Genomic DNA, 141,633 nt, shown 5'->3' with positions numbered 1-141,633 from the left:
TGCACAGGGGCCCAATGCCCCATCAAAGAAAAGATAAGACTCCAACTAAGACTTCAAAGGGTCCCATGCTCCATGGAGTTAGATACTGGATTGGCCCTGTCTATTATCTCCTCCACGACTTTCAACCACTTTCACAAATGTAGCCAATGCAGATTCTGCTCAAATCATTGAACTTACTGCTAATGGACTTCCAGAATTGCCAGGTTCCTGTAAGGGGCAAAGCTACCATTAGGGTACAATTCGGAGAGTTCAAGGGTTCCCTCAGCATAGTGGTTGTAGAGGGGCCACGCACCAGCCTCATAGGACTGGACTGGTTCAAGGCCCTGGGCATCAGGGTAACAGGCATCCATCGAACCCAAATAGCTAATCTAGAAGTGGTATGCCAACAATACACTGACGTATTCAGCATTGAACTGGGACAATACAAAGGGACACCTATTGCACTCAATCTTGAACCAGCAGTAACTCCAATCCGATTAAAACCGGGCAAGGTTCCCTTTCAATTGAAGCCTAAAATTGATGCAGAACTAGACAAGCTGGTACAGCAGAGAGTGCTCCAACCCGTGGACTATAGCCATTGGGAGACTCCCATAATGACCCCAGTTAAACCTAATGGGGACGTTCGCATTTGCACAGACTACAAGTGCACCATAAATAAGGCACTACAACAGCATGCTTACCCTGTACCAGAGGTAAGCCACATCCTTGCCTCACTCCAGGGAGGCAGAATCTTCGCTAAACTAGACCTCGCCCAGGCCTACCAGCAGCTACCGCTAGACAACGCTACCACAGAAGCACAAACAATAGTCACACACAGAGGTACATTCTGAGTGCGCCGATTGCAGTTTGGGGTAAGCATACCATCAGGGTTGTTTCAAAGTGTTATGGAACGAACACTGAAGAACATTCTGGGGATCTGACCATACTTTGATGATATCCTGATTGTGGGGAAATCAGTGGCAGTCCTGGCAGAACATCTCTGTTCTCCAACGTTTTTGCGAGGCAGGCCTAAAACTCAAGAGGGAAAAGTGCTAGATCGGCGTGGAATCCACAGAATTCCTGGATTTCTGCATCAACGCTGCTGGAATCCACCCATCTGATGCAAAGCTAAAGGCAATTCAGCAAGCCCCCACTCCAAAATCCAAGGGGGATATATAACTTCTTATATGGACGAACCTTCATCATCTTTACAGACCACAAACCTCTGCTTGGTCTCTTCACAGCTGACAAACAGATACCGCAGATCCTGTCACTGTAAATGCTACAATGGTCCATTTTCATGGTCACATACTCGTACCGGCTAGTCCACAAGCCAGGCAAGGAAATGGGCCACGCTGACATTCTCAGCTGACTGCCTCTACTGCAGACTGAGCCGTATCCAGTCTCAGGTTGTCGTATTCTGGCAATCCAGGGCTTGCCTGACGCACCCCTACATGCAGGGGGTGTTGCAGCTGAAAGCACCATGGACAGAAAGCTTAGCCGCATTCTCAACTGGGTGTTAAGGGGATGGCCAGAGGCCTGGCCAGGCTCTGAGTTCCAACACAGTGCCCAGTACAGCAACAGGTCACAGCCCAGTGGAACTGAGGTGGGGCCGCCAGCTCACAACAAAGCTTGACCAACTTCACCTAGACAGAGTAGCGGTGGAGACGGCTCAACCAACACCTCCCCCCCCAGGAACTTATAGCCAGGTGAATTGGTCTGGGCCAGGAACTATGGGAGTGGGGCACTTGGGTGGCAGCCAAGGTAATGGGTCCATTATCATACGAGGTTACTCTGGGGGATGATCATACAATCAGATGCCACATGGATCAGTTACGGCATCAGCAGACTGGGCCAGTGCCGGTTGGGGATCCCAAGGCTTTATCAGACCCATTAGAGAACTGTTTTCCTCTGAGTTTGCCTACACCACCTGTTGTTCTGCCCCAGCTACGGACCCCAAAGAACGCAGCACACACAAAGACTGTTCAAACCTTAGTTTACTAAATAAACCAGTTTTTACAACAACGGCTGTTAATTAACTGCATTAACAGCCACCAAGAATTCAAAGAATAATACTGAAAGCTTACTGTGGTTGGCAGAATGCCCAGAAGCAATTTGCAGGAAGCTGATAAGATAAGCAAGACAAGACACGAAGGTATGTGAATGGAGTTGTTCCCTGCAAATTACTTCAGTCGGCGTTCCTCCTTAAATAGGCTAAGGGAGTGGCCAATTAGCCCCAAGCCTTACTTTCGAGGAGACCTCCTCCTGAGGAGCCATTCCTGCCTTTTGGCAGCTCTGCGCACCCGTGCATTGAGAAGAGGCTCCTCCTCTTCGTCCTCTTCACTTAAGGGAGTTTCTGGAGGTTCTGAAGATCCTGGCTGAATCCCCGACCTGGCACCACATCTTCTCCAGCCTCCTCATTGTCTGACTTGAGTGCCAGCTGCCCAGGCTGCTGACGCAGCATCATACCAGCCTCCTTGCTGTCTGAATCAGCTACTAGCTGCACAGGCTGCTGACGGGCCACAACACTTGTGGCCACCTCCAGAGAAACGGAGGTACCAAGGGCCGTAGAGAGGCTGCCACGGGTGACCAAAATGTCCACCAAGACTCTGTCCAATTAGAGATGAACAGGACTATCCAGTGAGACTTTCAAGAAGAGACTGGACTGCCACTTGTCAGAAATGGTGTACGGTCTCCTGCTTGAGTGGGGGGTTGGATTAGATGACCTATAAGGTCCCTTCCAACTCTGTTAATCTGTTAAATTACTTGCACATTACGGTGATCCACTAGGATCCGTGGGCCCCCAGCCTATCTTAAAGACTCTGAATATTGAACAGACTGAAGGTAAGAACTATCATAAGGGGGAGGGGGGTTATGTATTGAATACATATAGTTGTGTTAAGCCCTGCTTTAAATGACCCTAACTGTTAACTGCAACTGAAACTTAGAACATTCATATTTGGGCGGACTTTTTCAAATATTATGATTGGTTGAGGCCTTGTGGGCCCAGAGTATAAATTACAGGAATTTGCCTGTTATTGAGCAGTTCCAGTTGAGTCAATAAATGCTGTTGTATCTATGCTGTTTGTTCTTGCCTACTGCATCCTATAACATAATAGTCTAGTCCAACTCCCGCTCAGTACAGAAATCACTATTACAGCAATTGTTCTCACAAATGTGAGACTCTTTCTATGAGTCTCTACTCAACTTGAGCACAGTTTCTGTAGCGAAAAATGGGGCATAGGCTATTCTCTCAACAAACAAGTAACAATACCGCTTCTGGTAATGCAGGTCTTCGTGAAAGGGGGAAAAATTGAGTTCACAATTGAGTAAGAAAATAAACATAGTTACAAGAAAGGAAAAATGTTTTTTATTGTAAAGTATGGAGAAACCACAATAATCAGGAGCACCAGAAGTTGTCGCAAAAAAATTCCAGCCGCAAGAAAGGGGTTTCTTTTGCAAACCGGTGAGACAGGATTGGGATGCATGTGTGTGTGTGTGAATTTCTGGCTTTTCTCTTGAGAGCAATCTGGATCTTTTCTGCTTTTCACTGAGTGACCCCATCCTGCTCAGAGGCCTTGAGTCTGGTCCAAGCTACTAAACAACCGTCAGCCCTGCCGTGTCTTCAGCAGAGACTCATTAATGCAGCCCCAGCACTGAAAATCAATCCTCTTAAGTGGAAATCGATAGCTGTAACTAATATTAATAGAGATTATGCCGTCTCTATTGCACTTTGCAGTTGGAAACAGATTATTTTTAGTAGCCATTCAGCTTTGCAGGGCAAGAGAAGGCTTGAGATTTGCTATGCTTGAAGGAGGGGGGAGGTCCGCTGGCAGAGAGAAGGCAGGGAAGGCAAAGATTGAGGAGGGGTGTCAGCCATGGCCTGCTATTAGATCTGGAGAGGGGTTGCAAGGCAGACCCGCTATAAGGGGGGACCAGGCAGGGCGAGGCAAAGGTCTGAGGAAGAAGCCACAGGAGGAGATGCTGGTTTGGCTGCTGGAACTGTAGGAGGATATTAGTGTTGCCCATCCAGGGAATTGCAGCTCCTCTTGGTGCCAAAGACTTGTCCCAAAAAGCCCAGCTGCCCCTGGGACCTGCAGGAATGGGAGAACGCCCCCCCCCATGTGTGCGTGTGACCCTTTGACATTAATTACTTTTGCCTGGCCTCTCTTTCTCTGACTCTGCCCAGCCTACCTTGCAGGGAGGTTGTTGATGGGGAAAAGGAGAGGAAGCCACCCTTTTATACTGCCTCAGAGAAAAGTGGGTAGGAAGAAGCAAGAGGCAGGCTGCAGATCCGGGGCAGCCCAGATGCTGGCCAGGATCAAACCTTGTTTAACAGGTTAATATGCAGTCTGTGTGGCAGGCAGACCCCTCCCCCTTCCTGCTGCGGGGCCTGGGGACCCCAGAGCAGTACGGAGCCCTTCAAGTGGTTTGTTTGATTGTTGTCATTGGAGGTGGGGGAGGGAAGATTATTGGATTTTGAATTTGGAGTTGTATTTCTGAAAGCCACCTGGAGATAAGTGAGTGAGTTGGGCTGTCACACCTGCCCTGACTGGGGTTCTTAGGAAAGAGAGACCCTCGACTCCCTCGACTTCATTTGAGTGAAAAGTATACTTTTACTAAAAGCCAAGAGGTTACAATGCAACAAAGCCAGAACTAAAGTTTTGTGCATGAAGGTTCCCCACTTAATTTTCCTTTTCCTGTTCCTCACCCCATTATTTTCCTATTGTCCAGTTACATTCAAAGGAATTATTTTGGTAAGAGTCACTGAATTGGCGGGCTAGTTGGCAAGCCATTACATTCCCCTCCCAGGTCTCTGGCCTTGAGACCACGAGCCGATGTTTTGGTGACCCCCTTCCCAGCATTTCCCTCCCCCCCCCAGTCAATGGCAGGCTGGCAACTATCAAAGCAAGGCTGAAAGCTCAGGAGGGCAGTTCTGACATATACATTTGTTAAATAAATAAACATTTAAATGGATTAAAGAGCAAGATAGCAATAGCATATACCGCTTTAAGAGCCACAGTGGTGCAGTGGTCAGAGTGCAGTACTGCAGGCTCCTTCTGCTGACTGCCGGCTGCCTGCAAATTGGCAGTTCAAATCTCACCAGGCTCAAGGTTGACTAAGCCTTCCATCCTTCCGAAGTGGATAAAATGCGGACCCAAATTGTTGCGGGCAAGAGGCTGACTCTGTAAAACCACTTAGAGAAGGCTGTAAAGCACTGTAAAGTGGTATATAAGTCTAAGTGCTATTGCTATTGCTACAGTGCTTTCCAGCCCTCTCTAAGCGGTTTACAGAGTCAGCCTCTTGCCCCCAACAATTTGAGTCCTCATTTTACCCACCTCAGAAGGATGGAAGGCTGAGTCTGGTGAGATTTGAACTGCCAAATTGCAGTCAACAGAAGTAACCTGCAGTACTGCACTCTAACCACTGCGCCACTGTGGCTCATGTTTGTTTATTTGTGTCAGAAGCATCACAATTAAAATAAGGCATAATATATGACATAAAATTTAAAATATAAAATATCAGATGAAAATTTGTACCAGTTAAACAGATCTTGCCCAGAAACTAGCAACATTGTGTTCTGTTGCACTGTCATGTGGTCCTTAAGTGTACACTGATTGGGGCACAAAGGGTGTATGTTATATATATGTATATATGTGTTATTGTCTGCATGTCACCACAATCACAAAGAACAGAAGCCACCAGATAGCCCCATTTGTTCAGAGTATCTCTGAATCTTGTACCCGTGCACAGTCTATTCAATTATTTCCATACTTGCCAACTTTCGTCAGACCCAGGTGCCAGCTCCTCCGTTGGTTCCACCCAGTGTTAGTTCTTTGTAGCTTTCCAATTTCTGAATTGAAATTGTTTAAAGTCTTCCATTGACTTAGGAAGCTTTTCTTGGATTTTATTCTCTGATTAAATCTCAGACCATAGAGAGAGCAAGATTGTAGTCCTCATTTAAGGATCATTTGTTCAGCTACTGAGCAAAGTCAATGCTGAATGAGGGGATTTATGACAGCCCAAATGTATGACCATTATAACAGCTCTGTGGTCATGTGATTGCAATCTGGGAGCTTGACAATCGCTATGCACTTGCTTTTAAATTTTAAATTTCTGGGATTTTAATTGGAGCCTAATTATTTAATGATTTTAAATTTTAATTGTTGTTTTGTTTTTGTGTTTTTAAATAGGCTGTACACTGCCCTGAATCCTTCGGGAGAAGGGCAGTATAGAAATAAAATTATTATTATTATTATTATTATTATTATTATTATTATTATTATTATTATTATTATTATTATTATCCACTTAATGACCTGCACACTGCAGTCACTTAATGACTACAACAGAGAGAGAGCCAGGATTGCAATCGTTGAGTGAGACAGTCCATGGCTGCCTTGGTTGATGACTGCAATGAATTACGACCTAAATTCTGGGCTCAGTTGTGGTTATAAGTTGAGACTATCTGAAAAAAAAAAAAGAACATAAAGTTGGTTTATATAATCAGAGTTAAAATGGGATATGTTATTATTTGGGAGGAATCATTTCTGGACTTGCTGACATCTGATTGGAAAAGCTGTTGGTTATTGAATTTGCTTACAATTGGGAATTGAGATTTGGAATGATGAATTTTATCACTGTTAACTGATTATTTAAAGGCTGTGGATTTTTTGCTGACATCAGGATTGGAAAAGATGTTTTGGATTGAGCTGGCCTTTAAGTAAGAGTTAGTTATGGGATGAAGAGTTTTACATTTGTAACTCAATGGAGATGAAGAGATAGTGAAACGCTTTATGCTTGTCCTAATGAGGGCGGCAAATTGCTTTTTTAGTTTTTTTTTTAATTTTCTCTTTCTTGCGCTTTTTATTCTCTTCGTTATTATTGTAGTTAAAACTTTTAATATAAATATTATTTTAAAATATCCCAGGACTGAAGTTCCTGCAGTTCTTGAACCATCGAAGAAATAGTAGAAACTAATTTCTATTCTTTCCACCCAAGAGGATCTGGGAAAGCAGTGAGGAAAAAGAGATCGGCCACTCCAAAGCTTCCCAGAAGGAAGAGAAGAGCAGGGCTGTTAGCTGTGGCAGAGACCCTGCAAAGGGACCCTTGCATCTGAAAACAGGCTGATTGAAAATACCCCCATCCCCAGCTATCCTGTGGGAGGGACACCCTAACCCTCACCTAGTCAAAGGAACATTGGATTACATGAATTTAATTGCATCATTTCAAATACTTGTAGGAGATGTTATTTTATCTCACTAATAGCCATGTTTTTGTTTTCATATTCTCGGAAGGGCTCTTGGTGAATCTTTTTTCAGGGGCAGGAAAGCAGCCAACCAACCATGTCACTCAAACCCACCGAGAGCAAAGTCGCCCAGAGTTTAATGCTCTCTGTCGCCAGGTAAATCTCCAGCTGGGCCTCCCATGAAGATCTGGGGAGGTTAAGGTTGGTTTTTTTTTTCAGTTCAGTTCAACTAAAAGCAGTTTAGGCCTGGGAGAGACGCTGCCTCTGGGGCCTCCCCAGATATCCCAGTCAGAAGGAAAAGCAAATATTTGTCTGGGTTCTTTTCGCTTCCCCTTCAGACAGAGGCCAGATTTACACCATGTGGGGGTGGGGGTGATGTGTGTGTGTGTGTGTGTGTGTGTGTGTGTGTGTGTGTGTGTGTGGTGCAAAGATACCTGTCAGGTGCCTGGGGCAATGTCTGTGACTTTTTGCTTCCTATTCAATTCCCTGAGCAAAGCAAAGGCAGTCAGGGCTTCTGGCAACAGTTCAAACATATGCAGGGATCTCATCAGGAAGGCTCACAAGGTTTGGATGGATGGATGGATGGATGGATGGATGGATGGATGGATGGATGGATGGATGAAATTAGGCATGGAAGCCAACCTGGGTGAAGGGATTGGCAAACCACTTCTGAAAATAAAGTGACAGGATTTGAACCTGCAGGAGTCAGGATTGACTCAAAAGAAAACAATAAATGAATTGTGGAGATTTTCTCATTGAAGATGATCTTCACAGATCCAGGATCATCATGGTAGTTCTCTCATAAAGAGAGACCCTTAGAGGATTCAAGAGGATCCTGATAAGTCGAAACCATCGGCCGAAACTAACAAGATGAAATTCTCTAAAGCCAAATGTACAGTGTGCGTCTGAATGGCATTAGTCTTCAGGGGCAAGAAGGTCGAGGTGTGTTGGAGCAAAGTCATCCTTCCGTGGTCTGTGAAGAGCATTCGAGCTTCAGAGACATTCAAGAGAAGCCACCAGTCTCGATTAAAGAACTGGCAAAATTCTCTTCAGGCTTAAAACAATAGACATAATTCCCTTGGTTTTGACCCCAAGTTCCCAAAGTGACAGCTGAGAAAAAAAACATTTATTCAGCTCCTACCCCCACCCTACCCCACTCCCTCCCCCTAAAGATTTTAACCGACCGGGCTTCCGGTTAGTGCCGTTGTCGTCGCCAGACAGTCTTTTATGACCGCCAGCCCCGCCGCCCGTAAAGAGCCGCCTCCAGAGCTGAGAGGTGGCTCGAAAAAACTCTGTTTCTTTGAAGAAGCGTGAGGAGAGCCGGCGAGAACAGGTACAGCCCCTGTAAAATCCCCAGAGTGTTTTTTTTTGCCTCTGGGGAGGAAGCAGGATGAGGCTCCCTATCCAGCTCGCCGAGGCTCCGGACGTCGGGGGAACTCTGCTTGTTGCAGAGCCAGATGACGCGACCAATGTAACTAGTGAAAGTTAAAGGATTTATCAAAATAAACAAGGTGAAATCCGGATCTGAAATCCAAAACTGCAAGTATATATATTAGCCCTGTGATTGGATTTAAGAATGAAGAGAGAGTGAAAGTTTAAAATGGCGCCCGGCTTTAGCTGCTTGAAAAGAAAAAAAGCTGAAAGCAAAAGTGGACTTGCCTGATTGTCTCAGTACGCTACAAAGTATCTAAAATAACAGCGCTGGTTAGAAGAGAAGGGAAAAGTTTTTTTTTTCTCAAACTGTTTTTATGTTCCATCTCCCTTAGAGACTTGATTATTTTATGCTGACAAAAAGGGAGAGAAGACTTCCTTCTTAAAAAGAATTTGTCTGCATGGCAGAATGTCTTTAAAGCCAGATAATAAGGCTGTATGGGGTGGTTCCCATATTTATAAGTCACAAGAGCAGTTTCTAAGCTTGCAGACTCAGAGCCAGAATTTTAAAGACTTGAAGGAATTTATTACTGCGGCTCTGATGAGACAAGAGGTGGCTATGGATCAGAAGTTTGAGAAATTTCAACAGGAAACCAAGGAGTTGGTTCAAGAAAAGTATGATAAGATAAAACGAGATATTTTGACAGTCCTGACTGGCTTCTCAGAAGTAATTGTCCAGATTGATAAAAAAATGGAAGAATTCAGTTTAGAAGTAGAGTCTAAAATGAAGGAAATTGATTATAAGATCTATAATGTGGACAATAGAATGCAAAGGATTGAAAATGAAGTAACAATGATGCAATTCAAATTTATGGAATCTGCTGTAAGACTGAGGGGGATAAAGGAAAACAACAGAGATTTGAGAAGGATTTGTGCTGATGCTTTGGCTGTGATGTTAAAGGTTAGCTCTGAAGAGGTTTTGTCTAAAATTGACAAGATTTACAAAGTGAATTCTTGGGTGGCAAGGCAAAGGCAATTGCCCAGAGATGTAGTGATATACTTTATAGATAAAAGAATAAGAAATGACATCTTGCAAAAGTCTTTTGTTTCTACCCTACAAGTGGATGGAAGGCAGATTGGGATTTACAAAGGGTTGCCGCCTAAGATGCTAAAAGACAGAAAAGACTTTGGATTTTTGGTGACTGAACTAAAGAAACAACAGATTCCATATAGATGGGATGTCCCAGTTGGCATAAGATTGACGTATCAAGGAGAAAGATATCGATTAAATACTGTTGAAAAAGTGGAAGAATTTTATCGCAATGTTTTTAAAATTGGCCCAACATCTCCATGTATATTGTCAGCGTCAGGAATACAGGAGGGAGATAAAGAAAAGCAAACTGAACAAAAGATTGAAGTCCAGTGGAAGCAGATGGAGGTGGAGCCAATGGAAATACAAGGAACCACAGGAGGTTCTTTGGATGACCCGTGCTCGGATCATCCTTTAAAGGTTTTAGGTGGACCACTTAAAAACACAAAAGAAGCGGCTTTGGATCTTGATCTGATGTCCTGAAAAGTTAATGATCAGCATACAACTTGAACAGCATACAAACAAATTCCAGAAAAACAACAACAGCAGAGGTTCAAGCCAGCACAAGGCAAGAAAAAAAGCAGATTCCACAAAACTAGAAAGTTTTAGATCAATATTTCTTTTGAATATGGATTATAAAATTTTTGTAAAATTATTATCCACAGATCAATGCCAGTTATCTAAGAACCGATTTATGTTTATGCAGGACTTATAGAAGGCAGATATATGAAAGATAACGTGAGGCAAATTATAGACTTATTGGACTATCTTGAGAAGAATAAACAGATCCCTGCAGTGCTGGTGTTTAAGTATGTGGAGAAGGCCTGTAATTGAGTGAATTGGAACTTTCTATTATAGATTTTAAGAAAGATGGATTATGTGTACGTTGAAGGGAATAATCATGAGGCAAGAGGACTACGGAACAAGGGCATTTGCAGTTGATCTGGTTGTCACCCTAACATGGTCGATGGAATTAATAATCTAGATGAAAGACTTTGTAGAAGATATCATATGGAATATAAATATAAAGTCACTCGGGGGGGGGTTATACACAAAAGTACTCTTCAATGATGGGGGCAGATGGCAACTAAAGACACTAAATACACTGTTGGAAGAAGGCTCTGGTGTGATTGTTTAGATTTTATAAATAATTATATATGGCGGACCTGCGGGAAAGTGGGTGAAACAAAACTGATATGGTATATGGTGATAGGCTAGGTTATATTGGAAAAGGGATGTTATTGAAGAATGGATTCTGAAGGCGGCCAGTCTCGCAGAAATGGTGAAGTTATCAGCATATATAAAAGACCAGACACAAGAGATTTATGTAAGGGAGTGGAGGATATGGATAGATTATGTGTAGAATAAATACTAAACTAGGAAGTACCAGATAATTCTTAGATGAATGTTGTGTAGAAATGTATAGTTTATAGGGGATCGTATACTAGAACGTCAGGAAGAAATGTATAACATACAGGGGGTAGAGTAGATGGGCGGTAAAGTATTACATAACATGATTTGGATTTGGATTTCATCCTGGGGAAGCCATGGGGGGAAAGTAGGGTAAGGGAGGGCTAGGGAGGGAAAGGGGGGGAGGGGGAAAATTGTATTTGTAAAACTTTTTCAATAAAAAAAAAAAGATTTTAACCGACCGAAACACTGTCTGTAATTGTTTGAAAGGATGATGCTTTTATGTTGTTTTTTGTTTGAAAAATAAATATATATATATTTTCAAAAAACCCTTGGAGGCTGCCAGGAGGGGGGTTTTCTGGAGCTGTCACTGTGCAGCTGGGCAGTGAGGGAGGCAATCCCTCCAGCCAGTGGTGCTGGGCAAGGGTGAGACCACAGTTTGAGGGGGCTCATTCGTCCTGCAGGAGAATTTGTTCCTCATACCCCCTTAGCGTGTCTGAACCTGCACAACAGTCGGAGGCTGCTGGCTCCTTGGAGCCTTAGTTGTGGTTTCGTATACAACTTTTGCATAGCTGACCTTGCTTGTTCTAACACTCAGCTCGGAAAAATCCATCCATGAGGGTGAAAGACACACAATGTTGATGGCCCACAGCCAACTCACCACAGCCAACTCATCACGGCCAACTCTCCATAGCCAACTCACCACAGCCAACTCACCATGGCCAACTCACCACAGCCGACTTGTCATGGCCAACTCACCACAACCAACTTGTCATGGACAACTTATCATGGACAACTCACCACGGCCAACTCACCATAGCCAACTCGTCATGGCCAACTCACCACAGCCAACTTGTCATGGCCAACTCGCCATAGCCAACTTGTCATGGCCAACTCATCACAGACAACTCACCACAGCTAACTCGTAATGGCCAACTTGCCACAGCCAACTTGTCATGGTCAACTCACAACAGCCAACTTGTCATGGCCAACTTGCCACAGTCAACTCACTATGGGACAACTCACCACAAAAGTTGGACAACTGGGACACCATGGGACAACTCGCCACAAAAGGACAAAAGTTACACTAATATTGAAGAAATAGTGAAATAGAATCATTAAAGAAGGATATCAAAGGAGTGTCTATCGAGATTCTCAGTCATCTAGGTCATGGTTGTCCCAAAGGTGCTTTTTCAAGAAGCAACTGGACTTTCTGTTCTTTCTTTGAAGACGTTTCACTTCTCTCTTTTTTTTTTTGAAAATATTTTTTTTCAAACAAAAAACAACATAAAAGCATCATCCTTTCAAACAATTACAGACAGTGTTTCGGTCGGTTAAAATCTTTTTGTGCTCACAAACTCTTCAAAATATCAATATATGACACATGTTTCTTTTCCACTAAGAGAAAAACAAACTTTTACACATTTTATCTTAATTTCATTTCATATATCATATTTCATTTCCATGTTTTATTATCTATCCATTGATAAAATAAATCCCATATCAAATAATATTGTTTATCTTCCTGTTCTCTTATTTCAAATGTCAATTTACTCATTTCACCACAGTCCAACATGTTCTTAATAATTTCTTCCTCATTAGGTATCTTCTCTCCTTTCCAATTTTTAGCAAATACAATTCTAGCTGCTGTTAAAACATTCACAATTAAATATTGCAATTCTTTATTAAATGTCTCTGGTAAGATCCCTAATAGAAATGTCTCTGGTTTAAAGTCAATATGTCTCTTTGTCATTTTTTCCAACCATGTGTGTATCTTAGTCCAATATCTCCTTGTTTCTACGCATGTCCACCACATATGGTAATATGATCTGGGGTCTGATGACATTTCCAACACTTCTCCGATTTATTCTTAAACATTCTGGCTATCCTCACCAGGAGTAGATGCCACCTGTAAAACATCTTATTCAAATTATCCTTATATGCTGTAGACATTGTCATTTTATAATTATGCGACCACAATTTTTGCCATTTCTCTAAATCAATACCATAACCAAAATTTTTCCCCCATGCTATCATTGATTCTTTAACTTGTTCTTCCAGTTTTATCTCTAGCAAATATCCGCATAACTTTTTAATTACATGGTCATCCGAACCCATTAAAATCTTATCTAAATTAGTCAAAGCATTATAAAAACCCTCTTGTTTGAGATCTTCTCGATATCTAGAAAATATTTGCATGTATGAAAACCAATCCATCTTACATCCCTGATCTTCTAGTTCCTGCTTCAATTTAAGTTCACCCTTTTCATCCAATAATTCACTATATCTAGTAATTTGATCCCTTTTAAATATTACTGGATATGAAAAAGCTTCAATTGTAGATACCCAGACTGGAATCTTCAGATAGTGATATTTTTTAACCTTCTTCCAATTCAACGATAAAGCTTCCCGTATCTGATGTCTTCTAAAGTACCCCTGTATTTTAGTTCCTTTATAGCATAGAAAGGCATGCCATCCCATCAACAAATCATGTCCCTCCAAGTTCAATAATCTAGTATTTCTCAAAGTTATCCATTCTTTAATCCACATTAAACTTGTTGCTTGATAGTATAGTTTAATTTAATTTAATTTAATTTAATTTAATTTAATTTAATTTAATTTAATTTAATTTAATTTAATTTAATTTCGAATTTATATACCGCCCTTCTCCCTGAGGACTCAGGGCGGTGTACAGCCAAGATAAAAAACATAGAATACAAATATTAAAACATTTAAAAGTATATATAAAATTTGGCCCAAAAAATTAAAAATCGCAGACTAATTAAAAGAATTTAAAAATTTTAAAAATTTCTTCTTAAGCCAACCCGGCTTGCTGAAAAAGATAGGTTTTCAGGGAACGACGGAAGGCATTGAGGTCCTGGATTCTTCTTATCTCCGGGGGCAACTGATTCCAGAGGGTGGGAGCCCCCACAGAGAAAGCCCTCCCCCTGGGGGCCACCAGCCTACATTGTTTGGCTGATGGCACCCTGAGGAGGCCCTCTCTGTGGGAGCGCACGGGTCGATGGGAGGTCATCGGTAGCAGCAGGCGGTCTCGGAGATAGCTAGGCCCTATGCCATGGAGCGCTTTAAAGGTGATAACCAACACCTTGAAGCGCACCCGGAAGACCACCGGGAGCCAGTGCAGCTCGCGCAGGAGTGGTGTTACATGGGAGCGCCATGTTGCTCCCATCACTACCCGCGCTGCTGCATTCTGGACCAGCTGGAGCCTCCGGGTGCTCTTCAAGGGGAGCCCCATGTAGAGAGCGTTACAGTAGTCAAGGCGTGAGGTGACGAGGGCGTGAGTGACTGTGCACAGGGAATCCCGATCAAGAAAGGGCCGCAACTGGCGAATCAGGCGAACCTGATAAAAGGTCCCCCTGGTAACAGCCGTCAGATGTTCCTCTTACATTGATTCTATTACATCAATGTAATGTACACCTCAGTCCATGATTTGGGTATTTTCTTCTTTATCATTACTTCATTCATGACATCCAGTAATGGGAGACTTAAAGATTAGTTTAGTTAGTTTAGTTTATTTGATTTGTATACCGCCCTACTCCCGAAGGACTCAGGGCGGTGAACAGCCAAACAATAAAATACATAAATACAAAAAATTTAAAAACCAAATAAAATCAAATTAAATCATTTTGGCCCGGACAAATTAAAACACCCCAATAATTTAAAAACAGATTAAAATTTACATATTAAAAGAGGGAGGAGATTAGGCCAAACCCGCTTGATGGAATAAAAAGGTCTTCACAGCGCGGCGGAAGGTGCGCAGATCCGGGATCCTCCGTATCTCTGGGGGGAGCTCATTCCAGATGGTAGGTGCCCCCACAGAGAAAGCTCTCCCCCTAGGGGTCGCCAGCCGACACTGTTTGGCTGACGGCACCCGGAGGAGTCCCTCTCTATGAGAGCGTACTGGCCGGTGGGAGGCTATTGGTGGTAGTAGGTGGTCCCGTAGATAACCAGGTCCTAAGCCATGGAGCGCTTTAAAGGTGGTAACCAAAATCTTGAAGTGCACCCGGAAGACCACCGGGAGCCAGTGCAGCTCGCGCAGGAGAGGTGTCACATGGGAGCGCCATGACGCTCCCATTACCATCCGCGCAGCCACACTCTGCGCCAGTTGGAGCCTCCGGGTGCTCCTCAAGGGGAGCCCCATGTAGAGAGCATTACAATAGTCTAGGCGGGAGGTGACGAGGGTATGAGTGACAGTGCGTAACGAGTCCCGATCAAGAAAGGGACACAACTGGCGAATCAGGCGAACCTGATAAAAAATCCTCCCGGTCACGGCCGTCAAGTGCTCTTCTAAAGACAGCCGTGAATCCAGGAGGACGCCCAAGTTGCGAGCCCTCTCCGTGGGGGCCAATGATTCGCCCCCAATAGTCAGTGATGGCACCAACTGACTATATTGGGACGTCGGAAACCACAGCCACTCGGTCTTGGATGGGTTGAGCCTGAGTCTGTTCCTCCCCATCCAGATCCGTACAGCCTCCAGGCACCGGGACATCACTTCAAGGGCATCATTGGGGTGATCCGGGGTGGAGATGTACAGCTGGGTGTCGTCAGCGTACTGATGGTACTCCACCCCGAAACCACGGATGATCTCACCCAGCAGCTTCACATAAATGTTGAACAGGAGAGGCGAGAGGACCGACCCTTGCGGCACCCCACATATGAGGGGCCTCGGGGTCGACCTCTGTCCCCGTCAACACAGACTGCGACCGGTCAGAGAGAAAGGAGGAGAACCACCGCAACACAGTGCCTCCCACCCCTAACTCTTCCAACTGGTGCAGCATGATACCATGGTCGATGGTATCAAAAGCCGCTGAGAGATCTAACAGGACCAGGACAGAGGAGCACCCCCTGTCCCGAGCCCTCCAGAGATCATCAACCAACGCGACCAATGCCATTTCCATGCTGTACCCAGGCCTGAAGCCCGACTGGAACGGATCCAGATACGTCGTTTCATCCAGGTGCTGGGGGAGCTGTTGCGCGACCACACTCTCAACAACCTTTGCCACAAAACGAAGGTTGGAGACCAGACAATAATTTACCAACATTGCCAGGTCCAGGGAAGGCTTCTTGAGGAGAGACCTCACCACCGCCTCTTTCAAGGCGGCAGGAAAGACACCCTCAGCCAACGAAGCATTTATAATCCCCTGGAACCAGCCTCGTGTCACCTCCCGAGAAGCCAGCACTAACCAGGAAGGACACGGGTCCAATAAACAAGTGGTCACGTTCAGTCTGCCCAGAATCCTGTCCATGTCCTCAGGGGTCACAGGATCAAACTCATCCCAGATAACATTCTCAAGACCTGCCCCAGTCCCTCCCCCTGAGACTACCCAGTCGGAGTCCAGATCTTCCCGAATCTGAGTGATTTTGTCATACAGATATTGAACAAAATCCTCGGCTCTACCCTCCAAGGGGTCCTCCCGCGCTTCCTGGTGGAGCAGGGAGCGGGTCACCCTAAACAGGGCGGCTGGGCGATTATCTGATGACGCAATAAGAGCAGCAAAGTAGCTACATTTCACTGCTTTTATCGCCACTAGGTAATTCCTAATATGAGATCTTACCAGTGTCCGGTCAGATTCAGAACGACTGGCCCTCCAACTACTCTCTAGGTGTCTTTTCCGGCACTTCAACACCCTCAGCTCCTCAGTGAACCAAGGAGCTAAATGAGATCGGCGCCGGGTCAGAGGCCGCAAAGGCACGACCCGGTCCAGAGCTCCAGCGGCCGCCCTATCCCAGGCGGCCACTAGGTCTCCAGTCGAGGCGTGTGCCAGAACCTCAGGGAATGGCCCAAGCTCCATCTGGAACCTGTCAGGTTCCATCAGGCGCCTGGGGCGGAACCATCTTACTGGCTCCGCCTCCCTGCAGCAGGGTGTAGTGGTTCGAAGGTCAAGATGAAGGAGAGAGTGATCAGACCATGACAAGGGCTCGGTGACTATACCCCCTATCTTGAGATCACTCAACCACTGTCCAGAGACAAAAAACAGATCCAGCGTGTTTCCCCCCGTGTGGGTAGGGCCATGAATTAACTGGGTCAGGTCCATAGCTGTCATGGAAGCCATGAACTCCCGAGCCACCTCCGACGTCTCACCCACAGATGGCAGGTTGAAATCCCCTATGACCATTAGTCTGGGGGTATCAACCGCCACCGCAGCGATAATGTCGAGGAGCTCGGGCAGGGCTGCTGCCATGTGGCAGGGAGCCAGGTACGTGATCAGCAAGCCCATCTGAACCCCATGACCCCACTTCACAAGGAGGGACTCACAGCTGGCCGTCTGATGAACAGTGGCCTCCCTCGGTCTCAGACCTTCTTTAATAATAACCGCTACTCCCCCGCCCCTGCCCTGTGACCTCGGCCGATGGAATGCAAGGAAACCTGGCGGGCACATTTCAATGAGGGGAACCCCCCCTCCTGACCCAACCAGGTCTCCGTAACACCTGCCAGGTCCGCACCCCCCTCCTGAATAAGATCACAAATGAGGGGGGCTTTATTTACTATGGACCTGGCATTGCACAGCATCAGCCAAAGGCCCAGGCCCTGAGGGTCTATGCAACCTGGGAGACGGGTGGAGCTTTGGGGGCCGGAGCACGCCATCGCTCGTAAACAGCAAGTGCGCGCTCCCCTAACACGATATGGCCCCCTGCTCCCGCCATATCTACCCCTCCCACCCACAGTATTGATATTCAAAACACTATCCGGATGAGCTCTAATCCCCCCCTCGATCCCGGGCCCACCCACCCCCACCGTGCTTCGCGGCCAGACCCGACCCCGACCCTCCCCCTTGTGGGTTTTCCCCCAAACCCACCCACAACCTGAGTTCTAATTTGACCCTCACCCTCCCTGAGACTCCTTAAAAATTTAACTAAAAAATTTGATAAAAAAGCCCTCAACCCCCTAGTTTTCACATGCCATCTCTCTGGGTCCCAAAGCCCGTGATTGAGGTGGGCCCTCGATAACGATGAGGGCCACATCTGCGAGAGGGGGGAATCTCGCAGCGCAAGAAGATCCGCAGTCGTGTACATCTCCAAGTGCAGCGATGGAGGAAGGGAACTTAATCAGGGGTCTCAAGATGTATCATGGGGCCATATTGTTCATTGATGTACCATTGGTATCTCTACTGTCCTCCCATGACAGTAGGAGGGTTCTGACAATTTCAGCCAATGGGAACAGCGTCCAGTCTGCCCTCTCACGGCGGGACCCTCGAAGGGTCATAGATCGAAAAGTACTTCTCCCAGTGGCGAAAGTCCTGATGTGATAAAGAACCCCTCAGCAGTTGCATCAATTAACTGACCCATGGTCAGAGGGAGATAGTTTATCAGTCAGTCAGTCCGTGAGTCACGCCAGGGGCAAAGACGGAAATCCTTGGCAAAGTCTTATGCTCCAGATCGTATCCTAGTCAGTCCCGATGAAAGGGAAAAAAGAAGGGAAGGGGAAGGAGGGAAACGGGGTGGAGAAGAGGGCGGACTCCTTCAGTCAGGGCGGATAACAAGCCCTTTATTTGGCAGGAGGGGGAAGGAGGAAGAAGGTTGGTATGCGTACAACGGGGGAAAAACCCCTCCGTCGCCCACCAACCCTATCTTCCTCAGATTCTTCCAGGATAACAACCTGCTTCCGAGCCCCAGCCCCCATTAGATGCCATAGGGGGCCTCCAGGTCCTCTGCAGCCACCACAGGTCTTCCGGGAAGGAGTCTCTCATCTCCGGACTCAGCAGACCGCTTATGCCCTCTCAGATTCTTGTAATATCCTGTAATATTCAACAGGTAAGCCATCTGGTCCTGGTGCCTTTCCATTTTTCTGTCTCTTAATTGCTTCTGTTAATTCCATCATTGTTATATTCCCCTCCAACATCTCTTCAGTATCTTTGGGAATCCGAGGTAATTTTGCATCTTTTTTTTTTTTAATTTGATTTATATGCCACCCTTCTCTGGAGACTCAGGGCGGCTTACAATGCACTAAGCAACAGCCTTCATCTTTTTGTATATTTATACAAAGTCATCTTATTGCCCCCACAACTGGGTCCTCAATTTACCTACCTTAGAAAGGATGGAAGGCTGAGTCAACCTTGAGCCTGGCGAGATTCGAACCTGCAGTAATTGCAGGCAGCTGGTCTTAATAACAGGATGCTTTAGACCACTGTACTACCAAGGATCTTGTAGGTATCTTGCCACTTTTTCCTCCTCTATCATCTCTCTCTTGTAAAGTTGTCTATAATATTCTTGTATTATTTTCCCCATCTCTTTATTTCCAAATTTACTGTGCTCTTGATCATCCACTAGTTGAATTATTTTTCTTGATTCTCTTTCTTTTTTCAATTTACTGTATATGCTAGCCATCTTCCTGGCTTATTCGCATTTTCAAAGTAATTCTGTTTTGCACTTCTTATTTTTTGGGCTAAATCTTCTTTCTCCAATTGGTCCATTTTATGTTTTATTGTGTCCATTTTAATTTTGATATCTTTCTTATATGGACCTTTCTGGAGTTCCTTTTCAAGTCTTTTATAATCGTCAGCCAATATTTTAAAGTTCTGTCTTTTCTTAACATTTCTTTTCCTTGTATAGTCTATAATTAATCCTCTGGCATAGGCCTTCATCATATCCCAACGATTTTGTGCCTTTGTTTCCTTCTTGTTTTCTTTAAAGAAGAAGTCCAACTCCCTTTCCATTTTCTGTATAAAATCTTTTTCTTTTAATATTGTGGTATTTAAAGTCCATCTAGATGTTCTTTTATGCCCTTGCCATATAACTGTCACCGGATTGTGATCTGCCCATAAATTAGGTTTTATTTCCATATGTTCTATATTCAACATCAAGTCCATTGTTGTCCATATCATATCTAATCTGGACCAAGATGAATGTCTAGCAGAATAAAAAGTATATTGTCTATTTTTTTTCTCTCCCTCCATACATCTTTCATATTTATTTCCTCATCATCTTGAAGAAAGATTTCGGTAATGTCTTTCTATTATGTCTTGTTGTTTTATGTGTTTTATAGTCCAAGCTTTCATCCACAATTCCATTAAAATCTCCCATCATACATATATTATCATATTCCATTTCAATTATTTTATTATGTAATTTTCTATAAAAGTCTCTTTGGTTGTCATTTGGAGCATATATTGCTACTAGAAGAATTTTCATATTATTATCAATTAATTCCACCATCAGAATTCTACCTTCTTCGTCTGCATATTTTTGCTCTGCCAGTATTACATTTTTGATATATAAAGCAACTCCTCTCTTTTTACTTTGTGATAGTGATAGAAAAGTTCTTCCAAGTTTTGATTGTATCAATAGTTGTTCATGCTGTTTTTTAATATGCACTTCTTGTAAACAAATTTTAGTTTCTCTAATTTATAAAATACTTTCCTTCTTTTAATAGCTGAGTTTAGTCCATTTACATTTATTGAAATTAATTTCCTTTCTTCCATGTTCATATTTTGTTGCTCTAGCTGATCTTACTTCACGTTGTTCCTTATGTTCCACAACCCCACCGACAGCTCCTTCTGTTGATTCAAGCATTGCCAGTTCTTCTTCTGTGAATGTAATTGGAACTACTGCAGCTTGTGTTTCAACTTGCATTACTGCTTCTTTTTCTTTAAGAAATTCATCGTAAAAAGCTCTTGCTTTCTCAATTGTATTCAGCCTATATCTTTGGAGCTGCCATGTGAGAGTTAATCCTTCTGGGACCAGCCATCTATAGTTAACTCCTTTTTGAATCAAAATTTTTGTCAAGAATTGGTATTCTCTTCTCAGCTCTCTAATCTTTCTTGGTATTTGTTTCAAGACAGCCACTTCTTTCTCCTTTGTACTTCAGGGTTTTTTTTCTAGCTGCCTGAAGTATTTGTGTTTTAATCGATTTCTTAGTAAATCTTATGTGTACTTCTCTTGGCAGTTTGTTGCGCATAGCATATCTGGTATAAATTCAATAAATTTCGTCGATCCCATCCATCATCTTCTCTTTAGTGACGTTTCACTTCTCATTCAAGAAGCCTTCAGCTTTGACTAGACGGTGGGGAATGGAAGGATTTATTTGTCCACCCCAAGGATAAAACACCCAGACACAAACTGAGCAACATGATATATGCAGACAATGCCGTCAGCCATGTGCAATCTGTACATTGGGGGAACAAAACAACAATTTCATAAACGCATGGCCCAACACAGGAGAACAAACCCATCAGGATTAGATTCAGCAGTCCATCTGCATTTAAAAGACAAAGACCTCTGTTTTGTAGACAGCAAAGTCCACAGTTTGGACAGAGGGAATCACTGGTTTGAAAGAGGAGTCAAAGAGGCCATCTATGTCAAAATTGAACAGGCCTCTCTCAACAGCGGGGGAGAGATACGACACCAACTATCTCCAGCCTACAACACAGTCCTTTCAGCAGTTCCAAGAAGGTACCACACCCATTTGCACCACTCAGGTGACACAGAAGACACAGATAAACCTCCAGGTGGCCTCAATGACTCTCTAAAAGGATTCAAATTTCCAGCTGTCCGCAAGGAATATAAATCCTTCCATTCCCCACCATCCAGTCAGAGCCGAAGAAGCTTCTTGGCTGAGAAGCGAAAAGTCTTCAAAGAAAAACCAGAAAGTCCAGTTGCCGCTTGAAAAAGGCCCTTTGGGATGCCAAAGGAGGGACAAAATGAAATGCGAATGACAAAAATTAAAATAATGTTTTAATTATTTTAAATGTTTAAATTGAATTGTTGAATTGTCCTGTGGCAAGTTGTCCCATTCCATGGCCCATTGGCACTGCTGGCTGCAGAAAAATAACAGGCTCTTTGGGAAGAGAGATTTGAAGCGCTGGAGCAGATGTTGGCTGGTATGCAGTTGGGAGTTCAGGTGTGCCAAAGAAGACCATCAGTTGAGGCTAGAGGTTCAGTGTCATAGATGCCACACACTGTCAGGGTTCCAAGTAACACCCACAATGAAATCAAACCCCGAGGCTTGAAATTCCTCAAAGCTAACTTTTATTAGAGATGCCATATTGGCACATTTGGGAAAACCTGAATCTGAGAGCTTCCGGGCTTTCCACGCTCAAAAGAAAGTTCAAGACTTTGCCCCTCTCCCACATGTCCACCACACATCCAATCATATACAGTCCGGAACAGAAGACATCCTCCTCTTCTCCGCACAGCTGCAGGGCCCCTTGGCCTTGACTTTCTATAAAGAATTTTATTATGGCTACATATCTTCTTCATTCTACACTATCCCCCCTCCCAACTTCCCATGGTAGGCTTGTGGCAGGCCTGAAGCCACAGGCACCCTGTGAGTTCAGGACATATGCAATGGACTGTGGGCACCTCACTTGCATTTGTTACTTATTTTTGTCATATTTTTCTCACTGTTTCCCCTTTTTCTTGGTGGGTATTTGCAATCCAGAAACTCCAGGATCAGGGTGGGTTATCAGTACAACTAAAGATATAAACCTCCCTTCCTTTTTACGCCCAGAAATTGGAAGAACGCCCTCTCACCCAACTTCGATTCCTGGGAAGAGCTTTTGAAATCAGCTCTGTGTCTGATCAAACTGTCAGGAACCAAGTGGCTGGAAAATAGGCAGAATTTTCCCCAGTTCCATCCCCTGGCTCTCCCCAGAGTCGCATCCAGGACAGATCGCCCTCTCAGCTCCAGGTCGGGGACTGGAGGCAAAGCAAGTGCCAAGAACGGACACACACATACACATACAAACCCCTGCCCCAGAGAGCGGATGCTTAGAAGGCCCCTCCCGCTGCTTTGCGAGTCCCACCCCTTCCCCCCAGAGGTTGCTGTTCAAAGCCTCCGCTTGATTCCATCTCCAACACTGCCCACTCCCCGAGGGATTTTTTTTTCCATCATGGTCCTTAACAAAAGCAGGTGGGAATTTAGGTTCCCACGTTCTGTGTAGAAAATGCAACGCTTGCCCGCCTGCTGCAGCAGCTGTGCTAAAGAGTATTGCAGAGCCAGCTTTTGAGCAGCAAGGGAACTGCCCAGTTCACTTCCCTGGCCTTGCAGTGATGTGACAGTGCAGCTGTAGCATATGACAACCCTGCCTAGTGGAGGCACCTCTGAAACGGAGGCCTGCCTAGAACACTGATGCATCCAGAGAGGGTACCCTGCAGGTTGCTGATTTTTAGAGGGTTGCCTGCAAAGATACTGGCCTCAACTTGAATGGAGGGGGAGGAAGCTCAGTGTTTGAAGCCTGCAATGTTGGCTTAGCATGTAGAAAAGCAGAGTTCTCTCATTGCAGAGATCCATCGGAAGACGCAGCCACCCCCTTCCCTTCTGCCTCTGGATGTCAGGCAAAGTTCATGGCAGCTACGGAGGGCAGTTAAACTTTAACCAAGAGAACCCTTGGTGAGGGAACAGCACATTTCTCACACACACACACACACACACACACACACACACACCCCTGGCTGCCCAGGTGCCAAGGATGGAGCAACAAGAATTGTTGCATCAATTTGAGCAGATCTCTTCTGGGATTTTCATCATTTGCCCAGATCTGGTAGCCTTAATTTATACTTCCCGCTTCCCATTCAGAGCACACTTAACAGACACAAGGATGTTGGGTCAAAAACCATAATGGTTGAATCCGTGTTACAGATTTAAATTGGTTGGTTTAGTTATTTTATTAATTGAAAATGTATATGGTTGTCCAGTGACTCCAGGTAGCTTACAAAAATAAACCCTAATGCAAAAGCCAATAAACTCCTAATCCTGGTTATTGAATTAATGCATTTTCTAGGTTTCTATAACAAAGATCATGTGATTTACAGAGTGATGCTATCGATGGCTGTAAGGACGGATCCTAAGCCCTTTTGCCAAGACTGATATAAGTTCAGATTGTTTTTAAATGAATATGAGATAAGAACTACCTATATAGCAGTGGTGAAATCCAAATTTTTTTACTACCGGTTCTGTGGGCGTGGCGTGGCTTGGTGGGTGTTGCTTGGTGGGCATGGCAGGGGAAGGATACTACAAAATCTCCATTTCCTTCCCACTCCTGGGGGAAGGCTATTGCAAAATCTCCATTCCCACCCTACTCTGGGGCCAGCTAGAGGTGGTATTTGCCGGTTCTCCAAACTACTCAAAATTTCCGCTATCGGTTTTCCAGAACCTGTCAGAACCTGCTGGATTTCACCCCTGCTATATAGGAACTGCTAATTCTTTATTCCATTCATTTCTTAACATCTGCATATCAAATTATTTTGTTGACAATATCTATAAAGCCAATAATAGATGTTTTAAAGGATTTAACAAATTGTCCTATTATCTCAGGGGTCTCGGAAGCTGGAAATGCTGCTCGTCCAAACAATATTATTAACAAATGTTATAATTGTAAATATTGCCATTGAGTTATACCTGATAGGTGATATTTATCTCTTAACCAAAAGTATGTTAACAATTCATCCTCTCTGTCTGTTGGCCCAAAGTCAATATCCCTGCTTCTATCCAGTCTTTCATATCAACATCTTCTCCCTAAGTTTCAAAGTTGGGTTTCCGCGTAAAGTCAATTTAGCATGAGAAAAAGAGTAGAATCTTTTTTTATTAGATATTCCATGCCATAATTTCCTAAGGAGGGAAATGTTTCCAGAGTTTTAGTGTACAGGTAGTCCTCGATTTACGGAAGTTCATTTAGTGACTGTTCAAAGTTACAACAGCATTGAAAAATGTGACTTATGTTCGTTTTTCAAAGTTATGACCTTTGCAGCATCCCCATGATCATGTGATCAAAATTCAGATGCTTGACAAGTTTCATATTTATGACTGTTGCTGTGTCCCAAGGTCACGTGATCTCCTTTTGAAACCTTCTCATAAGCAAAGCCAGATTCAGAGTTAGCAACTGGGTTATCAACTGCAGTGATTCACTTAAAAACTGTGGCAAGAAAGGTCGTAAAATGGGGCAAAACTCACTTAACAAATGTCTCACTTAACAACAGAAATTTGGAGCTCAATTGAAGTCGTAAATTGAGGACTACCTGTATTTAGATCCTAATACTGTCCATCCAACCATATAGTGCTTTTGGTATATATATCTATATATATATATTCCAAAGTTGCCCAAATCAGAAAATGACCTCCGACTGGTGGCTTCCAAAATGTAATACTTAGGCAACATTCTCACCCCCATTCCATGTCCTCCCTGCACCAAGGCTTCTCCCTCCTGGGATCCTGTCCGCCATGGGCTGAAGCAGCAAGTCCCGATCAGGAATCCCCAGCTCAAGCCTGCTCGAAAGAGGTCTCCTGTGGACTCAGGGACAAGCCAAGCCACAGCCTGACTGGAAGGGGGGGGAGGCAGCTTGAAATGAGTGCACCCCCCAACAATCTGCTGTTAAGCTATGGGTCAGGGTGGAGGGGAGGCCTGAGGGCAGGGAGAGCGTCAATAGTTTAACAAAGTTGGAAGAGACTTCGAAGGTCATCTAGTCCAACCCCCCCCCCCCCGACCAAGCAGGAGACCCTACACCATTTCTGACAGAGGGCAGTCCAGTCTCCCCTTCAAAGCTTCCAGGGATGAACCTCCCACAACTTCTGTTCCATGGGTTGATTGTTCTCACTGTCAGGAAATTTCTCCTTATTTCCAGATTGAATCTCTCCTGGATCAGTTTCCATCCATTGTTCCTTGTCCGGCCTTCGGGTGCTTTGGAGAATAGCTTGACCCCCTTCCTCCTCTCTGTGGCAGCCCCTCAAATATTGGAAGACTGCTATCCTGTCTCCCCTGGACCTTCTCTTCCCTAGACCAGCCATGGCCAGTTCCTGCAAACGTTCATCGTGTGTTTGAGCCTCCAAATCAAGCGCGGACCCCTCCAGGCGGCCGGGCCCACCGCTCCTTTCCCGCGGGCAGGGCGGCTCCGAGGGCTGGCCTGGTGGGCAGAGATGCGCGGCGTCTCCCCGGGGCGGAGAGGAGCATCCGCCGCTCGCGCTGCCCGGGAGGCGCTGGGCGGGGGGGCCGGACGACACACGAGCCGCGGCCAATGGGCGCTCTCTCTTCTGACGTCACTCCGTCCTTTTTCCCTGGCAGGGGGCAGGGGCTGCCCTCTTCTCCCCCCGCCCGCCTTGACCTGCCTTTGACCCCGAGCGCCCCGCTCAGCCGGCGGAGAAAGAGCGGCGCCCGCGAGGGGGGGAGGGGCGAGAAGGGGCAAGGCCCCGGGCAGCTGCGGCGGGAAAGGGGCAGCGGAGCCCCCTCCCCAGCACTCCGGACTTCCGCCGGCCTCTTTCCTCACCGGTCAGCTTTCTAGGTGCCTTCCCCTCCCTGAAGGGCCAAAGGCAGGAGCGTCGCCCTGACCGCCTCGGCTGACCGGAGGAGATCAACCGCCGCTCTCCGGACCTTCCGGGGGCCTCGTATCTTCTGCACCTGCCCAAAGAGCTGCAGAAGGGGCGGCGGTTTCGTCAGCGGAGGCTTCTGCCCCCCACTCAGGAGACCCTTTGAAAGTTCCGCTCTGGCTCCCCAGCAAGACCACGCCCCTCCCCCTCCCCGCTGGCCCTTCAGGTGGGCTCTTTCCCACAGGCGCCTCCCCCCCCCCCCCGCATATGAGGAGCAGCCATGGGGCTCCCTCTGCTTCACCTCTCATCCTGACCACACTCCACATTGTCCCCAGCAGGATGACTCTGATGGATGGCAGGAACCTTAGAAGTGTGTCCGTGTCTGTGTGTGCGTTTATATATATACAGTGGGGCAAAAAAGTATTTAGTCAGCCACCCATTGTGCAAGTTCTCCCATTTAAAAAGATGAGAGAGGCCTGTAATTGTCTTCATAGGTAGACCTCAACTATGAGAGACAAAATGAGAAAACAAATCCAGACAATCACATTGTCTGATTTGGAAAGAATTTATTTGCAAATTATGGTGGAAAATAAGTATTTGGTCAATATCAAAAGTTCATCTCAATACTTTGTTATATATCCTTTGTTGGCAATGACAGAGGTCAAACGTTTTCTGTAAGTCTTCACAAGGTTGGCACACCCTGTTGCTGGTATGTTGGCCCATTCCTCCATGCAGATCTCCTCTAGAGCAGTGATGTTTTGGGGCTGTCGCTGGGCAACACGGACTTTCAATTCCCTCCAAAGGTTTTCTATGGGGTTGAGAGCTGGAGACTGGCTAGGCCACTCCAGGACCTTGAAATGCTTCTTACGAAGCCACTCCTTCGTTACCCGGGCGGTGTGTTTGGGATCATTGTCATGCTGAAAGACCCAGCCACGTTTCATCTTCAATGCCCTTGCTGATGGAAGGAGGTTTGCACTCAAAATCTCACAATACATGGCCCCATTCATTCTTTCCTGTACACGGATCAGTCGTCCTGGTCCTTTTGCAGAGAAACAGCCCCAAAGCATGATGTTGCCACCCCCATGGTTCACAGTAGGTATGGTGTTCTTTGGATGCAACTCAGCATTCTTTCTCCACCAAACACGACAAGTTGTGTTTCTACCAAACAGTTCTACTTTGGTTTCATCTGACCATATGACATTCTCCCAATCCTCTTCTGGATCATCCAAATGCTCTCTAGCAAATTTCAGACGGGCCCGGACATGTACTGGCTTAAGCAGGGGGACACGTCTGGCACTGCAGGATCTGAGTCCCTGGCGGCGTAGTGTGTTACTGATGGTAGCCTTTGTTACGTTGGTCCCAGCTCTCTGCAGGTCATTCACTAGGTCCCCCCGTGTGGTTCTGGGATTTTTGCTCACCGTTCTTGTGATCATTTTGACCCCATGGGGTGAGATCTTGCGTGGAGCCCCAGATCGAGGGAGATTATCAGTGGTCTTGTATGTCTTCCCTTGGAGGGTATATCTTTTAAGACAGTGGTTCCCCCAGGGGCATCAACCGGGGGGGGGAGGGGGAACCTTAGTCCACCCCCAGTACTCCACACCACGCTAGGTGCTCAAACATTACCACATCCTTTAAGAGATACTTTTCAGAGGAAGGATGTCATCAAACAATTACAGAAAAAGAAAAAAGCAACCTCACATGCTGGGCTCCAACAGTCTGAAGGAGAAACAACGGCCAGAGGAAAGGCAGCTGAAACTGTCCCCAGGCATCCTCCAGCCAATCAAACAAAATTTGTGAGGTGGAAAAGCCTCCTGCGCTCTCAGTAATTCAATCCCGTTCATTTCTGCTGCAAGGAGGCTTTCCATAGGAAAGGAAGGAAGAGAGGCTGCAGCGGATGCCAAAGGGCCCTGCCTGGATGGCATGGAGCCTCAGTGCAAAGAGAAGGAACCAGGAGCAGAATTAAAATGGCCTCTCTGCTTTGGTGGCTCAACTTCACCCGTATTTGGGGTTCTCTTGAGTGAAAGAAATCCGGTCCCTGCCCTCTGGGAATGTATTGGATGCTGGGCAGACACCAGGGATGGCTGAGGAAAACAGCTGCCACGGATGGAGCCTAGAAGGGGAGCTGGGGATTTGTGCTTCTATTTAACACCTTCCTCCACCTCAGATGAGCCATCATCATCATCATCATCACCACCACCATCACTTCAGATAGATTCCAGTGGGGTTTCCCCCACCTCCCAAGGCCGGAAGGGGTTTCACCTTTCTTTTAAAAGACAGCTTTAATTTAAATTTGACCACCGTGAGTCATTGTGTTTACATTTCTGTGGTTGATCAGTGGCTAGAAAAGACAAAGAAATTTATTCTCTTTGCGTTTTCATGTAAACTTAGTTTCCAACTCCTTAAAGCTAAGGTAAAAGGACTTGCCTTTTGTAATATTCATACCTCCCAGCATTTTGCATGCTTTTCTTAGAAAATCATTGCATTTGGAGGAAAGTAAATAAAGGGCCATTTCAAACTTTGGGCTGGCTGGCTGACTGAGAAAACTCAAATGATGCAGAAATGATGTAGGACAAACTTCAGGTTAGATCAGGGGTGTCAAACTCGATTTCATTGAGGGATGCATCAGGGTTGCCTTTGACTTTGGGGGGCCAGGGTGGGCATGGCCAACTCAGCGTCACTCATGTCAGGGGTGCTTGTGGTGGCCCAAGTGCTTGGCCAGCGAAAATGGGCTCCCAAGCTCCATTTTCAACTGCAACAGCCGCCTACAACCCTCTGTCAGCGAAAATAAGAGCTCAGGAGGGCCAGTCGTGGCTCTTCTGAGCTCTGCTTTTGCTGGCAGAGGCACCACGGCCAGTCCTTTGCTGTTTCCAGGGCAGCCCCACAGGCCAGATTTAAGCATCCTACGGGCCGGATTCGGCCCCCGAGCCTTGATTTTGACACCCCTGGGTTAGATCAATGAGAAACGAATCAGATCCACCCTGACCAACTGTAACTGAGCAAAAGTCTTGCAGTTGTCTTGGATTGAATGACTTCAAATATCCACTGATGGAACCTGAGCTGGATTGACTGACCAGAGAGATTTGAGATGGCCCTTGCAAATGCTGAGGTTTCTATGAAAGAGACAACATCGTTCCCAGAGGTCATGGAATGAAAACATTGAATTATCAGCATCTTGCATCAAAATAGGCCTCCTGTAATGAAGCTATTCAGATTTCTTTGGTGCAAAAAGAGAATATAGAAATGTTGGAAACGATGCAGAAAAAGGCTGGGCAGATGGAGAAAGGGAGAGCCAAGATGGCTTTTGGAATCAGCACCCTAAGAAGGCCACTCAGTTCAAAGAGTTGAAGATTAAACTGATTCATGGAAGACTTTCTACTCTTGAATTGGTGACTCCATTTCCTCAGAAATTATGGCTGCTCGATGTGTGTGTGTGTGTGTGTGTGTGTGTGTTGGGAATCAAGCATTTGTGCTTTTCCTCTGTTAAGAGAAGCCCCACCTGTTGTGTCCCTGAGAAGATAGAAGATAAAGTGAGGAAATGGCTGCTCCTCACGAGACCTTCTGCCAGGACCGTTGTGAAAGGAAAGAAGACTCAGCAGCCACCATTTCCAAGGCGAAGGACCCCAGGGAGCCTCCTTTGGCATTGATGTCTCACCATCAGCCTCTTTGCCAGGTTCTTTCGCCATCCCTGATCCAAAGAGTTGAAAAGGCTGTTCCAGAAACATCAACTTTTTCCTACCAGGTTTTGTGTGTGGAGGAGCCATGGGTTCCTTCAAAGGCCCTGCCTGATTTTTGGAGAAGGGGAGAAAGGAGGAGGACTGGGAAAGAAGCGGCCTACAGATGCACTGCTAAGGCAGTCCATTCAGTCAGCGATGGCTTTACCATGTTTGTCAGCAGAAAAAGATATTTATGTTCACTTTTATACATGCTGCGATTCGCCCATGTATAATATTTCAAACGTGTCCTGGGAGGAGGGACCTATGAGAGGATTTAGAGTTGGTGCTGTGGCCCTCTGGGTCGCTCACACCAGCCATTTCCGGTACTTGCTTTTCCTTCTCCATATTAATTAAGGATGTGTTCCTGCGCCAAGCAGGGAGAGATTTACAGCCGTTGCCAGGAAAGAATGACCCCAGCCGAGAAAGCGGCCTTCCCATCCAATTCCCACGGAGCCAAGAAGCTGTGGCTACCTTGAGAGGGTCTGGGCCTTCTGAGTGGGAAGACTGCTTTCATTTCTTCCGCAGAAGTCCTTCTCCTCTGAAGCTCCTTCCCAAGCGAAATCCCCATTTAGCGCTCTGGGACATAATCATGTCACTGTGAGTGCAATAGCTTTCTCTCACAATTTTCAGACAGATGGTGAACAGGAGATAATACAGTTTTTGCATTAACTGTAACTAATTTTCAAAGGGCATTTGTTAGACAGCATAGTAAGGTTAAGCAACTGTTAATTTTGTTCATTCTTTATATATCCCATTTACCTTGTGAGCATTATTGGCCTTTAATTTCTTCCTAATCTGAATTTTACAAGTGCTATGGTGCCAGCATGAATTATGAACTTAATGGGCAACACAACTGGGTCTTTAGAAATCCTTATGAAATCTGAATCAGTTAATGATCAGTTTAAAAATTTTACATCAATAAAGTATTTTTTTTGCAGATGAGACTATTGTGTCTATCATAAACCCAACAGATTACTGACTTCTCTATATTCGGTATAAACTTTTGTAATCACAAATTATGACTGTAGTTCAATGTACAAACCTGAGAAAACAGACCAGATGGTTTTGTCCCATCTGACTGATACCAAACTACATGTTGTTGTCTTGTCTGTTCTTTTAATGCAGAAGAACCCTGACCTCTATGAAGCAAGTAGTATGTCATTCTTGAACAAGATAAAGATCCTGTTATCTGTTCCCAACACATTTCTTCGATATCTGTACAGCCTAATATTTCAGCCAGCCCCGGCTAAAGTCTGGGTCAGTATATCTCAGGTTCTTCTGCTTATGACAGAACCAGCTCCACTTGGCCTTATACAAAGCCATTTAGACTGATAACATTCAAATAGTGGAGTTGTCTCAACAGAATTCAGTAGCTCTGATTTATTTTGAAAACTTCTGCCCTGGTTACCTGGAGGTTTCTGAAGAGGTGTTGATATAAGCATGACTTCTTCACAGTTATGTGGCTGGCCTGCCAGTTTCCCTCTGTGCTTTTTCACTTGGTCCTTAAATCATGTACAATTTTCAGTGCATCATCTTTGTCATCTTGGATTAAGGATGCAGCGAAACATCTGAAGGATACTTTTCCGTCTGGCCTTAGAGTTTCTTTCTTGTGCTACTGGAAACCCTGAGGACTTGAAAAGGATCCCAGCAGAAGCCGCAGAGCACAAGGGGGGAGTTCACACGTTTTGTACCTCAGCCAGAAACTCCCGTTTCTAATCTCATTTTGATAACCGGTCTGTTTATAGCATAATTGGAGAAAACCAACTGGATGCCATTGGAGCTCAAGAATTAATTTAACTTAATTTAAACTGCTGCCCAACTCCCATCAACCTTGGGTGGTTTACAAATGACTTAAAAGGTAAAAGTAAGACATGAATATAAATGAAAAATGTAGAAATGGCAGAATAACAAACTCAGGTGGGAAGAATAATAAGAAAGGAGCTTCAATTATCCCTCCCCACATCAAAGGCCAGGTGAAGAGCCAAGTCTTCAGGCCCCTCCAAAACACCAGCAGGGTGGGAAACCTTTGAAAATCGCGAGGAGCCTCATGTCAGAGAGCAGGTGCTGCTACGGAGAAGGTGCCCCTCCTGGGTCCCAAGAGAGTCACCATTTAATTGAAGGAACAAGAGAGTGCCAAGATCTGGACAGATGCTTTGGTGGTCCTTCAGGGAACCAGGACCTCTGCCATATAAGGCTTTCTAAGTAGCGCCCTTGAATCACACCCAGAAGCAGCAGCCACTGCAGCTCATTTCTTGCACCACTACATTCTGGACCACTGAAGTTGAAACTTCAATAGGGTCTTTGAGAGCAGCCCAAAGAGGACCATGCTGCAGTAGTCAAGTCAGTTGGTGACCAGGGCATCTGAAGGGCCAAGCTGGGAAAGATTGCAACTGGCACACTGATGCAAAGGTCTTCTGGGCCACAATCAACACATGTTCAACAAGAAGGAGCTGCAATTACAGGAAGACCCCCAAATAGCACCCCCCCCTTGAATGGGGAAGTGCCAATCTGACCAAAGTCAAAAGTGTACTGTTCCCAGGTTTGAGTGGTGCCATTCCATTCTGGTAGGTCAGTTTTGACAACTATATGACTATAGGATGGAAGTTATGTTCTGCTTCCTTGTGTCTTTTGATTCAGAGATTCTTAGAAAGTTTTCTCAGTGGGTAATTCTGAACTTTATCCTTGATTCAGATGAAGAAGAAACTTGTTTTATAGATGGCCTAGGATTCCATGGAGTATCTGGGGAAGATGAATATGGCCAATATGATTTAGCTGCAAGTTTGTGTTATATTTTCCAAACTTTCAAGAATATCATCAAGGACTTTTTAAACTTTGGTATTGATTGAAATTAGGAATTTCAGAATGTAGTTCTCTTCGGTCTTGGTGTGAAAGCTATTATCTAATTGGTTAGTTATCCAGTAACTTGATTGTTTAATGATTGTGTGCCATCTTCCACTAGGTGCATTGTTGATTCTTAGCAACCACATATTGTAGTTGAACAGATTGAAGATCTGTTCTCAACCGGTTTCCCAATTCTGCCCTCATCCTCACTGTGACTGAGCCCATCCATCTTGCCGATTCTCCTCTTCTTTTGCAATATCAAAACCTTCTCTAGAGCAGGGGTCTCCAATCTTGGCAACTTTAAGCCTGGCAGACTTCAACTCCCAGAATTCCCCAGCCAGCAAAGGTTGGAGACCCCTGCTCTAGAGCCCTGGATCAATAGTGGTAACTGTGAGAGGGATCTTGGAGTTCTAGTGGACAGTCACTTAAATATGAGCCAGCAGTGTGTGGCAGCCACCAAAAAAGCCTAGGTTGCATCAACAGAGGGATAGAATCAAGATCCATGTGAAGAGTTAGTATCACTTATAATGCCTTGGTAACACCACACTTGGAACATTGCAGTCAGTTTTGGTAACCACAATATAAAGATGTTGAGACTCTGGAAAGAATGCAGAGAAGAGCAATAAAGAGGGGCTAAGCCTAAAATATATGAAGAAAGGTTGCAAGAATTGGGTATGTCTAGTCAATTTCTCCTTGCTTCCAGGTTTAATCTGTCCTGTTTAATCTGTGCCCCCCCCCATTTGACCAGGCTGTCCCCACTTGACCTGGGTGTCCGATCGCGATGGGGGATCCCAAAGTTTCTGGCATATATATGTGTCACCTTCTTCGCCCGAGTCTGCCTGCCCACACGAGGCGCTTGCTTGGCAGGCGTCCCCTCGAACAAGCCCCGTTCCCGGCTTGTCAGCTCCGTCTTCCCGCGTCTCCGTGGGCTTCGGCCGCGCGCGTCCCCTCCACGAACCCAAAACGCGCGCGCTGACTGGGCCCGCCCCCTCGTTGCGATTGGAGGGCCGGAGGAGAGGCGCCCCTCCCCGCTCGGAATAAGTGGGGGGAGGGGAGCGTGCTCCAGGCTTCGGCCCGTCCTGCCGGGCAGCCAATGGCCAGGCGGGGTCGGGGGCCCCTCCGCCTCGGCCTGTGGGTGGCTGAGCGCGCCCTCCGGCCCCGGCCGTGTTTGCGGAGCCGACGCCAAGGCCAGCCCAGCTCGGGGCTGCGAGCGGTCCGTGGGATTCGCGCCGGGCGGCAGCCGACAATCCCAGCCCGGCTTCGCTTTTCAGGCCAGGAGCGGGCCGGGAGCCGTCGCCGCCGAGAGACCGATGGCCCGTATCTCGGGCGGTTGGCCGGAGCAGTGCCGAGAGGGGGGCAGCGCCCTCAGGGCTCCGGCTCTCCGGCAAGTCGGCTTCCTTCCGCGCTGGACCCGCCGCCCCTCCCCGCCCCTCGTCCAGCCGATGGCGGGCAGCCAGAGTCCGGGACCCGGGCGGCTTCCACGCCGCTTCCCTCCCCCACGAAGCCCCCGTTCTCCAGCTGGCACTCGAGACGTCCGAGCCGCTCCGGGAAAGCCGGCCCTGTGGGCGCGCGGGGAGGGCCGCCGAGAGCCCCCGCCCCGGGAACGGCCCAGCGCACCGCCCCGTCGCCGTGGCCGGTCGGCCGTCGGACTCCCCCTTCGCCGGGCCCCTTTGCACTGCTGCTCCTGGAGAGAGAGCGGGCGCGCGCACTGGCTCGCTCCTCGCTCGCCCCCGGCCGCCAGCTGCGGGCGCGCGCAGGCCCCGACACAAGTCCTGTACTTTAGTTACATTGTTGGGCGAGTTTCCCCAACTCCCTCCGCCGCGGCGTTGCGCACACCCCGCGGGACTGGCTCTGCCTCCGGCGGCCTTTCGAAAGGCGCTTCTGTCTGCGAGGAGGAGGAGGAGGAGGCGAGGCAGGGAGCGAGGCTCCGGAGCCGCCGCCGCGGGAGGGGGGAGGAGAGCCCCGGCCCCCCATCCGCCAGCGCGACGCGGAAGGGCCCTTCCAGCCGGCCGCCCCGGGATCCGCCTCCCTGCGCCTCTGGCTCGGCGGGCTCCGCAGCGGGGCCCTCCCGCCGCCTCGGCTCTTTCCCGCCGCCGATCGCCACGCCGCGCCGCTGGGCATGAGTTAAATTGCAGACATGGACACCAAACATTTCCTCCCGCTGGGTGAGTTGCTGCTGCTGCTGCTGCTGGCTTCTTTTTTTTCCGAGGAAAGGGGTGGGGGGGGGGGGGCTTGGGACAAACGGGAGCCCCGCGCGCTGGGGGCGGCAACCCGGGCGAGGGCGCGGGCAGCGGCTGCCTCTTTTGCCCCCGAGCAGGCTCGGGCCGGGGAGCGGCGGGGGGAGCGGCCGCCTCTGCCAGTTGCGCGGCCCGGAGCGTTTCTCTGCGCGGCAGGAAGCTTCGGCCCGGCGCCAGGCCTCCTCGCCGCCCGGAGGGCTCAGTCCGAGTGCCGGGAGCGGCGGCAAGTCGCGGGGATCTGCAACTCCTGCCGGGCGGCCGGCAAGACGAGGCCCGGGGCGGGAGGCCGAGGGGGCCCGAAGAGCCGGAGCTTCCTGGACGCCCCGGTCGGTCTCCCGTTCTCGGCTGTAGCGGGCGACCTTCCAGTCCGGCGCGGCTCGGCCGAGGGTCCTCCCGGGCGGTTCGAGAGGCGTCGCCATGACCTTCGGGAGAGCTGCCCGGCCGCCCCTCGCCGCTCCCTCCCGCCGCCGCCCCCGTGTCAAACTTGCCGCGCTCCGGCCTCGCCTCCCCGCCCTGTTCCCGGGGCCTCGTGGAACTTGGCGGAGCCCCTTTTCCCGAAGCCGGGCAGGCGTCCCGAGGCTCCGCGGGGTTCGGCGCCGCCTCCAAGCGCGCTCCTCGGGGCATGAGCAGCGGGCCGGCCTCTCGGTCGGGGTCGCCGTTGAGAGGGGCGCTGGGGGAGGGAGCCCTGCAGGCAGGGAAGGGGCCGCGCTCGACAGCGATGCCGAGGGAGGCCGTGGCTCGTCGCCTCGGAGGGCCGCGGCCAGAGCTCGGCTGTGGGGCTGGCCTGCGCTGCGCTTTCCGCTCCTCCGCGAACTCTGCCCCCAAAACCCGGAGCAGGAAGGCCGGAGCCCCGGAGGCTGCCGGAGGTGTTGACAACTGCGGGCATCAGCGGGCGTGTTGTTTCTGTTGTGGGTGTGAGGCAGAGGCGCTCCGGAGTGGGGGGGGGGCGGTTGGGGCTCAGCAGGCATGTAAACAACTCATTAGGTCGACATCCCGCCCGCCGCTCCGGCTTTGTTGGCCCTTCTCTGCCTTGAAAGCAAGAAGTGCTTCCCGTGCGGAGCAAAAGGCGGGTTTTATCGTGAAAAGCCGCGGTTCTGTATCTGAAGCTCCACAGAGACCGGTTGTCAAGAGCTGATCAGCTAATCGCAAAGCGTGCGATTATAGTAGGATTCCGGCTGACACCGAAGCCGGAGAATTGATTGAGTGAGAAAACCAATTGAGCAGAGATGCCCCAGGCCTGGGCTGAGAGGTGCCATTTAGGGAGCTCTTTGACAGCCATCGAGGTTGTTGCATTGGCAACCTATGATTCACAATTTCTGGGAGGCTGATGAGTCTCCACCCACTCAGGGTCCCCAGCGCACAACTGGCATCTGAGCGACCAGAGACCATCACATAGGTGTGCATTTCTGATCCAGGTGAGGCAAACAGGGATTTGCCTGCTTGGTTGCAGAATTTCTCCCATGCAGATGCCTGAGGCCAGCTAGGGTCCGAGGCTGCAGAATTGTCACTGGATGATATTTCCTGTCACCATTGGGCAGAACATGGTAATTATATTTAGCTTTCATTAACATAATTCTAATTAAGTGATTTTGACTTTTCCCCCACTGCGGCTGCCCTGCCACCTCTTCGAGTGAGATTGGTCTCCCTTCTGTAAGTCCTGACTGTTGACTGATGGACTGTGGTGTCACAGAAGGATCATGTACCTCGCAGCCACTGTTGCCGGTGGCATTGTGCGAAGCTCCTCACTGGCTGCCCCAAAGGATGCTGGGTAGGGAGTATCTGCTTATCTGGCTCTGCTGCTCACATTAGCCTGTTTGGGGGGGGGGCGTTTTGCACCCTTTGCAAGCAGGACTGAGATTTTCCTCACTGAGGTCTCTGGGATTGTGTTGAAGGCTCCAGAGTGGGGAAGGTCTGCCTCCATTCCCTCCCTGCTGGACTGTTGGGCATTCAGAGTCCGTGCTCTGGTTACACAATGAATTACTGCAATGTCGATTCCTCTGTCGATTTTTCTTTTTTAAACAAATTGATGCCGGTTAAACTTTTGTGGGTCTGTTTGTCTTGCACTCCAGCCAGCTGTGGTCCTTTCCCAAAGAGAGTCCAGCCTCCCAGGCAAGTTGGCTTCTTTGCACCCAGTGCCAGGGCTCTGCTCCCTCCCTCCCTTTTGTGCCAAGGCAGAATTGACCTGTTGGGAGAACCTGGCCATTGTCTTGATGCAGGGGGGGCTCCTGTTATCCCAAGAAGACATCTGGGCCACTCACTTGGCCGTCCCGAGGAGCGCAGCAGCTGCAGTCAGCTTATTATCAGGGGTTAGATATTAGGCTTGGCAGAGTCCCATGGCAGGGTCATGGGGGGTGGGGGTGTCCAGCAGCTCCTGCAGGGAAAGCCCTTCTTCATGGGGGCTGGACTTCATTCAGCCGCTTGCCTTCAAGCCGGAGGGAAGGGAGAAAAATCCTCTCCTGTGACTCGGGTTGGAGTGGATCCTTCCGAGGCCTGGCTTCACACAACCAATGCGCCATCCCTGGCTGGGCTCCCTTCCAAGCCTCAGCGGGCCTGCGTGGCCGGCAGTGATTGTGGCCGCTTCCAAGCCCCCCTCGGGGAGCCAGAAACTTGAGCAGGACCAATGGGGGTGGGTGGGTGAGGGGGGGGGCGCGCTGGAGGGAACTATCGGCCATTGGGGAGGGGGGCCTGGGCGGGGCCTTCCTCCATTGCGGGAGGGGAGAGTCCAGCGCCGGACTCGCGCAGTTCTCTCCGGCTCCACTGCGCCGCGCCGGCCGCGGCTTCCCCAGAAGGCCAGGAAGCGGGCGGGGCGGGGAAGGGAAGCGGACGGTCCGCGGCGCCTTCCGAGACTGACGTGGCCGCCGCAAGCCGCCCGGCGGCTACTCGGCCTCGAAAACGCGTCTTCCGTGTCGCCCTCGGTCAGCGCCCGGTCTGGCCGCGGGGCGCGGTGAAGATAAGCCTGGGGAGCCTCCGAGGAGCCGCACCGGGCGCTGTGTGTGTGTATTTGTTGCGGCTGCCGACCGGAGGCGAAACTTGGTCACTTTCAACCGGAATGATTATTTTGAACTGCTCGGCTTCTTGCGCAAATCCGGCCTGCTTGGTCAGCTTGGCTTCAGGATACGGTGTAAATGCGGCCGCCGGCAGAGCTCTTGGGGCCGCTCAGGTGCAGGATCTGTGCGGATGGCATGCAGAGAGGGAGCCAAGGTGGGAGCTTAGGAAGTTTCGCGTGTTGGGAAAATACGGGCTCCTTGGGAGTCATCTGGGGTGCGGGTGGGGGCCTCCCTCCACCTTTACTTACCAGCCCTTGGCCTTTGGGGGACAGCAGCTGGAAGGCCTTGGAGGGCGGGTGGGTGGGTGTGTATGGGGGGGTCTCTTTCCTTCTCCTCTCCTCTCCTTCCCCCTCCTCACTTAGCAGTTCCAGAGTTGGGCCTCCTGTGACCCAGGATGGAAGGGCTGGCAGGTCTGTCCCCAAGCAGGGAAACCTCTGACTTCTCCCCATTCTTCCTGGTACCCTTCAGACCGTTTTATAGACATTGAGGGAAAAGGCCAATGGAGGCCAAGCAGGCTTCAAGGAGTCCAGGCCCAGCCTGGATTTGTCTCTGGCCTTCCACCTGCTCTCCATAGGACCTCTTAGCCTCCACCACTCGGAGACGCTCGCCAAAACTAACTAATTAGGATATATGATATATCATACGATTCAATATGATGTGTGTGCTGTTCATCTTGGTTAGAGGGGGCACTTTTTAGTTCTCATTTTAGGAGCAGCTCATCTCCGAATGGTGGTCTGGGGTCTTTCCCTCAGGGACAGAAGTGCAGGACCCCTTTCCTTTCAGTTCTCCTCCCATACTGCTTCTGCTTAGTCTTTTTTTTTTTTTAATTGAAAAAGTTTTTCAAATACAAATTTTCCCCCCTTTCCCCCCCACCCCCCCTCACCCTTCCCCTTCCCTCCCCCCATGGCTTCTCCAAGATGAAATCCAGCTTAATATCACATTATATAATACTTTACCACCCTTATACACCACCCCCTATGTGCTATACGTTTCTTCCTAACATTATTATTATATCCCCTGTATACTATACATTTAACAGCATTCGGCTAAAAACTATATAATAGATCCTAATTTGGCATTTATTTTACTCATAATCTACCCATTTCCTCCACCTGGATACTTATATTTCTTTTAAATATATTAATATCTAAACATAACATCACTTTTCCTAAACTAAGCAATCAGTAACCTAACCTATCCCCTTGTACCATATCAATTTTATATCACCCACTTTCCTACAGGTCTACCATACATAATATATTTAATATCTTTATTCTTCTGCCCATATCACTAAAAGATATTTCCATAAAACCCTCAAATGACTTTAAATTTGTATTCCATATAGTATCTTCTGTAATGTCTTTCAACTAGATTGTTAATTCCATCGACCATGTTAGGGTAACATCAAGTCCTGCGTCCAACAGTATATTCAGTATCTTCAATTACCATCTGCCCCCATCATTAATAAGTATTTCTGTATATAACCCCCCCCCAGTGACTTTATATTTATATTCCATATGGTATCTTCTGTAATGTCTTTTGTCTAGATTATTAATTCCAACAACCACGTTAGGGTAACAGCCAGATCATCTGCATGCCCCAATTCCATAGTTCTCTTGCCTTATAGCTCAACATATATGTAATCCATTTTTCAGAGAGTCCAAAATAGAAAGTTCCAGTCCACTCAGTCACAGGCCATCTTCCACATCCCAAAAACACCAGCACTGCAGAGATCTGTTCTTCTTCTCAAAATAGTATAAGTCTGTAATTTGCCTCAGTTATATTTTCATGTATCAGCCTTCTATAAATCTCGCTTATTATATTTAATCGTCTCTTAAATAACTGGCATTAATCTGTTGGCTAAAAAAGAATTGTTTAGTTTAAAATTTTTTAGTTTTGTAGAACCTGCTTCTTCTTTTCTTAACTTGTTGTGGTTTAGATCTCCACCCTGGTTGCCTTTCTAGGACTTGTATATCAGCTGATTGAATTACATGCTGGTCTTTAACTTGATAAGACATCAAACTGAGATCCAAAGCCGCCTCTTTTATATTTATAGGTGATCCAGCTATAGCCTCTGAAGGAGAATCCAAAAGCGGCTCGTCCAAAAAGCCCTCTATAACTTGTTTTTCCATTACCTCCATCTCCATCTGCTTAACCTGAGTTTCAATCTCTTGTTCATTTTGCTTTTCTTTATCCCCCTCCTGTATTCCTGACACTGATGACATACGTGGAGATGTTGGGCCCATTTTAAAAACCTTGTAGTAAAATTCTTCCGCTTTTTCAACTGTGTTTAATTGATATCTTTCTCCTTGATATCTCAATATTATACCAACTGGAACATCCCTCCTAAATGGGATGTTTTGTTTCTTTAGCTCAGTCACCAAAAATCCAAAGTCCTTTCTATCTTTTAACATCTTGGACGGCAGCTCTTTATATATCCAGATCTTCGTTCCATTCATTTCTAGAGTGGAGTTAAAAGACTTTTGCACAATATCATTTCTTATTCCTTTATCAGTAAAATAAATCACCACATCTCTAGGCAATTGTCTTTGCTTTGCCACCCAAGAATTTACTCTGTAGACCTTATCAATCTTACAGAATACCTCTTCAAAACTAACCTTTAAAATCACAGCCAGAACTTCAGCAGACATCTTTCTCAAGTCCTCTCTGTTATTTTCCTGTATTCCCCTCATTCTGATCGCAAATTCCATGGATCTGAATTGCATCATTGTAACTTCATTTTCAATCCTTTGCTTTATATTATCTACATTGTAAGTCTTGTGATCAGCTTCCTTCATTTTAGACTACTTCTGAGCTATTTTCTTGAATCATTGTCAAATCATTTTCAATTCTTTGTATTTTATTATCCAGATTATAAATCTTATAATCAGCTTCCTTCATTTTAGACTCTATTTCTAAATTGATATCTTTATCCATCTTTAGAATTACTTCTGAAAAGCTTTTCAAAGCTGTTACAATGTAGCGCTTCAGGTTATCATACTTTTGTTGAACCAACTCTTTAATTTCCTGTCTAAATTTTTCAAGATTCTGGTTCATAATCTCATCATGTCTTGCCAACTCCTCCACAACAAATTCCTTTAAATCTTTAAAACCATTCTTCTGCATCTGCGAGCTCAAAATTGCTCTTGTGATTTATAAATGGGGGAGCCCCCCCCCCCACATCTTGGTTGTCTGGCTTTGTCAGTTTTAACGCCATCCTGCCACGCAAACAGACTCTTTTTAAAGAAAAAGTCTTCTCTCCACACAATATCAATATCAAGTCTCTAAGAAGGAAGAAGCATGAAACAGAAATTTTTCTCTTCTCTTCTAGCCAGCGCTATTGCTTCAAATACTTTGTAGCATATTAAACCATTCAAACGGAAAGACTTTCGCTTTCAGCTTTCTTCTCAAGCCTCAGCCAGCCGCCATTTTAAACATTTCCCCCCCCCCCTTTCACTCTTTCTTCATTCTTAAAATCAATCATAGGGTTGTTACAAATACTTGCAATTTAGAGTCCCAAAACTGGATTTCATCCTGCTTATTCAAACAATCTGTTAGTTTTCGCTGATTAGGTTGGTCACATCGTCTAGCTCTGCAAAGCACAGAGTTCCCCCGAAGCCCGGAGCAACAGCGAGCTGGATAGGGAGCCTCATCCTGCTTCCTCCCCAAGAGTAAAAAAAACACTCTGGGGACTTCGCAGAGGGCTCTACCTGTTCTCGCCGGCTCTCCTCACATTTCCTTAAAGAAACGGAGTTTTTCGAGCCGCCTCTCAGCTGTAAAGGCGGCTCTTTACGGGCGGCGGGGGTGGCGGTCCCAAAAGACCGTCTAGCGACGACGGAAGCCAAACCGGAAGCCTGCTTCTGCTTAGTCTTGGTGGTGTGAACTTTGTCTTCTGAAATGAGAGACTAATGGTTTTCCTTAACTTATGTGGAATTATGATGCTATGTGGAATTACTCTTTATTTGTGCATTTGCTAACATTTTCTATAGTGTATTTATTCTACTCCTACAGGGAACATGAAGGAGCTACAAGAAAACCTGCCCTTGGCTTTTTTCTCCTTTGTTAGACTTGTCATTCTGTTCTTGCTTCCAGACCTCACTTTTTGTGTTTATTTGTCCAATTTCCACCCATTGTAAACAAAAGACTTAGTGGGCTGCAGTCACATCAAATTGCATAAAGAGTGCCCAGTATCTTCATAGCAAATCTGCCAGTTTCATTGGAGGAAACAGAACCAGGTGGCTTTGTGACCAAATGTGGAGCTGAACCCTTTTCTTCATGGTGAAAGGGAGAACAGTCTGACCCCTGCCATGTGCCGGCTCTTCCTAAATCCTCACAATTTTTGTGATTTTGGATTTCAGATCAGATCTGTAGGCTATGAGTTATACTAACACTTGGCTTGACCTTGATTCTGTCCCTCTGTTAATTGACTTTTTTGGCAGCTGCTAGCTCATAGTTAAGTGATTGTCCACTAAGACCCCCAGATCCCTCTCACAGTCTCAACTGTTGAGCCAGGTAATCTGTTTTGTATCTGTGTATTTGGTTTTTCCTGCCTAAGTGTAAAACCTTACTTTTCTTATCATTGAATTTCCTTTTGTTAGGTACCGTCCAGTGTTCAAGTCTGTCAAGATCCTTCTATATCTTGAGTCTATCTTCAAAGTGTTCGCTATTCCCCCCAGCTTAGTGTTCTGCAAATTTGATGAGTTCCCCTTCTATTCACTCATCCAAATCATTTATGAAGATATCGAAGAACACTCGGCCTAAAACAGAACCCTGAGGTACTCCACTGCTTGTTTCCCTCCATGTAAATAGAATAGAATAGAATTCTTTATTGGCCATGTGATTGGACACACAAGGAATTTGTTTTTGGTGCATATGCTCTCAGTGTACTTAATGTCGTTCTATTGAGGACTATACATTGAGAGTGGTTGGTTGTTGCGAATCCATCGGGTGGTGATGCTGTGTATCCTACATTTTTCTGTCTTACTAAGAAGTCGATTGTGGTCTACTTTGTCAAATGCCTTACTGAAGTCCAAGTTCACAGCATTTTACTGGTCCACTAATTTAGTCACTTTGTCAAAGAATGAAATAAGATTGGTCTGGCATGATCTGTCTTTGACAAACCCATGTTGGTTTCTAGTAATAGCTTTGCTTGTTTCTAGGTGTTCACAGATCCCTTGCTTGATTATCTTTTCCAGGATTTTCTCAGGTATTGATGTCAGGCTGATGGATCTGTAGTTTCCTGGGTCCATTTCCCCCCGCTTTTTTTTGAAGATTGGAACCGTCAGCTGCTTTCCAGTCCTATGGTAGTTCCCGAGTGCTCCAGGATATTAGAAAGATATAGTTCAGCAGTTCCGAGATCACATCTGTCAGCTCCTTCAGTACCCTGGGATATAATTCACTTGGTCCCGGTGATTGAAATCTTGTCTAGAACAGACAGGTGTTGTCTTACCACTTTCTTGCCTATTTTGATTTATATTCCTAATCTTGTTTTTTACAGTATTGATTTTGTTAGGTTGAACTAACTATTTTTTCCTTTTGTGTAAAGACAGATGTAAAAAATGAATTAAGTAGTTCCATTTTCTCCCTGCTGCCCATCAGCTCCTTGCCATCTTCTTCCATTAGTAGCAGTGGTGGGATTCAAAATTTTTACTATGGTTCTGTGGGTGTGGCTTGGTGGGCGTGGCAGGGGAAGGTTACTGCAAAATCCCCATTTCCTCCCGATCAGCTGGGACTCGGGAGGCAGAGAATAGATGGGGGCAGGGTCAGTCAGAGGTGGTATTTACCGGTTCCCTGAACTACTCAAAATTTCCACTGTTTTCCAGAACTGGTCAGAACCTGCTGGATACCACCTCTTGATTAGTAGACTGCTTGTTTCCTTGATTTTTTTTTTTTTTGGTTTTTACATTTTGAAAGAAACTTCATTATTGTTATTATTGACATTTCTTGCAAGTCTTACTTCATTCTGAGCCTTAGCTTTCCTGACTTCATCTTTGTAATTTTGGGCTATTTGTTGGTATTCTGCCTTGGTTGTGTGTCCCTCTTTAAAATTTTAATACTTGCCCAGTTTATCAGAGAGCTCTTTATGTAGCCATGCTGGTTTCTTCTGGGGTCTCTTATTTTACTTTTTCTGTGGGTTTTATAATCTCATTTTTCAGCGTTTCCCAAGCTTCTTGGGTTGTTTTTCCCTCTAAGATCTTCATCCATGGAATCCTTTCCAAGCTCTTTCTAAGTTTGTTGAAATCAGTTCTCTCAAAGTTTAAGGCACTAGTTTGACTTTGTTCTATTGTGTGTACCTGCATTATGTTGATTATTATATGGTCACTGACCCCCAAAGTTGCCACAACTTAAACCCCCTCTATCATTTCATCTCTGTTGGTAAGAATTAAGTCCAGTTTAGCTGACCCTGTAGCTCCCTCCTGTACCTTTTGGCTGACAAAGTTGTCTGCTAGGTTCATCGGGAATTAGTCTGATCTTCCACTAGGTGCAGAGTTTGTCTCCCAATTGATTTCAGGGCAGTTAAAGTTCTCCATTACTATTGTAGTATTGCTTCCCCCACACCTCGGCTAAATGATTAGCAAAAAGCTCATCTATTTCCTTTGTTTGGTTGGGCAATCTGTAGTATACCCCTATGGCAGTGTCATTTCTTTCTCCTTTTATATTACTCCAAATGCATTCAAGAAAGTTTTCATCATTGTTCTTTTGCATTTCTATAGATGTATAGCTATTTCATACATATAATGTAATTCCACCTCCTCTTTTGTTAGATCACGTAAAGTACTAGTACCACTTTGTAAAACCCTAGTAAGGCCACACCTGGAATACAGCAACCAATTTTGGTCACCATACTACAAAAAAGATGTTGAGACTTTGGAAAAAGTTCAGAGAAGAGCAACTAAGATGTTCAAAGGCCTGGAGACTAAACCATATGAAGAACAACTGCAGGCCAGTCTAGAGAAAAGAAGAATTAGACTGACATGAAAGCAGTCTTCCAGTATTTGAGAGGGTGCCACAAAGAAGAGGAAATCAACTTGTTCTCCAAAGCACCAGAAGGCAGGACAAGAAACCATGGATGGAAGCTCATCAAAGAGAGAAGCAATCTGGAATTAAGGAGAGAAACTTCCTAACAGTGAGGACAATTAACCAGTGGAACAGCTTGCCACCGGAAATCATGGGCACTCCATTACTGGAGGTTTTTAAGAAGAGACTGAGCAGTCACTTTCTCTGAAATAGTATAGGTTGACTTGCTTGAGCAGGGGGCTGGACTAGAAGACCTCCTAGGTCCCTTCCAGATTCTGTTCTGTTCTGTTCTATTCTATTCCTATTCTATTCTATATTCTATTCTATTCTATTCTATTCTATTCTATTCTATTCTATTCTATTCTATTCTATTCTATTCTATTCTATTCTATTCTATTCTATTCTATTCTATTCTATTCCATTCCATTCCATTCCATTCCATTCCATTCCATTCCATTCCATTCCATTCCATGTCTTTTGAACAATTTAAATCCCTGTAGAATGATTGGCAGGGTTCTTCCTGCCCTTCCATCCTCTGGTTAGGAAGCCCTTTTTCTTCCAGCCATGTCCCACTAATTTCTTTCTCCGCTGTTTCTGTTCACCTTGTTCCTCCCCATTGTGTCCTTGATGGTTTAAATGGGGTTGTGTCCAGAGAGGGAGGAATCTGTTGGGAGACTGAAGCCATGGAGGTTTGCTTGGTGCTCTGGGTAGGGGCTCCGGCCTCTCTGATGCCAGCTGATCCCAGGAGCTAAAAAGCAGTTATTCTCTTGTGGGAATGTTGCAGAAACGATGGGCTTGGTTTGGGAGGAAATGCACATGGCCACTCTCTCCCTCCTTTGTGCTCCGGGAAAAAATAAAATGGGGCTGTACCAGTATTTTCTCCTCCCTGCAATCCTGCATAAAAATGGAATTGCTGTTGATAAAATGTGGCATGGGGAGGAAGAGGGAGGATCCAAGGACTTTTCTGTCTCCTTGCTGGTTCTGATTTTGCTCCAGCCGCTTGAAGGTTGTTTGATGCCGCAAGAGACATGGCCATCCTTTGCAAGCCCCCCACCTCTTGCATTGTGGTGCCAGGCACATCTGGCAGAAGCAGCAGCTGCGGTGGTGGTCCCTTGTGGCTGAGATGCCCCCAGACTTTCCTCCCCTGTGCCCCATGAACAGAGATGCCCGCTTCTTCCTTCTGGTGTGAGCCTGATACATGGAAGATGGGCATTTGGATGGGTTGTTGGCAGGGGATACCTTGTTTTAAAACAGCCAGATATTAATATTTTATATTATGCTACATGGTGTGCATGTTATAAGTATAGTGTATCAATATAAATATTGTGTGCATAATATAAGAAGTCAAATGGGCCTTAGAAAATCTGAGCAACAACAAAGCTAGTGGAGGAGACAGTATTCCAGCTGAGCTATTCAAAATCTTAAAAGACGATGCAGTAAAAGTGCTACACTCAATTTGCCAGCAAATTTGGAAAACTCAACAGTGGCCCTTGGAAAAGGTCAGTTTACATTCCAATTCCAAAGAAAGGCAATGCCAAAGAATGTTCAAACTATCGCACCATTGCACTCATTTCACATGCTAGTAAAGATATGCTTAAAATCCTACAAACTAGGCTCCAGCAGTATGTGGATCAGGAACTACCAGAAGTACAGGCAGGATTTCAAAGAGGCAGAGGAACTAGAGATCAAATTGCCAACATATGCTGGATCATGGAAAAAGCTAGGGAGTTCCAGAAAAACATCTACTTCTGCTTCATTGACTATGCTAAAGCCTTTGATTGTGTGGATCACAACAAATTGTGGCAAGTTCTTAAAGAGATGGGAATACAAGACCATCTTATTTGTCTCTTGAGAAATCTATATGCGGGTCAAGAAGCAACAGTGAGAACTGGACACGGGTCCACTGATATACTGTCGCCCTGCCTATTTAATTTATATGCAAAGCACACCATGAGAAAGGCAGGGCTAGATCAATCAAAAATTGGAGTTAAGATTGCTGGGAGAAATACTGTATCAACAACCTCAGATATGCAGATGATACCACTCTAATGGCAGAAAGTGAGGTGGAACTAAAGAGCCTCTGGATGCGGGTGAAGGAGGAGAGTGCAAAAGTTGGCTTGAAACTCAACATTAAGAAAACTAAGATCATGGCATCCAGCCCTCTGAATTCCTGGCAAATAGATGGGGAAGAAATGGAGGTAGTGACAGATTTTATTTTCCTGGGCTCCAAGATCACAGCAGATGGGGACTGCAGCCAAGAAATTAAAAGACGCTTGCTCCTGGGGAGGAACTAGCAGGGACATCACCCTGCCAACGAAAGTGCGTATAGTCAAGGCTATGGTTTTTCCAGTTGCAATGGATGGCTGTGAAAGTTGGACCATAAGGAAGGCTGAGAAGGCCAAAGAATCGAGGCCTTTGAACGATGGTGCTGGAGAAGACTCCTGCGAGTCCCTTGGACTGCAAGGCGATCCAACCAATCAGTCCTAGAGGAGATCAACCCTGACTGTTCTTTTTTTATTATTATTATTATTATAAAGTTTTTATTTTTATTTTTCATAAACACATTTACATGTACAGTCATTTCCATCATTTTTCATTCATCTTTTAACTTTCATTTTTAATTTTTACTTTTTCGGGGCTGCTCTTTTACCCTTTACCTTTACTCCAACCCTTCTTCTCTCCTTCTCTTCCTTCCTGTTTCTCCTCCTCCTTCCTTTGTTCTTCCTCTCCTTCTCTTTCCTACTTCCCCTTGTCTTCCCCCACTCCTCTCTTCTTCCCCTCTTCTAACCTTCTCCTCTATTCCTCTTTCCCCTCCCTCTTCTTCCTCTCCTTTTCCCTTTCTTCTTTCTCTCCTCTCTTCTCCCTTCCTCTCGCTCTACTCCTTCCCCTCTCTCCTGTTGTTTCCCTTTTCAGTTCAATCTAAAGTGGTATTCGAGCACCCCGATTTCCTAATTATCTTTATTCTCATTTCAATTTCTTATTCAATTCTTATTTATTTTTATTTCATCATTTGCATACATTTTTATAATATCTCACTTTTTTCCCTTTTACCCCCCCTCCCCTTTCTCCTTTTACTTGACATCATCTAGGTATCTATTTTTCTATTTGTTTTCTCCCATCTATTCTCTATCTATTTTATCTCTATGCCCTGACTGCTCTTTAGAAGGCCAGATCCTGAAGATGAAACTCAAATACTTTGGCTACCTAATGAGAAGGAAGGACTCACTGGAGAAGACCCTCATGCTGGGAAAGGTTGAGGGCAAAAGAAGAAGGGGACAACAGAGAACGAAGTGGCTGGATGCCACTGAAGCAGTAGACGTGAGCTTAAATGGACTCCAGAGGATGGTAGAGGACAGGAAGGCCTGGAGGAATGTTGTCCATGGGGTCGCAATATGTCGGAAACGGCTTTGCAACTAACAACAACAACAACAACCTGGTGTGCTGTGTGTGTAGATGGGCTCAATGCTGGTTTCTTCTTTTCCATCTTTCAACTACAGATCCAGATTGTGCTCTGCCAACTGGTGCCACCTTCTTCAGTTTTTTGCTTTTTGGTGGATCAGACTTGTTTCCCACCCAGGCAACTCAGTCTTCAGTGGAAGAAGTTGCAGCTCGGAATCTTGCAGTGAAACTTGATGGGCGCCGTGGAGCCAAGGGCGATGGTCATGTTTACAGATTTCTTTCACTTTTTTCAGACTTTTCTGGGTGGCCATGAGGTAAAACGAGGGGGCTGAGCATGTAAGGCTCCATGGGGCCATTATTGCCACCTCTTTCCCTAGAATAATTTCAACTTTCACATGTTGCAGCTTGGCTTGGCTTGGCGGGCAGTCTTCTGCCCTGCAGAAGCAGTGAAGTCCTCAGGGAAGGGGGGGGAGGGCAGTGGGCAGGTTATTCCCTTGAAGACAGCCAGAGTGGAGCTCTTTCCCTTCCCTCCACCTGGGCCAGGAGACCCACCAGCTGTTGCCTTTCCTAGCCTTTGTGAGGGAGGAGGGAGGTTGTGGCTTTTCATCCACTGGGCTGAAACGCCCTTGCGCCTTGCACTCCTTGGAAAGCTAGGGAGGGGGTGACAGAACTCCAATGCCCCCATCCTGTTTTTCTCAACTGGGCAAAATGGAGATTTTGGAGAGGTGAAAGGTTATGCAGATAAGCCAACCTGAAGGGGTCTCCAGCAGAAAGCCCCCCCCCAAGGCCCACCACGACATGAGCACCTGGCCCTATTCCTAACCCAAACTAAGCTTGCAGAGAGAAGGCTCTGCAGGTGATGGAGAGCAAGGGTCAGTTTGGGTCCAGCGGCTTTAGCTTCTGGTGTCCGTGGGAGCTGTCGCATAAGGTCATAAGCACCAAGTTCCATTGCTGGCTGCTGTCAAGCTTATCCATGAGGGCCAGAAGCATATCTTCTCTTTTAAACAACAATGACAGCATGAAGTTCTCAGAAGCTGAATTTCCTGCTCTGCAGCTTTTCCAGTCCTCCGGATGACCTCCTTGGCCAAACCTCCTGGGAAGAGACGTCACTTTCCTAAAATGACAGGGTTGCTGGCCAATAAAGCCAGGCACGAGCATGGTGTGGCCAGGAAGAGGAGAAGAGCCGTTCCTTGGGCTAATCTTGCTCTGCTTAGAACCCGGAAACGCCTCTTCTGTCTAGGACAGCTGTGAGCCCTGTTGAGCGTAGAATGGAAGCCCCTCTCTGTTGCTGGGTTTTCCCTGCTTTGAACCCTTGCCCAGGCCATCTGCAGCTGGACAGCTCTGCTCATTAGCCCTTATCGCCCCCCTCCCTCATTGGGGGTAGAATGGCCTCCCGGCCCTGCAGAGACCTCATTAGAGATGGGGAAAGGAAGGGTTCGGAGGGGGAGGGGGAATGAAGGCGTCCTTTGGAAGCTGCCCTCCCCCTTCTTTTGCTTCAAGAGGAGACCCTTTTTCCCCCTTGTCCGAGGAAACCCCCTGAGGTAGGAATGGGATAGATTGGCGCTTCGGAACAGGCAAAGCACGCTGGATCATTGGCCTAAATGAGGAAAGTGGCTGGGTCTGCTGGCGTGGAGCAGCGCAGACACCCTGGATCAGTTCAAAGACCTCAAGCCATCCCTCAGCCCAGAAGACCCTGTCCTGACCCTGTGGAGGAACCTCTGCTGCTGGGTTGGGACCCTTGGGACTCTCCAACCGTGGGAACCTGGACCAGTTTTAGCACGGGTGAACAAACCCCAACACACGAATCGTTTGTTCAGGCACAGTTCACTCTGTGTTGGCTTCAGTTATGGCAACCAAACCTTCCTAGTTCTACTCCCTCTGCCTCCTCGTCCCTTGTCTTCCTCAGTGGAAGCCTTTCACCCCTTGCTGTCCTGAGGCAGCAAGGCCATCTATTGGGCAAGGCTAAACGGGGTGTCCACTGTGGGACTGTTCCCCTCCAATTCTGGAAGGCAACAAGGGCAAATCTGTCCTAGAAAGGGAGGGGGCTACACCCCCAATACATTTGCAGCAGCTCTAGGATATTTCCCTGAGCGAGGTTGAAACTTGAAGGAAGGATTCGCCTCCAGATCTCATCCAACACCCTGTAGCCTCTTTTTCCATAGGTGGCACCCAAGATGGTACCTTGTGGGGAATCCTTTGATAGGCTATGAATTCAAGGCATAAACAGATCATTTCCTCCTTTGTGAAAGCCATGGAGGGCAGGGCCATTGACTGACCCATATCCATATGACTTCAGAGTGTGGTGTGAATTGGTGTGTGCCCCTGGAGGGCTTGATTAGCTCTGGCTTTCCTATTCACGGGGTGGGGGGTTGGTTGGACTCAAGGCCCTCCAAGCTGGCCCCAGGCTAGAAACTTGCTACCCCCTTCCTGGATTACCCAGGCCTGGCAGGCAGCTCCACATTCTCGGACCCCAAACAGCTTTGTCTGGAGTGAGGCTGCAGCAGGGGAGCGGCAATGCCAGGTGGGCAGGCATTTTGGAGGCTTGCCTGGGGTTTTCCTGGGCGTGATGGGGTGGGAGACTTCCTTTCTGCAAAGCGAAGAGCTATGGTAGTTCTTGGTAGGGCTGAGGAGAACCATTTATCTAGTTGGCTTTGAGGCCAAGGCAGGACTAGAGCTCGGAGCTGAATCACTACACTGAACTGACTCCTTTAAACATTTCTTGACGTCCAACCATAATCTCAACCACCATCTCCGTCCTTGTAATAGAAACCTGTCATTTCTTGTCCTGTCTTTGGAAGAAGTATGAATAATTCTGCCCCATTTCTATCATGGTTCTATCAAACCCTAAAGGACAGCTGTTCATCAATTCCTTCTCCAGGCTAAACACATCCAGCTGTTCCTCAAAAGTTCTTGATCATTTCTCTCCTTCCTAAAATCTGATGCTCAGAACTGGATGCAGCTTTCTAGCAGTGAGCTGACCAGGGCAGAGTAGAGAGAAACAAGAACTTCTTTGGCCCCCAACATAGTAGTTCTGTTGACGTATCCTAGAAATTGCATTGGCTTTTTCTGCAGCTGCTTCATGTCCACTAAAATACCCAGCCAGATGGGTGGGATTCTTCTCAAAGTACCAAATCCAGTAGGGTTTCCCCCATCCTATACCTATGTCTTCATTTTCTACCCACACCAAGGTGGGTCCCTTTAGTAGGTCCCCACTAAAATTCCTTCTACTGGTTTCTGTTCCATCTTGTCAAGATCCTGAATCATAAGGCGCTGGGATTTGTGACACTGGGACATTGAAGTGGCTCTTTGGCTTTCCAGTCTCCAGGCCTTGAGGGAAGTTTGAGGTGGTGCAAAGAGCATCTTGTGCAATGTTGGTAACATCAGCTGTGGGTTTGGTTGCGTAGGAAGCCCGGCCGGTTATTGAGTGCCAAATGCAGAGAAACCAAGTCAGAGCAGCCTGGACAAGGCCTTCCGGCTTTCCAAGCAACGGGATGTAGAGCTTAGAAGAGGGTCGGCTCTGAGTAGCAAGAGCCCAGCGTGGCTTCTGGGGATGGTAGCATTGGGAATGGGATCTGGCGTAGGCAAAGCTAGCAGACGGTGGGCTTCAGGCTAAAGCCCTTTCCCACCCTCTTAATCGGCTTTCCCAGGCCCAGTTTGCATCCACTGGCTTCTCATCCAGACTAGGCTAAATTGGGGGGGAGGCTTTATAGCCGTTGGTGCAGGTGCCTGTTTTTCCACTTGTGAGATTTTTACTGGAGGCAAGTAACAAACTGCGATGATGTCACCCTGCAAATATCTGATGCAAGTACACGATTTCAGCACTGCAGGATGATTGATTGACATGGGTATTGTCATTTTGGCATCATCACGGCTTGCCTTGGCTGTTGCTGGAAGGAGAGAGGCGTTCCTTCGATGGCTTTTTTTTTTTTTTAATTTGATTTATATGCCGCCCTTCTCCAGAGACTCAGGGCGGCTTACAATGCGTTAAGCAATAGCCTTCATCCTTTTGTATATTTATACAAAGTCAGCTTATTGCCCCCACAAACTGGGCCCTCATTTAACCTACCTTAAAAAGGATGGAAGGCTGAGTCAACCTTGAGCCTGGTGAGATTCGAACCTGCAGAAATTGCAGGCAGCTGTGTTAATAACAGGGTGCATTAAACCACTGTACTACCAAGGATGGCCATCAAGCCCACATTTTGAGGGTGGGTTTCAGGTTTGGTTTTGAAAGGCTGGTTTGCATGAGACCGCCCTGATTGTGGTAGGGAAGGGCTCCATAGGTTAATCCAGGCTGGGCTGCTGGAAGTGCTCTGGTGCCCTTTGGACGGCCCGTTTTACTCCTCCCTGTGTTTGTTCCCGTGTTCGTCGCCTGGGCCGCTGTGTTCATGTCTCAGCTGTTGACGGGTGACCTTGGCGTGCCGAAAGTTGCCTTGTTGCTGTGCCCCACCCAGGACATTCCCAGCTGCCTTGCAGAGATGTTCGGGAACCTGTTTTAGCACCGGATCAGATGTTTCTCTGCAAAAGGACACAGCAGCATTCCAAGACACTGATGCACCTCGGACTCCCAGGCTGGGTGCAAGCAGACACATCTTTCACAGCAGTTGAAGTGTTGCTCTGCGTGCAGCAAGGAAGGTGGTGGTGTGGTGGGCAGGGCATATCCGAGCGGGAGCACCCGCCCAAGAAGGCTGCGGAAGAGGAAAGAGGATGGGCATCTCCAGGATAATCCCCAGTGTTTTGAGAGGCCTTATTTAGACTTTGCGTGACAAGTACTCGGCCTGCTTTTAAGAGAGGCATGGATTAAGACTTGCCTTTCGACTTCTAGCAGAGAATTCTAAATGTGCTATCCTAGTTTTATTGCAGCTGGTGCAGTCTCGAAGGTGATACAGAGCCAATGTATGTTTCTGTGCCTCGTGAAACCTGGACAGAGCCATTCATCCAATTCAAAGGGAGCCTTTTATTGCAAATGCACTTCAGGTCTTGCATCTCTTTGCCAAGTAGGCTATTCGAACCAGAAATCCCAATCCTCAGCAATATTTCCAGTTAATTCAAGTGAATCTGGGGAGGAGGTGGACACTCTGCCTGGCAAAAAAAAATCCCTTTTAGAACAATAAGAGAGTTGGAAGGGACCTTGGAGCTCAAGCAAGAGACCCTTTACCATTCCAGATAGATGGCTGTCCAGTCTTCCGCGATGGAGGTGTCTTCCTCCCTACCAATGACCCCAGTGGTGATGGCAGAGGTTTGGGCAGAGGGAAAGCTCCTGGGCTCTTGCTTCTACAAACCAAGAAGTCTTGTGTTTTGCCAATATGTTAAAACAGCTGTTCTTCTGTCCTCATTTTCTGCCAGGAGAACCAGCTGCCTTCCTTGTCTTTTGCTTTTGTCCTCCCCAACCCAGGCTTGGGGGTTCTGGGCAGCCCTCCTGGTGGCATCTAACCTAGGTTTCTTAGAGGTGGGTTGAGTTTTCATTCGTGCATCATCTCTTTGCCCAATGGGGACTTCCTGCTTTGTGCTGTAACACAAGGGCATCTGGAATCGGCAAAGGGCTTTGTAAATATACAGGAAAATCAATCCAGTCCCACCTTAGGCACAAACTACCTGGGGACAGTCCCCTCTCTTGGCCCTGAGAAGGAAAAAAGAGCAACCTTCTCCAGGAAATCCTGGCTGAGGAAACTGCAGGGACCAGTGCAGGGACAAAAACTGCCAGGAATCAAAAACTGACTTGAAGGTGCATTAAGTGAACCACTTGGAAGTCTGGGAGCCATGGGCCATTTTCTTCTATTTTGCATCTGGTGCTCTGTGTGTGTTTGTGTTGCATGTAAGTGTGCAGATGACACTTTTCCAGCATGAACTGGGATCTTGTGAGTCTCGACAAAAGGTGTCGCTTTGGATTTTGAGCCCCAGATTTTGTGGGAAGCGCTTCTGCCTTCCTAGAGATGTGTTCACCACCTGGGGTCTCTGCTCCTTGGCATCTGACCTGGGGTCACGAATTGGGCAGGTTCCCGACAGAATGGCGTTTTGCTACCAGGCAGTCGTGGACGGGGTCCTCAAACCAGTGAAGGCACTCACTCCCACGCACAAAGTCACGCCAGGGAGATCAGCTTGCTTAACTTTTCAGGGGACTAATTAGTTCCTTGGCAAAGTGCTTGGAGAGCAAGCACTAATTAATTGGCATTATTTATGATGACTCCCTCGGGGCTGTGATCTTCAGGGCCTCCGTTTTGGAAAGACATTTGTGCTGCAAAAGGCAGCTCCCTCCCTCCCTCCCTCCCTCCCGGCTGTTTCCTCCAACCCTTTGCCTCGGCCAGCCTCTGAGCAACCTTCTGGAAGAGCTGCGTAACTCAAGACCACTGAGACGCAGCCTGCTTGTCCAGGGATTGGAAGGTGATCTACCTGCATCCTCTCTGGGGTCCATTCAATTGCAAAGGTCTGTTGGGAAGTGGGGGGGGGTTCAAGGGAGTAGAGGAGAGATCTTGTGACAGGGCAGTTAACCTTTGGTCCGGATACTCTAAAAGGGGTGGGAGAGCAGCGTGAGGCACAGGCCGGCAGCCGCCACCGCCTCTTGGCTCTCCCGCCAGACCTGCCTCCCTGCCCGGGGTCATCCTGAGTCAACAGCAGGGCAGCCAGGGAAAGCTGCAAGCCAGCTGAGGAAAGCCATGGACCTCCTTCCACCTGAGGAGCAGCGGGGCTGAGAGAGGTAGGAGGGTGAGCCAGGGCGTCCAAAGGAGGAGGAAGCGGCAAGATTTTGCTACCCATTGCTGGGCAGAGGATGCCCTAACACAGGGGTGTCAAACTCAAGGCCCACGGAGCCAGCCTGGAAATAGCAAAGGACTGGCCTGCTGGGCCCCTGCTAGCCGTTTTTGACCTGGATGACCTCCTGCAGCACGGGTTACACATTTTGGCCGGCAGGGTGCTGCAGGAAGGCATACGTCCGGTCTCCTCCCCGCCCGCCCAGCTGGCCCGCGGAGGACAACGACAGTGCTGATCCGGCCCTCCAAGAAATCCAGTTTGACACCCCTGCCCTAACAGAAAACATGCCGTTCCTACAACCAAGAGGAGAATGTAATTGGTCAACTGTGGTGGGCTGTCATTACAACCTCGATTCTTGCACATTTATGTTGGACATCAGTCAGGGTACCATCATTATCAGTAAAGGGTATCAGCAGGGTACATTGCTGGAGTGATAAGCAGCAGCAAGACCAACTTCTGTGCCCTGATGTTAGCTCACATCTGTTGCCCCCTCGTCTTGGCAGCCTTGCTCAAGAGGCCACTTGTTGCAGGTTGAACTCTAAACTGAGTCGAAGCAGTGGAAACAAAGTCTGGCCAGCCGTTTGCAGTTTGCTCTGGAAAATGATCCATCATGTCAAGATTGGAGTTGATGCCCAGAGGGAGGCGGAGGATTGAGTTCCCTGGAGATGCCTGTTGACCCACCGATGACCTGATAAGGGCGAAAGGCCTGGAATCCTGGTCTGCGTTGACAAAGGCCCTCTAGATAAGCCAGTTCTAATCAAGCTTTAGTTTAATTTGCCAACCTCGAATTGAGCAAAATTGCAAGATGAGTTCACAGCAGTGGTGGGTTGCTACCGGTTCACCCCGATTCGGGCAAACCGGTAGCGGTGGTGGCGGGAGGCTCTGCCCATCTGCCCGGACGCTTCTGCATCCACGAGCAAACCAGTAGCGACGGGGTTTGAAACCCACCCCTGGTTTACAGATATAAATTAACAGAGTTGGAAGGGACCTTGTAGGTCATCTAGTCCAACCCCCCCACCCAAGCAGGAGACCCTACACCATTTTTGACAGATGGCTGTCCAGTGTCTTCTTGAAAGCCTCCAGTGATGAAGCTCCCACAACTTCTGAAAGCAACTTCTGTTCCATTGGTGGTTCCCACAAATTTTTTCCTTATTTCCAGGGTGAATCTCTCCTTTATCACTTTCCATCCATTGTTCCTTGTTTGGCCTTCAGGTGCTTTGGAGAATAGCTTGACTCCCTCCTTTCTGTGGCAGCCCCTCAAATATTGGAAGATGCTATCATGCCTCTCTTGGTCTTCTCTTCACTAGACTAGCCATGGCCAGTTCCTGCAAATGTTCATCGTATGTTTTAGCCTCTGGTCCCCAAATCCTCTTGGTTGCTCTTCTCTAGAGTCTCAACCTCTTTTTAATAGTGTGGTGACCAAAACTGGATGCAGTATTCTAGGGGTGGTCTTATTAAGGCTTTAGAGTGGTAGTAGTAGTAGTACTTCCCTTGATATTGATTGTATCTCTATTAATGCAGTTTAGGATTGCATTGGCTTTTTTGGCTGCTGCCGCACACTGTTTCCTTGCTCAAGAAAACCATTTGAAGGAATTGCAAGAGGCTCCTCTGAGAAACGTTCCTGGTTCTGTTGGGAAGGTGAAGCCTGGCTGTGGGGAGCCACCTAGCTGGCCGTTGCCTTTTCTGAGTTTGACTGATCCTCTTCCCCAATAGCCTTTTTAGCTGAAGTTCCTCAAACTTTGTACAGCAAAATTAGGCAGTACGATGCTTCTCCTTAAGAAATTTGGTTAGTTTTATGGTGTGGTTAGTTATGATTTGGTGGCATTAAAAAGTTTGATAAAGAAATAAGTTGCTTAAGTTGAAATGCTGAGATATATTTGGAAGTCTGGAAAGAAAAACCTGTCGAAAGATTTCTGCCATCTGTTTTCCTGTGAACAGCTCTCTTATTTCCCTGTAGTTAAGGCTGTCAGCGACTATGGGGAAGAGATCCACTTTTTAACCTGTTCACATATACTCTGCACACACTGGGTCAGGCTGCAGCCTGTGGATTGTGCAATTGTAGCCAGTTGGATTTATTTGGATAGACGTGGAGAGCCAGGAACCGTTGCCCGACCATTAAACTCCTGTTGTTCTTCCGAGGGAAGAATTTCCTTGACCCTTCCATACATTTGGCCTCCATCTTCCCCTCTGTCCTCCTCCCTGAAACGCTTGTGGGGGGGCTCTTTGCGGCCTGGGAACGAACAGCCCAGACTCTCATTGACCACTGGGAAGCTCCCATTCCTAAACCCCTCTTCATCATCCCAGTCCCTGAGCTGAAATGACCACTTGGACTTGGCCAGCTTGGTTATGTTTCTCAGGTGTCTCCCCTTGTTTAGCTTATCCTATCTAGTATCGATTAAGCAGCAGTGACAGATTGGGGGCTCCCACCTGCAGCTGGCAAGGGGAACCCACTCCTGCCCAGGACCCTCCTGGCTCCCTCCTTGCCCCTCTTCCTCCAGAGGCCCTTCTGCTCCCCAACCCCAGGAATAAGATAATCTATGAGGCGCAGTGGTTAGAGTGCAGGGCTGCAGGCGACTTCTGCTGACTGCTGGCTGCCTGCCTGCAATTTGGCAGTTTGAATCTCAGCAGGCTCAAGGTTGATTCAGCCTTTCATCCCTCCAAGGTGGGTAAAATGAGGACCCAGATTGTTGGGGACAAGAGTCTGACTCTGCAAAACGCTTAGAGAGGGCTGGAAAGCACTATGAAGTGGTATATAAATCTTATTGCTATTGCTAGTAGCAGAAATCTGAGAGGCTCCTGGGGGGCAGCAAAGAGACCCGGAGGCACCTTGCTTTTTGCTGCCACCTAATGGACTGTTGCTGCCCAGATCTGGTACCCCAGGAGAAAAGGAAGGTAAGAGACAGAGAAGGGAGCTCTTCCCTGGCCCTGCTCGCCTTGGTGACCGACCCTGACACACAACATTACTAATCATTTTGCTAAATTGTGAATCTGCAATATGTCTGTGGGATTGTAAGTCCCCCACATTCCATGTTTTTGCCATGGAGTCGCAAACTGCACTGCCCCCCCCAGGAGCTTTTGGGGATCCTGGTAGGGCTGACCTTGTTTGCAGAGATGCTGAGGGAGCAGAAAGGTCTCTGGAAGAAGAGGGGCCGGGGGAGCCAGGAGGAACCTGAGCAGGAGTGGGATCACCTTGCCTGCTGCTGGGGGTGGGGGGAGCCCACATTCTGTCAGTGCTGCTTAACTGGTCAGCTCCAACTCCCTCCGCTGAGGGAGCGGAGGGAGTTCCAGGATGGGCTCCAGGACGGGAGGCTGAGATAACATGTGTTGGAGCACCCAGGAGTTCATCCTTCTTATGGGAGCAGGCTGCCCATTTCCTGTCAAAACAGGCCCTTGATAAAAGGGGCCTTTTCAGCCATAGAGCAGGAGCGAGAAGTTGCTTGCAGGGCAGCGCTGGCGCCTGGTGAAAATGGAGGCAAGTGTACGGGTGTAGGACACAATTGGCATGCAAGCATGAAGCTTCATACTTCGGCCCAGCCTCCCAAGCAAAGTTTGCAAACCATCATTCGAACATTTGTAATTTGCTACACTCAAATAAAGCGTAATCTGGTTTAAGATGATGGCCTGGGTCACACAGCGGCTGAGCTCCCAGAAGACACTCAACGATGAAGCGTCCAGTTCTGTCTTGCTCCAGTGAGCTATGTGCTAACAAGCATGATTGTCAGTTGTGGGAATGGCCACTATTGATCTGTTGCTTTCTAAAAACCTGTTAGAAAGACAAGATCTGCAGTCCAGTCCCTTTTCTAAGTAGCCCCTGACCTGGGCACGTCAGACTCCTTCTGTGGGTTCCCTGTTTTCTGGCACAGGGTTGCCACCCCCACTTCTCCCCTCTCCAGGTGTCTGACATGTTAATTCTGATTTTGGGGCTCCTGCTCTCTGTTTGTAGGTGTGGTTGTGCTTTTCTGCACCAGGTACTGCAGACATTTTCTAAACCATTGCCTGCCTGAGATCCAGCCAATGCCATTTCCTCTGGGAACAGGACCCAACTCCAAGAAGTGCTGGCGGAGGAGAAGGGGGTGCTGAGTCTTGAGCCAGCCGTGAGCTTCCTTTGTGGCTGGCTTGAGTGAGCATTGCCCCTTTCTGGAAGGGGGAGGGAGGGCTTGCTAGGCATTCCGACAGGCAGCCATGCAACCTTGTCCTCAGCAGGACAACGAAACCATTGATTGTCCCTGTGGACAAGATCCATTTGTGCCTCACACCTAGATTTGGGGAGTGGTCCTTAGGAGAACATTCTTCCAGTTCTTCCTGTCTGGGAGAGAGATGGGCACCTTCAGTTGGAAGTGCCAAGAAACCCTGGCTGGTTGCTTACCCTTGCTCCTATCCAAAAATGATAGTTTTCCAACCACTTTCCAAAAATTCTGGAGATGTCTTTGCACCAAGGGCCAGACACGGAGAGGGAAGTTCCCTGAAAAACAGCTGCTCACCCTGTGGGGCTTTATCTGCAGGGATGACCCTGGGAGCAGCAGGTCACTGCTGGAGGAGATTCCTTCATGATCCTATGTCAAAAGAGGGATGCTCTTGTGCTGACACTCCAGAAGAGTGTGACCCACACGGCAAGAGGTTCTGAGCTATCAGAATAAGGACAGTCTAGAGCAGGGGTCTCCAACCTTGGCAACTTTAAGCCTGGAGGACTCCAACTCCCAGAATTCCCCAGCCAGCAAAGCTTGAGCAAAGCTGGCTGAGGAATTCTGGGAGTTGAAGTCCTCCAGGCTTAAAGTTGCCAAGGTTGGAGACCCTGTCTTGTTTGTCCTGCTCTAGAGGACAAACGTGGGAGCTATTGAAATGAGCCTTTGAAGGGACCTTTGTGGGCAGGGGGCCTCCCGCTGGGCCCTCCGCTGTGATTGTGGGCTGGTCATAAGGCGAGTAGGTTGGGGCTCACTCACCTTATGGCCAATGCTGCTGTCCTGTGCCAAAAAATGGCAAGATAAATCAACGCTCTTAGCAACGTGGAGCCTCTCCATTCAGGAGCAGTGCATGAGCAGGGGACACAGATCACACGTCTGGCTAGTCTGAACCGTTGCAAAAGGCAGCAATGTTATGTGTGCGGTCTTTTATTTAAATATCTAATGTTCTTTAGTTGACTAAATTCCCATTCCTAGCATCAGGCTAACAGCAAATGAACACCATCACATCACGCATGATTACCGTTTACATCCCCAAATCTTAACTCTCTTCTGCTTTCCCTTCACACCATCGTTCCCAGAGTTGTACCTTCCAGATGAATCTGGTCCTACAACTCACATCATTCCTGGCTAGGGAAGCAGCCAGCCTGGTTGGGGATGCTGTTCTCTGAATTCAATTCAGCCAGTACGAAACCTCCCGATGCAAAGCAGGCTTGGACAGGCCATCCAGGCCAAAGCTGCTCATGGCTTCTCTTGGCATAGTGGGTGCAAGTTGTGTCTGTGTGTCAGTGTTTGAACTGTGGGCTGGATCAGGCACCCCCTTGTCCCAGGAGCATCTGCACCCCAGGTCCTTCTTAGACCCCAGGAAGGCTGCCTTTGTGGTGTCTCCCAGAATCGTCTTGCCCATATGCAACTGGCCCCAACTTGGCTCCCCTGAAGAAAGCCATCAGTCCCCCCACTTGGGTGAGGGCCCCCCTCGGGTTCTCAGTGGTTAGGTTTCAAAATTTTTTACTACAGGTTCTGTGGGTGTGGCTTGATGGGAGTGGCATGGCTTGGTAGGCGTGGCTTGGGCGTGGCAGGGGAAGGATACTGCAAAATCCCCATTTCTTCCCGATCAGCTGGGACTTGGGAGGCAGAGAATAGATGGGGGCGGGGCCAGTCAGAGATGGTATTTACCGGTTCTCCGAACTACTCAAAATTTCCGCTACCGGTCAGAACTGATCAGAACCTGCTGAAACCCACCTCTGGTTCTCCTATTGTGATGCTCGATCTCCATATTTTAGATTTATATGCCACCCCGAGTGACCTGATTCAAGTTGGGCAACCTTATGAACCTAATAAATAAATGTTTGCCAAGTTTTGCGGCATAATCTTTCCAATGTGGGTGATGCACCCTGGTGTTTTCCGGCCAAATTTAGGAGGAAAAGAAGAGGAAACTCCATCTTACGACAACCCAACCAGCGTTTCCTCCTTCCCCCACAGAGACTGTTTTATAGAGGGGGTGGGGGTGTTGGCCTGGTCCTACTACATCTCCAGCCTGCAGCTGGGGGGAAACATTGGGAGGGTGACTCTGCCTGGTCTCATCATGATGACGACATGGGACTCAGCTGTGGAGAAGGAAACTGGGGAGGGGGCAGCAGCAGCAGCAGCAGGAGAGATGGGAGGAATCAGGATGGGAAAATGCTGAGGCCCATAGAGTAAGAGGAAGTGGGCAAGAGCCAGCAGCTTCTGAGTCCGGTCTGTGTTTTGTGCTCTCTTCCTGGAAGGGAAGCTGTTGAGTGAAGTCCTGGTGCCAATGGTGACTGAGAGCAAGGAGAAGAAGCGGACGGTTTGTCTGCAGCACATCAAGCGGAGGAGAGAATATAGAAGAACTGACTTGGAGGTCTTCTAATCCAACCTCCTGCTCAAGCAGGAGATCCTAGACCACTCTGGACAAATGGCTGTTCAATCTCTTCTTAAAAGCCTCCAGTTTTTAAGCACCATAATTTCTGAAGGCAACTTCTGTTCCACTGATTAATTGTTCTCACTCAGGAAATTCCTCCTTAGTTCTAGGTTGTTTCTCTTCTTGATTAATTTCCACCCGTTGCTTCTTGTCCTGCCCTCTGGTGCTCTGTAGAATAGGCTGACCTCCTCAAATATTGGTACGCTGCTATTATGTCACCCCTTCTTTTCTCTAAACTAGCCATGCCCAGTTGCTGCAACCGTTCATCATTATGTTTTTAGCCTCCAGCCCCCTAATCATCTTGGTTGCTCTTCTCTGCACCCTTTCTAGAGTCTCAACATCTTCTTTTATATTGTGGTAACAAAAACGGTGCAGTATTCCAATTGTGGACACAACCTAATGCTTCACGCCTGAATTTCAGACTCCACCTAACTTCTCTGCCATCTCTCTCAGTAAAAGTTCCTTTTGAAATGTACATTGATTCAAGAGGTTTACTTTCTTGGGAAGGTGGTTAAGGCATTTGGTCTCTTGACTGCCAAAGAGGAGAAATCACCCCCTTCATCCAGGGAGCAACCCCATGGCACTGCTGGTCCTCCCTCCCTCCCTCCCTCCCTCCCTCCAGACCATGGTGGAAAAGGTCTTCTCGGGAGCATCCGTTGCCCTTTTCAGGGAAGAGCAGGGCCTGCCGAGCATTTCTGAACAGGCTCCTCACATAGAAAATGTTCCAAGTGGGATCTGACCAGGCAATGCCAGTGGCCAATTTGTGTGAGTCTAATCAAAAGTTGTCTGCAGTCCTTCCCCACCGGCTTTCTGAATATTGTATTTCTCTGATTATTTTTTTTTAAAAATTTGATTTATATGCCGCCCTTCTCCAGAGACTCAGGTCGGCTTACAATGTGCTCAGCAATAGCCTTCATCCTTTTGTATATTTATACAAAGTCAGCTTATTGCCCCCACAACTGGGTCCTCAATTTACCTACCTTAGAAAGGATGGAAGGCTGAGTCAACCTTGAGCCTTGGCGAGATTCGAACCTGCAGTAATTGCAGGCAGCTGGTCTTAATAACCAGCTTAATAACAGGGTGCCTTAGACCACTGTACTACCAAGACAGATTATAGCAATAATCTGCTTTAAGTTTGCTTTGGTCTGATGCTGCCCTTCCCCATGTTCACCCAGGTGATTAGCTGGGCGCCTGGAGAATTTGGACTTGCGCCTGGGTCTAGGTCAGGGGTGTCAAACTCAAGGCCTCAAGGCCCACGGGATGCTTCGATCTGGCCCGCAGGGCTGACCTGGAAACAGCAAAGAACCGGCCCACGGTGCCTCTGCCAGCGAAAATAGAACCCACAGCCCTCCTGAGCTCCGTTTTCACTGGCAGAAGGTTGCAGGAGGCCGTCATAGCTGGTGGAGCACTCAGGCCCCCACAGGTGCCCCCGACACGAGTGATGATGTGGCCACGCCCACCCCATCCCCCGGAGGTCAAACACAACCCTGATGTGGCCCTCAATGAAATCCGAGTTTTGAAATCCCCTGGTCTAGGTGCTCTCCTAATCCCTTGCAAAGGCAGCGCAGCCGGTACTCTGCCCCTCTCAGGACTTGGCCCGCGAGGCCACAGATTTGTTAGGAAGGGGGCCAGAAGAAGCCTGCGGTCTCTGACACACTTCCTGTTGCCGCCTCTCTGAAGTGTGCAACAAAGCCACACCGCCGATCGGAGAAATTGTGGTGGCTCCGAATCTGACAGACGTGAAGCCAGCTTGCCACCAAGTTACAATGGCTTCAGTCTGGGGGCTGTACAGGTAGCCCTGGAGGTACGACCATTCCTTCGGTGACTGTTTGCAGCTCCAGCAGTGCACTGATGGTGCCCATGCCTGGTCCCTGAAGTTGCATGATCAAAATCCGGGTGCTTGGCAGACTCCCCACACAGGACTGCAGGGTGCTTCAGCTCCCCCTCCTGCCCATCTCCCCTCGTCTCTACCCTTTTGCCCACCTTGCAGAGGGCCCTCCTGGGGGGTAGAGTGGTGCTGGAGCTGGACTAGAGATCTGGGATCTTCAGCACATGTGGCAGCACTGCCACTTCAAGAAGTGCTGTCTGAACTCTCCCGCCACAGCTCAAGGCCACGCTGCAAAGCCCAGCCTCCAAGGTGATCTTTGTGCCTTTCTCCCGCAGCTGATGAGGGCCCACCCGGCCTAGCTCCCCATGAGGCAGTGCTCCTTTCTGAGGCCGCTTGCACCCTTCCCCAAGTGGCACATGCCATTGGTGGCATGCTTGGGAGGAAGAAAGCCTGGCATGGGGAGGGGAAGGCAGCCAGGGGGTGAGGCCGAGAGGGCAAGGTGGCCAAAGGGGCGGGGGTGGGGAGCTGAAGGGGAGGAAGCCCCTCATCTTACTGAGGCTGGGGCAGGGAGCGGCTAGCCGGGAGGTATGTGTGTGATCAGGGTGGATCCTCACATAATAATCTGTGGCATTTGGTTAACGAGGGCAACCAGGAAGGCCTCCCGTTGCCCTGGCAGCCCTTCCTGGCCGAGTGAGCAGGTAGGAGTCTCGCTTGGTCAGGGCTGCAGGCTCTTCAAAGAATAGGACAAGAGCATCCATGCGCAGACCCTGGTCCTTCTCCCTCCAGCCGAAGCCCCCCCCCCACATTCCCAGATAGAAGACCCCTCGGGTGGCTAGCTCAGATGAGGGCCGGTTCCCAAAACAGTCTAAACCAGCCCGTGAAAGCCTGTCCTGCCGGCTTCTGTCACTCACTTTGACCCCGAGAGTGGGTGTGATTTGCCCACCAGGGTCATTGTCAGGTGCCTTTAACAAGGGAACGTTTCTCTCTGGCTCATTAGTCACTTAATAGAGGGAGTGAAAGGCAGCAGCTGCACACGCGAAGTGTGCAAGCCCAATTTGAGCAACACTTGGCGCTCAGGTGAGAAAAAGACTCTATAGATGGGGTGAATCTGGGGCCTGAGGATGAGCTTTATGCTCTTCACAGGAAGACGTTGAATCCGATCTGTTTGACTTCTTAACCACACTTTTTCTCCCCATCTCCCTTGCATCCCACTCAGAGGCAGATGGGCCGGGCGTGTTTGCTTTAAGGATACAAACGTGGGATTATCTTAGGTTTTAAGGGAAAATAGGAGCTGCGGTATCCACACACCTGTGCAAAAGTACACAATCCTGTTTGCTGGGACTTTTTCCTTGCTGGCAGCTGAAGGAGGCAGAACAGTGATGGGTTGGTATGATTTACTAGACGTGAATTTATTGGAGTGGGTGGGTGGTGGGTGGGATGGGGGATAAATTCTATTTGAGCCCGAGCCTCTCCCAATTCTTGGAAACCTCCCAAAGTTGCCTTTCCCATCCAGGTGATGGATGTGTCTGTTTTGGGCTCCACGCACGCAGGCAGGCAGGCAGGCAGGCAGGTTCTCCCGTACAAGCCTCGACTTCTCTGTGTTCCCTGAAGGCCTGGGCAGAAAACACCTTTTGGAAACAAGTAAGAACTGGTGGGACCAGCAGGCCACTCCTTAGGCAGAGATCATATTACCTGCCTACCTGCATTTTGCACCTTCCCCTCCATCTCTTCCTCCAAGGAAGGCCTGGGGTGAAGAATCCCGTGATCTGAGATGGAGCCAGGGTTGTAGGACAACTGCCCCGACCTCTCCCAGATGCCTCTTGCCCCCCTTGGAGGAAATTAGAGGAGAGGGGGGAGGGCAGTTGCCACAAGGCAAGCAGATTGGGGACCTAAGCATCCCCCTCACCATGGAGCAAGCTCCACCATGTCAGGGTCTGGAAGCTTGAGAACAGGGTGAGGGATTGCTTCAGGGAAGGAGGGGGAGGGGGCTTTGCAAATAATCCCCCCAGCGACTCCAGGGTGGGTGGTGGGCTGGACGGTTCCATGAAGCAGCAAGGAAACCCGGGAATAGCAGCAACTGGGTGAAAAAGTAACGACATGTCATTAGAAAGCAGGTGAAGATAAATGAAATGCATTGCTAATGAGGCTAGGCTAACAAAATTACAGATTGGATAAAAATATTGTGTGAGCTTACTATTTTTATGAAATATTGGGATCAGAGAGATTGAAGGAACTCATGGGTGTATATTAGAGGGATGGGATTTGTCGATCGGTAGGGTATCTGCAGAGTCCCTGGGTGCAGGTGGCAAATGCGTTTGTAAAAATAATAATACTTTCATTGGTTATACCAGGCTTGCCAGTTGCATAGCTTTATTTTCAAAGCTATAAAGTTGAAAGTTCAACATCAGTAACTTCTGTGGAATGTTTTGGAAAACAGAGATCTGCAAATAAGCTTTCCAAATAGCATCGGAATTATTCATACCAAATAGATGAATCATGGTGTAAATTGCCAGCTGAATGTGGCAGTAAAAGCTTTTCCAGGTGGGGACCAAGGGCAGGGAGGGGCACCGCTGTAGTGGCTTCCCTCCCTCTCTGGGATGAGCCAGGGAAGCCCCTGTCCTTCTGCACCTGGACACTCTGCAAATCTGCCTACTAATCCATAACTGACTGATGTGTGATGGCAACTTCTCTTCGACGCTTTCATTGCAATCAGAGCGGTTAAGAAATGCAGACTGAAAGCAGCGGCAGTTTAAGAACAAGGAGACCAGAGAACTGGAAAGGGGGTTGGGTTTGGGGGGAGACTAAATGCCAGATGCAGGGTGGCCCAGATCTAGGGGAGCCATGCTGGAAATTTCCTGGTCGAAGGGAGGGGCTTAAGTTGCATCTCTTCCGCCAGGAAAGCCATCTGAGCCCCCCCACATCCCCGTCTGGCCCCTTTCCCAGCTTCCTGCAAAAGGATGGCAGGGCCCTTGCAGAGGGGTCCACCCGCAGTCCTTGAGCTCTCTCTCTTCTCAGAGGAAGGCATACATTTAGAGAGCCGCTTTGGCCTAGTGGTTACTGCCCAGGCCAGAGATCAGGGAGCCCGGAGTTCTAGTCCTTCCCTGGCACGAAGCCAGCTGGGGACCCTCTCAGCCCGTGAAGAAGCTGGCAAGGGCAACCCATCGAAGCCAAGAAAACGCCAGGATTAGTCCAGGTAGCTTCCCTGAGTCAAGGCTGACCTGAAGGCATGAAAATAAATAACTAAACGTCTTGGATGCTCTGGCTGATTTTGCAGCTGGTGCAAAGGTTTGGCTGTTGCACTCTGGGTTTTCCCAGGAGGACGCTGCCCGTCATCCATCCAGACGGAGCCCCTGCCCCTCTGGGGCAGCCTTTCTGACTTCTCTTTCCTCAGGAGGCATTTCCCTTCCAGACAACCTCTCTAAGTGCACAGAAACTTCCAAAGGTTTTCCAGTGCAAGAGAAGGAGGATCCTGCAGTGGGAAACCAAGGCAGAGCTGGAAGGGGAGTCTTGGGCACTTGGAATACTGAGCAACCCCTGTGGCAGCACTGCACTCGGGCCCCTTGATTTGGGCCCCCCTTGGAGCCTATTGCTTGCTCCAGCCATGCAGCCTTCCTGAGTTTGGTCTCAGCAGAGTGCAGAAGAGAGCCAGAGGGCCTAGTGGTTACAGTACTGGGCCAGGAGCAGGGACTCCCGTCACAAGGCCAGCTGGGTAGTTTGAGAAGCCTCTTCCTCTCAGGAGGAGGGCAGGCAGCCCCTTTGGGAAAGCGTAGGGACGCTTCCAGGGACTTCCCAGGAGCCTGGCTATTGCTGGGCACACAGGAGGTGCCCATGAGGCCCTGGGCAGCTGCATCTCCCTCCTGGCCATCCACTGCAGAGGCTGGAGTCCCTTGGGAGGCGGAAGGGAAGTCATCGGTCTGCAGGGCAAGAACATTTTGGATGCTCTCCCCGGGATCGGCCTGCCGCCCACCTGGCTGCCTTTTGGCCGCCTTCTCCCTCCCTCTGAGACGTTCTGGGAGGATCCGGCTACTTGAGAATCATCATCTCTTTTTTCTCCTGGCCGTCAATATTGCATGAGGGTATTAAATATTTAAACTCAAATGAGCCTGGCTGTGGAGGGGAAGGGGGGGACGACGATTCAGTTTCAAGTTCTGGTTAAATATTTTTTTTCTTTCATCATGCAGCTGTGTCGATTAGAAAAACGACACTGCTATTTAAAATGCTGTTCCGTGTCCCTCTTTAATTAAGGCAACGGCATAATACCGATCTGCCCTTGTTAATGAATTTTTAATATCAAAATGAGAATGCGGCGGCTTGCTGGAGTCTGAGGCCGTGGGCTGCTTTCGTGTGCAGGGATCCTGACGTGAAGTTCCAGAGAGGATCGAATAAAGGCGACGGCTCTCTTGCATTTTTAAGAAATGACCCTGTTTGGAGAAAGCCCCCTCCAACTCGAGGCAGGGGGTGGAGGAGGGCGACCGACTCCAGTCGGTCTTCCTGGACTGCAGGAGGTGCAGGGGTCGCCATCGGCACATTGGGCATGTTGTGCAAGGGGCTCCCACTCTGTTCCCTCCCTCTTATTTTAGCATCAGGCCTTATAAAAATGGTGTGAATTGCAGAAGGGTGTTATTTTCCTCAGCTGCTTTGGAAGATGTTTTTGCTGCTGTCCTAGTTTTACGGTGCCGGTTCTGCCCCTCCTTTTGGAAAACAGCCGTGGTTGTCTGGGGGGCTCACCTGCTCTGGGCCTTGGTGGGTCGAGGTGGGGGCTTGGCCAAGACTTCTCAAGGGGCTGCTTGGAAGACAGAGGGCAACGGCCCCTGGGGTTCTCATCTCCATCATCTGGTTGATGATGCTGGTCAGAGGAGTGGGGCCCTAGGGCCACACTGCCTGCCATTTTTCTCAAGGAGGTCTCACAGGCAGCCTTCAGGGCCACAGAGACCGTCCAGCAACAGAGGTCTCCTTGAGGCAGGTGGGCAGGCAGTGTGTTCCCCAGGACCCCTCCTCCTGATGGGCAACATGGGGACCCTCCAGGGTTCTGCGGCTAGACTCCTTGGGCACATGGGATGCTTGTTTGTGTGTGTGTGTGTTACCAGAGGATCAGGCCTGTCTAGGAAAAGGAGGCTCCCTTTCTGGACTTTGGCCCACCCAGACAGACCTCCTCATCCTAGAGGGCTGCCCCAAACCTGTCAATGGAGGGCTCAGAAGGAGCATGAAGGAGAGCAGTGATCCTGGCCATCTGTGCAGAAGGGACTGGGCTGGTGGGCAGGACCCTCTCTGCTCCCCAAGCGAGTTGGGGGCCTGGCTTATATCTGTAGTGAGAGCTGTGCTCACCCTCGGTCTCTGGTGGAACATCCCCCCCAAAAAAGGATGCAGTAGAGGAAGGAGGGTGGCGAAGGAATGGAAGTGACCTAGAAGAGGGACCCCCATTTCTTTGGCTCCCTTCCATTGGAGGGAAGGGGTTAGTTTGGGTTTTCTCTCCTTAGGAAGCTTCCTTTCCCCCAGCCCCAGTCAGGGCCCGTGGGTGGTGGTGGTAAGAGCACTCTGGGCCCATAGACTGCTCAGGGCTGTAGGTGTCAGCTTTCTTGTTCATCCAGATGGACTTTTCCATGGATTGGGCCTGGACGGGGGAGACGAGAGTGGGGCCTGCGGCTTCTTTACAGAGCGGTTGGGCACACTCCTACAGCCCACAAGAATTGCCATCTGCCCAGGCGGGCAAGGCAAATGGGGGCCAAAGTGGGTCATCAGCAGCTGAATTCATCAATATCAGCTATAGCACAATCAATACATTGGCTAGAGCTTCTCCGGCCAACGTAGCTGGGCTAGTAAACCCAGAGCAGCGGCCAGCATGAAATTCAGATTCTGAATGGGCAGAGTCCAACCTGCCCATTTTGCACTGTTTGTGGCCTTGGCTCCTTTGGGTGCTGACAATTAACAGACTTAATACATTAACAGAGTTGGAAGGGACCTTGTAGGTCAACTAGTCCAACCCCCTGCCCAAGCAGGAGACCCTCCACCATTTCTGACAGATGGCAGTCCAGTCTCTTCTTGAAAGCTTCCAGTGATGAAGCTCCCACAACTTCTGAAGGCAACTTCTGTTCCATCTGTTGATTGCTCTGTATTACGTTTATTTTATTGACAACAAAAGTTGGGGTGGCCCCAAACCCTTCTCCCTTGGGCAATGCAGGTGGCAGCAAAGGAGCCAGGAGGAGCTGGGCAAAGTGACTCTGGACATGTGCTGGGATCCTCTTGGCATTGAGGCTGGGCTGTCCCTGCCCATCCCTCTCTGTCTTCACCAGCATTTTCCTTCTGTTGCACCTTCGCTGCTTCCTGCCTTGCTTCTTAAACTTCTCATCTCTTTGGGTATCTCGACTCTCCCACCATCATCCTTTCTCCCTTGGCTCCTCTTGTGGTGCCCGCCAGCCTCTTGACCGGCGCCCACGCCTTTTGGCAGGCAGCCCGTCTTCCTTGGCCTCGCCTTTCCCCCTCCAAAAGCCCATCCGCTGCCTCCGGACAGGCTGGTTCCCCCAAAGCGGGCAGCATCTGGAGCCACCTTGGTTTCTAGTTTCAAATAATCACCTGCTTCCCCTCTTTTGCTTCCAGCATTTGTGCCTTTGATATTTCTCGGTTTCCCATCTTCACATGCTACTAAGATACACCACTCTTTGCTGGACTCTATAATTGGAGCCTTGCTACACTACATTTATTATCCCAGCCAATGTTATTTATAAAAAATAAATCCTGGATAAATAAATAATAAATAAAAATAAAGTAAAAATAAAACATGACATCATCGGCAGATAAAAGTGCACATCCTTTCATGTCCCCAAGCCAAAACCTCTTTGCTGTTACCACAAGGCTTCTGTCAAGTTTCCAAAAGGTGCCCTAATTAATACCTTCTGATTTATCAATTAATACATTAAAGAACAGATTTTGCCTCCTGCGACTTCTTATATCCCCCATCAGAGTTCTGCCAGGTCCTTCTTTTCCCAGGGACATTCAGTGATGCTTGTTCCCTGTGCAAAGAAGAGCCGAGGTGGCGCAGTGGTTAGAGTGCAGTACTGCAGCTACTTCAGCTGACTGGCAGATCAGCGGATCAAATCTCACCGGCTCAAGGTTGACTCAGCCTTCCATCCTTCCGAGGCGGGTAAAATGAGAACCCAGATTGTTAGGGGGCAATATGCTATTTAGTATACTGTCTTTGGTGTAAGCTGCCCAGAGTCCTTGGAGAGTGGGCGGCATAGAAATATGAATAATAAAATTAAATAAATAAAATAAATCGTGGCTGGACCATTATGCAGCATTCATTTCGCTTCCACTCTTTGACATATCAGAGTTGTTCCCATGCATGTCTCCAAAAAACCTCCTCCTTCCAGCCATTCACTCCCTTTGCATCCCAACTTTCTTCACTTTTACTTTAATTTTGTTCACCTGCTGGTCTTCTCCACCCCTATCCACTTCCTTAACAATTTTATGTTACATTTCCATCAGAATTTCTGTGTTTTTCTTCCTCTGCCTCTGTCTGCCTTCCTGCCAGGTGGGGCCTTTCCCCTAACATTTGCAGCCATCAAAATCTCTTGTGGGTAGTTTTTTCCTACCTGCAGCTCTCACTTCAATGTCTCAAGAAGCACCTTTTTCATTCTTCCTATTAGCGGAACCCCTCCAGCTCCTGTGACAAGTTCCTTCCCTTCCAGTTCCTCCTTCCTTCTTTCCTCCTTCCATTGCTTTTTCTTTAATGCCCACCTTCTGTTCTTCTGCTTTCCTTTGCATCGCCTTCTCTTTCCTGGCTGCTGTCAGCCTTGAGTTCTCTGCTTACAGCCTCCTCCATTTTTCCACCCCCGTTTTACTCCCAAGATCCACTCTTGAGGATTTCCCTAGAAGGAAAGGTCAGAATTGCACCACGTGGTAAGTCCTGAAGTTAGAGCAAAGGTGCAGGTGTGCTACGTTTGCACTTGGTTTCTGGCCAAGAGAGACGGGCCTTTTGCCCTCTTTGGAGAAACTCTCCAATACAAGTAGTCCTCAAGTTACAATGGTTCATTTAGTGACCGTTCAAAGTTACAACGGCACTGAAAAAAAGAGACTTATGACCATTTTTCACAGTTACGACCTTTGCAGCATCCCCATGGTCACATGATCAAAATTCAGACGCTTGCCAACTGACTCACTTTTACGACGGCTGCCATGTCCTGGGGGGGTGTCACGTGATCCCCTTCTGCGACCTTCTGACAAGCAAAGTCAATGGGGAAGCCAGATTCCCTTAACAAGCATGTTACTAATTTATCAACTGCATTGATTCACTTAACAACTGAGGCAAGAAAGGTCGTAAAATGGGCCAAAATGCACTTAACAAATGTCTCACTTAACAACGGAAATTTTGGGCTCAATTGTGGTCATAAGTCGAATACCTCGAGATATGGAACAAATTGTATCAATGGTTGGAACAGAAAAGAGGGTCGAAAAACAAGAACTGACTAGAATTCATAAAATGGAGAATTAAAGTTATGTATGTAACTACAGTAGAATGATAACGGATAAAACAAATGTGTAAGTAATATAGATAGAAGAAGGATGTCTTTAGATATGTAAATACTGAACAGACTATTTGTATATAAGTAATAAGGTATACACGATACTTATCTTTCATCTTAGTATGTATGGCAAAAAGAATGCCAGGACAGTTACACCATGTCCAATGTTTTAATATGTGTGTAATAAAACTTTAATAATAATAATAATAAAAAAGTCGAGGACTACCTGTATTTAAAAATGATAAACATCGATCCTTCTTGCTACTCTTTGACGAAGTGAATCAGGGGAGGAATATTCTTACAACTGAGATTTTGTAGTTTGATCCTTTTAGTTGCTAAGTTCAGCAACACTTTTCACAAGGCCATTGTGGGCTTTAGTTAATGTTAACCTTGGTTAGTTTTTTATGGCTAAGCATGTTGTATGAACATCATTGAGTTAGCCAGTTTCTGGATTGTTTTATTATCTGAGCCACAGTGGTCAGAGTGCAGTACTTGCAGGCTCCTTCTGCTGGCTGCTGGCTGCCTGCAATTTGGCAGTTCAAAACTCACCAGGCTCAAGGTTGACTCAGCCTTCCATCCTTCCGAGGTGGGTAAAATGAGGACCCAAATTGTTGGGGGCAAGAGGCTGACTCTGTAAAACTGCTTAGATAGAGAGGGCTGTAAAGCACTGTGAAGCGATATGTGCTATTGCTATATGAACCAAGAAAGTGACATCTGACACAGCAGGTCAAAGGTGGGATGTGAACCCTGGCAATGCTGAATCTGCGTCTCTGAGTCTGTGTTTGGTTAAAAGAAGCAACATTCCAGTGCCAAGGAATCGGGCTGTCTGAAGAGCGAGACCAGATTCGCTCCTCCGTCAGGCCCTGCCGCTCATGCCAGGAGCCGGGCGCTGGCTTGTTTCTGATGCTGAGCGAAAGGGAAGCTTGCCAATGATGGTGGCCTTTATAGTAGTGCAAATGGCAAACGTCACAGAGATATGCAGAAAATCCCGCCCCGCGTTCGCATGCAGACGGACAGACACACAGATACACAGACACACAGATACAACCCACCCATCCAAGAGAAGCATCTACTTCGCACAGTTTTCCAATCTGACCATGAGAAGCTGCAGAAACCGAGGGCTGCCGTTTCTGTGCCAGCTCCAAGCCTCTCTTTGCCCTCCCTACTTTGTGGAAGAGCACTGTGCCTATGTCGTCCCTGCGATTAGACATCCTCCAGGGGTGCCAGTCTGGCCTCTGGGGGTTCTTCTGGGGAGGAATGAGCCCCTCCTTCCTTCCAATGGGTCACTGCCAGCCTCACTCTTGGTGGAGGAAAGCAGCTCAGGGCTGCCCCAGAGCCTCGACTGCTGCTCTCTCGGGCAAGTTTCCTGGCAGCTATTCCTGTCTCAGAGCTCGTAGGAGGATCCGGAGATATTTATAAGCCTCTTTTCGAAAATAGCAACAGGTACAGTCAGTAAGCCATTATGTCAGGGAGGCGCCAGGATCCGTTCCTGCCTGTTGAGCCCTCGGCAGCCTCCCAGGAGCATTTGCCCCCCCCACGCGGCCTTTTCAAGGGGGGTCATCGGGGAGCCAGAAAGACCCCTGGAGTGGCTGAGCTGAGTGGCTGCATCCAGCGACTGCTTTTGCTGCTTTTCACCATTCTGACCGGCTGGTGGGGGCAACCTGGTCATGCTGCAATAGGCAGCGCTTCTGCCGATCTGGGCAACCCTTTGGCAGGATTGTTGCAGGGCAAGGGTGCCCTGTGCGCCATCGGGTGCTGCTTGGCTGTTGCCCTGTTGCTAAAACTGGGCAGGGGGTCACCTCCACTGGGGCTCTCAGAGGCCCAGGCCGAAAGGGGCCTCTGCCCTCCTCCTTGCTTCCCTTCGTCAGCTTCCCAATCCATCAAGCATTGCGGGGCCTCTGGCCAAGTTGACCTGCAGGTGGTTTGCCACGCAGAAGCGATTTCTCCTGCCTGAGTCACTCACACTGACCACTGCTTTAGCTGGAAATATTAATGCCACAAATCTCGGCCCTGGAGGGAGACGGGGCCCTCCTCGTTTTCCAGCACACAGGCCTTTTCTGGGTCAGTAGCAGCTTCCTGGCCTTTTCTTTCCTTTGATCTGGGTCTGCTTTGCTCTGCCTCTTTTTGCTCTGGACTTGGGTTGCAAATGCTCCAAAGGGCCTTTGTGTTATGCGTGAGGGTGACATAGTGACAGTCCGTAAAAGGTTCTGGCAAATATCTCGCTGACTGCTGCAGCAGGCATGGCTGACAAGTAAGGGGAGGAGGAGGAAGAGAAGGAAAAATCCTACCCCCTTCGTGCAATCTCGGTGTTAACAATCAGGGAGGAGAGAGAGAGAGAGAGAGAGAGGGTTTTCCCAGCTCTTCCGGGTGCTTCTGGCATGAATGGAGATGCAGCCCTGAGCTGACCCCAGCGGCTCTCTCTGAAGCTAAGCAGAGCCTGCCCTGGCTGGCCGTGGGAAGGGGCACCTCGGGATGCAGGAAACCTCTCAAAGAAGGCAGGATTTCTATAGTTATTGAACTGTTTGTTTGTTTGTTTAACTCCAAACTCACACGTAGGTGAGTTTAAACAATCCCCTCCCCCAGGATGGGGTTGCCTGGAAAGCCGCACCTTCCTTGGGGCCGTTGTGGCTCAACACAACCTCTCAGCTGCCGCCGCAAGTGGTGAGTCTGGCTGGGCACCAGAAAGTGGGATCCATCCGTGGAAGGAAGGAAGGAAGGAAGGAAGGTCAGAAGCAGCAGCTTCTCCAGCCTGGAGCTTTGGGGTTCAGGGGCAGTTTTGCTGTAGTAGGAAGGGCCAACTCCTGCCTGGAGGGGGCCTTGGCTTCCAGGAAATTCTGCCGATTGTCTGCAGGATATTCTCAGGGGGCCCCGGGACTCAGAAGCCCAGCAGAGGCCAGTGGTCACTTGTCAGAGATCCTCTCCAGACCAGACCCTCAACTAGGGTGTCCCTTCTGGCCTTCCAAAGGAGCTGCAGGGAGCCTATTTTGCTGGTGTCTCCTTGCTAGGTCTGCAGAGGCTTCCTTGTGCAGGAGGCTGCCAGAGGAGCTGGGAATGATGGACTTGAGGTGCATCTGGATTGGCTGCTTTGGCAAAGGCTCTTGAACAGGCTCTGGCTGCCTGTGCCCTGTGTGACTGGTGTGGATGGAACAGAAGAGCATCTCAGAGTGGAACTGGGGGGCTCCTGGCTGCTCCCTGAGCTTGGCTGTTCGCTTGCAGGCATTTTGTTACCTGACTAGGCAACGTCATCAGTGCTGGTGAGTGTGGGTTTGCTCCCTGTTCGTACACAGTCACTCGCCCTGCCAGTGCTGGTGAGGGGGTTGTGTGTGGTTGTCTCCTTGGTGGTTTCTTTGATTAGAGCATCATTTGGTGCAGCGGTTAAGGCACCGAACTAGAAATGGGCAGGTGAGGAATTCTAGGAGGTCTGCATGGGTTCCTGCCCCCCCCGCCCCCCCCCAGGCCCTTTGCATACCCTGCCTGATTTCTTGTGCACAGTCCTGGAGAGTTGGGTGCTCAGGAAGCGCTTGCAGAGACAGGCTGATGCTTCTCTGCCAGGAGACCTTGTTTCTGGGCAAGGATGGAGGGCCTTTTGGAGAGATGCAAAGGGAGGGGCCAGGGATGGCTCCGGGGAGGGGGGAGCAAGCTGTTTGATCCAGATGTGCCCCGTGAGCACGTCAATTCCTTCCCCTTGGCTGCGAGGAGGGATTTCCCAGAACAATGCATAGAAGGGCAATCCATGCATTGTGGTTGTTGGCAAAGACACCCCCTTGGGTCCGCGGGCAGCCATTCCATGGCTGAGCCTGGGGAGGGTAGCTCTCCTAATGGCCTGGGACCACCACAGGCAAAGGGACTCCTTCCAATCACATCTGAATCACAACCCCTCCCCCCGCTTAGCTCTGGGAAGGCTTCCCTAGAGGGCCCCCATGCTTTGGGCTGGGGTGCCTTTCCTGCAGGGAAGAGGGCCGTGGGGCTGGCTTGCCCTCCCCTTCAGGAGTGCCCCTTCCCTCTGTGAAACCATTTCCGTCCCGGCTCTTGCCCTGCATCTGGAAATGGTTACTGCTGGGGGCTGGCCTTGGCACAGAGGCGGCTAGTGCCTCCCCCTCCTGGCGCCCCTCGGTTCTGCGGGCTCTTCTGAAAGCCCTGCCCTGGTGGGGCGTGTGCGTGAGTGCGTGCGTGCATGCATGCTGAGGACAGTGCACGGGCTGCTCCTGGGTATTCCCCACCCCCCCATGGCTGGGCTGTGTGTGGCAGTCTGGACGTCGTCTGCAGTTCCATGTGGGCTGGGTGTCCCCGGCCCCTCTGGCACGCTAAAGGACGGGGTCTCTCCTGCCTTTGGCTGTGGTGGGTCGGGGGCTCTGTGCACCAGAGGCAGAGGCCCCTTTTAAAGCCTGGCATTCCTGGCTGGTCAGTTGCTGCTGCTGCTGCTCCCGACCCAACGTTGCGGAGGCCGGGTGGAACGCCACAGGTCGAGGGCAGCCCCCAACCCCACGGGCCCATTTCCAGTCCATGATCTAGTCTAGCAAAGGGTTGTATCGGCCAAGTGGGCTTCCCTGGCGTTTTCGGGGCTGCTGAGTAAAACCTGGCAGCAGAGCCGTGAAGGGGCCCAAGTGTGTTGAAACTGGCAGCGAAGCCGCTTCCTGCTCTCCCTACTTCTGCACCAGGAAAGTTTTGCCAGATCCGAGGGTTCCTTCCCATACCAAAGGAGAAGCTGCCAGCCGGTTGTGCGGATGGGCTGCCCTGGGCGCGCTCTGCCTTTCAGCCCCACTCTTTCACTTGGGACTTGGTGCCGGAGGATTCAGGGTTCCCAACCCTGGAAGAAGCTCCCAGCAGCAAAGGAGCCCTCTCTGGGTGCGACGGCCGTTCTCTGCCCCCTCAAATGCCCTTGTGGGTGTGTTAGGGGCAGAAGCCCTGATTCATCTCCGCTGGGCAACCCCCAACTCCCTCGTGTCATAGATAGCTTGGTGCCCCCAGTCTCCGGAGTTTTGCCTTTGGGGCAACATCCAGTCTGAGCTGCAGCCTGAGAAGGAATTGTGGAACTGTGCAGTTGGGCTGGGCACCCTTTGCCTCCCGCTCCCACTCTGTTCTTGGGGCAAGATGGGCAGGTATGATGAAATGGCTGCCTTCTCATGGATGTGAGGGGTTGGATTAGCAGGCTCTTTGCCATATGACACCTGCCCCCCCAAGAGTGAAATTGCAGCTGTTTGTATGGCCGGCTGGGTTTTTCACCAGGCCCCCTTCTCCCCTGCCGATGAAAGCTTGGAGCATGGGAGTGGAAGAAATGGATAAATTATGTGCAGAATAAATATCAAACTAGGAAGTACCAGATAGCCTTTAGCTGAATGTTGTGTAGAAATGTATAGTATATAGCGGGCAATATAGCTTATTGTTATGTAGAAATGTATAGTGCACAGTGGGGAGAATAGAGGGGTGGTAAAGTATGTTATAATACAATGTGGATGGATTTCACCTTGTGGAAGTCATGGGAGGAGGGGAGGGTTAGGGGGGGTTAGGGAGGGATGGGGGAAATGGGGAAAAATTGGTATTTGTAAAACTTTTTCAATAAAAAAAAAGAAAAGAAAGAAAGCTTGGAACATCAGGCCGTCTGTGCAGTGTGCCCATCACCCCAGATCTTACTGCCTTTTTTAATGCCACCAGGCAGAGACCCCCTAAGGCCCCCTCCCAGACCAAGGGGGATTTAAGGATCCACACAGTGCCCAGGCTCCCCGAGACCACTCCCCCACTTCCTCCCAAGTTGCATAGCATGGGAACGCCTAGTGGAAACTTGTGCCACAAGGGACACATTTTGTAACCCCCTCACTCAAGCGAGCAAATGGGAAAGGCTGCCCTGTGTGTGGGGGTATCCAGAGCAAGGGGGCTGGCCATGAACTGGGTTGGTCTTCAGTGAAGGATGCCCGTGCCCATTCCTGCAGCTGGCCATCTGGAAGAGCAGCCGGCTTGTCCTGCCCAGTGGAATAGTATCTGGCCCTTCTGGGGAGGACGCGCTTCCTTCCCAGCCAGCCAAAGTACATGACCCTCCTTACAAGGCTGCAATCCCCACATCTGGATTGGGGGTGGGGTGGGGCAGGGCTGCTCCTCTTGGGGCCCCCACAGGGATGCCCCTGAGCCCTCTATCCATCTGACCCCCCTGGGTTTCCCCAAATGCTTAGTTCTCAGTTCAGAAAGGATGAAAATAGCCCTCTTCCTCTTTCTCTGGGCAAGCAGCAGCTGCCAGCATCTCCAGGAATTGGGCAAGCGAGTGGCTGGCATGGCAGTTGAGAGCGAAAGGGAGCAATAAAGAGAGCCGCCCTCGGGGGCTGCAGCTGACCCTCTGCCTAATATTCTCCTGGGCCGTTTGGGTTGTGTCCAGGGTGGGTGGGGGCTCGTAGCCGGCCAGCCCTGGGTCGCCTTGTTTTCCACCAAGTGGAGCTCCCCAGAAACAAGGCACCCAGAATAATAATCTTGGGTTTCATAAGACAAACAATATTTTAAATAGAAGAACTCCAAAGTAAACTTGGTAATTCCTAGCTAGAGATCACAAACGGCCTGATCATCAAGAAGCTGATTTTAAGAGGGGTCTTTTTTTAGGGTATATTATTTTTCTGGCTCACTGGAGCTTCTGGGAACTGAAATTGGAACAGGGTGTGTGTATATCTTACTTAGCAGTGGGGCTGCAGACTGGAGGGACTGTTTTTCTTGGATGGGAACTGTTGCCCCCTCCCTTCAGTCTTAGTGTTGTTTGCCCCCCACTCCCACCCCAATATTGCTGCACCAGTTCAGGCACTGCAGTGACTTGCAGCTATGCATACATTCCTTTGGGAAAGCTCCTGGTTACCCTGTAGGTCCCCCTTTTACGTCCCAGGCAGACGAGCTGTTAAAAATGGTGGGAGGAAGACAGTTTTGCAATCCCTTCTTAGCAGCCGCAAGTTTTTTTTGGGGGGGGGGTTTCAAGACACAAATGCACAGAATGTGAACTACAGGTGTGAAGAGTGGCATGTTGGTGTTAGCTGCTTATTTTGTGAGAACAACATGGGTTGGGGAAGGGAATGTTTGTGGTTTAGCACGACAGGCTCTGTTTACTGGTTGTGCCAATCCTGTCTGAATGAATTTGGCAAGTCCTGCTCCTCAAAGCACCCTGAGAGGCTGGCAAAGCAGGCTGGTCTGGGATGGGACTGGGGCGGAGTGGGGGGGTTGGCTCCTTTGGACATGTGCTCCAGGGAGGCCTTGCAGGCATCTGCGTGTCTGGATGGATGCTTAAGAGTGGAAGACTTTAGAGGCAGTGAAGTTGCAGAGAGAGTTCGCTCTGCTGTCTTCCTTGACCCAGAATTTGTCAGACAGCACAACAACATTTCCCTTTTCCTTTTTGTGTTTATTATTTTAATGTTGATCTATGTAAAGGTGGGGTATTCATGTACAATATAAAATCAGTGCTACTTGTCCAACTTTCACATTTGTGTGGTTATTATTGCTGACTTGGGAATTCTGGGAGTTGAAGTCTACACATCTTAAAGCCCACGGTTGAGGATTACTGTAGTAGAGGCTCAGCTAGTAGTCATCCAGGATTTTTAACAGATTAACAGAGTTGGAAGGGACCTCGGAGGTCATCTAGTCCAACCCACCCACCCCGCCCAAGCAGGAGATCCTACACCATTTCTGACAGAGGGCAGTCCAGTCTCTTCTTAAAAACCTCCAGGGATGAAACTCCCACAACTTCCAAAGGCAACTTCTGTTCCATGGGTTGATTGTTCTCACTGTCAGAAAGTGTCTCCTTATTTCCAGGTTGAATCTCTCCTGGATCAGTTTCCATCCATTATTCCTTGTCTGACCTTCAGATGCCTTTTAAAATAGCTTGACCCCCTCCTCTCTGTGGCAGCCCCTCAAATATTGGAAGTCTGCTATCCTGTCTCCCCTGGTCCTTCTCTTCCCTAGACTAGCCAGGCCCGGTTCCTGCAACCGTTCTTCATATGTTTTAGTCTCAGTCCCCTCATCATCCTGCTTGCTCTTCTCTGCACTTTTTCTAGAGTCTCAACATTTTTTTTATAGTGTGGTGACCAAAGCTGGATGCAGGATTCTAGGTGTGGTCTTACTAAGGCTTTATAGAGTGGTATTATTACCTCCCTTGATCTTGATTGTATGTTAATGTAATTTAGGACTGCGTTAGCTTTTTTAGCTGCTGCTGCACACAGCTGGTTCATATTTAGCTGGTTGTCCACTAAGACGGCAAGATCCATCTCAAAGTCACTGCTATTATTAACTGTGAGTCCCTCAGTTTATATGTATGCTTTTGGTTGTTGTTTTTTTTTACCTTAGCGTAGGACTTTACTTTTCTCTACATTGAATTTCATTTTGTTAGATAGGGCCCAGTGTTCAAGTCTGTCAAGATCCATCTGGACCCTGAGCCTATCTTCTAGGGTGTTAGCTATTCCTGCCAGGTTAGTAACATCAGCAAATTTGGTGAGTTCCCTCATCTAAGTTGTTCATGAAGATATTGAAGAGTCCTGGGCCTAAGACGGAACCTTGTGACACCCCACTCCTTACTTCCCTCCATGTAGTCTTAGACCCATTAAGGACTACTCACTCGTTGAGTACGGTTTGTCAGCCAGTTGTGAATCCATCTGGTGGGGAAGTCCACTTTTTTCTAGCTTACCAAGAAGTAGGTTGTGGTCTACTTTGTCGAATGCCTTGCTGAAGTCTAAGTGTATTATGTCCACAGTATTTTGCTGGTCTACTAATTTAGTCACTATGTTGAAGAATGAAATAAGATTGGTGTGGCATGATCTGTTTTTAACAATCCCGTGCTGACTGCTAGTTATTACTTTACTCGTTTCTAAGTGTTGGCAGATCTGTTTTTTTATTATCTTTTCCAGTATCTTCCCCGGTATTGATGTTAGGCTGATTGGTCTGTAGTTTCCTGGGTCTGTTTCCCCCCCCCCTTTTTTTTTGAAGATGGGAACCATATCAGATCTTTTCCAGTCCTCTGGTAGTTCCCTGGTGCTCCAGGATTTTTTAAAGATATGGTACAGTAGCTCTGAAATGACATCTGCCAGCTCCTTCAGAACTCTGGGATGGAATCCGTCAGGTCCCGGTGATTTGTATTCATCAAGATCAGACAGGTGTTCTCTTACTATATTTTTTGCTTATTTTAACTTTTATTTCCAGTCTGTTTTTTACAGTTACGTTTTTGATAGGTTGGGCTATATTTTCTTTTTGCGTGAAGACCGATGCAAAGAATGGGTTAAGCAGCTCTGCTTTCTCTCTGTTGCCTGTTACTTCCTTGCCGTCTTCTCTCTTTAGTGGACTGACTGTTTCCTTGATTTTTTCTTGTTATTTATATATTGGAAGATCCTTTTTTTGATATCTTTGACTTTTGTTGCAAGTCTTTGTTCACTCTGAGCCTTTGCTTTCCTGACTTAGTCTTTGCAGATTCTGGCTGTCTGCTGATATCCTGCCTTAGTTATGTGTCCCTCTTTCCATTTTTTGTACTTGTCATTTTTGTCTTTCAATTTGTCAGAGAGATCTTTGTTTTCTCCTCAGCTTGGCTAAGGTTGAGACCCCCAAGAGATGGCTGTTCTCCTCTCCCTCCTTCCCTGCTTCCTCTGCAGAGCCCCCTTTGAACTCCTGGGCTGCCCCCTCCCCCTTTGGGGTGGAATGAATCTAGGTGAAGCCTCCTCACTCCCTTGAAGGGCACCGACTCCCCCAGCCCCTTGAGATCCGAACAAAAGCCCAGCATTGGCATTTTCTGACCTCTGCAGGCATCTGGGGACGGACCAGATGTTTGCAGCTGGCTCTGGAGTGTTGCCTGCCAGGCCTGTCCAGGATGGTGGAGTCCAGGCCGCACAATTAAGCTGAGTGTCAGGAGCGGCTTCATCCAGGAGAATTAAAAGGCTGATCTGGAGGGAATCCAAATAAGGCGCCCCACAGATGCAGCCCAGCCCCAGAAGATGGGCGCCCCAAATTCAGCCGCGATGAAGGAGCCCCGCAGAGCTGGGCAGTCCTGTTCAGAAGGCAGAGCCTGCTGCTTTCTTGAAATGGTGGAGGATTTCTCCCGTCACATGGCGAGCATTAGAAGGACAAACAAACAGGCTGCTTGTGACCCAGGCATCCTTCGGCAAAGTCAACACGCATGGCGCCAGAGGCCAGAGCCAAACTGGGAGCATGAGGCGAAGAGGGAGGTGCAGGAGGCCTTTCCAAAAATGGAGGGCGGGCCACCCACCGGCACTTGGGTCTGTGGTCTGTTTTGGCTAGAGACGGCCCTGAGCACCTCTTACCTGAGGGCCTCTTCCCTTTTCCTTCAGGGCAGGGAGAAGGAGGGGCAGCATTCTCAAAAATGGGGCTGCCTCCCCTCCCCCCTGGGCGCTTTTGGCCGGAAGCTTCATTTCCTTGCAGTTTCAGGTTGGTTTCCTAGTAAAGTTTTCATGAATTTGGCAGCAAAGGTTTTACTTTCTGAGAAAATCGGAAAAGATCAGAGAATCGTGGAAAATGTCTAGTAACATTAAATATTTATATGAGTTTGCATATCTTGTGGTGCTCGTTCAGAAATCGCTCGTGGCAGTTCATGAAACAGATTTGAAGGCACAAAGAATGCGCACATGCTTGCATGAAACATGAAGCAAAAGCAACACAAAACGAAGTGTGGGGGTTGGGCAGCAGGGGAGAAATGCCCACAGCCAGGGCAGAAGGGCCCTGCAGCACCGAAGACGCCTCCTGGGCCAGGAAAGCCGGAGCTAGCATAAAAGGAAGAAAGCAAGATTTTCCACGTATTTTCCAGGGCTAAGGAATCCAGATTGTGTGCCAAGAAACGAGTGTGCGGTAGTTGTGTTGTTTTTCCCTCCGATGCTTGAATCTGGTTCTGCTCTTTGAGGGGAGTGGGGGAAGAGGCCCCTCCTTGGCTTCAGAGGTTTCAGAAACCATTTCCCACACGTTCCTTTCGTAATACAAAAACTGGGAAACTGAACTTTATTCTCTGTTTTTAAGAAGATGCCATCTTAGGCAGTTCTTCTAAGTATTTATTATAAATTCTCTTCAGCCCAGTAAGGAATTGGCAATCAAGGGGTTTATTTTCCTGAGGTTAGAAACGGTTTAGAGCTGTTGGGTGGGCTCAGAGGGCTGAGGTTGGCTGCTGCTTCCTGCTGGTTGTTCCAAAAGCCCCCTTCCTTCCCCCCCCAATTTTGTTCCCCTCCCTCAAATGATTCCATGCTGCAGAGGAAGGGCCCAGCCCTCCTATCCCTGCCTCCGTCCCAGCCACTGTCTGTCCCGCAAAGCCCCCTTGAGGGTTGCCTGGCCTGCTTGACTTCATACCTGGAGTTCTGGATTCGGGTGGTGGGGTCTCCTCTAGCAGGGATGGTTTGGCCTGGCCTTCTTTGCAGAGCATGCCAGGACAGTGGCTGGGTTTTCACTGCCAGTCACCAGTCAGTTGTGGGCACCCGTGGGGCAACTTCCACTTCTTGGTTTTGCTCTGTATGGTTCCCCCCCCCCCGGGGAGAGCTGTAGGCAGTGGCAGTTCTGGGCACGAGCTCTTGCCCTTTGGGCTGCAGAGGCCACCTGTGCCAGGTGAGGCTCAGTTGTCTGCCCAGAGGAGCACCGGGTGAGACCGCGGCAGGGCCCTCCCAGTGGGGCTGCTTGAAGGATGAGTGGAAATGTCAGCTGATGCTGAATGCCTGGGGTGGGGCTAAAGTTAGAGAGCCCCTCTTTGCCAGTGCTGCGTGGGGCATTTCTGGGACCTGGAGGATAATCCCTCTTCAGCCGAGCTTGGCCAAAGCAGTTTCTGGTTTTGACTTCTGGAGCTGCCTTTTTGGCCTTTGGTCTGATGTGCAGCCCCCAAATTCCCAGACAATCCAGGCCCAGGCAAGAGCTGGCCATGCTTGGGTTCCAAGCCCAGCTGAGACCACAGGGACCTGAAAGATCTCAAGAACCTGTGGCCAGAACATCGGAGGCTGGTCTTCTCTGCTCTCCATCCTGCCTGGAGCCCGCTTTGCATCCGTGATGCTGGGTTCCTAGCGGGGGATGCCCACGCCTGAGGCATTGATCCTTAGGAGGCTCTTGGGTTTTAAATCGATTCTGAGACCCACCTTCTCTACCCAGCCTTTTCCTCAGGAGAAGCTGCACCGCTCTTGGCATGAAATTGGCATTGAAATGTCCGGACACATTCACTTTCATTCTATAAACAACTTGTCGTATAAACATGTTCAGAATATTTGGTTTTCTGCCCAGTTGCCCCTGGGACAGACTCATCTGCCCATCTTCCTCTGAGGTTGGCCCAAAAATGCCCAGCCCGGTGGGGGTGGAGCTCAGCCCCCCTCACCCCAGTGCTTCTGCTGCTGCGAAGAAGCTCCTTATGGAAGGGGCCTTTCCCGCCAGCCTTTACAAGCATGGATGGCATTGGGCAATGCAGCGACAAGTAACAGTTGCCTACAATCCTTGTGTGTGTATGTGTGTGTTTGTGCGTCTGTCTAATGTTTTTAAAGCATTTCTAAAAAGACATTTTTGAAATCTGTAAACCTGGAATCCCCATCATTTTAGAGGCAGGAGATTTGGACTTTCAAAGAGTGTTTTGAGGCACCGTCACCACGACAGGCAGGTGGGAAAGGTGTGGCCAGTCAAAGGTCATCCATTTCCAAGAAGGCAAACTGATCAGGCGGTTCCTGCCGCTCCTAAAACATTGCCAGTTTTATGGCACATTATGCAGTGTTGCACAAGACTTAACCACACCAAATGCCAAAATGCATCTGTTAGCCCTGGTCTCTTGCCCCAAGTTGGAGATTCTTCACTCTAGAGCCCTTGCCCAGCGCTTGCCCGTCCCTCGATCATGGCAGGATGCCCAGCCCCCCCCCCCTTTTATTCCTCTTGCGGAGAGCAGTTGTGCTGCTCTTTCTGAGCTCCTGGGAGATTTACGCCAGTGAGTTGCTCTGGTCAGAAGGGCTGCACCCCAGTCCTTGGCATAAAAGGGGCAACCAGAAATGCCTCTGGGGCAGTTGTGGGTGATGATTTGAGAGGAAGCGTGTTTAGACGGTGGCAGGTGAGGGCAACGGCAGCAGAAATGGGTTGGTGCATGTTGTTGTGTTTTAGGCTTCCTCTGAATGTCATTTTTTTGGAATAGAATGTGCAAAGGGGAGAGGCAAATGTTTCTGATGCTCAGAGGCAGGAATATTTATGAGCTCCTTCTTGAGAGAGCACTTAGAGTGGTTTAACTTTCAAGTTGCTCTGGTCTACGGTTGCAAGCAGCTCAACCAAAGCAAGCTAGCTGGCACATGGACCAGCTACTGAGCACAAACCACACTCTGGGTCTGCTAACTTCCAGATGGGAAACAGTGCCCTGTCCTGACTGGCACAATAGGGTTCAGTAAGACCCAGGGCAGGACGGGCCATTTTGCTGCAAGTACATGATATACTCAACTAGCCCTCCGGCCTTTTTCTATTCCAAATCCAGTTCTATGATGGTTTCTCTGGATTGCTGGTCTTGAATACAGGAACCAGCCTGGACAAGGGGAGGCTTTAAAGACATTCCACGTTGACTCTAGCAAATGTCCTGCCTTCCTTCACTTTCCTGCCCCAAATTGGCAGGGGTGATGCATGTTACTTGAGGTTTCAACTCTCTTCATTGGAGGGGCCAGAAGGAGGCAGATTCAGGGGGCTCACCTTTTCCGCATCTTGCACAATGCTGCTTACAGAAGAAACATTGTGGTGGCCGTGTTTGTTGGCAAATTGGAGAAATGGGCTGGAAGGAACAGAATAATACTGTAAGAAAATAACACACACTGGCAGGATGGTGATACTGTAGCTGGGTTGGCAGCGGTACTTGGAGCAAGATTAGAGCAGAGAGGTTGATGGTTGGCTGATTCTGAGTGAGCGAGGAGGGCAAAGCACTCTTCAGGCTTCACTTCCAGACCAGGGCAAAGCAGTTCCACGCTTCCTTAGGGCCGCGCCAGAGAAGGGCAGCCAGACAGGCGATCCTGCCAGTCAGGGGGCAGTTGTGATGGCAGCCCTTTCGCCACCGATTGGTTGGGGATTGCAATCCAAGCTAGAAAATCCTTTGCTCTCAAGATGGCAGCCCCTCCCTGGACGAATTCGCCATGTGATGTTGTCCCAAAGGTGCTTTTTTCCCTGGAGGCAACTGGACTTTCTTGTTTTTTCTTTTGAAGACGTTTCGCTTCTCATCCAAGAAGCTTCTTCAGCTCCGACAGGATACAATCTCTATAGACTTTTAGCTATACAATTTGGGATGAAGACCCTTGGAATGGGGTGGGAGGAGGAGGAATGGATTTCCAGAGGGGGAAAAAAATTGCAGGCTACAGGAACCATTTGCACCACTCAGGTGACCCTGAGGACACAGATAAGCCTCCAAATGGCCTCAAGGACCCTCTAAAAGGGTGCCAAGGACCAGGTGCAGTGGAGCAAAGTGGGAGCTTCCCAAACCCTTTTCTTCTTTGACGGTGTCAAAGGCAAAAAATCTCAGCCTGCCCTATGGGGGGTGGGGGGTTGGGGGTGCAGTGAGGAGTCCCCTACGTCAACTGCCTTCCTCTTGAGAAAAGGCACGAGGAAACCCTAAGGAAGCCATAAAGGGCAGGGTTCCTGTTTAGGTTATTTTGAGAGGAAGGGAGGATGTTCCCACAGGCAAACACACACACACACACACACACACACACACACACAACCGCACCGCACAGTGCTTGGCCGCCCACATTCTCTTATCTCCCAAAAGGGGCTAAAACGAGAAATGCCACTGGCCGGAAAGGGAAGTGGCCAAACGCAGGAGAACTTCTCTCTCCAGCACTAGAAATGAAACCAGGAGTGGGACTTTCTCTCTTCTTGGTGGACTTTCTTGCCATTTGAGTCCCCGGTTTTGAGATCAGAGCGGAAAGTCGGGCCAGATGAAAGGAGCCTTCCCCACTTTCTTTTTGCTGTCGGGATCTTCTTCACCCAGTGCAGCTGAAAGTCTTCCCACAGGAGGCGGGGAGGGGGGCTCATTAGCAGAAGGCATGGGGGAGACCTCTAGCTGAGACCCCTTGAGACAGGTGGGACAAGCTCTCAGGAGAAGATGCTCCTGGGTGTTTAGCATGGTGGAACCTCCAGATGCAGCCTAGAGTGCCAGAGAAACTTGAGCCGCTCCTGGTTGGACACAGGGCAGGGCTGGGGGATTGGATACAGGTGGTCTCCTGGCAGGTCAGCCTCTTTCTCTCCCTTTTCCTGATTTCCCACAGCCCCCTCTTCAGGCAGCCTCAGCCCACCTGCCCATCCACGCAGCCCGCTTGGTGACTTCAAGGCTGGTGTTCTATTGGCAAGAGGCATTTTGGCTTGCTGGGGGGGGGGCGTCCCTGTGTGGGGGCAGGCTGGCCTTGGCACTTCCTCCCCCACCTCTGCTTTGACAGGTTTGCCCCCTTACATAAGTGGCAGAATGGATGCAGTCAGAGCAAAGCCCTCCCAAGGGCCCTTCAAAGAACCCCCCCCCAAATTTCTGAATCCCCAAATTCTTGACAACATGTTTGCATGTTTCTGGATGTGTGAGGCCAAGAACCATCAGTGCCCTAAAAGATCCTCCCAGAATTGCTGAGTTCAAAGGATGCATCCCATTAATGTGCAGAGAAGCAAGAGTCTGGGACAGGGATATCAAACTCCAAGGCCCATGGGCCGCATCTGGCCCACGGGGTGCTTAAATCTGGCCTGTGGTGCCGGCCTTGAAATAGCAAAGGACCGGCCCGTGGTGCCTCTGGCAGCCAAAACAGGGTGCAGGGTGTGGGGGGGGCTGTGCACAGCCACCCTGGCAAGGTGCTGCAGGAGGCGTCCGTCCCGTTTCCTCCCCCCTCCCCTGCTGGCCCATGGAGGAGAACTACAATGCTTATTTGGCCCTGGAAGAAGTCCAGTTTCACAGCCCTGGTCTAGGACAACTCTCTGCAGGATTAGGGAAATGGTGGAATAGAATCCTTAAAGAAAGGATGCCACAGAAGGGACAAAATGAAATATGATACAAATTAGAATTTTTAAAATAATTTAAAATAATTGAATTGAATTGTTGAATTGTCCCAAAGCAAGTTGGCCATGGGAAGCTCTCCCTTTCGGTCAAGGAAGATGTGGGTCAGTGCTGAAGAAAGCAGTTGGGGCAGTCTGCAAAGGCAGCCACTTGGGCGGAGGGCAGCAAAGCTCCAGGGGAGCTCACAAGACCCTCCTGCTGGCTTCTGGCTGGTGCCCCCTCCCCAAAGCAGAATGGCCCAGGAGCCCCCTGGCAACTGGAAGCCCCCTTGGATCACAGCCAGTGGTTTCCAGGCGTGAGCTGAAGGCTGAGTGACTCCCTCTTCCATGTGGCTTGACTGGCTGCTCCTGAGCTGTCCGGGTTTCCGGTCCTGCCCTCTCTCTGGCCACGGTCGGAGGCAGGCCAGGCCGGCGGGCACCAGGACTTCTGCCAGGCTGGAGGCCCAGCTGCTCCACGGTGAGAGGGGTTGGCTTTTGAGCTGATGCCTTTGCAAAATCAGCTGTAATTAGTGGCTGACATTTCTGCTAGAGGTGGCAGGTTTTAAGTGAATCACTGTAACTTTCGTATTTTATGTTCATTTTATTTTCACCAACCGGAGGTTTGTGGCTGGTGCACAAAGCAATAAAGCAAAGCCATGAGCACAATCTAAAGCAGGAGTCTCCAACCTTGGCAACTTTAAGCCTAGAGGACTTCAACTCCCAGAATTTCCCATCCAGCTTAAAGTTGCCAAGGTTGGAGACCCCCGATCTAAAGGGTGGGTTTCTGTGCAGCCCACGTGTTTCCCATCTGGCTGGCAGAGGAGCGAGTGTCCCTCTCCCAGGCAGAGGACCAGGGCCCTGTTTCTGCCCCACATTGCTGCTTGCCCCTGGCTGAAATGCAGCTCTCCCTCTTCTGCCTTGGAGGAGGGCCAAGCCTGGCTGGGGATTTGAACCCTCACGGCTCTGGCGTCTGAGCAGGCCTGATGCGGGGGGACTGTAGCATTGCTCCTCCGGGCTCCGTGTACTTCCCCTCCCCCCAGGGGGGCATTGAAGACCCACCCATCCAGGAAACATGGGGTCTGCTGCATCCAGGGGCTTTCCATTCCCTTGCCCAACCTGCCCCTGGACAGTGAAAGAACCCCCCCCCCCAAATTAATATCCTTAATATTAGCAAATTGTGGTCTGACTGTGAAATGGAGGGAGTGATACGCATCATGATTTATTTATGTCAAAATGCCACTTGGTTGGTGTGCATTGCCCGGGGTGTCTAATGTCATTGTGTCGGCACTGAGCATTGTAGAACTTGTGACGAGGGCTTTTGTCTCTGAGACACCTCAGGGCGATTCAGCTTTCATTGTGGGCTGTAACAAGCGTGTGTGGAGTTGATTGTGTGTACGTTCAAGTAATAAACAGGGATGCCTCCAGAACAAAACCTCGGTGTGACCACATCCTCACTCGGACGTCATGGGAATTTCAGACTTGCTTCCTTGCAGGTCAGGGGCAGAGCTGGGGGTGGAACAAGGGAGATGATTTGACTCTCCCGGGAGAATTTCTGCTCACCTGGATTTGGCCATTTTCAAATCGGGGAGAGAGGCAGGCAGCCCCTTCCCCAAAGAGGCAGCCTGCCTCCCCTGCATCGCCCTAGGGAGCCTCACCGCCATATTTGAAAGCGAAGCCTTGTGAGAGAGACTCCTCCTGCTGCATCCTTAGCCTTCTCTGGATCCATGCTGTCCATCTGAGCTCTCACATTCCTGGTCCTGGGATGAAGAGCGCTTTGCTGTGGCCATCGTGGCTCTGCCGGCCCTGGTCTTTTCCCAGACCGAAAGCCTCCTGGCTGGGAAAGGCCACCGGGCTGTGGAGCAAAGGCAAAGCGCGTGACTTAAGTGTGGCAAGAATTTCGGCAGCTGGCAGAGAGCGGACGCTGGGCTGCCGGTTCCCACGGGAGGAAAATCCAGGTCAGGGAATCTGCTCCGTTTCTGCTCGCTGCCTGGTCATTGCCCGAGACCACCAACCTCGCCGCCCTGATTAGAGCACTCGCCCCTTCCTAATTAGGCCGGGAGCCAAGAGGGGAAGCGAGGGGGATGGAATGGAACATCCTTTGGGATCAGAAGTGACGGTCCAACCCGTTCCCAGCTGGCTTCCTTGCAAAACATGGAAGGGGCGGGGGAATGTCCAAACAGCTGGGAAGAAAACAAGGCATCTTTTGTCTCACGTGGTGCAGTTGGGATAGAGTCAGAGAAGAAATAAATTATTTGTATGGTCGGATCAGTCCCCACCTGGGATATAGTTCCAGTGGAAACTCTCCAGCAGCTAAGAAGCTGCCAGGTTTCTCAGTGGTGATGGCGAAGATGTTTCGGTCACCTTCATGTCAGGTAGATCATGGGTGCAAGAATTGAACAGGTCCAGAATGTCATGTGTTTTTCCCACCAAGTTTTTTATTTTTTTTAATCAAAATATCAAATCAATGCGTGAACAGTGTGGCACCTGGGTGTCATACATTCTAATACAAAATGTCAGGTGTCTTCAAAATCTTGCGTCCTTCAAGAATAGGACTGAGTAGTTTAAGCTTTTCAGGAACTTTGGGCACCCAGTCAGCTCTTGAAATGCCCGTTCCATGTCTCTGGGTTCTGATGCAAGCCTCTTTGGGCAGCTGTCCACTGCTGGAGTCGACTGGAAGTGTAACAACTGCCCTGGCTCGGGTGCCTGTTTCTGCCTGCCAAGCAGCTTGTGTGTGTCTCAGAAGTCGGAGACGAGGCTGTTGGTTCTTACAGATTACAGATTAACAGAGTTGGAAGGGACCTTGTAGGACATCTAGTCCAACCACCCGGCCAGCAGACCCTACACCAATAACTGACAAATGGCAGTCCAGTCTCTTCTCGAAAGCCTCCAGTGATGAAGCTCCCACAACTTCTGAAGGCAGCTTCTGTTCCACTGGTTAATTGCTCTCACTGTCAGGAAATTTCTCCTTATTTCCAGGTTGAATCTCTCCTTGATCAGTTTCCATCCCTTGTTCTGGCCTTCAGGTGCTTTGGGGAATAGCTTGGCCCCCCTCTCTCTGTGGCAGCCCCTCAAGATATTGGAAGAAGCTATCCTTGCCAGACAAGACTTTACTTTTCTCTACACTGAATTTCATTTTGTTAGATAGGGCCCTTTCTTGCTTGAGAAGATGCACTCAGCTCAGCTGGGCTCTTTCTTAAGGGCTCCCCTTAACTTTGGGGGAGGGGGCTCCTAGGCAGCTTCTTCTCACAGCTCCGTCTTGCTAGGCTGCTCCTACTATCCGGGACTACACAGAAGAAGGGCGGGGCCGTCTGGGGGCTGGCATTTTTCCAGCACCGTCCTCGCCCTCCCACCAACTTCTCAAAGCCCCCCCAGAATGGCTGGCTCTCCTGCCCCTTTCCAGCCTCAGCAAACAGACCCTGGACTTTATTCCCAGCCCTTCCCAGTTTCCTCTCGGGTTGAAGTTCAGCTCCTCCAGAGGGGCCATTAGGCCATTTCCACTCAGGTGCTGTTGCTGCAATTTGGAGGCTGCAACCTGCCTCCCAGGCTGGGCCTCCCCTCCTGGAGGGTCGGTTCAGAGCAAGCCTTGCCTTCCTGAGGGGAAGGGGGTCTCCTGCCACTTCCAGGGTGTCCTGCAGCTGTGGTGGCCACACCGTCACCCTGTGAACAGCATTAGGATTTGAGGTTCAGTGTTTTTCCTTATTGGTTGCTATTGCTGATATTTCTGCAAGTTGACAAGGAAGAGCCGCAAAGAGTCACTGCTGAATTTCTTGGCATGTCTTAATGTTATCTTCTTTTATTTCATTGTTAGCTTTTCATCCCCTTTTACAGAGTGGGAAAAAAACCATGTCCATTTGGGGCTCAGCGTATTCGGGTGGCTCACATGAAACAGGAAACCCAAATTGTGACACATTCCAGCTTGTTGCTCTCCGGAGCTCCTTCTAGTCACAGGGGCTTCTTGCTTGGTTCTAAAGACACTCGGGAAACTTCCAGAGCTGCGTTGGCTGAGCCTTGAGTCTCCTTCCAAGCCAGCAAAGATCGGGCTCCAGCCTCTGACTTCTCCAGAGGGAGAGAAGCTGCCCTGGATGGGCCTCCAAACAAAGTGGCTCTGAAAATGAGTGGCCGCCGGGGCCCCCAAGCAGCTCCTGGGGAGCCTCAGAGTCTGTGCTGGGTGGGGGGTTGAGCAAGGGTCATCCAGGGACTCCAGGGCCCTCAAAAGAGGTCGAAGGAACCGGATCGATCAAGTGGTTATGATCGCCCAAAATGTTAGGATCTGCTGTCTGGCTCCGGGGTGCAGAAACCGGAAGAAGGATTTGACCACAGGAAGGTAAACTCTGTTGAACATTAGATAATAGTGTCACATAGCAGGAAAGTGAAGCCAGGGACCTTGAGCTGAAGCTCATCTGTTGGGGATGCTTCAGTTCGGAGTCCTGCACTGAAGAGGGGTTGGATTGGATGGCCTCAAAGGGCCCTTTCAACTTGAGAATTTCATAATTTGAAATAAAGTTGCCCAAAATGTAGGCTGCTGTTGAGAAGAATAATCATGCAGGCCAGATCTGGATGCAAACTAATTTGTACCCTTGAGAAACAAAAACGAAGCTGTTCCGTTTCTTGCCCCACGATGGCCAGGGGGCCTCCTTGGGGGTCCCAGCCCCTGAGGATGCCTGTTACCCTTTGCCAGAGATGGCAGCTGCCTCCTCGTCCAAGGTGGTTGGAGCATCAAGGCTTGGGACCCTGGCATGGTTTCCCATTTGGTCTTCTCTTCCTCATTAGCCACCCCAACTCCTGGCCCTGATCAACATGTCTGTCCGATGTTTCTATGGGATCTGCTGAACACACGCGTGTCAGGGAGACCTTCTTGGCAAAGGAAGGGAATGTCCACCTTTAGCTGGATGCTAAAGGTGTTGATGAGCTTTTGACTACTTGACTTAGGATCAAATTGGAAACGGGTTTTCCATTGCAAAGCTCAGTGGCTCTTAAGTGAGACACAACCAATTTTTTGACTTTTTCCCCCACGGTTGCTACCTTCAATTGTTTTTTTTTTTTTTTTTAAATTTGATTTATATGCCGCCCTTCTCCGGAGGCTCAGGGCGGCTTACAATATGCTAAGCAATAGCCTTCATCCTTTTTGTATATTTATACAAAGTCAGCTTATTGCCCCCACAAACTGGGTCCTCAATTTACTTACCTTAGAAAGGATGGAAGGCTGAGTCGACCTTGAGCTTGGCGAGATTCGAACCTGCAGTAATTGCAGGCAGCTGGTCTTAATAACAGGGTGCTTTAGACCTCTGTACTACCAAGGCTCCTTGTTAAGTGAATCATGCAGTTTGTTCACTGGCTTTGCTTGTCAGAAGCTGGCTGGGAAGTCAGAAACGGCAATCACGTGTGCCTGGAACACTGCAACTGTCATCAATACACACTGATTGCCAAATGTCCACATTTTGATCATGTGGGGATGCTGTGATGGTTGCATGAGGACCAGTTGTAAATGCTGTTGTAACTTCGAACAGCCACTAAATGAAGGTTTGCAAGTCTGAGACATCGTGTGGATGGGAGTTGGCAGAAGGCTGAGAAACGCCCCCTTTAAAACTCACCCACCTCTTTCCTCTTTCAGTGCAAATTCCCACCCTGGAGGGAGGAATACTCTCTGCATGTAGCAATCCTTGCACTGCATTGTCGTTGTCATGGACTGAGTTGTAGCCTTGCTCTGCTTGTTTATTTTTGTGGCTTAGTGTGCAAAGTGGGGGAACGTCCTAACTCCTTAAGGCCCTTAAGCATCCCAGGGAAACTCAACCGTGGGGGGTGTTCACACATCAGCTGTGCCTAAAATAAATCGCCCACATGATGAGTAGGCTTATGACTCTTGGCTTCTGTGGAAGGGCTGCCTGCTGCCTCTGCCTTGTGCAACCAGGGCTGGGGCCTGGGGCCTGGGGCGAATCTGACTCGGGGACAGCAGACCAGCTATTTGTGAGCAGGCCAAGGGCCCAGGCGCAACCCTAGGATGCCCATGAAAGGGGCCCCTTGTAATACAGGTTTTGCGCATTGAATTCCAGGGCTGAAGGGTTGTACCCTCCCCATATTTGCCCTGCTGTTGAACTCCTGGAAAGCGCCCCCCCCCCTTGCCATGAGCCTGTAAGAAAGCAGGTGGTTGAATGGAAGCTTTGCTTGGCGGGTGGGTGAGTGAGCACACCTGGGTGTGCAGTCAAAACCTGCTGAGACGGGACTCGCTGGCTTCCACTTTAGATGTTATTCTCCAGGAAAGCAAATGAAAATTAGCCAACCCCCTTACCGAGATTGGTATATTCTGACAAGGCAAAATTGCCCTTCTTTGCTGTGCCTGGACATCCTGGCCCTTTTCTCCTCTGTTTAGCTGGAGAGGATTCGGATTAACAGAGTTGGAAGGGACCTTGTAGGTCATCTAGTCCAACCCCTCCAAGCAGGAGACCCTCCACCATTTCTGACAGATGGCAGCCTAGTCTCTTCTTGAAAGCTTCCAGGGATGAAGTTCCCACAACTTCTGAAGGCAATTTCTATTCTATGGGTTGATTGCTCTCACTGTCAGAAAAATTCCTCCTCATTTCTAGGTTGAATCTCTCCTTGTTCAGTTTCCATCCATTATTCCTTGTCTGGCCTTCGGGTGTTTTGGAGAATAGTTTGACTTCCTCCTCTCAGTAGCAAATATTGGAAGATGCTATCATGTCTCCCCTGGTCCTTCTCTTCACTGCAACCGTTCATCGTATGTTTTAGCCTCCGGTCCCCTAATCATCCTGGTTGCTCTTCTCTGCACTCTTTCTAGGGTCTCAACCTCTTTTTTATAGTGTGGTGACTTCTCTTGAGCAGGAGGCTCAGCCTCACCAACTTTCCACAGTTCCAGGCAGAGGCAAACATCTGCTTTTCAGCCAAGGTCTTCCCAGTTGGCTTTGGAAAAAGATTAGAGTGCTGAATGGTCATGGGGCTTTTCCCATTGCTCAGCCTTCTTGTCGGTAAACCCCTGGAAGTCTCCCAATGCCACTTGCTTATAAGAGAAACTGCTATTTTTAGAGCAATTCTCTGGGTGGCACACAGAAAAATAAACCATAAACTTTAAAAATGCAGAAGAAACATCAAAATGAGAACATGGCACTAGAGCACAAACACAATAATTAACAAGGGCAGAACACAAGAGATGCAAATTCATCCTCATTTCAGCTCCTCATTTCCGCAAAACGCCTGGAGTTGACCTGCTCACACCAATTAGTATGTTCCTAGGTTTTTCAAGTTTTTGCTAAACTTTCCTCTACTAAAATTAGAGAAGCCCTTCCTTTACACAGCTGAAAAATATGTTTATACTTTTCAAAAAGAGGAGAGATGCTATCAAAGAAGAGTTCCCACACTAGTTCCTGAACTTGGAAATAGGAGGAGCAGAAACTCCTGCAGAGGCACAACAAACACTCCAAATGCCTGGCCTTCGAAGGGGGATTTAACCACCGCAAGGAGCGGGAGACCTCGCCATGAATGGGGCAGGCACAGCTGTGGGCAGCCCTCTGGCTTGCTGAATAGCATGACATGGCCGTTGGTCTGGAGGGTGGCAGCACATGGGGGCTGTGACACGGGAGCCAAAATGGGCCAGCTGCAAGCAGCAGCAGCCACCGCCGCCAGATCTGTAAAGTTGTGGGTTCAGGGTTAACCCTGCTTAACCCAGGTGGCTTCTGCTCTTAATGCTGGATCGGCAGCCCCCTGGCCCACCACTGTGTTATCCTTGCCCGGGGGAGGATGGCAAGGCTCCCTTGATCAGTACCCCCTCCCTCTGGCCAGGCAGGCAGCAGGACTGTTGGGGTGGACAGTCAAGAAACTTCGAGTGCCAGGTCTGGCAGGGAGGTTGGCATTCTCAGCTGCTTTGCAACTTGGCCTTGTTTTCTGAGGACTGACTGGGCAGTGCTTGGTGATGCTCCCTCTCCACCCCCTCCCCCCCGTCAGTGGGTTTGACCTCATTAAATGTGCCCGGTGGGCAGGAGGGCAAGGCAGGCTGTTTAGTCAACAGGGTACTGGCAGGGGTGGTGCATTTCACAACACACTGTGCCTTCTTCCCCCACCTGATTAAGTAAGTGGTGTGACCCAGGCCTGTGCTGTGAGAGTCCAGTGCTGACCGTCCCATTTGTGGAGCTGCAGTTGATGTGACAAGGAATTTAATGGGAGTTCCAGAGAGGTCTCTGCCACCCTGGCCCTTGCCACCCTCTGTGCCCTAGTTCTGCTGGCCACTCAGCCTCCCAAAGAGCAGCCTTGCTCTGGGTGCAGTTGAAGGCTTGACCTGAGTGCGGGGGGGGGGGACCCTGATTTGGACTGTCCTTCCCCTCCCACCCAAAGGGTTTTTAGGCAGATGTTTGCAGGTGGGTGGTTTGATGTGATCTTAGTTTTAGCAAGCCACTTACAGTTTTGGAAAGGCAGCATGACAACGTTCCATTTGGTAATGTCACAGGCTGCGCAGCACATTGTTGGCTGCAGAAACTGATTTGCTGGGTTGCTGCATTCGGGCTTTTAAAATACTGAATTTTTGATGTGCCTTCAGGTCTGTGTTAAAGTGACTTTCCCCCTGCTTTAAAATAGGTCATTCAGTCTGTTGTCTCTGCAGCTGCAGAGGGAGATTCTGGCAGCAGGTCAGAGATGACCCAGCGGATTGTGGCCACACTGCCCCGTGTCCCCCTATGCCAGGAAGGGATGTTCTTCAAATGCTCTCTCTATTTTAGCCGTTTCCCCACATCCTCTCTCACTCAGTGGGTGTGGGGGGGGGAGTATCACTGCCTGCTCTGGGCTGATGTGGGTCACAGTCAAGAGGGCTGGCTTGCCCCTTGGTCACCAGTCTCTCTCTCTCTCTCTCTCTCTCTCTCTCTCACACACACACACACACACACCCCGATGCCCATCAGCACAAAACAAACTTCAGCAGGCAAAATGTCAGGCCCCATTGTGGTGTGTCTCTGTGTCTGTGTGAGTGCATCTACAGGCACAACTTGGGGTAGGTAGGTGTTCTTTATGCCTGTGGACGCCACCCCCACCCCTGCCCCACATGTTCCTTCACCTGAGCCTGGACCGTGGACTCAAACCAGCTCCCTGGGAACTCCCCCTCCAAGCCCCAGATGCCCAGGCTCCGGTCCTTCTCCCTGGGTGTTGGTTGGGGTGATGAGGTGATATACTGGATGTCTTGAACCCCTGAAAGGCACCCAGAAGCTTTTAGTTGGGCGGGGCTGCCTTGGGAATCAGCCGCCACCCGTCAAGATGCACGTCTCCCTATTCAGCCGGAGCTCATCTGAATCCGAGGGAGGCCGGAGGGCTCTGAATGGGGACGGCTGGGAGTCTGCTTTGGGCGTCACTCCATGACCAGGGGGCCATTTTCGGGCTTCCCAGGTGGGCCGAGGGTCAGGAAACGCTGGTGGAACTCCAGGGGTTGTTCCTGCATTGGGCCCCACAGCCAAGAACATCTCTCAAAATGAAATTGGGGAGAGAGAGAGATCAGGAAGTGGTGCCCAAGTGACCAAGCTGGCATTTTGAGCCATTCTGGTCAAAGGCTGAAACTCATGAGATGTTTTTCAATTGTCTCAGTGTGGAAATTCCCAGAGAAAATGGGCACTCCAGCCACACAACTGACACAAAACTCTGGAGAGTTTCTCTGCCTTGTAGTGAAAGAGCTTCTCATGACATGGTTGATTAGGAAGCCTGTTGTGGCCTCCGATGCTTCTGTGCCCCACATTGCTCCCCACCCCCCATTCTAAAAATATGCCTCTCTAACATGCCCCGGACTCTTCTTTCCTTCCGTTTTGCAAGGTGGATGTTGGGGGTCGGAAGGTGGCAGCCTCGGAAATGCCCCCATCTCAACTCGCTTCCTTTCTTTGCTCAACAGATTTTTCCACCCAAGTGAATTCGACCTCCTTAAGTTCTCCGACCGGCCGGGGCAGCCATATGGGCACACCTGCCCTCCACCCTTCCATGGGGCCCAGCCTTGGGGGCTCCTTGGGATCGCCCAGCCAGCTCCATTCACCCATCAACGGCATGGGGCCGCCCTTCTCCGTCATCAGCTCCCCGATGGGGCCTCACGCCATGTCTGGACCCTCCACCCCCGGCCTCGGATACGGAGCCGGCAGCCCACAGGTGAGTGCCCGGCTGGCTGGCTGAGTTGGGGGGGGGGGCGAGGGGAGATTTGGAGGGGTCTCTTCCGAGGGTCTGTTCTGAAGGCTATGGGGGAGGGGGAGTTGCTTAGCCCTCCCACCCCACTTTTGCTCCAGGTTGCACCTGCCACCTCAGGTGGGGGGCGGGCACTTTCTGTCTTTTTGGTCTAGATTTCCTAAGGAATATATTAAATATTAAGAATTGCAGGGCAGGTAACTGGGAGGTTCTTTGAAAAACATACAGGACTGAAGGTGCCTTTCATTGGATAAGAATAAATAGGCACCATTGCTGCCCACCGGACGAGATGCTGTGGGTCCTTCCTAGGGCTTCTCCCCATAAGTGCCACGTTGAACATCGTGTGGGGTGGTGGATTTATAGCCTGACCCATCTGGCGCCATCACTCTCTCTCTCTGCTTCTGCACCCCACTGCAGAGAAGACCTCCTTGCCTGGGGGCCTCTGCTGCAGGTGCCGCTTCAATGGTGGGTGGGCCCCTCTGCTGTGCTTCACAGAAGATGTGCTCTTGCTGGAGACGACGAACGAGGCTGTGTGAATGGAGGCCTCCTGCCAAATGCCCCAGCTGCAGCCCCTTGGCCTCCCCCTCCCCACTTTGAAACAGCTGGTGCAGGATCAGGCCCCTCGTCCTCTCCCTGAGCGAGAGAGGGGCCCAAGGCCCGTGGGCTGCCCTTCCCTCCCCTGGGATGGAGCCGGCCCTGCTGGCTAGACAGACCTGGGGGTGAAGTTTTCCAGGGCAGAAACCCTGCAAAGACTGGATAAAGAGAGTGAGAGCCAAGCCAGGTGCCACCTGTTACCGGCACTGTAGCTGGGCTGCCCTTTGCACGTCCAGGCAGGGAAGGAAGGGAGGGGTAACCCAGCGGGGGGAGCCAGGAGGACCTGGTTTCCCCCACCCCCCAAACGTTCCTGCAGCTGCTTGATGGCTTCCGGCTGCTGTCAGGGCCCTGGGCACCAGCCAGGCTTGGCGTTGCTGATCAGCCTGAGTCACAGAGGGGTGGCCCTGGGCTGAGGCAAGGGGGCCCAAGAGAACGGCTTCCTGCAGGTTGAGTGCCCATCTCCCTTCAAGCGGGGTCTCCGTTTGCTGCAAGGAGGCTGGAGAGCTGTGGGGAGGTTACCTAGTTGTGCCCTACATTGCCTCCCCCCCCATTTTCTGTGCCTTTCTAGAGGGAGAGCCCCCCCCCACCACTTGCACTGCCTGAATTGCCCCTTTTGGGGAACTGGAGCCAGAAAGAGCTCGGGGGGGGGGAGGTGCTCCTGTTACCTGTATATGCAGGAAGCCCCCCCACCCCCTGCAGCTTCTGCATCACAAAGAAAACGCCAGAAGTTTGGTTTGGCTAAGGTCCAGCACAGAGCCTCTGGCAGACACCGGCGACCCTGCACACAGCCTGGTTCAGCCCACAGTTTGTAAAGGGCTCTGTTGTTGAGGGCAGGTGGCTTCTGAGCATGCACAGAAGGCTTTCCCAGGTGGCCTGCATGGCAATGAGAGCAGGAGTGACTTTTGGGCTTGCTGCATTCAATCCACCGTCCACCTTGGTCCACCTTTTAAGATTACTGTGGCTCAAGAAGGAGAAAGTTCCTTAAGCCCCCTGAAAAAGTGGCCTGGTGCATCCAGACCGGGGGGGGGGGGGGCTTTAATGGAGTGCTGTTGTGTGATGGGGCAATGTGCCTGGCTTGGGGAGCTCCTGAGCTTGCTGTGACATCACAGGAGTTCAGCCAATGGCTGGGGGCCAGAGAAGCCCAACGATTGGCTGTCCCCTTTCCAAGAGGAGAAGCTGAATGGGATGCAGGAGTTCCTCCCCAGGGTCACATGGGGGGGGGGGGGAGCAGGAAGCCTGGGTGCTCCCCGGGGGCTCCAGTTCAGCTTGAGTCTGTGAGGTCAGGCATGAGAGCGTTGCCCATCAGGGGTGTCCCCCTCGCCCTGGGTGGTCAGACCCCCCTGCTCACCAGCTCGAGATGGGAGGGGGGAGGGGGCTGCTTCCTTCCCTTTCCCGGGAAAGGCTTTGCCTTCAGCCCATCCTCAGACCTGGTTCTGCAATGCAAAGACTGAAAATGAACCAGTTGAGGGAGGCCGGACTGCCCGTATCTTGACAGCACCCAGAGACTCCCACCCCATTGCCTTTTTCTTCCCTCCCCTCCTTGACTCCCCCGCCCTCCCTCTCCTCTCTGCCCTCCGCCAGCAGAACCCACCATGGAAAGGGGAGGGGAGATGGAAGCGGGCACCTGTCCAGGGGAGAGGCTCTCCCTCCCTCCCCCACTCAGACCTACCAGGCTGCGAGTCAATGAAGTGTGTGCCCATCGCTGGTGGGAGGTGCCCAGTTGCTTGCCAGCCGCTTCAGCCGCTTCGTTGGAGCTGCAGTTCTCAGATGCAGAGAACGATGCAGGGGGTCTGCCACAGCCCTTCCCTCCCCCCGGATGTGGGGGGCGGTTAAATGGGTTTCATCACATGGTACAATTTGGGACCATCTTGCTATTTTCCATGGAACTGGTGCCCATAATCTGTGCCCTGTGTTAGAAAATGTTTTTGGAAGCATTTCCTGGCCTGTTTTTAGTGGCTCAGTGGTTAAGATTCTGAAAAGCCGGAGCCCAGGTTCAAGACCCGAGCACCACATCGTGACAAGGAGACCTCCCCTCCCGTTCCTTGGTCCAGCTCCTGCCAACATAGCAGTTTGAAAGCATGCAAAGGAAGTACATAAATAGGTTTGCATAAATTTTGGTGGGAAGGTAACAGCGTTCTGTGATGTCATGCTGGCCACATGACCACGGAAATGTCTTCGGACAACACTGAAATGGAGGTGAGCACCATCCCGACTAGTGGAGTAAAATCCCAGGGAGTCCTTTCCTTTGGTGCCTTTTTAGGCTAAGGAAGTGGTTGTCTGTAACAGGAGTCTCTAACCTTGGCAACTTTAAACCTGGCGGACTTCAACTCCCAAAATTCCCCAGCCAGCTGTCTCTGTCCGTTATCTTTTCCCTTTGCAACCAGTATTATCTTGCAGAATAATGTTCCAATTTTGCTAACTGAGGGGTCTCTTTTCTTCTGGACTGCTTTCTTCAGAGACTTCCGGTTCAGTTTCCAGCCTATCTAAACAGCATTGTTGCTCAGACCTGCCAAAAATCAGCTTTAAATACATGGTGCATTGTTCTGGATGTGGCGGTTAGGGCCATCTCTCTTACAGTTTAGGTAGGAGGTCTGAAGACTGGATTGCTTATTTATCTAAAAAAAAAAAAAAGCTCATCCAATCTTTGGCTGCAAAACTGGGGAATTTGAGCTGATTGACAAGCCAGCACCCCGCCCCCTTCCTTTGCCCACTCACTCCAAGGGCACCACTGCTCCCCACTTGTCCTGTTTGAGTGAGAAGCTCAAGCTTGGAGCAGATGGGTTGGACCGACCTTGGTGGCTCCCTTTATTGACTCCTCTCCTGCCCTCTTTGCCCTCGCAACTGGTGGATCGGGGCGGCCTTCCTGGCTCCTTCCTTGCCCTCTTGCTGCCATCCCCCCCACCCCACCCCCATTACTGGCCAGACAGAGGCTTCCTCTCCTTTCTAAAAAATTTTGCACTTCTCCCAGCGAGCAAGGGGAATCATGCCACATCCAAGATACCTTTTGCTAATTATCTACTGGAGTTGGGCAGCCAATACATTTAAACAAACAAATAAATAAAATAATGGGTGCCCAGCTCTACAAGCAAGTTCCAGATAATTCCCTCTGACAAGAGCCAGGAGCAGGCAAGGCTCAGGGACACCGGATAGTGCCCAGAGGATGCACATACCAGTAGTGCACACCCAGACTGACTGGCACTGGCCTTGGAGATACCAGTCTGTGGGGCGCAGCGTCCTGTTCGTGGTTTTTACTGCACAAATACATCCAGAATTGTCCTGCACCTTAGGGATGCATCTAAATATTGGGCCTCTGCATACTGTGAAACCCTCCAGCGTTGGTTCCTTTTGGGCGAGACATGCATCAGTGGGCCTGGGGGTGGGAGGGGGCTACCGAGTGGTGAAATGTAAATTTTTTTACTACCGGTTCTGTGGGCGTGGCATGGTGGGAGGGGAATATGACTGAGTGGGCGTGGCCAACTTTTTTTTTTCTTTTAAAACCATTTTTTTCTACTGAAGAGGTTGTAAAAAAAATGCTTTTAAAGCCTATGACGATCCCAGCTGACTTGCCTGATCGGCAGAGGCTTTCTTTTTTTTTAAAAGCCTCTGATGATCCCAGCTGAGCCGCACGATCATCAGAGGCTTTTTTAAAAAACTTTTAAAAGCATTTTTCAGCCAAAGAGGTTGTAGAAAAAATGCTTTTAAACATTAAAAAAAAGCCTCTGATGATCGTGCGGCTCAGCTGGGCAATGTGGGGGGGGGGGGCGAACCACCCGCCTCCATCACTATCGGATCGGGCGATCTGGTCCAAACCGGGAGCATTTCACCCCTGGGGCTCCCTTTCCCTGTGAGGCTTCTTTGCTTCCTCCCTTCTGGCTAGAGAGCCCCCTGTGGGCAACGGTCTCTCCTTGGTGCCCTGCTGGGACGCCTCTTCCTGCCCTGCTGCTGACAGGGAAGGGGCTACTTTTTGGACCACCTCCTCAGGAGGGCCAGCTGGAGGCCTCCAGTTCACACCAAACACAGAAGGAAGAATGGAAGAGGAAATGGAGCCAGGTCAGAAAGGGCCCGTCTGAGGACCCCCTGAGGGGAATCTTCAAGAGCTGCTGGCAGAGCCAGGGTGCCCTTGACACCTGAAGAGACCAAACCAGAAACCCCAAAATGTCTGTCTAGGGAGATCTTTCTGGCTTCCAGCCCCCTCCCCGCCTTCCCCAGCGGGTGGGCTGCCTGTCCCCCACACCCCATGCGCCTCAGTCCCTGAAAGCCTCACCCTGAGAGGGAAATGCCTGTTGGAGATGCGGACTCTGCCAGCTCCCCTCCTGCTTCATCAGGGTGCTGGAGAGGGTCTTTCCTAGAAATGGATGGGGGTCTCTGCGCAAGGTCTCTGCAGTGCAACCTCCTAGGGCTTTCCCTGGCAGATGGAAGCCCTTCTGTTTCCCTTGAGGAAAGACGGGTCCTACACCCCCACAAGAGCCAGGGCCCCCGAGTGGAAGAGCCCTACGGCCCAGGAAGGGTCTTCCCCGTCTTTGCTTGGGTTCCCTTCTGGAGGGGATGGTAGAAAGGTTTTGCTGCTGGAAGAGCAGAGGGGTGCTGGAGGATTAGCCCTTCCTCACCAGGGGGAATTTTAGGCTCCCCTAAGAGGCCCTGAGAGGTTTCTTGAGACAAAGAGCAGCTGGCAGTGGAAGCTCACCCAGAACCTGCCTTTGGTCTCCCTCTGTGTGTGTGCACTCAGGTTGAGTCTGGATGCCCAACGTCTGGGGGTTTGGCTGCTGTGTGGTGAGCAGCAGTGGAGTGGAGGCCACCGTGGCCCGTGAGCCATGCTGGTGGGATGGATGGGTACTAAGTCCCCCCACTGGGTCCTCACCCTGGGCACCCTGGCACTGCCGAGTGGGAGAGGAAGGCTGCTGGCGCCTGGTGGGGAGGAAGGAAGCAAAGTGGCGCCAGGCTGGGCCAAAAGGAGAACCCCTCGTGGTTGTGGGGGTGTCCCCTCCGGAGGCTCTGAGTCAGCAGCTGCTCCAGGGAGCATCAGGGCAGATTGGGCAGAAACACAGCCCCCCCTGCCAGTGTCCTTCTCTCCGTCTCCTCCAGTGGAGCATCTCCCCCAAGCCCCCTTCGCCCCTTCCCCAGAAAGGCCTTCCTTGGAACTTTTGTGTGGTGACAGGGAGGGTGGGAGCCGGGATCTCCTCGCTGGTCAGAGTCCCCCTCAGCGAGAAGCTCTTTGTCCTCTTCACCCTATAGGCTCCCTGGGACAGGCAGGCAGAGTGTGGGGAGACCACCCTGGTTTTAGTGGAGAGCGTGGTTCTGTGTTGCAGGCATAACAAACACATGCTGGGGATTTGAAGGTTAATAAAGCAATTGCTTTGGGCTTTAATGATTAACTTAGAACACTGTATTGTTTCTAAAATGTCTTGAAATATCTTGGTTCTTTCGTGGGACTTGAAAAGCTGCTTCTCAGTCCCTCCCAGTCATATCAAGATCCACGCTAAGACTCCCCTTGCTTGGATAATGTTCCTTGGAAGCCCAAAGAGCTGCTGCTGCTGGACGCCTCTTCCTGCCGGACTCCTGATCTCCAGATAGTGCGGAAGGGAGCTGGGCTGAGGGAGTGGGGGATTTTGCAGGAGGAAGAGCAGCCATGTCTTCTTGGCTCTTCCCAAGAACTGCTGCCCACAAGGGGCCCGCTCACCTTGGTGCCACCCAGCAGCCAGGGAGGCACATTGCCCCCCCACTCCTTGTTTGCAAAGAAGGCAACGCAGCTCCCCAGATCTCCCTCTTTGGAGCCTGCTCATCCCCAGGCCTCTGGTTTCCCCTGATGGGCCAAGGCTCCTGCTTGGCTCTTGCAGTGGAAGCACCCCAGAAGAGCAAGGACAGCAGCACTTCCATGGGGCACCCCACTTTCCTTTCTGCGTTTGCTGACCTGGTGATGTGAGGAGCATTTGGGGTCTCCCAGTGGATCCAGACCACGGAAACTGCCTTCCAGCGGTCTTCGCCCTGCCTTTCAGGAGAGCCGAAGGTGGGCTGGGAGGAGCAGGAGGGGGCCAGCAGCTGACTGGCTGTGGGTTAACTTTATGCCAACGGTTGCGCTGCGTGCTCCCCTGACAGGCTGGATTGGGGCCACACGCTCAGCCCCAGCCCTGCGGGAAAGCTGCAGCTAGAAGCAATCTCTGCCTAATTCAGCCTCTCCATTTTAGGATGGGAGGGAGCCCATTTCTGACTTGATTTTCCTGGTTTCTGAGCTTTTGTGGCAGGTGCCCCCATATCTGACCCAGTTTGGCAATTTGGGCTTCGTTGGCTCGGAGGGTTTGCATAGGATGAACTGCCTGCTGTCATTGTGTCCACTGTCTCTTTCCCCAGAGTGCAAAGTCACCACAGCTGACCAAGCCTGGCTGCTACACAAACACAGCCGCTGGCTCTGAAAACTTTGGAAAGTAGCTTGACCCCCCCCTTCCGCTCTGGGGCAGCCCCTCAAATACTGGAAGGCTGCTCTCCTGTCTCCCCTGGTCCTTCTCTTCCCTAGCCAGGCCCGGTTCCTGCAACCGTTCGTCGTATGTTTTAGCCTCCAATCCCCTTAATCATCTTGGTTGCTCTTCTCTGCACTCTTTCCAGAGTCTCAACCTCTTTTTTATAATGTGGTGACCAAAACTGGATGCAGGATTCTAGGTGTGGCCTTATTAAGGCTTATAGAGTGGTATTAGCACCTCCCTTGATCTTGATTGTATCCCTCTGTTAATGCAATTTAGGATTGCATTGGCTTTTTGGGCTGCCGCCGCACACAGCTGGCTCCTATTTAGCTGGTTGTCCACTGAGACTCCAAGATCCCCCTCAGAGTTCCTGCTATGCCTCCCCCACCCCACCCCAGCCTTTCTGTCCCAGCACCAGGCCATGCAGCTGCTCCTGGACCCAGCCCAGAACCCCCAGCCAGGAGCTCCCCATCTGCACTGCCAGCCGGGGGAGTGGTGTGTGTGTGTGTGTGTGTGTGTGTGTGTGTGGAGCCTGGGTCTGGAACCCGAGAAGGTTCTGGGATTTAATAGTGGAGCCCTTCAGGTAGTCCATTGCCCAAGGTGGGCACGGATGGGGCAAGGGAGCCCTGTGGAGGAAGGATCAGGCCACCTGTCTTGGGAATTTTGACTGAAACGGAACAAGCCTAATAAACATTCAGAAATGTGTTTTCATAGAACTGCGATCCATGTTGCTGAAAGAAATAAAGAACATTTAATACAAATCTGCTCAAAGGAGGTAAATCTTCAAGCTCTTTTAGCTGAATTTGTCTGCAGTGTTGGTTTCATGAGATGGGGGGAGGGAAGGATCCTGGCCTTTTGGCAGGGGACCAGCCCAGTCAGGAGGTCTCCCCTCAGGCTGGGCAGAGCGGGGCTGCCTGGCGCGTGGGGCCAGCCTAGTCTGGCAGGCCGAGGCATCCCCTTCCTCTTTTGTGGCAGGAAGGAACCGATTCTCACTTCCCAAACAGGCACGGGAGCCAGGAGAGCAGATTCTGCTGAGGACGGCTTTTTCCGAGAGAGAACCGGGTGGTGAAAAAAGCTCACCAACCCCTTTAGATCTGGGAAAATTCCTTGGGAAAAAGTGGAAGTGGAGATGCAAACACGCCTTAGGTTAGAAGAAAGCGCTTGAAAAGGTTCAGGTTGCCAGCTGGTGTGGACATCAGGAAAATGAAGAATGGGGTCAGTGCAGAATTGGCAGGAAGCGTCCCCCCTCCCCAATTTGCATGAGCAAAGCTCTTCACAATGAAATGGATGCCCCTCCCCATTCAGAAGTCACTCCTCCAGGGACTCTGTGTGTGTGTGTGTTGAGGCTGTCTTTCAGGCTGGCCCACCGGCTCCTGAAATGGGGAGGGGGGGGTCAACCCTGCCCAGCACTGGGACAGGAGCCCTGAGGAGATTTTGGGTTTCTAACCGCAGCCTCCCTTTCTTGCCCCCCCCTTTCCTCCCAGCTCAACTCCCCCCTGAACCCCGTGAGCAGCACAGAAGACATCAAGCCCCCCCTGGGCATCAATGGGGTACTCAAAGTGCCAATGCACCCTTCCTCTGCCATGCCCGCCTTCACCAAGCACATCTGCGCCATCTGTGGAGACCGCTCCTCAGGTAATGCCAACCTTGCACTCTTTCCAGCTGGCATCACTGCCCTGTCCAGATCTCTGCTCCTAGTTGGTCTTCAGCTGCCCGCTTGGCAGGGAGGGCATTTCCCACAAGTGGGTGTGACTAACAGGGCTCTCCTTCCTCCGTCACAAAAGGCCCCAAGCACACAGCAGGTGGGCTCTCCCTGCCTGGCGGGACTCGGGGACGCCAAGCTGAGCAGCTGATTCTCTCCCTTTCCCACCCCACCCCCCGCCCCAGATTCTGGGGCAGAGAGGCTGGTGCCATCACTTGGGGTGGGCGTCGCTCCTGTCCCCTTAACCTTTGACCGAGGGCCTCCCTGGGTGGCGAGAGGGCTCCTCTGACGAAGGAAAAGGCTGGCACTTGCCAACCCTGCCCCACAGGGCCAGCTAGAGGCTGAAGTGAAACGTTTCTTGGAGGCAGCCCCCCCACTTGCCCTGCCCTGCCTGTCCCGCCTCCCCTTTCACTGGGTCCGGGTGCCGAGCGGGGCCTCCTTCCTTCCCCACCAGCCCCGTCTGTCTTCTGCCCTCCAACTCAGGCAAGCACTACGGGGTGTACAGCTGCGAGGGCTGCAAAGGCTTCTTCAAGCGGACGGTGCGGAAGGACCTGACCTACACTTGCCGAGACAACAAGGACTGCCTGATTGACAAGCGCCAGCGGAACCGGTGCCAGTACTGCCGCTACCAGAAGTGCCTGGCGATGGGCATGAAGAGGGAAGGTGAGGCCGGGCGAGATCGGACCGTGGAGGGGGGTGGTCATCATTGTGAAGGCTGTCCCTTCTGGTGGTCAAGGAATCCTAGAATGGAAGTGCTAGAAGGTGATTTGGAGGTCATCTAGACCAACTTCCTCTCAATGGGACAATGATATTATTTTCACATTTATCCATTGACAGTGCAGAATCAGCCCTCCCCCTTTGTTAGGCATTGCTTTGTTCCTTGTTTGTGTGCTGTTTGATATAAATGTCAGGCCTGCTCCACTCAGATCCCTAGGCAAGAGAGACCCTCGACTCCATTTGGTTGAAGTGATAGGTTCTTTGACTATGGATTAGTGGTTGCAGTGAAAGCAAGGCTAGATTTGAATATTACCGCAGAAAGGTTAAACCTTTTCCCCTTTCCACGGCCCTTCCGCCTTTGTCCCTTTTATCAGTGTCCAGGTGTCCAGTTGCAAGCTGCTCAAATGTTTTGGGAACCGCTTAGATATTTGGTGCGTCTCGGGGCAATTTCTCACTCTCCTCTCAGGCTAGGAGTCCTTGGCAGCTGGTTCATCCCAGTGCGGTTTGATGGAGGGGAGTCCAGGCCCACCACTTCGTTCTTAGTAACACGCAGATCGGGCTGAGAAATGCAATGCTTGACCCAGGACAGTGAGGGAGCCCCGCACTCTCAGGAAAGAGGAGGCCAGGAGTAAGCAGAGTTTTTGTTAAGCAGGAGCATTGGCAGCTTAATGCCAATCAATTTGCATCCTTGTTTTATTCCTCACAACTCTACATTTTCCCATGGTTTCATTTTGCATCAGCGTCCATCCCATAACCACAGGAGACTGTATTTTGGGTGTCCCTCCCATTCTGTCTGAAATACTCGGATGGAATCATAAGGACTAGACACTTAGGGTTTTGGTTTTTTTTTAATATAGTCTGCCTGAGACTGTGATGAAGTGGGTTTCATAGCTTTGGAACTTTGGCACTGTCCTTTCTCCTCTTCAGGCCCTTGAAAGCCACCCAGGAAGCAGCTCCCTTGTCTGGGTTGGGGTGAGAAGAAGGCTGGCTCTGGTTGCGCAGTCAAGTCAGTGGGCACATTCTTACCCCAGCCATGCCGATCTCCTGGGCTTAGGGTGGTCTGGTTTCCTGCAGCCCTTGCCTGCTTCCCCTTCCCTATGGGACATCCCTCCTCTCTCTCTGGCCACTTCCAGAATTTCTGACCGGGTGCAGGGATGGGAAATCCCATGGGGAGCATTCAGACCGGGGCGTGTGGGTGTTAAGTTAGCACCTGCCAGGTGCTGAACTCCTCTTCAAGATAGTCTACAAGACTAGGGAACCAAAGTCATGCATGCTAATACTACTTTTATTATAAGGTTACAATAACAGACCCTTACAAACCTGATTGCACCTCCCCCTTCACTCCCACTCAGAAGGCCAGGTCTCAGATTTCCTTTACCTGTCTTGGCTCCTCTTCCTGTTCCTCGAGGCCATTCCTGATGATCATTGCAGGACAAAGCAAAGCATGTCTGCAGGTCCTACAGGGCTGTTTGCCAATAGGATGAGTAAGGGGGGGGGGGGGTCAGCAACAGTAACAGAGTTGGAAGGGACCTTGGAGGTCATCTAGTCCAACCACCTGTTCACGCAGGACACCTGTACTAGGGATTCGAACTGCCGACCTTTCTGATCTACAAGCTTAGTGTCTTAGCCACTGAGCCACCTAGTCAGGCTTAGCCTAGTCAGGGTCCTTGGTGCTCTCTGAGCTTGGCTGTTTTCTTACAGACATTTCGTGACCCAACTAGGCAACATCATCAGTGCTAGAAGGGAGTGAGTGGGGTTTGCTCTCTATCTAGCTTTCCTTTTTTAGCGAGCTCTGCCCTGTGGCTGGCTCTGTGGAAGGTGCTCAGCACAACAGGTCCACAAAATGGGAGTGAACCCCAAGAGAAAAGTGGAATTGGGGCAAGAGGGCTCCTCTGGGAACCCTGCCTGCCTTTGGGACAGCTGCTCAGGCTGCTTGTGGGGATGCAGGGGCAACTTCTGCTGGTAAGCCCTGGCGGTCCCTCCCTTGGGGGTGCGGGCCGATCATCTGCAGGTGGACTTGGGTTGCAGGCTGGCTTCACTTCTGGACCAAGGACCCCAGAAACAAGAGACATCCCAGGCAGGATAGGACAGAAATGCCCCCGCTGTTTTCTGGCAACTCCTCTTCAAGATAGTCTACCTCTGAAAGTGGAGGTTCCATCTGGGTAGCACCCTTCCTTACCTGCATCAGACTCAGGAAAATAGATCTGTCTGGTAAGCAAGCTATTCTGGAGAGCAATTTTTCATTTCCTCTTTTCCGGGTTAAGAAGGACGCCTCACAAGAAGTAGAAACAATGGTAAATACAAAAGTCAGCCAATTGTTCAAAAACAAAACTTGTTTGTGTTTCGGTGGGTGTGAGTGTGTGATGATAATGGCCCTATGAAGAGGTGGGAGGTTGGGGGGGGGTCCCTTGCCTCCTCCTCCTCCCCCCTTGTTTGGAAGGAGGTGCAGAGGAAGGGCCCTGCCTTCTGTTCGGGGCCTGGTGGGCTTCAGATCAGCACTTCCAGCCTTGGGCTCAGCCTTGGGGCCATGCAGTGCCCCACGTCTTCCGGGGAAGGAATGCAATCTCGGGTGCCCCCCCCCTCAATACACACTGATGGCTGCCAGCTCCCTCTGAGCCCACCCTCCTGGGGTCTCTGCCAGGCAGCCAGGCGGCCCTTGCCCTCTGAAAGCTTTCCTTGCCTGCCACTCAGGATGGGGGGGAGGGATAAGAGGTCTTGACCTTCCCTTGATTGACAGACCTTCTGGGGTTTATTTTAATGAATTGTTTAAGCGGTGGTTAGCCACCAACTTCTTTTAATGGCTCAGGGTGCTTGCAGCTATCTAATTAGAACATCAGAGGTAAAATGACAGCAAAGTTTAAAACAATAATGCTCTGGGTTTTAAATCACTTAAATGTTACATAATTAAGAGGCTTGGATAAATGGCTGTGCCCTGAGCATCCTCCCCACTGCTAGCAAAGAGGCTGCCCAGGGAGAGTGGAAGTCACCAGAGAAGGACGGCTGTAGGCACAAGAGGACCTGCCAGATGCCTCAGCCAGTTGGGCAGGAGGGCTGAGCGTCTTTTGATGGCTGGTGCCCTAGTCGCCAAAACTGGGTCTTTCTCCTCCAGGTGGGAGCCAGGTGGTTTCTCAGCCAATGCTGCTCACGGCTCTCTTGGCACCCGGCCAGGATCCAGCTAGGAGATGCCCCAGGAGATGCCCCCAGGCTGCCAGCTGGCACTCTGCAGGGGTGGTGTGACCCCACCTGGGCCATATTCAGGCCTAGGTCCAGGTTGAAAAGGGGGAATTTCTGTGGCCTTCTCCACCAGCTTGGCTAAGTGTGGGGTCTGGGGCCTGTTTGAATTGGGGCATTGTTGCCTTTTTAAGGGGGCAGGAAACTCTGACAAGGGCTGCCGAGAACATTAATGTTCCTCTGGTTGTGGGCAAAGCCTTTAAACGGCCTTAGAAGCCGATGCAGGCAGGGATCCAGCTTATGGGCAGTGGCACAAACAGATTCCAGAAGCTTCTCCATTGTTGGATTTTGCGATGGGCTCCACAGGAATCGGTCCCAGCCCAAACTGTGTGAAGTAGCACCCAGGTTGCTCACAGTTGGGCTCCGATGCCACCTGAGCATCAGCCAGAATCACAAAAGACATGGTCAGCTGCTCAAAAACTCCACAGAAATTACGTGGCTCCACAGAAGAGGTAGCGATGCCACGATTGTGCCTGCGCAGCTCCACCACTGGCCACAGTCAAAAGTGCTACCTCCCCCTTAAGTCACCTTTCCTGCAGGTGAGACAAATTCCACCCCCTTCTCTTCTTGCTTTCTGGTTCCCATCATCCTCGCTGCTGCTGTCCTCCAAACTCCAGTGTTGAGGCCAGGCGATGGTTTGCGGTTCTCCAGATTCTGTGGCCGGATGGGGAGAGGGGCTCCCCTCTAGGATGCTTTATGCTCTGTGGGGCTTCCAGAAATTGCATATAAATTTGGCTTGGCTGTTCTGTACTCTGTCTTGAGCCCTGGAGATCTGAACTCATTTGAGGTCAAGAGACACTCCCTGCTCGGGTTCCTGAGATGCCCCAGCTGGGATCCTGTTCCTTCCACCCGCCCTTCCTAATTTCCCAGGGGACCACTTATCCACTCCCCAGAGGAGGCCCGGAGCAGAGGGCTTCTGCTTGTTTTCTGTTGTTCTTTGGCTGCCTTCCCTGAGTATCTGATGCACCGATTCTTTTCCTTCTGAGCTCAACGTATCTCAGAAGCTCCTCTTGCTCGCCTTCATAACATCTGAGAACTGCCGTTGCTTCTGGCCACTAGGTTTCGAAGCCGTTGCTCCCTTCTTCTGCCCTTCCTTGGCAGCTTTCCTGTCCCTGGTTTCTGCACCAAGGGGTGACCAGGGAAGAAGGAGCCCAGGACCCAGCACGATCAGCCCTCGGTGGAGAGGCCTGGAGGGGCTCCAGAAGGGTGTGACAAATCCCCTGGCAAACTGGGGGAACGGACCTCAAATCTGGCACAAATGCTAGCGAATGCCATCGTTCCGGAAGGCTCAGAATAGTGGCATTGGCTAGCATTGTCCCCGCCAATGAGAAAAGCGCTCATGAATGCCAACAGCCTTTGAGAAGGCTGCCGCTTGCTAGCTTTTTCCATCCCAAAGGGGAAAACTCTAGCAAGTGCCAACATTTCTGCCCGTTTAAGTGGGGGAAACGCAGCAAATGCCAACGTTCTGAGGATGGCATTTACCAGCATTGAGACCAGATTCGAGGCCGGTTCCCTCAGTGCACGGGAGGGTTTTCTCTCCCTGCATGGAGCAGAGGGGAAATCCTTCCTTGCGCTGCAACAACAGACCTCCAATCCAAACCTCCTCTCTGCTTGCAACTTTTCCTGCTGGCTTCTTCATTGATTTTCTGGGGAAGCCGGCAGAGAAAACTGCAAATGGCCATCAGGCGATTGGTGGCAGGGCGCTTGTGTTGTAAATCAGAATAGTTTGCCAAGCACTCGAAATAAATTCATGTGATGTTTTACAATGACCAGAGTGTTTTTGGGCCATAAACCACCAGTTCTTGAGGCTCTTGTAGCTGCAGACAGTAAGTAAATTTGGATACAGCAAAGGCTGAACAATGCTGAGAAAATAGCAGAAAAAAAGTCCCCTCTTGATTCGAGGATAGATTTTTAGCCAGGCAGAAAAGTTCTTAGTTTCCATAGTATACAATTTCCGATCTTGATAAACTATCAGAGCCTTTCTCAGAAGAAACAACCCCCAAAGCGTTAAATATTTTTATCAGTAGAGAAACCTAATCGACAAAGTCCATTTGCAGAAAGATCTGGAGCTGAGCTGATGTTGCCGATCCTTCTCCTCTGGAATGTGTGTGTGAACAGCGAGAGGAGAGTCATGCGCGTTCCGAGGCCAGGAAATGGTTGTGGCTTACATGTGGCAGACATTTGTGAAACAGAGAATCCACAGAGAGGCTGTTACTCAATCTGAGAACTCGGAAAGAACGAGAATCGGCCTGATTTTAAAAGCAGGCAAGCAGGCTGCCGAGATACACCCACCTGGCATACATGTTCATGTTCTAAGAATGAGCCTGACATGATCCATGGCATGTTTTGCACCATGAGAAGAAATTCTGGGATGGGATGTGGGGTGGGGTGCTCTTTATGCCATATGCTGCCCTCTTGGGGGCGGGCAGAAGTCTCCCGCCAGACGTGAAGGCTGTCGGATGCCACCTCAAAGCTGTGCTGCTGGGCTTCTGAGTGGCTCTTTCAATCTGCCATAAACTCTGGGAACCTGATGGGAGGGAGTCCCAGCTGAGGCAGGGCTGACAAAGGCCATCCATCTGCCGTGTTCCTTTCTTTGGCTGGGCCCAAACTGGCCCCTATTCTGGAAAAATGAGTTTTATTCGATCTGAAACTAGGAGAGCGTATTGGAGATCCCCAGGCTTCCCCTGGGAATTATCCTGCTCCAGCACAGTGCTTGGATGCCCACCTCGTTTTCCCAGGGATGACTCCTTTGGGCTTGGGAGGGGCAGGGGGCCATGGCCAGAGACGCTTAGCCCCTTCCCCCATCCCATCCTAAGAAAGGCTAAGCCCAGAACCCACCAGCATTCCTTGAATGTGTTTGCAGCCTCTCTTCAGCCCAGCAGGCTCCCTGAAAGATTCACCAGGGAACAAGATAGCAATAGCACTTAGACTTATATACCGCTTCACAGTGCTTTGCAGCCCTCTCTCAGCGGTTTACAGAGTCAGCCTATTGCCCACAACAGTCTGGGTCCTCGTTTTACCTCATTCAGAAGGATGGAAGGCTGAGTCAATCTTGAGCCAGCCAGGATCAAACTCTTGGCAATGGGCAGAGTCAGCCTGCAATACTGCATTCTGACCACTGCGCCACCAGAGCCACTCAGACTTACTCTCTGTTTAAAGGAAGGCCGAGAAACCAGGCAGAGGCTGTGACTGCTCTGATGGGAAGAAGTGGCCAATAATGCCCGCTCTTCATTTTCCTTCCTGAATCCCAGCAGCTTAGGCGTGTGGTGCCTAGAGATGGCGCTCTCGCCTCACATTCAGGAGGCTGTGAGTTCGATCCTAGGTTGAGTCAGCTATTTCTCTTTCTGGGCGCAATGAGAATATATCTGCTGAACAAAAACTCTGCATGGGTGACAGGAAAGACATTCGGCCAGTAAACACTCAGCTCCATTCGGTTGCCCTGACTCCACCCCATTGCAAGGGGTTATAGGGCCATTGAAAGGAGATGTTCTAGCAGCTTAGGAGAAAAGGAGCCCCCTCCTGCTCCTTCTCATTCCTCCCCTGCCCCCCGACCAGCAAAGGCCTGCCTGTAGATGGGGCAGAGAGACAGAAAAGGGGGCTTGAGAGGACCTGTGGCCACCAAAATTTCACCTGAGAGGGGTAAGGAAGAAGGACACCTTAAATAAACTGGGCCAGGAACAGAGCGCCCCCACAACCACCACCCCCCGACTTTCTCCCTGGGAAAATGTACAAGGGCCATGTATTTGGGTGGTGCTGCCACAGTCAAGAGCAGCAGCAATTTAATGACTGGGACATGCACCGCAGCAGCTGCTGCCTCTCTTCTAATGATGTTTCATTTCCAAATCTCTACTCTATTGCAGGGATGGAGCACCATCCATCCCGACCCACAAGACTCCCTGGAAGGCAGGAGCAACCAGGTACTCCCATTTCAATCTTACTAGACCAGCTGTTAAGCAGCAAAAAATCTCTTGGTGTCCCCAGAGGGTGACCTGGAGAGGCTGAGTCCTCCCAGAATCGGCCGAGTCCTTCTCACTCTGCAGGGGCAGCTTCTCTGGCGAGAAAGGAAATATATTATGGTCTATATATATATACATATATATGTACCAGAGAGACTCCCTGGATGGAGAGCCAAATCCCAGAGGAGCTGCAGGGCAAAAGATGAGGCAAACCTTCAGTGCAGATTGCCCTGCCCAGGGAAGGGACGCAGCAGGGCCACAAGGGAGCGAGAGATTTCTGTGGCTTGTGGTGGGCTGGAATGTGGCTCTCTGCAGGACCAGTTCCGCAATGTACCATGCAAGCTTTTAATGCCCTCGAGACAATCAAAGCGACTCAAGGCAGCAGTCTGAGGACAGTGAGTGTCTGTGGCTCAGAATCTGCATTATGGAACCACCCTGGCCATTTCTTCCAAGGCAGATGCTGGGTGGAGGATCCTTTCTTGCATTGCTAACGCAACAGGCAGCTGAAGTGGGAGGATTCGGGCAGACTTTCTTGGTTCATGGGGTCCTTAGCACTTTCCAAACTCTGCCTTGCGATGCCCAAGAAGCTGCAACAAACTCAGTACTTCACAGGTCCTTTTATTAAACCATGAACTGTTCTGTGGCATCTCCAAGGATTTGAGAAATGGCACATTAGAGATGGTTGCATTCACACCGTTAACTGGAGAGGTGTGGGCCTGCAGTTCTTGAGAATGAACAGGCAGGTGTTCTGTGGGTCTGGCCTTAACTAAAGCCTCCACGTGCAAAGGCAGTGTAGCTCAGTGTTAGAGTGGTGGTGGGAACAGGTGGTGGGCGGCCTCCTCTCCTCTTCGTTTCTCCTGAAGGCTTTCTTCCTTGGTGTCCTGGGAGGGCTGCGTGTGGCAAGGGAGGTTGTGGTGGGCAGGCAGGCCACTGGGTGATCCATTGGCAGCAGCGTCCCCAAAGACGAGGGCAGGTGTGAAGTTCTGGGTTGGGCTTTGTGTCTTCTTTGTGTCTCAGCAGTGAGCGTCACACACGGAGGTCCCACAAAGGAAACGGTGGGCCACTCAGAAGGAGGGGAGGGCCATCAAGGAATGGGGGGCACCAAAAAAAGGCCACTGGCTGCAATGAAAGAGTGGGCAGCAAATTTGGGTTGCTGCAAAGCTTGGCCAATTCAGTGCAGGGCCCTGCAGCAAACAGAGAGGCAGTTTGTATTTTTCTTTGTCGGATGGTGGCTGAAAACAGAAGGAGGAGAAAGTGCTGTCTTTTCGCCCTGAAACTGGCCATTGGGGTTTTGTAATCTGCTTTAGAGAGAGGTGGATACCTTAATACAAGCACAGCAAGCGAAAAGCAAAGTGAAAGAACAGATCTTATGGTGTTGCACTGGGCTTCCCTGCAGCAGAATGAATGCCTGGGCATTCTTCAGATTGGGACCCCCTCCCTCCTCCCCCCTCCCAATCTCTCAAGTGCTGAGGCCTGGGGATGCCCTCCCCATGGGTGTGCATGGAGGGCTCTGGGCCTCTGCCCTAGAGGGGCGTTTTTGCCCATTGGGACTGCAGAGCTGGCTAAGTGTGGCTGAGCAGCCCCACGGCGCATTTGCCCTGCATGAGCCAAGGTCCGAAGCCTGGTCAACACCTGCCAAGTTGGCAGGTGTTAGTCCCCCTCCCTGCTGACCCTTTAAAGAAAAGGAGTAATTCCAGGAAGGGGAAATTATATCCCGTTTCTCACCAGGCTGTCCGTCTGCCATCCAGTTCCAGATTCTGGCCATGCCAGCAAATGCCAGAAGAAGAATACCCAAATAAGCCTCAGTAAGTGACTTGGCACAAAGGAACCAAATTTAGTCAAGTCCACCCTTGGCTACATTGATTCTGTAATTTGGGGAGGGGGCAGAGTCAGGGTGGCAGAGGATAAAGCAAAGAACAGTGGCTTGCCTTAGGGTTACTGAGAAGAGGAGGGGTCCATCTGTGTTTCGGCTGCATCCGTGTGTGTGTATAGGTGGACTCCAGGGGAAGTAGCCCTCCTCGGATCTCTTAGGGAGCCATTGGCCAAGCCCGGAAGGGACCCGGTCTCCTTGAAAAGAAGGCGCTTGGTGGGTTAATGAATTGCCCCTCTAAGGACAGCTGTTCAGACCCCTCTTGCAGGGCAATTGTGAGCTACCAACTAAACCACCAAGTTCAACAAGTCTTTAGAGTTGTGCAGTAGCCACATTTTGCACCATTGCCAAGGCAGTTAGAAATCTCTGGAGCTAATTGTTTCCCCGCTTGTGTCTCGTGTATGGCTGAATAGGTTTTATTGGCTGCTGTGTAATGTACTGCAGGGCTCCAGCATGTTTGGTCTGTGAGTGTATATTTGAATGAGCTAAAGTGACACAGCCAAAAGGCAGGAGCTCAGCCAGGGCAAGCCTCCCACCGGTTGCCTCCGCCTCCACCGCCTCCTGAGGGTGGGTGGGCGTCTCCTCCTCCATCAGGAACAAACCCACTCATTCCGAATGGAAACACGCCACAGCTTCACGATGCTTTGAACCGCTCTCAGACGGGTCCTGCAAGGGTCAAAGCAGTCCAGGCCTGGGCTTCTCACAGCCTGCTAGCCCTGAACAACGTGCTGGACAAAGTCAGGGCTCCCTGAAGCCCAGAACCGCAGGCCAACCCGACCTTTGCCCAGGAGAGGCAGGTCCTGGCCCTGGGTGACTCCGTGCCATTCCGCAAAATGGGAGGGCAGTTCTCGGGTTGGGGGGGGGTCTTTATGTCCTGCCTGAGGGCCACGAGGGTCTTTCAGCCCAGCCGAGTTGTGTCCGGAGGGAGCTTCTGGGTGAAATGGGCAGGTGGGTGTAGCCTTGGGGAAGGTCAAGGTCCCACTTAGAACCAACCTCCCGCCCAGGGAAAATGAGCTCAGTTTGGGCTGGCAAAAGGTTCTTAAGGCTGTGATTTCCCTTAAACCCCAAAGCCCCAAGATAATCATTTTTATCCCTTTTCATCCCTTCCCCCCCCCAAACAAAAAGAAGAGACCAAGTAGTCCTCGCTTAGTGACTGCTTCATTCAGCAACCACTTGTGGTTACCATATGGATAAAAAAAATAACTTTTATGACCAGTCCTCCCATTTACGACCTTTACAAATCTGTAAAGCTGAATTAAGGAAAGGAAGATCATAATCACGGCAGCTATGTTTTTACTTGCCAGCTGCTTTGCTTAATGACTGAATTGCCGGTCCCAATTGTGTCACTAAATGAGGACTACTAGTACCGTACATTGCTGCCCACACCCGTAGATCATCAGTGGCCCACCTCAATTCCAAGCCCCCTGCCATGAAAGCTTTCGGCATCCAAAGCTGTCAGACTGACACCTCCCCCCTTTCTTGACCCTTCCAGCTGTCCAGGAGGAGCGGCAACGAGGCAAAGACCGCAACGAGAACGAGGTTGAGTCCACCAGCAGTGCAAACGAGGACATGCCGGTGGAGAAGATTCTAGAAGCTGAACTGGCGGTGGAGCCCAAGACAGAGACCTACATCGAAGCCAACATGGGCCTGACTCCTAATTCGGTAAGCGAGCGGCCCGCCTAGCCTCCCTCAAGGCCCCCAGGCAGGAACTCTTGGCTCAAGGGCTCCAGGCCTTCCACGAGGCCTTTGATAGCTGCAGCTCTCCTCTTCCTTCCCTTTTCGGGTGGCCCGGACGGTTCAGCCATTTTCTTCCAGTCCCATCAGAGAAGAGGAGCGTTTGAGAATGAGTGTCCCAAGGGTGCTTTTTTCAGGAGGCAACTGGTCTTCCTTGTTTTTTCTTTGAAGACGTTTCGCTTCTCATCCAAGAAGCTTCTTCAGCTCTGACTGAATGGTGGATAATGAAAAGATTTATATTCCTTGCAGACGGCTGGTCATTCGCATCCTTTTCAAAAGAAAAAGCAAGAAAGCCCAGTTGCCTCTAGAAACAACCATGACCCGGATGACTGTAGAGAATCTCTCCAGAGTTTGAGAACGAGTTTCCAGGGTCTCCACAAACAGCCTTTCCACAACCCACTCAAGGCAGCAAACCTGAAGGTGCCTGGTCCAAATTTCTCCAGGGCTAGAGTGACCCTGCAGGCAGGACCCCCCCTCCCCCGAGCATCGGCAGCGCTTCAGGTGGGGCAGTTTGCCCAGGATGGAGGGCAAGAAGCCAGGAAGCGAGAGAGTGGCCAGAGGGAGGCTGGGACCACCCAAGACATGCTACCCACCCCCACCCCCAGCAACTCCATCCCTGAGAATTCAGCAGAATTCCCCCAATTTCTCCTTCTCATTGTTTCTCTGGGGTGAGAAAGGAGTTGTAGGGGAGGAAGTGCTTTCTGTGGTCCGCAGATTCTCTGCCAATCCTGCCAAAGGGAACTTGTCCCACTGCCAGTCTGCCTGTGCCTTTCTTGGGCCAGCCAGGACTCTTGGCTTCCCTCTGGCTGCCTGGGTTCACAATCCCCAGGGGAGATGAGCAAGGCCAGGGAGCAGAGAAAGCAGCACCAAATGAAGGCCAGCTTCTCCTTGGAGGCGGACCCTGGCCAGGTTCGGGCATCTGCCTGGCTGGGAGGAAAGCCACAGGGGTGGCACCCACAACCTGTGGGCAGCTAGGCATGGTGCTCAGCCTGGGGTGCTCCTCGGTCAAGCAGTGCCTGAGGAAGGGGTGTGTGTGTGTGTGTGGGCTGAGAAGGGCCGGGTTCTTTGCACGCAAGGAGGTGCTGAGGCTGGGGCTGCCCTTGTTTTTGTGTACCCAGGAGAAGGACTTGTTTCCCCTGAGCAGCCGCCTTGTGAAGGGGTCTCCTGGTGCCGAGGCTTGCTGGGGGCCTCGTGGGTTCCTCCCCAATGGCTCCAGAGCTGTGGATATCTCTGGCCTGGTAGAGCTGGCTGGAGCGAGAGGCAAGGGGCGCTGGCCTCAGAGACCCTAGAGGACAAGGAGTGAGAAGGGTGCAGCTGGAGACCCCCCCAGCTTGGGTAGAGGCCCATTGGTAGGGTGGGAGTTCTCTGGGTTCCCCCCTGACAGCATCACCTCTGTCTGGAAGCGCTCTGGGCAACCTGGCTGAAGAGTCTGGCCTTGGGAGTCTTGGCATGCCTGGTTAGCTGGGATGGGGGGCTGCCTTGCAAGGGGCTTTGGGGGACTCTCTGGCTGAGGAATGAGCAGAGGAAGGGCAGGGAAGTGGGATCTGCTGCTCCCCACGGGGCCCTCTTTGCCCAATGGCTTAGGAAGAGGAGGAACTGAGGGGGGTCTTAAGCATGGAGCCTTGTGAGTTTGCCCACTGAAGACCTCCTGTTGGGGTTGGGTGTCACAGCCGTCAATCCTGGCATCCAGGGTTTTTCTTGAGGTAGAGATGTTCCTCTGTCAGAGCTGCACATTCTTCTCTCTCCCCCCCCCCCCTCTCTCTCTCTCTCACACACACACACACACACACACACACACACACGTACATTTCCTTCTGGCTTTACTGCCTTCTCTCTGACTCCCAGCCCCTCAGATGCAGACTTGCTCCCCAGGGGCATCTGCCTGGCTTCAGAGCAGCCCCCCCCCCCCCCCGAGCCCCTCTGCACACGGGAATGATGCTGCAGCCCTGGAAGCAGATGGAAGGTAGAGTCCACTTCAGCTCTGGACTCCTGCCTCCCCTCCCCTCCCCTCGGACCTCCATTGCTCCCTCCTTTGGGAGGCCAGGCTGCATGAGGGAGGGGGAGGCTTTTTTTTTTTAAAAAAAAATTGATTTATATGCCGCCCTTCTCCGGAGACTCAGGGCGGCTTACAATGCGTTAAGCAATAGCCTATATTTATACAAAGTCAGCTTATTGCCCCCACAAACTGGGTTCTCATTTAACCTACCTTAGAAAGGATGGAAGGCTGAGTCGACCTTGAGCCTGGTGAGATTCGAACCTGCAGAAATTGCAGGCAGCTGTGTTAATAACAGGGTGCATTAAACCACTGTACTACCAAGGCTTTCCTTAATGTCCTTGCAAGAGCTGAAAGGATTGAGGTGAGAGAAATGGCAGACAAAGGGCTGGCAAGAACTATCTTGTGGGCATCTCACCTCTCCCAGGGCCCTCTTCCCAAGACACCCTGACTGTACTGGGGAGGCGGGGAGAATAGATGCCCCCTCAGGCAAAAAGTGGTGGCAGCCAAGGAAGATTAGGAGTCGGCCCCTTCGCAGAATCCAGGTTTCCAAACCTCCCTCCTTGTATTTCAGGGGCAGAAGAGATTGCCCACTGCCCTCTTCGGTGCAAGCAGGGCAGGAGAGGTTGTGGGGGGTGGGCTAAGGAGGGCACCTGCAGGGGATGGTGAGAGTGGCAGGGCCTTGGCCCTCTGACGCCCAACGCGGGGTCTCTTCTCTTGGCAGCCCAATGACCCGGTCACCAACATCTGCCAAGCAGCAGACAAGCAGCTGTTCACCCTGGTGGAGTGGGCCAAGCGGATTCCCCATTTCTCAGAGCTCCCACTGGACGACCAGGTGATCCTGCTCCGAGCTGGTGAGTAGCGAGTCGGCCCAGAGCTCCAGCAGAGATCGCAGAGCCAAGCGGCCCAACAGGGCATCTGGGGGACGGTGCTTTGTGGGAGAGGGTCAGGGCAGCTGAGGAAGCATTCAGGCTCTGCATTAGTACAGATTCTACAGATTAAGAGAGTTGGAAGGGACCTTGTAGGTCATCTAGTCCAACCCCCTGTCCAAGCAGGAGACCTTACACCATTTCTGACAGATGGCAGCCCAGTCTCTTCTTGAAAGCCTCCAGTGATGAAACTCCCACTTCTGTTCCACTGGTTGATTGCTCTCACTGTCAGAAAATTTCTCCTTATTTCTAGGTTGAATCTCTCCTTGTTCAGTTTCCATCCATTGCTCCTTGTCTGACCTTCGGGTGCTTTGGAAAATAGCTTGAGCCCCTCGTCTCTGTGGCAGCCCCTCAAAATATTGGAAGGCTGCTATTCTGTCTCCCCTGGTCCTTCTCTAGGCTAGTGAATAGATTAGCTATGGAGCGTGGCAGGACTAGTAGGTCCTGCCACACTGCAGAAGGAGAAGCAGGAGGAGGGAAGGGGGGGCTGGGGCTGGGGCCCCTGGTGCCTTTCACCTCCCTGGAGCTGAAGACAGCAATCTGGATTGAGGGAAGAGGGGAAGCCCTCGAGACTGCCTGACTTTTTTTTTTTTAATTTGATTTATATGCCGCCCTTCTCCGGAGACTCAGGGCGGCTTACAATGCGCTAAGCAATAGCCTTCATCCTTTTGTATATTTATACAAAGTCAGCTTATTGCCCCCACAAACTGGGTCCTCAATTTACCTACCTTAGAAAGGATGGAAGGCTGAGTCAACCTTGAGCCTTGGCGAGATTCGAACCTGCAGTAATTGCAGGCAGCTGGTCTTAATAATCAGCTTAATAACAGGGTGCCTTAGACCACTGTACTACCAAGGCTCTTATTCCAGAGCCTTGGTAGTACAGTGTACTGTACAGGTAGTACAGTCAAGACTTCAGTCTCTTGTGGGTAGCTGAGAGGGAGCCTGCCTGCCTGCCCATCTCAGGCCTTCCGTGGTTCCTCAGCAGATAGTCTTCCCCTGGTCCCCTGGCCCAAAAGGCATGGTGTGGCATTCAGGCCCATGAGCTGCTTCCCCTGGTTTGCTCAGCACTTCCAGCAACTGCAGAGGCATGCAGAGAAGAGAGTGGGCTCCTTCACTCCTACCCCAGAGGGCAGGGACAGAATTGGGGTTCAAACAACAGCAAAGGAGTCGGACATGAGGAGGAACATGCAAGCCATCAGCCAAGGGAAGAGATACCACCTAAGGAATCAATTCTTCTTCACCAGAGATACTGCCTGACTTTTCATTACTTTTCATTAGTCATTACTTTTAATTCTGAGTTCATACTTGCAATAAGCATATATATGACGTTTCTTTCGTTCCAGAGAGGGACCTTGGAGTCCTAGTCGACAATCCCTTAAACACGAACCAGCTGTGTGTGGCAGCTGCCAAAAAAGCTAATATGATCCTTGGTTGGCATAGAATCAAAATCAAGTGAAATATTAGTAACACTTTATAATGCCTTGGTAAGGCCACACCTGGAATCCTGCATCCAGTTTTGATCGCCACATTAAGAACAGTTGCAGGATTTGGGTTTGGCCAGTCTAGAGAAAAGAAGGATTAAGGGTGAGATGATACAGTATTCCAGTATTTGAGGGGCTGCCACAAAGAAGAGGTTATTTTCCAAAGCACCTGAAGGCAGGACAAGAAACAATGGATGGAAACTAATCAAGGAGAGAAGCAACCTAGAACTAAGGAGAAACTTCCTAACAGTGGGGACAATTAACCAGTGGAACAGCTTGCCACCAGAAGTTGTGGGTGCTCCAACATTGGAGGTTTTAAGAAGAGACTGGGTAGCCACTTGTCTCAAATGGTATAGGTTCTCCTGCTTGAGTAGGGGGTTGGACTAAAAGACCTCCAAGGTCCCTTCTAGCTCTAGTCTGATTGATGGCTTGATTGTAGTTAATACTAGCAGCGCGTATCAAGGAAGAGAGGGAAGAGGAGGAGGAGGAGAGGAATATTCAGCTCTTACCTGCTTAGGCAAAGCCGCTTCCACCTGGGAATATGGGAAGTCTGAGCAGCCTTCCAAGACACCATAAAGGCCAAGGACCCTGAAGTGGCTTGGAGGAGTTGCTGGCTGAGCTCCCCAAACACTTCCTCTGCTGCATCTTGGCAAGCAGGTCCCAATTCACACCTCTGGAATAATTTGGAGAGTTCCAATACTTGCAGGCTGCAACCGCAGAAGCTTGTCCCGAAAGTTGTTTATTGCTCTCGAAGGGCTGTTTATTTCCTCCACATATATATCTGGGGTGGAGAGTGAAGGATCCATATCCAGCGACTTCCTTTAGACTCCAAATGTAGGGAAAAACTGGCTGTGTCAAGTTTAAAAGAGCTGGAAGAGGGCTGGCTGCGGGGGACAGGACAGCTGTGTGTGGAAGCTGCAGGTCAGAGTTGGGGTGATCTGGAAAGCAGGCCTGAGCCCCCTCACCTTGGCTTCTCCCTGCCTGATGTTTAACACAGTTGTGACTGCTAACTGGGCTGGGAATTGCAGCATCCTCACAGCCAGAATTGCGGTTTGGATAACTCTATCTAACAAAATGAAATTCAGTGTAGAGAAAAGCACTTAGGCAAGAAAAACCAAAAGTACCCATATAGACTGAGTGAAACCAGGCTTAAGAGCAGGAACTCTGAGAGGGATCTTGGAGTCTTAGTGGACAACCAATAAAATAGGAGCCAGCTGTGTGCGGCAGCAGCCAAAAAAGCCAATGCAATCCTAAATTGCATTAACAGAGGGATACAATCAAGATCAAGGAAGGTACTAATACTACTCTACAAAGTCTTAGTAAGAATACTGCATCCAGTTTTGGTCACCATACTATAAAAAAGATTTTGAGACTCTAGAAAGAGTGCAGAGAAGAGCAACCAAGAAGATTGCAGGAACCGGGCATGGCTAGTCTAGTGAAGAGAAAGACCAGGGGAGACAGGATAGCATCTTCCAATATTTGAGGGGCTGCCACAGAGAGGAGGGGCTCAAGCTATTTTCCAAAGCACCTGAAGGCCAGACAAGGAATAATGGATGGAAACTGAGCAAGGAGAGATTCAACCTGGAAATAAGATATTTCTTGATAGTGAGAACAATCAACCGATGGAACAGAAGTTGTGGGAGCTTCATCACTGGAGGCTTTCAAGAAGAGACTGGACTGCCATCTGTCAAAAATGATGTAGGGTCTCCTGTTTGGATGGGGGGGAGGGGTTGGACTAGATGACCTACAAGGTTCCTTCCAACTCTCTTAATCTGTTAAATCTGTTAAACTCAGACAAACTGAGGCTCCTCAGGCATGCAAATCCACAGCCTTTTGTAGACTTTGCAATAGCAGCAAAGAGATCTCCCGCCATTGGCTCAAAGCTCCCATTCCCAAAAAGCCCCCTTAGTCAGGATGGACCCACCCTGGCATGCCTTGGGAAAGAACTCTGCTTGGATGCAGGATGGTTGGGTGGGAATAAACTCAGATTTGCTGGTCCTCTTTCAGACAGGAGCCTGTTCCCAGCGTGGGAAAGGCTAGGGTAGCACCCAGGAGTCTCCCAGACCTTCAGAGCATTTAACTATTTAAGCATTCACTTTTAATTCCTTATCCCACTACTGGATCTCATGGAGAGACTGGCTTGTTATTCAATTTTATTCTGCCCGGACCAAGATAATTAATTTCCTTTTGGACTGAAGCTCTGGGGTGTAATGACCGCCCCTCCCCCACCCTGCAAGGCTTTGGCTGACTTCTGCCCCCCCTCCCCCTTGCTTTCCCCCAGGTTGGAATGAGTTGCTGATCGCCTCCTTCTCCCACCGATCCATCGCGGTCAAAGACGGGATTCTCCTGGCCACAGGCCTCCACGTCCACAGGAACAGTGCCCATAGTGCGGGAGTCGGGGCCATCTTTGACAGGTGAGGAGCAGTGGCTGGTGGAGGGGGCATGCATGGCCTTGCCCACTCCCCTCTTGTACCCGGGATCCAGCCGTGGCCTTTGTGGTGAGGAATGAGACCACGACCAGCCCTCAGGGTCCACAAAAGGGGCAGGGAAATGCCATTGGGGTAAAAACAAGGCCAACTTCTCTTCTTGTGGCTGGGCCTCTGCAGGGTACTGACCGAACTTGTGTCGAAGATGCGAGACATGCAGATGGACAAGACAGAGTTGGGGTGCCTGCGAGCGATTGTCCTCTTCAACCCAGGTAACTCTCTCCTGCACAAGGAAGGAAAGGGAGGGCGGGTGGAGGAAGACACCCCCACTCCCCGTTTGGCTATCTGCCCTTCATCCAATGCGAAACTGGTCCATGGAGAGCTTTGCAGACCTTGAAACTTATTTATTTTCAAACTTCTATACCGCCCTTCTCCTTTCGGACTCAGGGCGGTGAACAGCCAAGATAAAAAACATTTATACATAAAGTTAAAAATAGATTTAAAATAATTAAATAAATTTGGCCCGTAATTTAAAACTTATCAATTTAAAATGCGTATCAAATTTTAAAACCAACCATAAAATCAGGACAGTCCGGCTAACTGAAAAAAATAGGTTTTTAGGGCCCGACGAAAAGTCCGGAGGTCAGAGATCATTCGTATCTCTGGGGGTAGATTGTTCCAAACGGTAGGTGCCACCACAGAGAAGGCTCTCCCCCTGGGGGTTGCCAGCCGACATTGTCTGGCCGACGGCACCCTGAGGAGGCCCTCTCTGTGGAAGCGAACTGGCCAGTGGGAGGTTATCGGTGGCAGAAAGCAGTCCCGTAAGTACCCAGGCCCTAAGCCATGGAGCGCTTTAAAGGTGATCACCAACACCTTGAAGCGCACCCGGAAGTCCACCGGAAGCCAATGCAGCTCGCGCAGGAGAGGAGTCACATGGGAGCGCCCCGTCGCTCCCATAATCCCCCACGCGGCCGCATTCTGCACCAGTTGGAGCCTCCGGGTGTACCCCAAGGGGAGCCCCATATAGAGAGCGTTACAATAGTCCAGACGAGAGGTGACGAGTGCTTGAGTGACCGTGCGTAGGGAGTCCCGATCCAGAAAGGGGCACAACTGGCATATCAGGCGAACCTGATAAAAAGCCCCCCTGGCCACGGCCGTCATATGCTCTTCTAAAGACAGCCGTGCGTCCAGGAGGACACCCAAATTGCGGGCCCCTTCCGTGGAGGCCAATGATTCGCCCCCAATAACCAGCGATGGCGTCAGCTGGCTATACCGGGACACCGGCAGCCACAGCCACTCGGTCTTGGAAGGGTTGAGTCGAAGCCTGTTTCTCCCCATCCAGACCCGCACGGCCTCCAGGCACCGGGACATCACTTCAAGGGCATCGTTGGGATGGTCTTCTGACGGGAGGATCAGGCTTTCCTTGTTCCATCTCTTTGGCTGGGGGAAAAAACGAGCATTAGTGAACAAGGAGATTGAAGCAGTTCTTTTCAAAGGCAGCTGGGTGGCCCCATGTCTTCAAGGGGCACATAGGTAGTTCTCGACTAAGAACCCACAGTTGGAGTGGGCATTCATCATCTTCTTTTAACGGTCCCATAATCCCTTGCGGGATGGTGTCTGGGCAGTTGAATGGAGCTGAGTGTTTACTGGCCGGATGCCCTTCCTGTCGCCAATGCGGAGTTTTGTTCAGCAGATAAATTCTCATTGTGCCCAGAGAAAGAAATATCTGCCTCTACCTAGGATCGAACTCACAGTCTCCTGATTGTGAGGTGAGAGCTCCACCTGTACGCTACTGCACCACTCACAGTTGGAACAGGCATTGCCATGATAAATTCGTGTGGTCGTAAAACGAGACATGCCCGGACAGCACCAACTAATGACAACAATCCCGCCACTCGCCATTGTGGTCGTTAAGTAAGAATTGCCAATCATTCATGGCAATGGCACCACCCAGTCCAAGCCATTCCAGGCTTGATCCCTCCTGGCCCCCCAGTCTCTGTGAGGTAAGGAACTGCCTCCCACTGACTGTCTTCCCCCACCAGCTCTGCCTTGTAGGGCAGCCAGTGGCCGTAGGGTAGCCTGGATCTGGCGGTCTCTGCTTGAAAGCTTCCAGGGATGAAGTTCCCACAACTTCTGGAGTCCACGGGCTCAGGGATGGGCCCAGGGAACAAGAGGGGGGCTGCACCTCACTGCGGCTGGGAGCACCTGCATCCCACGCTGAGGGGCGAGGTGTGGGGCTCTCCTCTGCATCGATCATTGGAACGCCTCTTCTGGGTTTGGCTTCAGCGAGAGAAAGCCTCCGGGAGCTTCCATAAAGAAGGGCTGTCGCAGCACATTAAGGCCAGGGGACCTTCCAAAACCTGGCCAATACGGCCGGAGAGCTGCGGAAGAACCAGCTGGAACGTTCGGCTCCTTGGGCCTCTTAAGCTTTTGAGGAAAGTCCTCCTGGATGGTGTTTGGGAAGAAAGCTGTTTGTAGGAGGAGAGCGTCACGTTAGATAAATCAAGGTGGGTGAATAAAGCATCTGAGAGAGTAACTGAATTTGTCAGGTTATGAAATCCTGACCAATTGTGGAGCAAGGTGAAGAAGAACGGGCTGATGCAGAACCAGATTCCATCAAGGTCATTTGGATGTTCTCTCATGCACTCCTGACTTGGCTCCAGTGGTGGCTGCCACCGGTTTAACAATCGGTTCGGTGAGCTTGTGCTTCGTGCTCGCACTCATGCTTTGTGCATACATGCAGCATTCAAAAACTGCCCATTTTAACTTCTAAAACTTAACTTCTATTGCAGCGTCGGTGAGTAAAACAGCCGAGGTACGGCAATCCGCTGTGCCGCACGAATCAGCTGAGCTGGAAAACACAGAAATATAGGACGGGATATGGCAGGGGCGGGTGGGAGGGGCCAACTACTCACTGGAACTACCGGTTTGCCCAAACTGGTCTGAACCAGTAGCAGCCCACCACTGCTTGGCTCCCATGTCAGGTTCCAACTCACAAAACCCTCTTGGGAGCATCAGATGGGTTCCCTGGGTTCCCGCCGGGGCTGCTGTGATCTCGGAGACCGAGTCGGTCCTTAACAACTGCGGTGCCTATTGCTGGACAGCCTGCGTTCCCCTCACATGGTCCCGACCTCCTTGGGGAGGCCTTGAAGGGTCTCTAAGCCTTCCCTTCCCTCCTTCTCTTGCAGACTCCAAGGGCCTCTCTAACCCCGCTGAGGTCGAGGCCTTGCGGGAAAAGGTCTACGCCTCGTTGGAGGCCTACTGCAAACAGAAGTACCCTGAGCAGCCAGGGAGGTGAGTGACCTTGGGGTGCCCTTTGAACAGCGGTCTCATAAGCAGGGAGCCGGGTGCGAAATAACCTTGTGAGCTGGAGAACAGCCACCGCTTGCTTGGTGTGGCATCAGCTCCCCAAATTCCTCTCGAGTCGCCTTCTGGCCCCCCTCCGGGATCAACCGAGTCAGCCTGCGGGGATTTCCTGAATCTTGCAAGGCGTTCATCTTTCGTGTGGGTGGTCTTTTTTTTTACCAGAATTCCTCCCCTCCCATTTCCTCTGCGTGATGAAATCAGATTAACCGAATGGTAATTAGCAAATGAGGCTGGAGTGGGGCCAGGATCCCATCGCTCTTCTCCGGGGGAGGCGGCTGCTGCTGCTGCTGACCGTGGGGCTGACTCTGCTGGCCGAGATCTTGGCATTCGGAGCCCCCTGGAGAGCAGGAGGTCCCAGCTTCTCTACGGACCTTGTGGCTGGGGAGGGGAGACCCCTGGGCACGGCCAGAGAAGGGAACCCCCCCCCCCAGCAGCGGGACCAAAGGAAGCCAGCCAAGCTAACCCAGGCCCCTCCGCCCTGCTCTTCCCGGGCAACCCTGTGGGGACGTGACCATTGACGCACCCACCCTGGGCCGCTCCCGAAACCTCCTTCCCTCCCCCACCCCCCATCTTCCTGTTACCCTTCGGCCAAATTATTCTTAAAAGCTGGTTATTTCATAGTCAAAATGTTTCTGCACGTCTGTCATCTGTTTTAGTTTAAATGTGAAGCGTTTGGGCTAGAAGGGAGGAGGGAGAGGCTGGCAGGGTTTGGTTCGGATTTTCCTGGCCCTGCTCCCACCCACCCGCCGTACTTGCCAGCTGAGCATCTGAAGGAAATGCTAGTTCAGGATGCAGCCCTCCCCATTCCACCCCTCCGCAGCCAAGAGTCCAGCAGCCCTTTGAGGCACTCTGGGGGGGGGCAGATCCCTCACGGAGGGCCTGAAGGGAAGAGCAATGGGCAGAAGCACGGAGAACATCAGAGGGCTGCTTGAAAGCGGATGCAGCCTATTGGAGCGCAGAGTCTGTGTGTGTGTGTGTGTGTGTGTGTGTGTGTGTGTGTGTGTGTCTGTCTGTCGTGGCATTTCCTGAATCAAAGGAAGCAGCAGTGAGATCTGGAACCTGGAGGCCAAACGTTTGGCCAAGGTTTTCGGGGAAGGGCCCAATATCTCTCATGCGCCCTGGAGACAGTCGACGGCACAGCCAGCCCTGCGTGGCCATTGAAGGGCCTTCTGCTAATCCTGAACTCAGACGATAGACAGGAAGCCAAGCACATCTTCTGGACTTGTGCCACATGCTAAGCCAGGTTGACAGACGGAAGGTCTGTGGACACACAGAAGCCCAAAACAACCCACCAACCAACTACATCGTGGCTTCCCGGGCATCCTGGATCATTCCACAGGCTAAAACCAGCCCACTCTGGCCAGATGGGCAACCCAATTGAAAAACGGTAGCCAAGGGGCCAAGTGCAGCTGATTTTCACGTAAAAAAGCCAGAAATAAAATGAAGAAAAGAACCATTAACCCCCAGAGGAGAAGGGGGGGGGGGCGCCTGGCCTTCTTCCGGGAGGCGTGTGTGAAGGGAGGCTGACTTTGGGGGAGGCAGATGAACAGTCTCTTTCTGAACGCACGGGTGGAGGGGGACTGTTGTGACGCCCCTTCCTCTTATTCTAGGTTCGCCAAGCTGCTGCTTCGCCTCCCCGCCCTCCGGTCCATCGGCCTGAAGTGCTTGGAGCACCTCTTCTTCTTCAAGCTCATAGGGGACACGCCCATCGACACCTTCCTGATGGAGATGCTGGAAGCGCCACACCAGATGACTTAAAAGGACCACGCTGGGCCAGCTGCTTTCCTTGGCCCAGGGGGCTGCCTGCTGCCACCCACCGGGACCTCTGCTCTGAGACCCGTCCTGCTGCCACCTCCCCCGCTCCCACTCACCGTGCAAGGGATGCTGCCTGCCCCATCCATCCCCCCACCACCCCACCTGGGAACGTTGGCGTGGCTGGCTTGGCCCTTTTGCTGCTTCCGCAAACAACTTGCGTCTGAGGACAAACGGAGAATTGCTCAAACAGCCACCATGGCCTGCTTGCATTTGGGGCCCCGTCCGCCGCCCCCTCCCATGGCTTTGGTTCCCCCCCTCCAGGTGCAGAATGGTGAATTTACTCCAACTCCCCGGAAGGATTTCAGGACTCTGTAAAGCCGCCTTTACTTAAGAACAAGGGATTGTGGGAAACAAGTCAGGTGTTGCTGGTGGGCAAAGGGGAGGCCGGGAGGGTGGCCAGCTGCACCTGTAGACCTCCAGAGATGGCACTTCCTAGGCATGAGCCAGAGCAAGGCTGTCTCTCAAGCTGGGCTTCGCTGCCCCTCGGCTGCCCCTGCTTGCTTATGCAGGCAGACAAGACAGAGTGTCTTTGCAGGCAGGTGGCAGGTGAGCCACCCTGCGCACGGTCTGGGACAAGAGACCTCCCCCCATTCTTGCACAGAGCAGCTCAGAATTCCTGGGAGAGCTGTCCCCTTTTTACTGGGAGGGAAGGGGGGGGGGGCTTGGTTGTGAAAGAGGGATTTGGGGCTCACAGAAGCTCTGCAATTTGGGTGGTGCTGGTGGCACTGGGCTTCCCTGGCCCGTTGTTTTGTGAACGCCAGTGCCAGGGGGCAGAGAGAATGCCCTGGTTGACTTCTCATTGTCAGAGAAGGGGGGGGGGCTCAGATTGGGTGCCAAGGCAGAGTGTGCCCTTGCTGAAGCCCCACATCTTCTGCCCAAGCAGGGACTGAAATTGAGGGACTGAAATTGAGTGAGGCACATTTCCCACTCGGGGAAAAATATGTTTTGGGAATAAAAACTTCTCTCCCTTTTCAGTTCACCAAAACAAAAAAAAGCACTAAAGCTGCTTCATCCGGGCAGGTTCAGGCACTTTCCTCCTTTCAATGCCTCGGGTGCTGTCATTCCTTCGCCCTGCCCAAATCAAGAAGCCAAAGGCGGCTGGGGGCCCTTGGAGTTGGGGTCAGATTCAGCCCAGCAGCCCTCTTCAGGCTAGTGGAGCTTCAGGGGCAGTCTAGCCCTGGTGCCCTGGAAAGCCAAGGTAAGAGGAGACCCAGTTCAGCCTGGAGCTTCTCTGGGGGCTCAGCATGGGGCCTGCGGGGAGGGCTTCCCTAAGGGCGAATCTGGGGGGGCCCCTGGGGGTTTCTTGCAAATTTCGAGTTCCGAAACACAAGAGGGGAGGGGGGCTGGAGGCAGGCGGGGAAGAAGAGCCTCTCGCAGGAGGCGCTGCGCGCGACCGGCTCCGGGGTCCTCGCCCCCCCCCACCTTTGGGCTCCCCCTCTGCCCCCTCCCAAGCGCAGCCCAGGGCTCCCCCGACTCTGCCCCCCCCAGGCCAGGCCCCAGGAGCGCCCGTTTCCCGAGGGAGTTCAGGTGGGCGACGGGCGCGGAGAAAAGGGAGTGGGCTCTTCTGCGGAACGGAGGCCCGATTTCTCCGCCCGCCGCCGGTGCAGCGGCTGAGCCCGGCTCTGCGCTGGGGCTGCTGGCGGAGAAGCGGCGGCTTTTGCTCCGCTCGCCCTCCGCGGGTGTCCGTCGAGGGCTCCGTTCCAATTTCGGGGGGGGGGGGAGGAAGCGGTGGAGAGAGAAGGAAGCACAGCTCACAACCTCCCTTCCCTTCCCTTCCCCCCCCCCCGGGATAGCCCTGCGAGCTTGCAGCGACTGGCTTGGACGCCCCGTCGGCGCTTGCTTGTGGCTTTTCCTCCCCTCCCTCCGTTCGTTACCTGCCCAGGTGGGCGAGGGTGTCGGACTTTGCTTGAAGGGGAAACGGCTCTGCCTTCGGGAGGCAGCCTGCAAAGGGGCCAGTGGTGGAATCAGGCAAGCAGCGGAGCCAGAGGGGGGGCGTCCCTGGGGGGCTGCAGCCTTTCCCTCCGGGATTTTCCCACAACTTAAGGTGGCGCGATGCCTATGTGTATACATGTATGTAGTGTAGATATATACACTGTATAAATATCCCCATTCACATATGCATAATATTACCTCCGCCTTTAGGGTTAACTTTCTGCTCTTCTTTTTTCCCCCCTCAATCTCTGTTTTCTTCTCTTCCTCTTTTACTTGCTTCGTGAAAGCGAGTTGCTCTGCCTCCCCCCCCCCATCTGATGGCAAACAAAACTGGAGCTTTTGTAACCCGAGCAGAGGGAAGCGACGCATCTATTTTCAGATGCCGGAATGGGGAGAAGCGGGTGGGCGAGCGGGCCGAGGGCTTTAGCGATTCCCGACGGAAATTTTAGGAAAAGAGAGGCCGGAGCTCGTAGCTGAAGCAGGTGATAAAAAGAAAAATCTAAATGAGAGAAGGTGAGCAAAATATCTAAGTGTCAATAAAGTTAAATATCTATTTTTGTACAAATGTAATTTTATCCCTTCCGTATGCTTAGATAATTTTTGGGGGGAAGGAGGACGACTTTTATAGGATTTGTCCTCAATCTCTCAGTATGCTCAGCCTTAAGACGCCTCTATGAAGTGAAGGAGAAGCTTCATTTGGTGTCCAAATTTCTTGATCCCGAATATCAAGACTCGCTTTCCAATGAGTGGATTTCGGTCCCCTCCCCACCCGGAGACGCACGAAATGCAGCCGCCTCTGGTTGCGCCTCGCCGAGATTCTCTTCTTGCAGCATTAACTCTACTGTGAAATCACCACCCTATATTATTGTTCACTAAAAAGAAATAAAGCTAATAAATAAATAAAATCCGCTGGAAATGCCAGTATTTTGACGAAATGCATTAGGGTTGTTTTTTTAAAAAAAAAAAAAGTAAAAGAAAATATATGAGCGTTTTAAAATGCAACGGCGCTTCTAAGTTCTCTTGTTTTATACGTTCTCCAACCTGTTAAATTTGCCCCTCGGGAGCCACGATTCACTTACTTTTTGCTAATTAGAGTGAAGTCCAAGAATGTTTTTGTAACCGGGGGTGGTGGTGGGGGGAAGGAAGGCTGATCTGAAAATGGTGTGGGGGGGGGTTGGACTAGATGACCTGCAAGGTCCCTTCCAACTCTGCTTGAAGGATGGTGAAGATTCAAATCTCGGCTCTCCTTTTGCTTCTTGTTGCTGGGTGTGAGAGGCAGAGGCTCCTGACCCTCCTTTCGATCTGTGCAGGGTGTATGTGTGTGGAGATCCGCAGAATGGCTTCTTACTCACCTGGCCTCCCCAGGGTCGGGGACCTCAGAGCCTCTTCTTCAGGATGCTCCGTTGGGCAAATAGCTCATTCCACAGGTTCAGGATGGCAGCCGATGCCCCCAGCAACAAAGAGCCCGAAGTATCTCCTCCTTTTCTGGCAGGATTTCATCGCTTAATTCTCCTTGCAGCATCTGTGTTGAGTTGCTTCCACTTCTAAATATTTCACTTTATTTTTCTACATTTCCCCGATTCCCATTATAATATTTAGTAACTGTACAACTAGATGGGAGTCTGTTTTGTGATGTTGACACTATACAAACTTAACAAATCAACAGCATTTTCTGTAAGCAGGTATTGAAGTTTGGCCTTGTTTTTAAAGCCGCTCACTTGTGAACCAGTAATACATATTAAAATAATATATTATTATGCCAGCCATTCTTGATTTGGGGCTTGCCTTGGCTGAAGAAGAGGCTTTTAAAAAGAGACTGGACAGCCACCTGACTGAAATGTAAGGTCTCCTGTGTCAAGTTTCCGAAAGATGTCCTAATTAATTCATGAGCCATGACCCAAACTTCAAAGGAAATATATTCATTTATTAGGAACACCATTCCGGCAATACTCGGATGCAGTCAGGACAGATCCTACGTAGATTTACGTTCCCCTATGACCCTGTCTCTCCCCTCCTCTCTGGCCATGTCATAAATCACATTCTCCAATTAACCACTTTGGCTGGCTGTGAAACCTAACACCCTCCTTCTGATTGCGGTCAGAAAGAATGTATGGAATTCACTTCAGTTCTCCCTCCCTCCTGCTCAGGGAAACTTGAAAGCTTTGCAAGTTGACATCCTGCTTGAGCAGAGGGTTGGACTACAAGACCTTCAGGGTGTCTGGCTGTGGGGCTTGCCTGAATCCGGAGGTTGCAGGAGGCCCCTGGAAGGCCAAGAAAACACAGCTCCTTCATTGGCATACTTAACATTGATTAGACTGAAGAGGCATGGGGGGGGGGCTCAGTTTATGGCCCAGACCTCAGAGGCCCCCAACCAAGGAGGGGGAATCTGGGAAGGCAGAGAATTGGGTGCTGCATTATTTCTCACCTACTCTTGACCAATGGATTGTGTACCTAGAACATGGAATCTTCGGAGGTCTTTAATCCAACCAACCCCCCTACTCAAGGCAGGAGCCTTACACCATCCCCGTCAAATGGTGGTCCAGTCTATTTTTAAAAACCTCCAGTAATGGAGCAGCCACAACTTCCGAAGGCAAGCCATTCCACTGATTGTTCGCACTGTTAGGAAGTTTCTCCTCAATTCTAGGTTGCTTCTCTCCTTCATTAGTTTCCAGCAATTGCTTCTTGTCCTGCCTTCTGTGCTTTGGAAAATAAGTTGACCCCCCCTGTTTTGGGGCAGCCCCTCAAATATCAGAAGACTGCTATCATGTCACCCCCTATTTCTTCTTTTCTCTAGACTAGCCAAACCCAGTTCCTGCAACCGTTCTTCCTATGTTTTAGCCTCCGGGCCCTTAATTATCTTAGCTGCCCTTCTTTGCACTTTTTCCAAAGTCTCAACATCTTTTGTGTAATGTGGGGACCAAAACTACCTGCAGTATTCCAGGTGTGGCCTTACTAAGGCTTTATAAAGCAGTACTAATACTTCAAGTGATTTTGATTCTATGCCTTTGTTTATACAACCAAGGATTGGGATTTTTGGCTGCCACCGCACACGCCTGGCTCATGTTTAAGTGATTGTCCACTAGGACTCCAAGGTCCCTCTCTGGAAGGAAGGAAATGTCATATATATGTTTACTGTAAGTATGAACTCAGAGTCAAAAGTCATTGAAAAGTCAGGCAGCATACAAGATGATGATGATGATCCCAGAGTGTCTGAGCTTATAGCAGTTAACCCCCCCTCTTCTTTGTGGCAGAGCTTCAAGTACTGGAAGGCATCCTCATTCCCCCTCCCCCGTCCTTCTCTTCATTAGGCTAGACAGAGCTTGTTCCCTCAACCATTCATCATTCTTTCATGCTTCTTGATGGCATTTAGACTGCCAGAGCAAACACCACGTACCTCCTCTGAACTTCTCCATTTGGGGCCTGGTGATTGTGAAGGACCTGGGCATCTTGCAGAAGGTTAGGAAGCGTTCCAGGCTCACTACTGGGTGAGCCCTTTGGTTGGCACCCAGCAGGTCTCTGGCATTTCCGTCGGGAAGGAGAGCCAGCCTGGCACCACTACAGGTTTGTTGTTTTGCTGCTCATGGACCTCAAGGTTGCTGCTCCTCACACAAGAATAGCTGAGCAGGGATTATCCTTGCTGCCACCCAGGGCCCCTCCCCTGTGCTCGAGTAAAATACCTAATACTTTAAATACTATTTCACAAGGTGACAGTGTTAAACACACACACTAAAACGATGAGATTTATGAAGCCTTTGCAATATATGCCCAGGAACCCAGAAGTGGATGAAGTGGGGTAATTACCAGGTAACTTTTGTCTAGGACTGTAACCTCAACATTAAATGGCAACACTAAGGAGTTCCAAGTGGCATTTAGCAAAGAGGCAGCAGTTTCCTTAAAAGCTCTGCACAAAGGATCCACTGGATCGAGACCTAATATTTCCCCCTTTTCAGACCTCTGCACCACATGCTCCATTTCATGAAGAACCCCAACGATACAAAATGTCCTCTAGGCTGCTTTCCTCCATCTGAGATCCCTGTCTTCTTTTTCTTGCAAGCAACCTAGGGAAGAATCAGCCAAGATAAAGATCACTGTCCATTTTAGAGAAAAGAAAACCACACAGAAACGAAGGAAACGACCTACGAATCCTTGCTGCCAGTTCAGAGCAATTAGATTGCAGCTGCTCAGTTAAATAAATGCAATATCAATAGTCAGGATTTCCATATTAGAACTACACAAAGTGGCACATAATGTAAGAGAAGAACTTCACAAGCTAAACGCTGCAGCCGGGAAGCATTTGGGCCACCTCCTGGGATGATCTCTTTAGCAAAGGCCTTTGTCCTGCTGGCCAGAAGAGCCAGGACCGAGGCTCCTGGGGGCAGAGAGAGTGCTCCAAAGCAAGGGGGCTGCCTTCCGGCAGAGACTGGCTGTGTCTGGGATGGAGCTCGGAGATGGGGCACAAAGCTGACCAGCAGGTCCTTCTAAGACAGGATTTCCCAGATGGGCTTCAACTCCCAGAATCCCCCAGCCAGCCAGTCACATCATTCATGCATTTGACAACATTTAGACACTCATCAGTTCCCGGCAATACAATTCAGAAATCACTTCCACCCAACGCCTGGAAATAGACTGCAAGTAACAATAAAGTCCATTTAGATTTTGCTCAGCAACCGCTCCCACTGAAATGCCCACCCCCAGCCTCGCTATTCAGTTAGGGCCCGGCCGGAGGGGGGAGCCACCAAGAGCCCCAGAACCGCGGCTGCCCCTTTCCTAGCCCGAAAGGGCCCGAGGAGCGAGGAAGGGGCTGCCAGTGGCCGGAGCAGCTGGACCCGAGTCCGCGTGCGCTCCAGCCCCGCAGGCCGGGCTCTGAAGGGTCGCTGTCCCCACAACCGGTTGAGGGTCGGCTGCTTGAAGCCTGAGGAGCCCAACCGCTGGCCTTCGGAAGCTGCGGGAGCTTCATCCCTGGAGGCTTTCAAGAAGAGGCTGGGCCGCCATCGGTCAGAAATCGTGGAGGGTCTCCTGCTTGGGCGGGCTGGACTAGATGACCTCCACCGTCCCTTCCAACTCTGTTAACCGAGTAACGCCCGGTCGAAGCCCGAGCAGCAGCCCAAGAGGAGCGGGCAGGGCAAGCGAAGGACCCGTCCGTGCCGGGGATGGGGACGCCGCCCTCGGGGGGGGGGGGGGGGCGGCGCGGGAAGAAAAGACCCCGCGGGGAAAGCCCTTCGGTCCGCGCGAGGGAGCGCGAGTGGCCGGCTTAAGAGCGCCTTCCAGAGTGGCCCTCTGCTGCCCCCCGGCGGCCCACTGGCGCTCCTGCCCCGCACACGGACCCGGGAGGAGGGAGGGAGGGAGGGGAGAGGCGGGGGCACAGGCACGCGGCCCCTTCGCCCCCCCTCCTCTTCCCGCGATGCCAGGCGGGTCACGTGCAGCCCCCCCTCGGGCAGGCTTTTGGCGGCGAAGCTCCAATCGACCAGACGCCCCCGCCCCTCCCCCAAACATTCCCCCCCCCGCAGCCCCTTCTGTGGAAGCAGCGTCCCTGCAAGATAGAATGGGACGAATGAGCTGGAAGGGACCTTGGAGGTCTTCTAGTCCAGCCCCCATCTCAGATAGGTGGCTGTCCCTCCTGGAAAAGCACCTTTGGGAGAACCATGACCTGGATGACAGAATCTCTATAGACTCCAGCGATGGAGCACCCACAACTTCTGGTGGCAAGCTGTTCCACTGGTTAATTGTCCTCACTCTTAGGAAATTTTTCCTTAATTCCAGGTTGCTTCTCTCTTTGATTAGTTTTCATCCATTGTTTCTCTGGTGCTTTGGAGAATAATTTGACCCCCTCCTTCTTCGTGGCAGCCCCTCAAATACTGGAATCCTGCTATCATGTCTCCCCTGGTCCTTCTCTTCCCTAGATTAGCCAGACCCAAATCCTGCAGTCGTTTTTCATATGGTTTAGTCTCCAGGCCTTTGATCATCTTAGTTGCTCTTCTCTGCACTTTTTCCAAAGTCTCAACATCTTCTTTGTAATATGGTGACCAAAATTGGTTGCAGGATTCCAGGAAAGTTCTTCCTGCCCAGCCTGAAGGTGAATGCCCTGTGTGTGGAGGGGCTCCATCGCCGTTTGCTACAAGGCTTCTGCCTGAGCAAGGAGGAGCCCTTGGAGTCTAGGAAGGAGCCAAGGCCGCTGCTACTTTTGCCACCGGTTCGACCTCTGGCAAAGCCCCTGTTGTGTGTCTGCCTCTGTCGGCCTGGCCTCTTGCTGGCATCCTGCCACGAAAGGGGAAGAGGGGGAGGCATTAGGGGCAATCCACACCTGTGTATCTCCAAGGCCGCTTGCCCTGAGTGTGGAATTCCAGCAGCCTAAACAACCCGAGAGTTTCCCAAAACTTCACAGTGATCCGGGATTGGGTGGCAATGGACTGGACGTTGGGGTGGCGGTGGTGGTGATGGGGAACGATGGATTTGGCTCTTTGTATCAGTGAGTGGGAACTTCAGATTCTGCCTCACCTACCTGCAACCAACATCTCTAGTAAAAATTCTTTTCATTTCAGTCAATTGGCGTTGAGAGTCTTTCCCTAAAAGATTGTTTTGGGGCAAGTCTGACAGCTGCTTTGTTTGCAAGCTAAACTCTGGCAAGGATGCAAACGTTGCAGTCTTGGAAGGGCAGCAGATGGAGCCCTTCCTCCACGTGTGAAGGAGGACTCTGGGCTCCCTGGCCCCGCCCTGGCTGTTATTCCCAAGCATGCTTGTGCCTGCGCTCTGGAGAGCCCACAACTGAGGAACCCACCTTGTTCTCCTTCATTGGCACTTGACATAAGCTGAACCTGCCCACAGTTGAATGCTGCACCAAGAAGAAGGGAGGAACTGGGACTCCCCCATTCAGGGGTCTTTACATTTCAGATACCTCAGATTACAGATTAACAGAGTTGGAAGGGACCTTGTAGGTCATCTAGTCCAACCTCCTCACTGCCCAAGCAGGAGACCCTACACCATTTCTGACAGATGGCGGTCCAATCTCTTATTGAAAGCCTCCAAGGATGAAGCTCCCGCGACTTCTGAAGGCAGCCTCTGTTTCATTGGTTGACTGCTGTCACTGTCAGGAAATTTCTCCTTCTTTCCAAATAGACTGTCTCCTTGATCAGTTTCCATCCATTATTCCTTGTCTGGCCTTCGGGTGCCTTGGAAAATAGCTTGACCCCCTCCATTCTGTGGCTTCAGCTTCCTAAATTCTGAAAATTGGTGCCATACTTGGCACAGAGAAACAAGTGGGAGGCACAAAGAAATCTGAGGGAGGAATCCATCCAGCCAGGTGGGAGGTGGGCTAGAGCCATCTAGAGACATGCTGGGCAGCTTCCCCAAAGAGGAGGGGGGTGTCATCTGCTGGTCTCTGGGCAGGAGCCAGCCTGACTGCAGGCTGAAGGACACCAGAACTGAGCAGGGCGATTCCTTCTGGGGTCGGGTATGCTCAGCCTTTGGTGACACGGGACCTGCCTTTTTGGTGCCCACAGTGCCTCACGTGGGTGTTTCTGCACTGTGGTCCCAGTTCTGTCTTCTAAACCAGCAGTCACCAACTGGTGGTCCATGGACTACTGGTGGTCCGTGAGAAAATTTTGATGATCTGCAGAAAAATTATTTGCCTTTTTTATATTGCACTAAATCGGGGGTCCTCAAGCTACGGTGTGTGGGTTGGAGGGGGACAGAAATTCCGACTTGGGGTCTGCTTCGGCCTCCTGGTGCCAGGGCTTTGGGCGAAGGCCGGAGGGAAGCGCCTCTGGTGGTGAAGAGCCGGATGGCCTTCTTCCAATGGAACAGCATCATGGCCTGGAAGTGGCTGACCATCTCAGTCTGCTGAGCCTCCAGGTGCCAGTACCTGGCCTTGCACTCCCGCAGGTCTTCCCTCTGCTTGGAAAGCCTATGCTCCTAGTCCTCAGTGAGGTGCTTCTGCTAAGCCTCCTTCTCGGTCAGATCCAGTTTGAACTGAGCTGTTTTGCCAACTCTTTCTCATGGTGGCTGCTTAGCTCCAACAACTGCTTCCTGTTGGGGCACTAAAGAGCCCAGGTGAGGAGGCGAGGAGTGGCTAGGAGGGGAAGGGCAAGCAGAGGCCGGCGAGGCGCCCCTTGATGTGAGTGACATCAAGTTGGCCACGCCCACCCAGTCACATGACCACCTAGCCACGCCCACCCAGCTGGTCATTAGGCAGATCATATTAGTGGTCTACAGGATTTAAAATTATTAAATTACCTTATTTGTGGGGTGCCGCAAGGGTCAGTCCTCTCACCTCTTCTGTTCAACATTTATGTAAAACCGCTAGGCGAGATCATCCGTGGTTTCAGGGTGAGTGTTCATCAGTATGCTGATGACACACAGCTATACATCTCCACCCCAGACCACCCCAATGATGCCCTTGCTGTGATGTCCCGTTGCCTGGAGGCCGTGCGGATCTGGATGGGGAGAAATAAGCTCAGACTCAACCCCTCCAAGACCGAGTGGCTGTGGCTTCCGGCGTCCCAGTATAGTCAGCTAGTACCATCACTGACAATTGGGGATGAGATCTTGCTCCCCACAGAGAGGGCCCGCAACTTGGGTGTCCTCCTGGATTCACGGTTATCTTTAGAAGATCATTTGACGGCCGTGGCCAGGGGTGCCTTTTATCAGGTTCGCCTGATCCGCCAGTTGCGTCCCTTTCTGGATTGGGACACCTTGCGCACGGTCACTCATGCCCTAGTTACCTCCCGTATGGACTACTTTAATGCTCTCTACATGGGGCTCCCCTTGAAAAGCACCTGGAGGCTCCAACTGGTCCAGAACGTAGCCGCGCGGGTGATTATGGGCCCAGCTTGTTACGCCCATGTAACACCTCTCCTACGCGAGCTGCACTGGCTCCCAGTGGTCTTCCGGGTGCGATTCAAGGTGTTAGTTATCACCTTTAAAGTGCTCCATGGCTTAGGACCTGGGTACCTACGAGACCGTCTTTTGCCACCAATAGCCTCCCACCGACCAGTTCGTTCTCACAGGGAGGGACTACTCAGGGTACCGTC

General features: G+C 50.4%; 1 protein-coding gene across 4 annotated transcripts; it reads left to right on the top strand.

The window, feature by feature from the left end:
• Window positions 1-34,733: 34,733 nt before the first annotated feature.
• RXRA (retinoid X receptor alpha) lies at window positions 34,734-131,838 on the top strand. 4 transcript variants are annotated; one of them, XM_070955465.1, is made up of 11 exons: window positions 34,734-35,074; window positions 98,129-98,376; window positions 106,940-107,090; window positions 107,641-107,820; window positions 114,966-115,022; window positions 118,424-118,593; window positions 121,383-121,512; window positions 125,350-125,482; window positions 125,675-125,766; window positions 128,683-128,788; window positions 130,471-131,838. In XM_070955465.1, the coding sequence occupies exons 1-11, from the start codon at window positions 35,047-35,049 to the stop codon at window positions 130,616-130,618; spliced, it is 1,443 nt and encodes a 480-aa protein (XP_070811566.1). In that variant the 5' UTR covers window positions 34,734-35,046; the 3' UTR covers window positions 130,619-131,838. The 4 variants fall into 4 exon arrangements, with proteins under 4 accessions (XP_070811566.1, XP_070811564.1, XP_070811565.1 ...); XM_070955463.1 differs by lacking the exon at window positions 34,734-35,074 and adding an exon at window positions 38,287-38,347; XM_070955464.1 differs by lacking the exon at window positions 34,734-35,074 and having other exon boundaries at window positions 98,006-98,376.
• Window positions 131,839-141,633: the final 9,795 nt, after the last annotated feature.

The sequence above is a fragment of the Pituophis catenifer genome, unplaced genomic scaffold (assembly GCF_029215685.1).
Source record: "Pituophis catenifer annectens isolate HBS135680 unplaced genomic scaffold, rPitCat1.0.hap2 SCAF_17, whole genome shotgun sequence".
Classification (NCBI taxonomy): Eukaryota; Metazoa; Chordata; class Lepidosauria; order Squamata; family Colubridae; genus Pituophis; species Pituophis catenifer.
The sequence above is the reverse complement of the archived record's forward strand: the minus strand, read 5'-3'. Positions and strand labels throughout refer to the sequence as shown.

Coding starts and splice junctions, on each gene's coding strand:
- RXRA (XM_070955464.1), top strand. CDS start 98,089: ATGCCCCCATCTCAACTCGCTTCCTTTCTTTGCTCAACAGATTTTTCC. Junction 98,377..106,939: donor ACGGAGCCGGCAGCCCACAG/GTGAGTGCCCGG, acceptor CTTTCCTCCCAG/CTCAACTCCCCCCTGAACCC. Junction 128,789..130,470: donor TACCCTGAGCAGCCAGGGAG/GTGAGTGACCTT, acceptor CTCTTATTCTAG/GTTCGCCAAGCTGCTGCTTC.